This window comes from Phasianus colchicus, chromosome 3 (genome assembly GCF_987193195.1).
Source record: "Phasianus colchicus chromosome 3, bPhaCol1.hap1.1, whole genome shotgun sequence".
Classification (NCBI taxonomy): Eukaryota; Metazoa; Chordata; class Aves; order Galliformes; family Phasianidae; genus Phasianus; species Phasianus colchicus.
Window position 1 is genome coordinate 66906792 of NC_143438.1, and position 127451 is coordinate 67034242.

General features: G+C 42.1%; 2 protein-coding genes and 1 long non-coding RNA gene across 3 annotated transcripts; 1 reads left to right on the plus strand and 2 right to left on the minus strand.

Moving 5' to 3' along the window:
- Positions 1–30398: 30398 nt before the first annotated feature.
- On the minus strand, positions 30399–45862 carry LOC116227533 (uncharacterized). The gene is made up of 6 exons (XM_090138299.1): positions 45611–45862; positions 44789–45369; positions 44572–44685; positions 37231–37339; positions 35509–35571; positions 30399–35219 (listed from the first exon to the last, which is right to left on the minus strand). Exons 1-5 carry the CDS (start codon positions 45860–45862, stop codon positions 35515–35517), a joined length of 1113 nt encoding a protein of 370 aa, XP_089994425.1. The 3' UTR covers positions 30399–35219; positions 35509–35514.
- On the plus strand, positions 45846–77944 carry ZBTB10 (zinc finger and BTB domain containing 10). Its single transcript, XM_031590928.2, has 5 exons — positions 45846–46781; positions 53396–54293; positions 66123–66296; positions 68362–68537; positions 70707–77944. The coding sequence occupies exons 1-5, from the start codon at positions 45861–45863 to the stop codon at positions 71010–71012; spliced, it is 2475 nt and encodes an 824-aa protein (XP_031446788.2). The 5' UTR covers positions 45846–45860; the 3' UTR covers positions 71013–77944.
- LOC149918653 (uncharacterized) lies at positions 75177–83276 on the minus strand. The gene is made up of 3 exons (XR_016465231.1): positions 83195–83276; positions 81620–81722; positions 75177–75266 (listed from the first exon to the last, which is right to left on the minus strand). It is a non-coding gene; the product is annotated as an uncharacterized LOC149918653 (long non-coding RNA).
- Between the last annotated feature and the right edge of the window lie 44175 nt (positions 83277–127451).

Genomic DNA, 127451 nt, shown 5'->3' on the forward strand with positions numbered 1-127451 from the left:
TGATGCAAATTGGTTGTGGTGACAGAGTTTCTTTACCCCAGCAAGCATACTGTTGGAACATGCTGCTCACTGCCACGGTCCAAAAAGCCATGAAGGGATGACTCATGCTACTGATTTCATTTCCCTTACTCACACCTCACAGTTTGTGTACAGTTCTGTTTTGAATAGTAGGATGTGTGAACGTGCCTTCAGTCTTTCTTTTCCAGCCTGAGGAGCAAAGAAAGGGTTTTCTTTCTGTTAGTGGGCCGGTGCACATCTCATGATGTGGAGTCCATTTACAACAGCACAATGGATGTTTTAACTTCAGTTTATCCCTCAGCAGCTGCATGTGGTATTTTCAGAACTGTTAGTGAGCATTTCTGATATAGATGGCCAGGTGGAACTGCGCTAGCCTGGATTTTGTAGAGAGACATCGGCATTGCCGGCTCTGAGTTGGTGGCCGCTTTGTACAAGGATCTGTGTGCTTCTGCCTGGGAACATAACCAGAGTCCTTGTGTGGTCTTCCTCTGTTAAAATCAGCCACAAAGGTCTTGTGCTGCGGCAGTCCTCCTTGAGTCATGCCTACTTCAGTGGTTCTCCTCACACAGCGTTGGTGCTGTGGGCGATCTGCTGCCAGCTGGGCCTGTGCATTCACAGCCCGGTGCAGGCATCGATACAAACTACAACACAGGTGCAAGAGTATGCTGCTGCTTCAGGAACCAGCACACCAGACCTCCTCTGATGCATGTTCCTGCACTGTGCTTCTAACTGGAGCCACCCAGAGGTGGCCAGGCAGCTGTGTGGTCCCAGGCACAGCAGCAGATGGGTGTGAGAGAAGCACTGCAGAGGGCAACCAAGTTATTTTCTATTAACATCTCAACAAAACCTTTGGCAAAAGCTTACATCATTGTGGTGAAGAGAAAACAAACAGGTTCTCTTGGAATAAGGCACACTTAACCACACTTGACTGGTGCTCCTTATCCCTGGTGATTGTCACGCTAGCAAAGTCAGGACTGGGGCCTCCAGTACAGGAAGGACATGGAGCTCTTGGAGTGGGTCCAGAGAAGGGCCACTAAGATGATCAGAGGGCTGGAGCACCTCTCCTCTAAGGAAAGGTTGAGGGAACTGGGATTGTAGCCTTCCAGTACTTGAAGGGAGCACATAAACAGGAAGGGGAACGGCTGTTTACAAGTGTGGATTGTGATAGGATGAGTGGAAATGGTCTTAAACTGAGACAGGGGAGGTTTAGGTTAGATATGAGGAGGAAGTTTTTCACACAGGCTGGTGATGCACTGGAACAGGTTGCCCAAAGGAGTTGTAGATGCCCCATCCCTGGAGGCACTCAAGGCCAGGCTGGATGTGGCTCTGGGCAGCCTGGTCTGGTGGTTGGTGACACTGCACATAGCAGGGGGGTTGAAACTAGATGATCATTGTGGTCCTTTTCAACCCAGGCCATTCTATGATTCAATTTCATTAGGGAGGAAGAAATGAGAATGCATGTTTTTTCCAGGCAAACTGTGTTGGTGTTCTAAAATCCATAACAGGAATAACCACAAGTTGTGGTATGTAACAAGAAAGTACTGTTTGTATCAATGAAGTCCAAGTCCAAGAAGAGAAGTCATTGTGAGGAGGTCACAGGCCTTGTTCATGCAGTGGCATTTATTCTATAGCTTAATTCTTCGTTACAGTTGCTCAGTTGCTCCTGCTGATGCTTTGCCTTCAGCAGCAACTGGCACTTCCGCAGTTCTGGAGGCTGTATAGCGTGGATGTCTCATGTCATGTAATGACTCTGAGACATTTATGCAGGTTAAGGGAAAAATGGTACTGTCACTCTTTGTCATACATACCAAGACATCACCAGAACCATGTCTTGCCACAGCTGTCTTCCTCTTCTCTGAGATGAACTTGGTAGAGCAACATGAAGAAATGTTTTGGAAAGGGTACACTGGAGGAGCATTCAAAGGAAGGAGGAGAAAAAGCTGTGGTGGTTACAGGTTGACACAATGGCACAAGCTCCTGTCTATGATGAATGGAAGCAAACATATTAACTAGAAGCTAAAACAGGCCCAGACCAGACAGTGAGGGAAAGAAAGAACATCTTTTTACAAAATCTAAGGGCGTACATCTTACCAGTGTCATGCTCCCAGCTCAGTGGTGCAGACACTCAATCCAGGGCCCAGAAATTGTTGTTTGCTGTTGCTGAAGCAGACACTGTGCCCAGTACCAGTATTACAACATATTACTCCCTCACCTGATCTTTTGTAACACAGTTACGAGCCCTGTGCCTGGCAGATAAGCTGTAAAGTCCTTTTCAGAAAAGAGCCAGTGTTGCACATGAGAAGAGTCATTGTATGGCAGACCAAGGTTAGGCTGCTCTCGTGAAATATGGCCATAGGTGACCAAACTATAAGCATCCTATAGTGAGCAATGTGGACATGCAGAGTGCTCAGCAGTGAGCAAGCTCTCTATCAGCTTGCTCTTTGGGGGCGGACCAGGAAACCTAAATATAGCATGAGTTACTATGAGCAAAGTCTTCTTAGCACTCCAGGAAAAGGAAAGAACACATTGGAAAAAAGGTAAGAATAAATAAAGAGATGTTAAGGAGGACATAAAGAAAGTGAGAAGAAGGAATTCTTACACCATTCATGTATTTTTACACATTGTAACCTCAGAAAGACAGAACAAAGTAGAAACGAGTAGTAAGATTTAGCATGAGAAAATGAGCTTAGAGATGCTACATATATGTTAGTGATCTGCAAAAAAAAAGTCACATACAACAGCTGACATGCCAACATTTGCCAGGTAACTAATTTTGTACTTAGCTGATCTTAGATCGGACTTGTTTCTAAATAAGTTGAGAGACCTGTGTGAATCACAGCATGGTGACATCGCAAGGCTAGCCTGAACTAATTACAAGCTGTCCAGTAGTATGCAAGTATTCAGTGAATGTGTTGCTTCTAGCAAAGTCATACTGGTAGGAAGTGTAGGATGGATGCTTTGTACACAGGCTATAGATACTTCAGTGCTAAGACTGTTTTTCTTCGATATTTATTTAGTGCTAGGCTAAAGAGAGGCTTGGCTCCACATTTGAAACCTCAAAATATTATTGCAAGACAGTGCACAACAGAGGGGAGGATAGAGAGGAGACCATCTGTATTTCTCACTATAACTGTACCTGAAATGGCCATCCCCAGATGTGGAATTTTTTCAGGCATGTTTTTCCCACTAGTACTTACACTAATACTTACAATAGTAATCATAAATACAATAAATGCAACAACAACAGCAAATTAAGTATTGATTTTCTGCCATCCACACTAATTCATTTCATGTGTGTTTTATTGAACAAGACAGAGGAACAGCATTGAATGAGCTTGGCATCCTTGTTCTCTGCCTTCAAACCATGAAGCAGATTGAAGTCAGCTCTTCTAAAACACAAACAGAGCTTATGGCAATACTGTTCTTACAGCAGCTCTGCTGCAGGTCCAGGCATAAATGAGGCACTCACAGCCAAGCATTTACTGTTTACTTTGTGTTCTGCATCATTCATCTCAACACCACCATTAAAGAACAGATAGGAGGTTCCAACTCTCTCCCTGATTTGTTTGTATGGTTTTTTTTTTTTTTTTTTTTTTTGGGGGGGGGGGGTTGTGGTGGTGTGTGGGGGGTGTTGGTTTGTTTGTTTGTTGTTTTTACTGTTAGCTGAAGTCTCCAATTCCTAAAAATACATTATTAGATGAGAATCTCAGCTTCCTTTGAATCATTTTGTCATCATCTTCACTGAAAGACTCTGAAAAGCACCATCGAAGGTTCAAAGAAATAAGAACAAATCATCCCAATAGTTCACTAGATGCTTAAGAGCCTAGTTAACAGTTTTGAGGTCTGATTCATTATTAGAGGGTGTGTGAGGTGAGAAATTAGGAAACCGACAGGCTTTTCATGTCAAACAAGTACAGCAGCTGCAATTACTGAGAAACTTGTGCAGAGATCACCTTCAGGTTAGGCACATGTGTGTCTCAAGGCTATATGCATGTATGTATGTTTGCATGTTCTATACGTGTGAACACAGGAATGAAGGTGTACACAGTTTTTCCTGGAAAGCCCTTTCCATTGAAACCAGCCACCACCATTTAAGATGGGACAGAATTAGTCATATTTTCACACTCAGTTTATTCTGTATGGTGGTAGCTTCATGTTCTCTGCCAGTATCTGCAGGGAGTGCAGACACCATATGCATAATTAATGTGTCAGTGAGTGAACTAGGCTGTGCACAGTGCCCCTTGTCATCCTCTGAAGGACTGCAAGGCAGTAAGCTCATGCACCCAGGCCTCTTCCCCAGAGCAGGGAGGGAGCCTGGACCTTTCATTACAGGCGAGCACTGAAAACACTGCTTCAGATCTGCCAGTTAAACGCTTGCAAGGGAAAAAAGACAAGCCTACCGCAGATAAAAGATAAAACCACCACATAAACTTAACTGGGCTAACCTTATCTTGTTATCTCTTAAATTAGCAGGGTTCAATCTAATTAAGTGCTCACATGGATGCAGCCCAAGTTGCGGTGTGACTAATCAGCTCAGGGCCTGGTAACACAGCGCTCAGGGCCGGCTGTGCTGCAGCCTGCAGCAGGCCCTGCTCCTGCCCCTCGAAGGGTGTTTATGGGTGCAGGTAGTGCTTTTAAGAAGAATTTTTGCTGGATTATTACAGCTCTTAAACGAAGCCCAGCAATCAGCGTATGCTTGTGCCTTCTTGCTGCAATCAGCTGTATTTATTATGCCAGGATTGCTGCTGAATACACTTAAACTGAAAAGCTGTATTACATTGGAGTTTCTATGATAGATAAAACCTAAAGAATCAAACTTTGTGGAGGTTTATACACACGAGAGGTTGATAACCTGCTGCCACATATTCTTCAGAAATGCCCAAGAGCAAAAACTGTAAGGATTCAGAGCAGACTGGGGCTGCTCTGTGGGTCAGTAAATTCAGCAGCCAGCACCACACAGGGAGTTACGTTCCTAGCCTTTGCACCTCTGCGGCACATAGCTGGAGCACATACCAACCATCCCTAATATCTGTGTGGTCTTTCATACAGGCCTACACAAGGCCTTGAATCGGAGTAGCTGTGTCTAACAACCCACCAGAAAACAGCTACCTCCTCCCACACTAGTTATCCTTAGCTACCAAATGAGGTGCAGGCACCTGGTCTTCCTGATTATCACCCAAGCTGTGCACAGAGAAACCTAGAATGGTTTTAAACTGAGACTGGGAAGGTTTAGGTTAGATATTAAGAGGAATTTTTTCACACAGAGGGTGGTGACACACTGGAACAGGTTGCCCAAGGAGGCTGTGGATGCCCCATCCCTGAAGGCATTCAAGGCCAGGCTGGATGTAGGCAGCCTGGTCTGGTGGTTGGTGACCTTGCACATAGCAGGTCTAGGAAACTAGATGATCATTGTGGTCCTTTTCAACCCAGGCCATTCTATGATTCTGTGATTCTATGAAACTTGTGGAATCCAAAGGAGGAAGAATTTCTCCTCGTGAACCTTGCACGGATCCTGGGAACAAAGACAGCTTCACCTCTCATCTGCAGACCAGCTCAGCTGTTCATGTCCTTAAGCAGGCGAGAAGGTGACATCCCTCTGAGTCGCTGCCTTCCCTCATATGGCTGTCTCAGCCCTCTGCCTGCCCAGGTGAGCTGTTCAGCTTATGGATCCCCGTCACAAATCCCCCTGCTGTGACTAGCTGCCATCCTGCTGACAAGACTCACATGTTCCTATAGAAGCTCTTGGTACTTGGACACTGACAGATGTCCTCAAGGCTATGAGTACCTCAGATGTAACAGCATCACACCACACCTATCTCACCGCAAGGTCAGGCCCATTTCTCATGTTCAGCTTTACAGAAATGGGCTCCAGCATGGACTCCAGCATGGGCTCCAGCTCAAAGCTGGCACAGCCACGGGTGCAGGAGCTCTGTCATAGGATTCTCATTCAGGCATAGAGGAAAAAGTGCCAGAATGCAAACAGTATTCCAATGTGGCATGCATAGACATCTGTGGCTCTGCACTGACTGCTATGGAGGCATGTATGTCAGCAGCCTGGGAAATGGCATCTTCTGTCATTCCTGTAAAGGGATCACAGGCTGTGACATCTCCACTGGCATTGTCCTTGGACCCTAGAAGACAGCACAAGCATCCCTCAGGGCTGAACACACACTTGCCATAGGAGATTTACTGCTGGAGTATCTACTGCGCATTGCCATGCTAAGCTTTGCACTGCTGGGGCCAGATGAGGGCAGGCTGCAAGGGGCATACATCCATGGGGAAAAAGAGATGCAACCAAAAAGGTGCAGCAGACAGGACTGATGATGCCTTGTCACAGGTAGTCCTCCATATGCTGCCTCTACAGAAGGAGCCAGGACCTTTCTCTTTCAGTGTCAAGAGCTGTGGTAAGAAGATACAGCCTCTGTTCAGTGTCCCAATAGCCACCTCCTACGCTGAGATAACTGGGACCACAGACTTTTGATTGGTGGAAGAAAAAGCAAGTGATGTATTAAGGAAGGGACTCCATATTGTGTCAACTGGAGCAGGTATGGACTCCTTTAGAATGAGCACAAAATCAGTCTCACCATCAGCATCAGCACCCCCAGTGCACTGAAAGCAAGACAGACAGCGGAATTTTTTACCTTAAAGAGAAGGAACTGCCTAAGGACTATGTGTACCAGGAACTGAACTGCTCAGATGCAGACTGCCAGCTTTACTCCTGGCACCCAGTGCTGCTGGCACCCCTTGTCACTGGCATCTAGTGTCATTGGCATGCTGGCACCCAGCATCACCAGCTCAGGGCACTCCATGTTGGAGGGCCCAATGAGAGCCCTGTGTATCTGTGGAAAAATGGGAAAGGTCACAAACTGAAAACCATTTTCTTCCTTTCAGACACAAACCTTGCAAACGACACCCATATTCTGGTGGGTGTAGGTGCCACCACCACCAGCATTTTGCACTATTTCAGATAAAATCATGTCACAAGTGAGCTACTGTTAAGTTCCAACCATCCAAACATCTCTTGATATTTCAAATAATAATGCAATTCTTTTCAGATCTACCAGACTGGGGTTGAAGCAAACAATAGTGCCCGTACTCAGTAAATAGAATAATAGAATCATAGAATTGATTAGATGCTTAAAGATCATCAAGTCCAACTGCAACCTAACCGTACTACCCTAACTCTAACAGCTCTCTGCTAAATCATGTCCCTCAGCACCACATCCAAACAGTTTTTAAACACATCCGGGGATGGTGTCTCAACCACCTCCCTGCGGAGACTATTCCAGTGAATAAATTCATCATTTATGCTCCATTTCTAAACAAGATGAGCCGGAAGCTGTCAGTGCTGGTATGGTCCACAGTCTCAATCAAAATTCAATAAATTCAATCTGCATAAAGCAGATTGCTCATGCTCAGCTCAGGTGCTGTGTTGCTTTAGCCATGTGCTCCAGCAGCAGGGGTCTGCATAGGGGGAGATTTAGGCACGAGCAGCAGCTCTGGCATTCCATGCTCACAAAGCATCACCATCCACTGATTCTCACTAGAAGGGCAATGGAAGGGGAAGGCAATAGCTGTGGCACCATCCAGATGTGCCACCTCTGCCCCCACAGCTTCCCAGCTGTCCCCTTGCTGCTCCTTGTCCTCTAACACAGGGACACATGGATCACTGCTATGTCCAACAGCTGCCCCAATTGCTCAGCTGCATCTCAGATGCTTCAAGCTGAGCGGGATCATGCACTGGTAAAGCAGCAAACATGTTAGAGGGCAAGAAGTGACGCCTTTCTCCAGCAGGAGGAAGGCAAGAGATCCCTCAGCACGCCGCAGAGCATCTGCCTTGTTTGGCTCTGGATAACTTGGGATAAATCCTTAGAAACCATAGCACCACACAGAAGACTCAAGAGGACTGAGAACCTAGATAAATCAGGCTTACATTAAGCAGGTTTATCTCCAAACACAAGCAAGATAAGCAGGGAGCCAAGGACTACAGCTAGCTACCCATTTTGTTAATGCCAGCCTCAGCAAGCCTGGTGTCTTTGGCAGCCCCTCAGCCACAAAAAGGAAAAGCAAAGCTCTGCCATGTATGATGCTGAAAATCCTGATCTGACTCCTGGAATTATTTTCTTTCCTGTCACCACAAGACTGACAAAAATTACAAGTCCAGCACATACAGGTAGGTAACTCCCAGTGTTGCTTTAGTAAAGAGTAGAAAATAAAACCAAACCCAACAGCTGCTTTATGGCGAAAAAACACAAACTTAGTAGGAAAATGTCATGTAAGAATAGTGGGTAAAGCATTTGAGTTGTTCTTCTACCCTGCTCAGGGCAGATAAGCAATCAAAACAAACACATTTATCTGAGGGATCTGCTAATCCTCTGCACAAACAGCATTTGACCATGCAAGTTACAGTGGGCTTAGTGTTCCTTGAGCATTGAGAAGCTTAGCGCTGCAGTGCAGTCATTATCCTGTGAGCACAACCACAAAATCCAAACCATGTTTGCATGTCCTAAAGTTACCCAGGACAGGACATGGGGACAAGGGCCATGCATACGCTCTCGCTGCATTTCAGCCCATCAAATGCCTGCTACATGGCATGAGGAAAGCCAGTACCGGGAGGGATGCTGGCACAGGGTTTGGGGAGACAAAGGATGCGTATTCACTTTCCCTTATCTCAGCAAGCATATTCATGAATGTGTCCTTTTCCCAAATCAAAGGAGCCTGTTAGCTCCTTCTGTCAGTGTTCCAGTACCAGGGCAGCAGAGCCTTGAGAGCTGCAGGCAGAATGCAGTGGATGATGGCACAGCCCGAGCTTCTGCCCCTGGGGCTCGGGGACAGAGTGAGGGAGGTTTGCAAAGCTTTGCTGCCTCAGAAATGCTGCCAAACCTGAAAGCAGAGGGGTTCCTAGCAGAGCATACCCTGCAGCCATGCATGCTAGGGGGTGGAAATCTGGGAAGGTGAAAAGAGAGGATCACCCTGCTGGGAAGTGAGGGCATCTTCCTTGGCAGCTTCTCTTTTGCCAACCTGCCACCTTGCCGGGACTCCCAACCTGCCTCTGCGCCACAGGCACACGGAGCTGACCCAGGAACATGGCAGGTCACTGGCTGGATCTGGGGCCTCCCAGACACAGGCAGGTTTTATCTGGAAATGCATTTCTTCTTGCTGACTCTGACCACGTCAGTCAGCTTTGAACTTTGTTTCAGATTTTGCAAGTGAGCTGGAGGGGACTGGAAGGAAAAGGAGTTCCCAGAACACAGAATGCTCTGCCATACACTGCCCCAAAGGCAGTTATTCATTCTGAAAGAGGAACCTGGCAAGGCTGGTGGGGAAGCTGAGGGAAAGGAAAAAAATAGAAGTGTTTCCCTATTTGCCACATTGGAAAGATGATAAAGCCATTTCCTCAGGTGTTGTCCAGAAACAAGGAGCTGAAATTGGACCATTTCTTTGTGACATAATGAATACAAAGTCAGAATTACTAAGGATGTGTCTCTGTCACTTTTCACTGCTGGAGACAGTATAGAGACCAGGTGGATGGAGCCAAATCACCACATACCTCAGTGAAAACATTGTGAAATAATTATGAGTTACAATTCTCTGTAACATGACAGAGAACTCCCTGGACTGAGAAAGGGAAAAGGAAGAGCTAAGAGGCTGTGAGAGCTAATCCCATGGGCTCTTCTTGAGATACATGAGTTGCATGTGATGCCCGTGAAAGGCTGAGCCAGCTCAGAGTGGCTGTTAGGTAAATCTCTGCCCGTGGGTCTGTGGATGGGTCCTGGCCACCTCCAGCTGCTGGCCTTATCGCCCACATCTCCACAGGGAGAGGGTCTTCCTCTGAATAAAAAAAGAGTGCTTGGCTTTGATCATAGGGTCTGCACTAATTGTCAGGAGCTGTTTTTATTTATCACTGCCTGCTTAAATGCCATTAAACCAGTCACAGCAATATTACCTGCCGTTCTTTTAAGTACCTGTGCATAAGGACAAACTATTTTCCAAAAGTAGGGACCTGATACCAAGCCTGGGAAAAGATGTAATCTAAAGCTTTTCAGATGCCATGTATTTGGCACTCATTAAGTAAATTTCATTTATAGCTACAAAAGGTAATTGGAGATAAAAGGCATCTTTATTCCTATTGTATAAACACGGTAACCGAGGCATGGAAAAATTAAGTGACTTCTTCACGGCTGTATAAAATTTAGGCTGTGGCTAGGAACAGACATAGTACTGACTCCTAGCCCTGAACCTTTTTAGTATCTTTGCTACTTTCTCCTGTCAAAGATTCAGCCTCCACTGAAGATTAACAAATTCTATGAGTACAACTTCAGAAAGTTTCCCATAAGTAGCAAACTAACAAATCCTGCTTTTTCTGCAGATTTGCATCCTGAAAGCCAAACTTCTCACTCGTAACAGGCTCCCGTGACACCACCACCCTTCCCCACAGCTCCTTCCCACATCTGCTTGTCTCACCACAGCCTCTGGGCCACTCTGATGTCTTGTGAGCATCCCATGGTCATCACCCAGAGCCCGCTGGACCCCATTTTCTTCATGAAAGCAGGCTAAAAGTGCCCATCACTCTCTGGAGCTGTGGTAAGCACTGCAAATTTTCCTGTTCAGCAAGCTGCTCAGTGGGGCATTTTGGAAATAGAGTAGCTTTTTAATGTCAGTCCTATTTATCTTCCATGAAAGTACAGGAGGGATTAAGCTTCCTTACAGAGCAGCTTCACTGCTGTCCCTCAGCAAAGCAATGGTCCCCAGTGCATGTGTTTCTGCAGGAAGCCATGTCTACCCTTGGCCACAGACTGGTGGCCATCAGGCAAGCACGATCTTATCTCAGTGCAGACCTTGGGACAGCTTCTAGCTGCTCTGAGGTTCTTCTCATTCTGCTTTTGTAGGATTGGCACTAGGCTGAAGTGCACTGAGGCAAAATAAATCCTTAAACCACAGAGTGTATGGTCAGACCACCTGGGGTCACTTATTTAGCTCTTTATCATCTTCTACTCGTTTTCCTCATTTTCTTATTTGTTTTCTACTGCCGTCTCTTGTCTCTCCTTTTCCACCTTCTCAGCCCACTCCATTTAGTGCAATACTCTCCAGCAAATGGTTCTCCTCTTCACCTCCCACTCTACCTGGCATTACTACTCAGTAAGAAGCATGACACTTGCATGGTAAAGAGACCTTCATCTTGGCAGGAAATGAGTTCCAGAGAACAGAACAAGCCTCTACTTGGAATCATAGATAGAATCATCATGGTTGAAAAAGACCTCTAAGATCTAGTCCAACTGTCCATTTAACACCAATATTGCCTACTAGCCCATGTCCCCCAGTGCCACATCTCCACGCTTCTTAAACACCTCCAGGGATGATGACTCCACCACCTCTCTGGGCAGCCATTACCAGTGCAGTGCATTATCAGTCTTTCTGAGAATAAATTTTTCCTAATATCCAACTGTCCAACCTGAACCTCCCCTTGTACAACATAAGGCCATTCCCTCTTATCCTATTGCTGTTACCTGGGAGAAGAGGCCAACCCCCACCTCGCCATAACCTCCCTTCAGGTAGCTGTAGAGAGCAATGAGGTCTCCCCTGAGTTTCCTCTTTTCCAGACTACACAACCCCAATTCCTTCAGCCGCTCTTCATAAGACTTGTGCTCCATAGCCTCCACAGCTTCACTGCCCTTCTCTGGGCAAACTTCAGAGCCTCAGTGTCTTTCTTGTAGTGAGGGGCTCAAAACTGAACACAGTACTCAAGGTGTGGCCTCACCACCACTGAGTATAGAGGGATGATCAGCTCCCTGCTCCTGCTGGCTACATTATTTCTAATATAAGCCAGGATGCCATTGGCCTTCTTGGCCACCTCGGCACGCTGCTGGCTCAGTAGGATACCTGATGTATGGTAGTGCTGCACAGCAATAATGCAGAGACTTGACAAAAGGGTGTTGACTCTTCATTTGGAGGAAAAAACTTTCCGCATTGGGTAGCCTATGACCAAGGTCCTTCCAGTTACATCTTTCTTTACTGCTTAAGTATCCTCAGATTCCCCAGATTTGCAGTCTGGGACTTTACCATGGGAAAAATGAAGCTTGCAGTTGAAGACACTCTGCCTCCAGTTATTCAGTTATTAAGAACAAAACAAAACAACAAAAACCCAGGTTTGCCTTTGGGCATATGGTCTGTTTGTTGTTTTCTTTTTCCTTTCTTTTTTTTTTAATGCCTAGGTATTTCTCAGCTCCTTCTAAGAAACTTGATAGCAATCAGCAATTATTCATCTAGTGCTTTACAGATCATTACCAATCTTTTGTATTGTTCCTGCCAGCAGAACAGAAACACAAGCCCCAAAATTACAGTCATCTTAAACTGTATTACCATAGCTGGAAAAGGAAAACTGGCTTCTCCAGAACTCATTTTAAGGTGGACTTCAATAACAGCTCAGTGTTGAAGACATCACAGCATTCAGGTATGTGGAGAATTGAAGTGTGGCTGAATAGAGGGAAGTTCACCTTGCAGGAGGCATTTCCAACCTTTTAACCCAACTCAGCAGCTTCACAAGCTGCAGTGATCACAGAGGATTCAGCAAGAGGCATTAGCCATTATCTATTTCACGTGCAGTCTCACATATGCCTTTAAGGCAGTTCAGACAGAATTAGCTGTGTTACACAGTTCCTCTTTTATGTTCTTTGGGACACTTGTAGTTTGTAGCCATCCATATCTCTATCTTGGCCAGATGCTTTCAGTTAAATGCAAAGAAAATCTGAACTGCTTATCTTCTGTACAGCACTGACAGTAGATCCCACATGATGTCCTGTCAGCTCCACTGCCTTACTTTAAGTCATGAGCAGGCAAGGTAACCACTTAACATCTCAGATAGACAAGCAGTTGCATTTGCCTGGGAGGATAAACACCATTATGGGTCTACTACTACATTCCCTACAACTGGCAAAACTGCACTCAGCAATTCACTGTAACAGATTATTATAGCAAAGCCTGTATTAGTGGATAATTTTATATTAAAAGGAAGTCCAGAATTACCTATGAAATCCCACGATAATCTCATGTGCACCTTAGAATGGCTTGTTAAAGACAAGCTGTAGAGCTCACTGTCTTTCATCTTCTTCATGTCAGAAATGGATGAATCCAATATGTGTCTCCACTTTGAAAAACAGAATGCTATAGAAGAAGGAAAATGCTTAGAATAACATTGCTGCTTTAACATACCATTCTTATTTCTTTTCCATGAAATATTTACCAGTGTGACTTCTTTCCTAGAGATTCCTTTCTCACATTTCCTTATTAGAAATGTAAAGTGTCATTTTAGCTACAGTTTGGGCAAATATCTGTTTCCAGTTCCTTGATTTGTAATCTAGTTTACTTATTTATAAAAGGAAGTGAATAGATGCAGGAGTCCAAAGATGATTCAAAATTCATTTCTTTGTGACTGTTTATTTTTCTTAATACTTGATTCTTCCCTTTTATGTATATTCCTAAGTATTTAACGAAATAGGAGCAGTGTGATTATTTGCATAGCACTTGCCTATTTTTCAGTTCTCACCATCTACATGAAACACACGGATAATGGATCACCAAAAAGCCAAACAGATCAGCTTCAGCTCAGGCTGCTTGAGCTCTTCCAAGAGGAATGGATGCATCATTTCTTATGAAGCATTTTGTAAACTGAGGTGGTTCTATCCTCATTGGTAGTTATGCAAGGTCTTTATGAGTATTAGCAAGCATGGCAAGTACACAGCTGGACACAAATTAGTTACTTTGGTTCATTCTCTGGACAAAGATTCAACTTGAAAATGATTTATAGCTGATGAATCTGCCATTTTCTGCTGCTTACTTGATAACTAGACACCCTGTTTCATAGAAAGGGGAAAAAAATCAGAAATGGTCTTGCAATGAAATCCACAGTTGGCATTACCTTAAGCCTGTGTCAGCATAAGAAGAATGTCAAGGGCAAAATGAACATTAAAGCTGTTCCACTCACTGGAAACCAAGTTCCTCGTTAATGAGTTACAACCATAAAGCACTTGTAAGCCATACTGCCCTGTTTCATTTCCTCCTCCCCTGCATTGCTCTGCTGTGGCCGTGTGTTGCTATTGGAAGTGGGGACAGGCAGCCAGGATACCAAAATGAAATGGAACAGACTCCCTTTGCAGAAGAGTTAAAGTAGTCCTGACTACAAAAAGACAGCATACTTACCTTTTCCATTTTGTTTCCTCTTGATCTCATTTGCTGATGACATTTGTACTGAAATGGGAAGTTCATTTTGTTTTGATGTATTCGAAAAATTTTTAAGACTAGCTACCATAAAAAAGAGACAGTAAAAGGAACATTAAAGGCTGCCAAGCCAAATATTTATAAACAACAGGCAAGACTATAATGATAGGAACAAGACTGCATTTGCATTCTAGTTGCTAGTCACAGAACATACTGTTTGGGTGGAATTTCTGCCTAACTAGGAATGGGATGGTGAGGCACAGCCCATGAGTAATTGGTCAATCTTCACTTTTCAATCCTCCTTCCTTTGCTCATAACACACTACTGAAACCCTGATCTGAAGGCACAATTAATAATTTCTTCCCAGGCTGTGCTATGGGAAAGTTGCCTTATTATTTAAGCACATCACAAAGACAAATTAATTTCTTTTTCACAGTGTCTCTCTGGGAAGAAGAGAATTACTGTGAATTTCTCATTTCACAGCTGACAGCTGAGAAGTAGTCAGCAATGCCCACAATATTTTCATAATCCAGACTGCCAGCTCTCGAGCAGGCAGTCTGGAAGAGAGAAACACCACCAGTAGCAACTTTTGAGAAGCCTGATTTAAGCAGCTTGTATGAGATTGCTGTGAGCCAATGATAGAGCACAGTTCTATATTAAAACATCTGTCTCCTTGGCTATGCTTCTTTCAGCTCCTTCTATCAATACAGCTAGAGTCCAACAGCTTCTTTCATTCAATAAACCTGACCCATTCCCAAAACATGTCCTCCATGTTGTCCACTGTTTGAGCTGGAAATTAACAAGCAATCACATATTTAAAACTTCTGAACTAGAAAGAGAACAGATACCTGAATTTTTATTGTGTATAGTGGCCCATAGGCAACAGAAGTCAGTCCTTGGATCTCAACAGCAAAAATTCAAAGTTAGCCTTTTGGTTTTGACTCCTTAGAGGCCATCCTGTCAGGTCAGGAGATAGCAAGTCTCACGCCTCAGTGACACAGATCAGCGGGACTGGACGAGTAAGGATGGTTTCAGGTCAGCTCAGAATGCCCCAGACTTTGTGACCACAGCTTATCTCTTCAGAATAAACTAAAGTGATATATGAACAAAGATGACTTTGTGATTCAGTGCTTCCTGTCGCACAGATTAAGTTCCTTCACCTTCATGATGTGCCCAGTAACTCATTCTTCTACGTTGCTTTCTCACTTTCTCATTGATTTGTTTCAACATTTCTAGTAATTTTTGGTTTTAACATCAGAAAATGTTGAGAAACGAGAGAAATGATAAATCTTGTTTCACTTCAGGGTCACTCTTTTACGACAAGGCTGCCTCTAGTTCTATTAATACCCAACTTACCTAAACAACATGTTAAGAAACTGAAAAAAGCCAAACCTTTGACGCAGAAGGAAGTGAGAAGCTCATGCATGCTAGACTTCTCCCAAACAGGTTTACAACCCTCAGCTCCATAAGGCGGAAAAATATTAAGAAGTGGGGCATAACCAATGAAGTAACCTCTGGGGCAAATAATACTGAAATTATTCATTAATTGTTTCATTTCTTCACTGCATAGCTTTAAAAAAAAAAAAAACAAAACCAAAAAACACTGCCTGACTTTTTATGTTATGTGCAATGAAGGAAAGCTTCATCAGGTTCTGCTGGCATCCAGCTGGCAAAGGACAGACTAAGGAGTGACACTGAGCCCCTGCCCTCACCTGCAGCCTTCCCAGAACCAAGCAGGAGCTTGTCCAAGGGCACAGAGCTGCCTGTGTGGGCAGGGGGGAACCAAGGAATGCTGTAGTGTGTCCTGGGAAGAAAAGATGGGGAGATGGAGCAGCCACCAGAGGGTACATGGCATGAGAGAGCTTTCTTCTTGCTGGGTCCTGGTTGGTGCGGGACCTGGTCTACAAACAGCCTTGTCTCAGGGGCACTGGTTGGGGATTAGGATGTCATAGAGTCATAGAATCATAGAATGGCTTGGGTTGGAAAGGACCTCAAGGATCATCATCTCCAACCCCCCTGCTGCAGACAGGGCCGCCAATGTCCATTGGTTAGAGATGCGTGTTTGAGATGTCTGAGCTTTGCTTAAAGCTGCAGCTGTTTTTAATAGAGCTGCTGGGTTGTTTTCCAGTCACACTGCAGAGCAAACTTTGTAGTTGGTTGTATGCAAAGAGAACTGCAAGCTCACTGCATGGGATGTTGCCTTTCACACACTGACTCCATTCATAACATGATCAAAGAGCGCTATGGAGAAATAATCTCAACCCTGAGCCCTCCTAAACTGTATTCTGTTGATCTTTTTTTTTGCTGCTTTTTGAAGTAAACCTTGAATGAACAAGGAATTGCTGCAACTCCACTGAGCTTTACTCTTTTCTCATGTCAAAATTGGAAAAATGACTCTTAGCAGAGAGAGGCCATAGGGTCCAAGGGAAGAGTATGTCCATTGCAACCCTCCCTCTGTGAATCCCTTTGGAAATGCATTCTGCCATGCTGAAGGTAAACTGTGTCATATGCCCTATGCCACGTCCATCTGGCTGACATATCAGGATCAAAACAGAAGGGAAAACAGATACTGAATCACACATACACAGAAAATGACATTAAGAACCTAACTTGTTAGAGAGGTCTCTGTGCATCAGATGAATATGCAACCTCAGTAACACCAAATCACAGAATTGTAGGGGTTGTTCCTGAAACCTCCAGACCTCATACAGTGGTTCTGAGTTTCTCTGTACCTGTGACAGCATGTGAAGAAGAAATTGTACAGGAAGAGGACAGCACTGTTATGTTAACCTGTATGACTAGGGCTGTGATGTCTGTCTTATATTTTCTATTTGAGATAACAGCTTCCCTCCACTAACTGCTTTACTTCAGTTCTGGGTGATTGGTTTGGCTGTAAGAAGTAAAATATAAACAGAAGTTGTGATTTCTCAAAATGATTTCCTTCTATCTTGTGCTCATTATCTTTCCCTTCCAAAAGACTTTTCCATTCAAGCTTGCCCACATTTTGAAAACACATACATATAGGTGTGTAAACACACACATAAGTACACACATGCCAACACACACATATACACCAGTTTTCTGTAGAATTCACTAAAACTGCAGATGCTACTTTAGTGCTTTCACCCATACTGTCCACTGCACTGTTTCATTAGAGTTGGAGGGTTCGGTTTATTACTGTTGTAATAATGTCAGGTAGCACTCCAGTCTGTGGCTGACTGTAGTGCACAAGGACTCCTTGAATTCTCCCTTCTAAGGGTGACTCAGACTACAGGAACTTAAGATTCAAGTAATTCACGCTCAGTTACCTTTATAACTTGTCTTTAATTAACCCATGCGTGCAAGAAACCTGTTCTCCAAGCTGGTTCAAAATGTGGCTATTCAACATTAATCCGTGGTCTTGCACTATATCAAGTCACCAGCACAGATGATTGCAGCTACTTGACTTTATTAGTTTGGACAAAAGTGAAGTCACTGTAAATAAAGGAACATTGTTTCAAGCCAGTTTGTCCTATAAGTATGGTAATAGTCCTAAAACGAATTCAAACCCAAGTTCCCAAAATGGCTTAGCATACTAAAGGCTACTAATTACATACATTCTGAGCTGATGAAATTGGTTATCTCTAAAAACAAATAGGTCCATTTTCTTGTGGTAAACTCGGGTGGAAGCACTTGCCAAAACAGTTTGTAAACCATACAAACTATTGGGCAGTAATACACCTAGATTATAGCCTTGAGTCTCTGCCTTCGGAATTATTCAGATCCCTTCTCTCCTCCTAGCATCTACTTCTATACAGTATTGTTGAATATCATTTACTGCCTACTTAATTCCAGAAATAAATTCTTTTTGTTTATGGATGAAAACTGCATGTTTTATTTTCTTCACTATCAAAGCTTGCTTGTGGGTTTCTTGTGTTTGTTCCCACCTCCACACTGTTATCATCATGCTACCCTCATGGTTGTGCTTGTTTGCAGGGCTGCCTTGTAAAATGATTCATTAACTGACCTGGGTTTGAAAAAGGGAGAAGGAGAGGAGAGGAGAGGAGAGGAGAGGAGAGGAGAGGAGAGGAGAGGAGAGGAGAGGAGAGGAGAGGAGAGGAGAGGAGAGGAGAGGAGAGGAGAGGAGAGAGAGGAGAGGAGAGGAGAGGAGAGGAGAGGAGAGGAGAGGAGAGGAGAGGAGAGGAGAGAAAGCTAAAGTGAAGCTCTGGCTTCCCTCAGCATCACCTTCAAAATCATCTTATTGCTTTGATGAAGGAAATACCTTAAGTTTCCTCACTGTGGCTCAATTTGAGTTCTAATTCAGGTCAGGAAGCACACTAGACACTACCCAAAATCCCAGCCATCCTCACTCAGCCCTTAGGCAGCAAACAGAAAACATATATGGTAAGTCCAGATGTTGCGCTTATTCATGCAGCCCCATAAATCCACCTTTCACACAGAATGCCCAGCTGAAACCCATGTGCACTCTGCTTGTCCAAACTTCACAACTCCAAGCAGCCAGTTGCCTACCACAGCTTTGAAAAGAGTTATTTACTGCAAGAGACATATGTTCACATAAATTATTTGCAAATCTGCACATTAAGTCGTTCAAAAATGATCATAAGATGTCACATTTGAAGATGTGCAGAATTTAGCAGGCCAATAAATGACATCAGCCCCTGCAGACAGCGCAGTAGCTCTAAGTGACTTCTTTGGTCACTGTTACTCTGAAATCAGCTGCCTCCAAATGGGTAGTATGTTGGCTTTATGTGGACTGCTATGGTGATGTCTGCAAGAAGAGATGAGTTGTTGTTCCCATGTCAGACAGAAACGGGTCCCACCAGGCTTCAGGCTGGTGCTACAATCTATGGAGAGGAGCCCATGGGGCAGCAGTGGATGAGGTCTGAAGGAGCCGCAGCCCATAAATGCCTCTGCAGGAGCAGCCCCGGGTTGGAGCTGCAGCCCATGGAGAGTAGCCCACGGTGGGGCAGGAGGACTGGGGGAGCTGCGCCCATGGGGAGTGTGTGGAGCACTGTGCTCCTGAAGGGTGGGTTCTATGGTGCAGTGCTGGGAGAGCTGCAGCCTGGGGTAGGGCCACATGGGATCAGTTGGGGAAAGACAGCATCTGTGGGAGGGACCCCGGTGGAGCACAAAGTGACCATGGATAAGCAGCAGAGATGAAATGTTACAGACCAACTGCAGCCTCCATTCCCGTTCCCTTGTGCTGCTCACTGGGAGGAAGATTGAAGAGACAGGGTAAAGCAGAACCTGAGAAGAAAAGAGATGAGAGGGAAAGTGGTTTTAGTTCAGTTTTTTGTTTTTCTTCTTCCTACTCTATGTTTAATTGGCAATAAATTAAATTAATCTTCTCTATGTTGAGTGTCCTACCCATGGCAGTAATGGATGTGCCCTGTCCTCACTTTGACCCGTGAGCTTTTTTCATCATATTTTTTCCCCCTGTTCTGTTGAGGAAAAGGAGAGAGTGGCTGGGTGGGCATCAGCCAAGGTCAGCCCACCACAGATAGACAAAAAAGCAGGAGTGAAGCCAATTGCAGGGGTAAGAAGGGTATGTCAAAGTCCAAAGTAGGGAGTGCCCTGGGCTGATTCTTTGCTTTAGATCAGACTTGCCGAACTTGGTTTTCTACAAGTCCTGTCTTCACTCCACCTAGTTCTGGACAAGCCAAAAAACAAATCCAAAGGCCAAGCTTTTCAATATGTATTTCAGAACAGGGATTTCTACATGAAGAGGATTTATAGAGTTTGGAAGTACATCAACATGGAAACAAGGACCTTTTACCTTCCAGCAAGAAAAAAAAAAACATCTTCCAGAGAAATACTTAACTTTTTTCTGCTTTCATACGAACAGTCCAAAGTGGGTGAGGATATGCTTATTTTGGCAAGAGCGTACCAAACTGAACTGTTTTGTGTGTGGTTAGGAGAGCTGGATGCTAGCTCAGTAATTTGCTAGTGGCATCTTGTGGTGAGCAGTTCTTGCGTGGAGACTGACTAACAAGCCAAAATGTAGATCACCATGGGTGGAGTTCACAGCCTTCCAGCTCTACTGAAGTCAGGATGCAGAAGGTACTTCTACAGAATCTGGAGTTTGTCATGAAGCCTGAATACTTGGTCACTATATGCAGGCATTCAGAATAAGAATTTAATTGGGCACTCATTTCCATGTAATGGGCTATAACTCCCAGTCTGCTCCTGAATTATCTGTTATTTAGGTGAACTTAAGGCCATGTGCAAAGGCTTGGATCTTATTCTTCAGGGTTTAAATGTGCATGGGTATTTGCAGTTATTAAAACATACAAATAAATAAATTCTGTTAGTAAAGTTGAAGCTCATTAGTCATGTTCCAAAAGAGAGATCTTCTAGCTCCTAAGCTCTGACGGCCATTTGACTGTGAAGGCTTTGTTGCTATGGTGGGTGACAGCCATGAAGTTCTCCATCTGTGCCTGTCGCCTGTGGCCAAACATTCAGTGAGGGCAGCCAGGGGAAAGCACACATTTCTCAAATGGCCACTTAAAAGAAGTTGTGTGGCAGTCTACTTGCTCTCTACTCTTCCTGCCACACATATTTCAGGGGAAAAAAAAAAACCCAAAAACCCACCACCACCACCGACAACAACCAAACAAACAGCAGCAATTAAAAAAAGAATCATTTTTCTAAACAAAGAAGCCAAAACTACACACCCTTTTACGCCCGCACACCCTCCGTAGCTGCCGTAACTCCAGGCTAAACCACTTCTGTATATCTGCATAATCTTAAAGCTTAGCAAATTAGAAAATAAATGGATGTGTATGCATTTGAAACAGCACTTTCTCCCCCAGGCTTTATCTCTCTGTAACCGCTGAGGTTGTCTGACAAGGCTGTTCCTTAGAGTCCTGCTGGAAAGGCTTCAGCCATTTGCTGAGTGTTTGATGTACCATTAGGATTCTCACTGGGATGCTTTGGGGGGATTTGTGAAAAACTGCTGCCCCTGGAGAAGACATGAGCCAGTCTCATCTATGTGCAGTGGCTGCACAGCCCTGGAGTTACTACTGCATGTAGCACCTCTCATACATCCCATATCAGGCTTACTACCTGGAAAGAAAAAACAGCTCCACTTGTCTCTCTGAGAATAATAAACCCACCAGGAAAGCCTGAAAGTGGGCTGCGTGATGTCTGTGTGAGATGTACTGGTATGCTTCATGACAAAAAACAAAAAAACAAACACCTGGAGAGGATATCTTGTCCTAAAGACTTTAAACAAGCAGAACTTTTATTGCCACCAAATAATGTAAACAGAAATTTGTGCCACAGGGCTTTGTGTTTGTAGTCTACTACCTGGTGGAATAAGGATTAACTGTAGACAAAGGTATCGCATGAAGAGGAAGCACGACTGGCACCAGCTCCATTTTACTGTAAATGTCTGCACTTCCCGCTGAATACAAGCAGGCAGCCGTGTTGGGCATATTCTCCCACTATGCTGGTTGCTCCAAAGGGCAGGGATACTCAATTCATAAACCCAGAGGTGGACCTAAAATAGCAGCAAAATCACCTAAAATAGCAGCAAAATCATCAACACAGACTAGCTAAGGGGAGCTGGGGAAATAAGTTGTTGGGCACTAAAGAAACATCTCAGGTAAAAACACAGGAAGAGGTCCAAGAAGAGGTAGGTGCTGAGGGACAAGACAGGTTTGTTGCCAATTGATGTGGGCAGCCAAATTCCACCCTGGTGTCACATTAGGCATCTGATTGCTTTCCTGGATCAGCTGTGATGGACTCTTTGGAGTTCACACAGGAAATCTGTGGTGGAGTAGGAAACAGATCTCTGGTTTTCCAGACCCCGGAGCCTTAACCACAGCCTCCTCTTCCTCCAGTGACTCTGACTGCACAGGGCTGTTCCTTTGCCATAGCTATTTATTTCTCTGAAGAACTGAGGTTGGCCTTTCCAACCCGAAATGCACACGGGTAGTCCATAAATGCTAATAATACAAGTATCACTTCATTTGGAAAGTACAGGCTCCCACCCCAAAACACTGACAGCTGGCATTTATTTTCTTTAAACACTGAATATTTTAATAGGCTTTGTCTCCATAATCTGTTTTAACATTATGGTTAATATCTGACAATTAGGCTAAATTAACAACCAAGAGTAACGGAAAGGCTGAAGCATCCAAACAGACTGCCACAAAGTTACCATCAAGCTGTTTGCTGTCAGGGGAAGGTTTTCTATTATAAACAAATATGTTACTACTAATGCTGATGCATAACAACCTAGGGACAGCAAGGGGGCCCTTTGAAACTTCAAATACTAACTACATAATGCAAAAACTAAGACTCCAAATGTAAAACTTAGAGGTGTTTCTCATTCAAATATATAAAGTGTAAAAAGTAACAGCAAAAACCTGCACTGCTCTGCCTCTTCTTGACTCCCCATTGTGATCACTGATGCATGCTCCCAACCTCTGTAGTTGCCCTACCTGTCCATCCAGCACATACATGCCCAGTCAGTGACTGAATCCAACAGAATCAGATTTCATAGGATGCTCTGGTACCTGAAGAATGATGTAAGGGTGAGATAATGTACAGGAAGGAACTTAAACCTGATTGAAAACCAATGAGAATGCACAGTGTGAAAAACAAGGGGATGCACAGATTGTATTTATATATTCATGCTTCATTAAAAGGACATTCAGTTAAGTACATTATTAAAAACAATCCCAGAGGTTCTCGGTTCCTGAACTAATGGTGTTTCAAACCAACAAACTGCAGATACTGAAACACTGCAGAGCTTCCATTGAGCTGTACCCAAGTCATTTGGACAATACAAATGTAGCATTTCAAGCACAATATTCCCTAGTAGTATCTTTAAAAAAAAAAGAAGAACCTACTGTTCTCACTGTTTGAATTTCATGAAAAGTTGTTAAAGGAAGATGGTTGTGTGTATAAATATTGAAGATGTTGATGAAGACACAGATTTCTACTTCTGTTGCACAGCAAGCGTGTTGATCAGTACATAGACCTACTATATTTCCGTGCAACCAAATCCTACAGTACATTGACAGAAGACATCTTTGGCCTGTCCTTTCCACGATTCTTCCTAAGTTATTTAATTATGGAACTATATCACATCAGTAATACAGTTTCCAGTGTGCATTGTTGCCTTTCAGCTTTCAACCTGTGGTTTGTAGATGCTGAGGGTGATGATTTGACTGTTACTTGAAATAGTGCTGTCAGTGCTGCTGCATTTGATGCATCATGGAAGCAAATTTCATGGAATGATGGAATCACACAGCGAGGTTGGATGGCACCTCTGGATCCAGTTCAACCCCATGAAAAGAGGAAAGAAAAATGCTCAGGATTATGCCTACTTGGGTTTTGAATATCTCTAGAAAGAGAGACCCCACAACATCTCTGGGCATCTGTTTTCCAGGGCTAGCCCACTTTCAAAATAAATAATTAATTTTTATTATTTTAAATTAGTTTTTTTCTTACATTTAAGCAGATTTTCTTGTATTCTAACTTGTGCTTATTTTCTCTTGTCCTTTCATTGGGTACTGCTGGCAAGAATCCGGCTTTGCCTTTTTTTTTTTTCCTATTATATTTTTTTGTTATTAGAATTAGGATTCCATTGGTAGGGACCTATGAAGACCATTGAGTCCAACTACCATGTCATAATGTTGTATGATTATTAGACATTAACATGTCTTATTTCTTATTGTCTTTGTTACACCCTTCCTTCAGATATTTCTCTACATTGATAAGACACTCCTCACCCAAATGGACTTCTATTTTCAAGATTTATTTATTTTCTTTCTGTGAAATTGGTGGTTTTCTAAATGCTGGCCCTAATTCTAGAACGAGTTTGAGTTCCACAGGACTGTCTTTGTCCCTAAAGTTTCTTGGACGCATTATTGCCTGATGGGACAACATTACTATCCTTAATGAACACATTTTCACTCTCTACAACTGCCTGAAAGGAGGTTGTGGCAAACTGGGGGTTGGCCTCTTCTCCCTGGTAAAAGCAATAGGATGAGAGGTAATGGCCTCATGTTGCACCAGGGGAGATTCAAGTTGGATATTAGGAAGAATTTATTCTCTGAAAGAGTGGTTAAGTGCTAGAATGGACTGCTCAGGGAGGTGGTGGAATCATGGCACCTTGGAAGTATTCAAGAAACATTTAGATGCTGTACTAAGGGACATGGTTTAGTGGGAAACATTGATGTTAGGTAAATGGTTGGACTAGATGATCTTGGAGGTCTTTTTCAACCTTGGAGAAGCTATGATTCTATGATTATCAGATAAAATCTCAGGAATTATATGATGAACAAAAATATGCTGTTTTAACTAAGTTTCTTTTCCTACTCACTATAAAGACCATATGTCTTTTAAGTACAAAAAAAGAAAACTGTCTTCCTTTTGGCAAACCATGTAAGAAAGGTTCTGAAGGAAAAAAAAAAAAACACAAAAAAACAAGAGGTGGAATATGGATGCCATTTCATCATAATTTTAAGCACTTGGCTCTGGGAAGCAATCCAATCCATGTGACATATTGTTCAGATGCTCCATACAGTCACTAGAGAGTAATCAAATTGAAACACTTCCCCCTCTTCTCTGGCAGCATACCGCAGTGACTACACACCCCAGCAGCAATTCAATCTGCTCAAGGTCGTGGTTTCCCTCTTTCACTAACAACACATGGAAGCAGGAGGAAAGTCGTGCTCCTTCCTTCATCTGGCACTCAGACCACAGAGCCTCCTTGGAGGATGGGTGACTGAAAGACCATCGCCAGAGCCTCTGCAGTGTTCACAGACACCCTTCAAAATACAGGAATTTTGGAATACCTGTATAAACCACACACTGAATCCCACATCAGAAGTGCACTTCAACAACCACTCGGTGAGGACAGTCTGTGTGAACATGCTCTTGGCTGACCTTTGAAAGCCAGACAGCAACTAAAGCCTTTGGAACCAGGTAGAAAGAGGAAAGAATGTTCCTCATGATAGCCTGGCAGCTGGCACACTTGGCTTATGGCAAAGCAGAATCGATGCTCAGATCCTACTTCTACACCAGACTACCTGCTGTGGGATAAAAGCTTGCTTCTCTTCTGCCACAAACATGACGTCCTATTCTCCAAACACATCAATCTTCTAGAAACTGTGAGCAGTCCACCTCCAACTGTCACTTCTTTGGCTGTGAATCTTCCTAGCACGGCTCCTCAGAGGCTTCTGTCTTTTTCTGATCCTAACAGTTGGATAACTTGCCCTGACTCAGTAAAAACCAAGCTTTTTAAAAAATAACAATATTTGGATTGCAAATTCCAGCATGTCAAGGCTAGGAAATAATAGATCTGTGCCGTCTCAGTCTTGTTCTGTTTTCCATCCATTATTGTCCACTGCTCTGTCAGTGAGCATGGGAGCTACTTAATGTAGTTATGGTTCTGACATTAACGTCAACACTGCCCTATGCATGCACTGAAGGGAAAGAATTACAGCGGCATAAGCAATTAAATCATTTCCTCTTCCAGCACTAGCTTTTGTAACCTAAATAGCAGGCCCCTCCCTCCCTCCCTTCCTCTTTCCCTCCTCTCCTTTCTCCTTTGCTTCCTTCCTTACTTTCTTCCTCCATCTCTTTGTCCCTCGAATAGAATAGCATCCAGTAGAATTTGGAGCTCTAAGCTTTTTATACTGTATACTGAATTGAACTTCAGGACTGTCACCGTATACGCAGAAGGAAAGCTGTATTCTTAAAGCTGTGGTGAGGATGCAGAGCCTGAGCTCAGAAGGAGCATTGGCGTCCCTTCTGAGCTGCTGCTCTTTCTCCTTTGTGCACATGTTGGACAACTTCTGCTACATGTGCTGCTGCTGAGGCATGGGGTAATTAAGTACTTGGAAGGTGGGCCACGTCAGTGTGGTAGTAGTCTATCCATTTCTGCTTAGGAGTGGGAAGAAAGAAGAACCTTTGTCTCCAGTATCAAGTTCTGAGAAAAACTAGAATAAGAGCATATGTGCTGTGTGAAGGAGGTAACCTCAAATCTTTCTTTCAGGTTTTCATTTTTTTTTCTGCTTGAAATACAGCTTCAGTGTCTTTGTTTTATATAAAAAAATTCAGTGCTTTATGTTTGGAGAAGAAACATACATTCATTTAACTAGTGATTTTGTCCATTATCACTTATTTTCCTGAGTAAATGAGCTAACTAGATTGATTTCCAATAAAGTACAATTGGGCACTTTTTGCACATTCCTATGTAAAACCCTGGGGATACATCACAGGTAAAAAAAAAACAAACTAAGATCTCTGGGAAGCCAGATAATTTTTTAATGAGAAACAAATGTGGAGCCAACACCCTCTGCTCATTGCATTCACTGTCCTACTTCTTCCTCAACAGGCTTCATTTGCAGTGTAAATAATGAGGTCCCTTGAAATGAATCCCCGAGTGCTTTTGTTTCTTGGTTGGCTTGTGTAGATGAAACCTTAATATAGTTGATAGTACACTTTTTCCGAAGAGTATTTTGTCATCCATATGCTTGCTGTCTGCCAGGTCCAGCTGTACAACCCAGCCATCAGGATCAGAAGTCATTAGGACAGATCTTGTGCACAGTCAGAACCAATTCTCTCTTTTCCTTCGTAAATTATTTACATGGGATATGCAGGAACAACATTTTATTCTGAGACATATACCCTGGTATAAAATATGGTCAAAGCTATGGTGGACTGAAAGATGTTAATGGGAAGGACACACACACACACATAGAGGTGTCACACGATTTTGTTTCCCTAGGAATGAGGGTGAGATGCACGTTGCATGCTTGCAGAAAAACAGATGGAAAACAGCATCAAAGAGGCTTCACATCTGACTGCTCCTTTGCTTCTAGGTGTGTCACACGCAGCAGTGACTCTGTGGGAGAGCTCCAACGGGAGAGCTCCTGCTGTCAGCCCGAATGCATCACAGTTATCTAACAAAAGGTGCTGAAGGGGTATGAAATCTTCCTGCCAGTTCAAATGTGTTCATGGGAAGTTTGAAGGGACAATTTTATCCCAAAAGACCTTTTTCTTTTCTGATCAGGTGCAACCTGTCTTCTTCCAGATGGCATTAACATTTCTGTTCGGGGTAATTCAACAGAAATAGCATTGTGAGTTCACATCAGACCTGGATTAGGCTTGCAGTGGGTAGTTACCCAGCTTTAATGGGAAGAGAGCAATGTCCTGATATACAGTACATTGTGTTTGAATGTGCAAAGGATTCAGAAGTCATGAGAAATAAGCTCTTATTTCAAGCTCTTTCAGCAATTGCCTATTTCACCTTTAATAGTCCATGGATCTCTTTGTCTCTTTTTTCTTAACTACAAACTGGGGACAATAATTACTTTCCCAAGTAATGAGACACAGATGACAAATGGAAAGCATCACTGATATCCAGAGAAGTCTTAGCCCTTCACTGTTAGCTCACAGCTATTAATCTGTTCAGAAGTACCCTGTTAGTCTCAGAAGTTGCAAAAATGTTTGCTTCTGCTGTCACATATGTGGGAGTAGATGAGGATTAACTCTTCTAAAGTTAATAATAAAGCCTGGCTGAGTAAATGCAGAATCAAACCTTCCCAGTAACAAAATACCCCAGAGTCACTCTCGCAGAAGCTGAACTTTCCCCAGCCAATTTCAGCACCATTATCTTCTCTTGTGACAAAAGCTACTTCTCCACGTTTTGCTTCAGGAAGCCCTACAGATCTAACATTTCCCAATCCAATTTGTTTTCCCAAGTCAGCAGTTTAATTTTCTCACCTGGAGAGCAGTTATGTCACTATCCTTGGTGTACTCACTTTACAATTTTCACATGCGGATACTTAGCAACAAGAAGCTTTCACCATCTGCTCCAAGGATGAAGATCACACACTGATTATATCAAGCTATGTATCTATATAGTATCTATTTTACTCAACTAGTGCTTAACAACTGAGTAGCCGTTTCAGAGATCTGAAAAGTAACAATATAAGAAAATCTCACATACACGATTTCCAATGCTTGTAGATATTTAAATGTACACCATATGCCACCTCACAAAATAAAATTCTCTAATTTTATTTCTATGAAAGTTTTATGCCACTTCTGCAGATTTCCAGCCCAGCCTGCACTTCTGTGAGAAGCTGCTGTTTTTGTGTAAGATATGTCTTGTTTTCTGTTTGTTAATATTTAAGGTCTGCATGCTTTTCTGGGAACAAACCAGGCACTCAGGACTCTCGGGTCTCTCGGGACTTCAACTCAGAGAAAAGCCCTCAGAGTGTGGTCAGGAAGGAAGATGCTCCAGAGTATGGATACATGCAAAGCACCCATGCCCCTGCATCAGAGGTGGCAAACTCTTGAGGTGACCTGTACCAAAGGCACTAGTGAAAATATTGCAGCCTGTTGCTGCTGGGACCAACCCAGATCCATTAGTGACAAAAAGGGCTCCATCAGTGCCCTGCACTGCCATGCTAAGTATGTAGCCACAGCAAATGCTAAAGATGGAGGACTGCAAGCTGCAAATCCTTGCCTTATAAAGGCCATTTTGACGCCGGTTGGCACCCGTGCAGTATATACAGAGAGAAACTGAAGTGTTCCAGGCTCTGCTGTCACCCTCAGAGCAAAGCAATAACACACAGCCCTGTGCCTTCCTCCACTAAGGACAGACGTTCCTGGCTCCAACAGGAGTGAGGGCAAAGCGCTGCCCTGGGTGAGCACACAGGCCGCAGCAGGCTGCTGGGCAAGCTGCAGTGAGAAGGACCGTGGTTGTACTCAGCTGTCAAACTGACAATTAGGCTGTCAAAGCCATGTTTTCTTATGGTGATGAGCGTACATGCAGCCCTGGTTTCAATGATCCACACCATGTTGGCTACCTGGCTGTAAGGCAGTCCATCTCACTCAAGGGAACTGCAGCAGGAGGGTGCCTTGGCATTTCAGCCAACCCACTTCATGGCTGTCACTGTGGCTTGAAGGAAAAGCCAGGCTGGAGGGCTTTGCAAAGTGCCTTTTCCAGGTTGAGATCAGGAAACTCTCCCTTTGGTTACAAAAATGCCAGGCAACACCTTTCAGAGGACGCAAAAAGATTTGGCTTCTGGAGGTAATGGAATACTTGTGCCCTACCCATCTGGTAGCATCTGCTCCAGGCAAGAAGACTCTGCAAGGCCTGTGCTCCAATTCTCTCTCTCATAAACAAAGATTTAGACCAAATATGTATTATTCCCCTAAGACATCTTGCACTGCATATGCCAACATACATCTTAGATTCAGTTCTAATTTTACAAGCGATTACCCCTTCTATTTACAAGAAGGGATGCTAGTCACACCAGCATTTTTTTTCCTTTTTGGCTACATAAGTTGTTCTGACACAAATATGCAAAAAGCTCCTGGATCAGTTGAATTTTGTTGAAAGCCCAACATCAGCTTCAGGCTTGTTAACTGATTTCCTATCAAAGCAGTTCTTGTTAGCTCATCAGTGCTATATTTTCACAGCAAAGATTTTTCACAGTAAAACACTGCTGTAATTTCCCATAGGATCCAGGAGAGGACTGCTCTCCATGACTGATAGCTACAATACAGAGAACCATAGAATCATAAAGGTTGGAAAAGCTTCTAAGATCATCCAGTCCAACTGTCGATCCATTCCCCCATGCCCACTAACCACATCCCTCAGTGCCACATCTACCCTCTCCTTGAACACCTCCAGGGACAGTGACTCTACCCTCCCCCCCCCCTTGGCAGTCTGTGCCAGTGCATTAACACTTTTCCTGAGAAGAAATTTTTCCTAATGTCCATCCTGAAAGAAAAGTAGGCTTCCCATGCTTTGCTACTGTGTTTTTCACTTCACTGGGCTGGAAGTTGACCATCATATCCCATGCACTCCACAGTGGGAGAAGCGGGCAGTCTGGGCCAGGTGGTTTCAAAATACATATATATGTATTGGTATATTCTCTCAGTATATATAAATGTGCAAAACTGAAACACTTTCAGGGCATTTATAACAGATTAGATACTTTTTGGTTAAGTAGAGTCAGAAGATCTGGGGAATCCTTAGCAATAGCAAGGAGGGAATCAAGACCCAGAAAAAGCTGCTGATTTTAATTTGGATTTTTTTTTTTAATCTTTTTATTCCCTCCCACAAAATAGCCATGTGTGTTCTGCATCCTGGCAAAAGACCAACAACAAATTCTTGAAAGACAAAGAAGAAAAACAAACAGCGGTTTAAATTAGGAAACCACAGATGGATACACAGCATACACAGATACAGCAAAAGCGAAAGCTGAGGGAGAGACTTCAAAAAACCAAGGGATTGAGCTTTGACAGAAGCAGGATGAAGACTTGCCTGCGGCCCAGAAGCAAGCTCAGACCAGGAGCAGCCCGCTCCACACAGTTGCTATATTTACAAGAGTAAAATTGTTCATTGCAAAAACTTCAGACAGGTTGATGTGGTATCTGCAGTTAGAATCCAGACTTCACAAAGGCAGTCTAGGCATGCTGAATATAGGCCAGTGATATTCACCTTTCAGAGTGGGAGAAAAACAGTTATTTCAGGAAGAAAACAAACATGTTCATAGTCACTTCAGCTACTGGGAAGGGTTGAAAAACATAGACTCAGTAAGAGGGACTCAATTCAGTTGCCTAAATAAGTTATTTACTGCCCTCAAGGTGCCCTAGGGGGTCCTCTTGGAACCCACCTGCTATTTTAGGAGGGCATGGGTCTGCTTTACCTGAAGTGCCCTCTGCTTTACCCTGAAGTGTATATGGATGTCTCTTAGCATCATAGGACTATCTGTGTGGGAAAAGATCTTCAAAATCACCAAATGCAAGCATCAGCCTGACCTACCAAGTTCCATCACTAAACTGTCTCATCACTAAACTATCTGCCACGTCCAGATTTCTCATAAATACCTCCTGGATGGGAACTCCAACAGGTTTTCTGGGCAGCCTGTCTCAATGCTTGAGCACCTTCCCGTGAAAAAGTTCTTCCTAAAGTCCAGTCTAAACCTCCTCTGGTACAATGATGCCAGTCAGGTACCAGCTGCCTGTGTCCAGCAAAACTATCTTGTTCCTTAGGTATTATTTAGCAGAACACTCATGGGAGACAGACAGATCCATGAGGACTAAAGAAAGTAACACCAAAGAAAATATAGAAATAGGGAGAAACAAACAAAACACACACACAAGAAGTAGATGAACTTTGAAAAAGTTGTAACAAAGACTTCAATTCAACACCGTGTATACTAAAGCATTAAAAAAAAGTGTTTGCTCTAAGGAGACTTGCTAATTGGCCACCACTCTGCCTCAGAGGATAGTGGCCAGTGACACAAACCCCAGCAAGAGGCATGTCATGAATGTGTACCCTGGGGTCCTGGGCAACCTGCTGCATCCAGTCCCACTTTGGGCAGGTGTTGGACCTGGAGATCTCCAGAGATGTCATCCAACCTTAGCAGTCCTGTGACTGTGTGGAAAACAGGGCCATATTGCCTCTGTGTTATTATTTATCATATCCTGAACTATATAACACAGCTGATGAGCATATAATTGATGTCACAGTCAAGGTATTTGCTCAAAATAGTATACCAATAATGGCAGTGGTTTACAGTAGACCGCAGCTTGATTCTTACAGGCTTATAAAACAACCCCTTTGCAAATCGTTCAAACATTTCACTTCAAGTGAAGGATATTCGCAGTATAAATGTATTGTTTATAGTTGTGCTAAACCAGCTAATCATCTAAGGACATAATAGTATGCAAATTTTAGGGAAGCCATATGTTGTTTGAAGAATAACTAAGTAGATGTAGAAAAGCTCATATTAAAGATAGAAAAGAAAGGAATACTCTAGTGCCAGCAGCCTATAAAATAGCCCAAGGAAAATCTGGAGTGAGTTATATCAAAGGAATGTGTGTGAAGGGAGGAAAAGAAAGACAACACAACCACACAGAGAACCCATTGCCTGTCCAGGCCATTCAGAAGGAGTAGTCAGAAATGCAAGATGGGATCTATAAGAACAGGGAATACTGCCCAGCTAAGATAAAGGTAGACATAAACAACCTGTGACAGGTGGTGCCAGCTGAACAACTGAGAAGAATATGAATAAATGAGAAGCGTAATTTATGTAAGGAAGAATCATAAAGGAGATGCAATCACATCTCCAGCAACGGGTTTTGGAAAAAGTCTTTCTCAAAGTGATCTCCAAGAGGAAATGGCTGAAAGACTGAAAACAGGTAAGGGTCTAGCTGAGGAAGGAAGGAAGGAAAGAAGGAAGGAAGGAAGAGAGGAGGAAGGAAGGAAGGAAGGTGGGAAGGAGAGAAGGAAGGAAGAAAGGAAGTTTGCCACAAAAAGTAGGATGTATCTGGGAAGCCTCTTTGCTGTTCAAGCAGCTGGGACACAGGAACATCTTCCTGGCCAAGGTCTTTGTGCCAGGATCCTTTGCAAGGGTTAGACCTTTACAGACCACTATTCTGACTCTGTCTGCTGAAGATTTTATCAGAACTTCATAGGAAACTGTAGCTGTTTCATGACTGCTTTATTCACAGAATGGCAGGAAAACAGTGAAATACAAAGGATAAGTTCTATGGCATAGACCATAAACAGGAGAATAAGTCTACCTTTATTTTAGCTGCGGCAGTGAAGTAACAGTTAAAAATGCAGCAAAATGCATCTACGCATCAGGAGAGTAAAACAAAAGACTTAAAGTTAGAAAAAAAAATTGCAAAGGTAAGTATCACAGTTAGGCGAGGCTGGTATCACTGTCATTAGCTGAAAATAAAAGCTAAAGCAAAACCTGCAAAGATGGGTTTAATTTGAAGAATTAGGCACTAGAGAGAAGTCTGGACTTTCTCCAGCGCCATTCAGCAGCCAAAGGTGTGAGCAAGATGAAAACCAGAAACCAGTCACAGCTAAGGAGTGTCCCAGATGCCAGAACGTGAAGCAGGAGTAGCAAAAACAAAGAATTACAGAGGTAAGACACACAGGTCCACAACCAGCTCAAGGAAAGCACTCCCTACCTCAGATCACTGTGTTAGTTATAGGAAATGCTATGGCAATGAAGCTGATAGCATTATGCAGGGAAGATTTTCCAGCCATGGTGTAACATAAAAGAAGCTGACCCAAATGTGGTTTGGTTCAGTGGCCAAAACTGTAATACTGTGAAGAAATGTGGCATTCTGTCTGTGATACTGCAGGCCACATGATCTTAGTGCAGAGCATAAGCTGAATACCACAGATAAAAAATACTTTACCAGCATCATTGAGGACATTTTGAAAGAATAGGGGAAGAGATTTTCCTTCCAGTTGAGCTTCTGCGTTCTTGCCATACAGGACAACTCCTTTCCACACATCTCTGAGCAGGATGTGACCAAAGAAACATCCTTTTTGTGGAGGAGGAAGCCTAACACACATCACTGCTTATTGAACCACGCAACTTAAAGCGTCTGCTCTAAGTCAGCATCTAATGGGATTTCTGGAAAAAACGCCCATGCTCACTAGCATTATCTAGTGTATGTTATGAGATGTGAGAGAGCTTGCCTGCCCTTGCCAATCCCTGGGCACAAAGCTCTCAGTCTGCCATGCTTTGCAGACTCATCCCATCTCTGTTCTCACTGCAGTCCTACATGATGTGGAAGAGGAGGCTGCTCTGTTCCTGCATTTAGCAGCCCTAAACTTGTAAGGTATTAAATCAGGCACACAGGATGCTAAAGAGGACGTGTCCTCGATGATAAATGATCTCTGAAAGCAGGCTTTGATGGTGCAGTCTGCCTATGCTTCATGCCACTGAATGCTTAATTGGAACAGCACACTCAAATTTGCAGTTTTATTTCTCCTGAACTTGATGGTAGTCCACAGTATTAATGGAATGCTACAAATAGTAGAAGCTGTAGTAGTGATTTCCAGAGATGAACATATTTGGAGGGGAAGGGAAGCAGGGAGAAGCTAAAGGATCTGTAATTCTCCCCATTAGCATCATCTGGTGTAATACGCACTCCAGGCCATGTAACACTAGAACATTCTTGTGACTGCTTCCAGCACAGACAGCAGCTGCATTTAGTCTCAGTTCAAAGGAGTGAGTCTGCATCTGTGTTCTTTGGGTTGCACATACTGGCCAAAAGCCTTCTGGAAATAAGTGTGAAACCACCTTTGCTAGTAGGTAAGGGAGCGAGAGTACTGAATGTTATATGATTTCAATTTCCTACATAACTTGGCAATACGACTTTTTTCTTTTTTAAAGATGAGAGTAAACCGAAATTAAAATAAATATGCAGAACCGTCCAGCAATGATTCTTTTCCAAAGGTCTGAAGCAAAATTTCCACCGTGTAAAATCCCATTACACTCGAGTGCCATTTACAGATTAGTTATGCCAAACATAATTTCGATTAGACCTTCAGGAGCAGTCATGGGTCACTGTAGTTCACATTTAGTAGTTATGCTTTCAAAGCATTGCACTGTCAAGAATTAATTAATTCATTCAAAAGAGAAGAAAAATTAATTGAGTGCATTTCTTAATTGAGAAATACAGCCAAGGAAGTGGCAACATTTTAGCCAGAAATTTCAGAAAAACATAACAAAACAAAAACACAAAAAATAATTCCGCAACAGGCACTTTAGTAACACTGAAATAGGATTTCTTCAGACATACTTCTCTGGAAACAGGAGAATGTTGTATTTCTTTTAGTCACAGCTGTTCAGTGTACCTTGCATCACAACTCAGTTTGATAGCTTCTTGCTTTCGGAGCTAACAGTTGTTCAGAAACAAGGATTAATATGTTCAAGACTCAAATTGTTCATACGAGCAGAATTCATTTTGCATTTTTGTTTTCCCACATGAACATTTGTTTGTGACTTCTATGTCTGTTGTAGATTTAAAACATTGGCTTTGATACAAACTGTGCATTATTTATGACAGACTGGACAAGAGGCAAGTTGCTAGCATACTTACTGAGCTATTACTCAAAATGTTAAAGAAATATCAACTGAAATGCCTTACCTCATAGTCAGATCAGTTTCAGACGGGGCATTTAATAATACCTGGGAAAAGCCAAGTAATAGGTTTATGTAAAACTTGTTGAGGGAGATGTTTTTATACATCAAGTTAAATTCAGAACCCTACTCACGCAGGAAATTAGGAAGTGTCAGTATCCACTTTCATCCTACTTTATCTTCCCCTCAAAAGCTGGCATTTCAACATTTCCTACACAAAACCAACGCTAACCACTGCTTATTCATCACTGAGAATCAGATTTCAGCAATAGATGCAAATTCTGCTGCAGTTTTATTGATGATTACACTAGTCAGCCAAGTTAATTGTATTTCTCACCAGCCGTTACTCTTCCTCTCTCAAAGATTCCAGTAGCTGCATATGACTTTTTAAAGGTACATCCTGGAAAAGAACAGAGAATGAATTGCAAAGCTTTTAATCAGGAAACTTCACGGTAGAGAATCACGTTACTGCAATGATAGAGAATCTTTGTTTCCAGTCATCTCAGTACTAAACTTTCATTTCCCATTGCTCCACTAACTTGAAAGGGCTTGTCGCTTCAAGTAAAGATATCCCATTCTTTGCCACAGGCATGGCAAGCTGGTCATACCACATCTTTTGTAACACATCAACCGGGGAGGTCTGAGGGAGAGCACAGTGCTAGAGTAGAGCTTTAACACAGGAACATCAGCATAATGGAGGAGTTGGGAAAAAAATAATTAAAGTCCTATTCATTTTTTCTTTTTCTTTTTTTCAAATAAAGTACATCTCCCAATGTAAAATGCAAGTTTCTGGCAAGCCCTCATCACTTCTTAAATCTAGAGTGCTTTCTTGTCATTCCTACATGCATCTGCAAACTAGGACTTGGGTGAATGAGCTGCTGCAAATGAGCACACAGCCTATCTTTCCTACTATTTTCCCTTGTGGAAAGGGCAAAAAAAGTTTGACTCCAGGATCACCCCAACTCATGCAATGAGTAAGAGTCAGCCAGGCATCAAAGATGACCTAAGCTTCACCCTTCAAGTAAAACAGCGGTCTACCTTACCTTACTCCAGGACTAGATGTGTATTAACTGCATATCTGACTCAGAATACTTCTTTGAACAAATTTTGGGGGTGAGCAGTTTACAGATTGATTTACATTTAGAGTTGTGCCAACAAAACAGTCTAGCTGTACTGAAATATGACCCAAAAAAGTCTCTTAAACTGAGCTCAGTAAATTAGCCTGTTTTACAGCCAGACGCATCTACAGTCAATGATTTATAGTAAATTACTCACAGTTCCACAGTCAGGATCCCACTGAGGAAGAAACAGAACAATAGAAGAATCCTAAACAAGTAGCATCTAATTAAGAAATGAATACATAATGCCTGTTGACCCGAAATAAACATTTCATTCATATTGATGTAGATACTTCATCTTGAGTGGAAATGGCTACAGACAGAGTCTTCTGTTACACACAAGTCTGTTCACGTTCTTGCTGCAGTACCCATTTTCTTTCCAGTACTGCATTAAGCAACATGTTGTTTGCTCTCCCTTCCTCTGCCCCAGGGGAGAGGTTTGTAGAATGATTTGCTTTGATAATTTGGGTGCTTTTCTTTAATGTACATGTTGCAATGCATTTATGTCATAGAGGCTTGTTAAAGAAATCTTGTTTACATTCAGATGATGATCTTTGTGATATTCTTCAGCTCCGGAGGGAATTCATTCCATACTGGGCCCAGACTTTAAAAGCCTTTAACCTCCAAAGTGGAGTACATTGAGGCTAAAGAATAAATCCTTTTTTTTTCCCTTGATTTTTGACTTATCTGTCTTGAGCTTTAGCCCATCTTCCATAAGTGATATAATCCACTAATAAATAAATATACATATTTGTATGTATATTTGAATGTATATCATGGATGGTGCATGCTCAAGATTTTTTACTGATGGAGGGTGCAACCAAAATATTTTGGATATCACTATCTAGATCATGGTTTCCTGATGATACCACATGCTAACAACACATTTCTGTCAGTGTTCTTCAAGACAATGCAATATATAAAGTAGTTGTCAAGCATACTTCAAAGAAGCTTCGTTGTTGTGCAGAGCTGCTGTGACATTCCCATGCTGCATGGATATCCCTGGTGCCAGGAATCTCATGTAGGCACACTGACGGACTGTTGTCCAACCTAGGAGTGGTAGGAATATGAGAAAGAGCAAGACAGATATGTCAGTATGGGAGTCTCCCAGCCAAATAGAGATGATTACACATGCTCTGCTTTATGATCTCCTATTGGGCATCAGCAAAAAACACAACAGAATTTCTCCCAAACTCTGGACTGAACTGACAGTGAGACTATGTGTTCCCACAAAGTAAATTAGAATGGGCATGTAAATTCTTCAAAAAAAATGTTTGTGAACACCATTTCCATCCTGCTGAGATTTCTGACGCAAGGGCTGACACCATCATGTTATGTCACCAAAGCCCCAACAAAACCATCTAAATGAGACGGTTGATATGTTGGGCAACCAGTGCTAAGTGCTTTAGTATTATCACCTAGTTTTGTAAGTAGTGCATCCCTAAATTAAATCAGTAATACTAAGGTACCAGTGATGATTCTTAAAATCCACGTATATATGTATCTCTGAAAGGTTTTTTTGTTTACATTACTTTGACAAAATTAGTTAAGAAATATGCCTAATCTGTAAGAACGCTTACAAAATAAACTTATAGTCAAGTAGCCAATGTGATTTAGTGTAAGTAGTATTGTAATCTCATCCATTCTCACACAAAACCCAGATGTTTTCCAGTTTGCGTACAATTTCCAGAAAAGTCTGAGTAGCCATACTGAAGTAAGCCTGAATTTTCCTAATTAAAACAGACTTTTCCTAATTAAAACAGACTTTTCCCAGCACTAGATGTCACATTTTGGCAGGACTATAAAAATGAATTTTCTTCCTAGTAAGAATGGACATGACTTTCTCAAAGATCCACCTGAAAACAACTGTTCCCCATAGCAACATCAGGTTGCATCTCAGGTGCATGGATTAATTGCTTAGGGCAACCACCTGTCCACATCACAGAGAGAGGGAAAACAAGGTTTTAAGCAAGAATACTTGGGGCAGGCATCAGCAACTGCTATCAGCAGGATGTAAAAGAAAGGGATATCAGCATTCAGAGCTGCTGACGCTTCTGGGACATGATCCAGGTTCATGCTATAGCAAAAGCAACAGTCACAAATATATGGGCAACGCTTTGCCAGGCACTGAACGATATACTCTAAGAAGGCTACAAATATTACTTTCTGTAGTTATAATTTGAATAGGAGAATGCAGTAGGCAAAAGGCCACCAGCACTGATTTGTAGGAGCCCATGCATCACTCTGTGGAGAGGAGCATGCTGATATGGTTGAAGGCCTTTATGGTGTTGGGAAACACACCTTAGGAAGCATGATAGCAGTAGGACAGTGCAGAGGTGGTCAGTTTTGCTAAGGACGGCACTACCACCCTCTTGCACTAGCCTGCTTTGGGAAAAGAAGCAAGTGCTGGGTCAGCAAATGGCTGGTGAGTAAGAAGGGGACTTAAGTGAGGACAGAACTATGTGTCAGGCCTGTGGGCCCACTCCTGTCCTCCTGGGATTTGGCTTTCTAGGCTCTGGGCCAGCACTAGTGACAGTGCTGCTGGCCCTGGGGAAAGCTCTTCCCAAATCTTTGCCAGGAGGCCTTAGCAGAGGTTGTCCTTCCTTCCCACAACAGCCTTTGAGTTGAGACACTTGCCTTTGTTCTTTGCTGGTGTTATACTGTGGCTGGGCTGCAGCCACGCCTCTGCATCACCTGCAAGACTGAGAAGAAAAGGTTTCCAACACCATGTCTGGCATTAGCAGTGACCACAAATTTGCAATGGTAGGACTGCAGCATCTTATAATGAGTACATTATTAATCATGGTTGAGAGCGCTGACCCTGTTCCTTACTAACCTGGTACTAGCATCCTTGCTGGCAGATCTTACTCTGTTTAAGGAACTTTGTAATAAACTTGATTTTCTGAGTGATAAAAAATACCCTGTAAAAGTATAACAACCACCTGAATTCCTTTCAGCAAATATAATTATGGCTGTTATGCAGAACTGCAGTTAACAAAACGTGCCACAACAAACGTGTTCACAAATGTGTTTCCCTAACTCCTCTTAACACAACAATTCACATATGTTGTCCTGCAAGGACTCTTTAATAAAAGCAAAATTTCCAAATCTCACTCTTGTTCATTACTGTGTGGACTAAATTCACTCAGTTGAGATTCTGCAGTCCACGATCACTGTAATAAATACTCACTAATTAATATGAGGACAAATTAATTGAGACAGACATGTCTCAATTTTTTTTTTTTAATGATGTTTTATGAACTTTGATAACTTAAGATGAAAAAAGAGTATCACTGACTTGCTGGTAGATTTAGAAATAAGCTAAAGTGTATCAGGTTGCCTGGATAAACAAGAGATGGAAAGCAGATATTGTAACAAAGAGATGGCCAAATCGGATTACCTGAAGTCAGCAGTCAGAAAGTTAGGAGGAGGCTGCACCCTGACTTAACAAGCGCTGATCAAAGCCACAGGGAAAGCGCTTTTGTTTAAACACACAGAATAGGAGCTTTATGCTCTCCTTGAGTAGAGTGCATCTTTCACAGCTCATTCACTCTCTGATGAAGCACATCTGTCCTAGATACAGACTGTAAAATACCGGACTGCTAAGGAGAGCCGTCAAAGAAAAAAAGTTGTGAAATACAAAGAAGGCACTATTTTTTAAGTCAGGCACACAGTGAAATTCCATGGCTTTAGGAGCTGATCAACACTCAGAGCAGAGGCCTAACCAAAGACAGACAAAAAGGATCAGAAAGAAGTATGTGGTGAGAAGTATGTTAGGCAAAGAAGGGATAGGTCACTTTAAAAGAGGGCTGGAACTAAGAGGGAACTGAATGCATTTTTTAAGGCAAAACTAGACACAGCTATAGCCATAGGAATACAGGTGGTGGTACTGTGGAGGGGAAGGCTCTGTGGCAGCAAGGACAACCTAAAAAGACTGTGATGAGGACAGCTGCTTACAGCCAGGCAGACAAACCTCTCTTCAGAGGCTTGTGTGCAACTGGACCCATCAAGGTTGAAAAGTAAGAGAAGTCACGTACATTCACAGCAAGCATGAGAAGTGCAAACAGGGAAAGAACACTGCAACCTGCTCCATGCCAGCTTCTCTCCAGCGGTATAAAATCAACGTGATAGCAAGCCCTCATGTGGACTGCCATTTGGCTGAGTGGTATACTGAATTTGGGGTTGATGTTCTGGGAAAATATAGTAGATTTAATTCTGCAGGATCACAATCATTGCTATTCGCCCCTTAGACAATTTTCACATTGTTTTGAAGAAAGCTTTAAAAGGGGTATAAATTACCTTTTTTAACACTTTCAAATAAAAGGACATTAAATTACATCTTTGAGCACTTTCAAATTGTTTTACAATGCGGGAGCCGTACAAAAGTACTTAGCATAAAAGGGAGCTGAGCCAAGAATGTGTAACAGAAAAGGCATGAACATGTTTGGAAGAGTTGTAATACCCACAACGCATGCAGGACTAAGTCACACACTGGCATGGAGTTTGCAGACAGGTGTGCCAGTTGTTGACATGATTGTTCTGCCAGTTGTTTCCCACTCCTCTGCTGATAGCTTCCACCATTTCCATCCGCTCAGCTCTATTGGCAAAAGAAAGTACGTGAGCACTATTTCACGTGCTTCTGACAAGTCAGATGGATTAGTTGGTGAAAAAAAGTTTAAACTAACCTGTTTATTTTGCCTGGAGCAAGTTAAAGAGCTCTTAAACAAACCCTTTAATCAGCAGCTACGGCAGCAGTAATTACAGCATCAAAGATGGAAAGTGGCAAAATCTTCAAATGGCACAGTTAGGTCTGGAACACAATGTGTGTGAGGTCTTGTTACTGGGAATTACACTTTCCAAAGCTTTCTTCAATTGTGATCTGGAAGCAAGGACTGTGACATAACAGGTGTGCCTACATCAGCTTGTACCACAGTGGAAATTCTACACACACTCCTTCTGGGGACACCCAGGGCTGCCCAGACAGCTGAACTCATGCTGCCAAACTCTATACAGGTATGTCTACTTCGGCTACACCTGAAGTGCAGCACAGACATAACCTCAGGCCAGTGACAGCATTGAGGTTTTCGAGTCCTTCCTTCCTCGTGAGCTTCCAGCATTATTTCCTCTTCTGGTACTTGTTCAGTGGAGTCCACACCATAAAGAGGCTGTTTATACCGACTGTTTTCAGCTAAAATCTGTTTTTCCAATTTTGACATATGTGCATTCACTTCTGCCACAGTAATAAGGCGCCAATTTAGACACACTCACTTTGTTGTGTGATCCCCACAGCAAATAATCCTATTCTCCAGAGTAAAGCTTTTACTTGAGAGACAGAAAAGCCTCTCCTATTAGTGAATTTCTAGCTTCAAAAATCCTTTAATATCCAGGAGCATTTGATCTGAAACTTTCATGTGCCTGGGAATAGATATTTCCAATAACACAAAAAACATGTTAGTGGAACTCCAACCCTCTTTAAAAAGAAAATCTTCTTTATTTTATGAACATCCATTGCAGAAATATGCTCCTGGAATGGATAACATCCCCTTAGCCTTTGAAAATATCTTGGAAAAGCCAGTTTTGTCATGAAAGTATTTGTTAGGTCACAGCAGGAATTTGGAAACACAAATGTCTCCAGAAATAACATGCTGTTCGTATCAGAAGCATCTTGCTGAAAAAGCTATGATCAGAATACATTGGAAATGCAAGATGTCTCTCATAGCATAATCTGTTTCTCACTGAATTCTGTTGCCTCAGACTTCAAATACTCTCCTCAGCTCCAACAAAAGGAAACTCTGGGTATATGTAAAAAGCTCACTGCCCCCGTAGCTTGTATACTGTCCCTTATCAATAGAATACTCTCCATCATCAATCACACAAGGTTGAGAATTCAGTCCTCAGGTTCTCACACTATGGGTTTGATCATTTAAAAGCAAAAGATCCTATTCTTCTCATAGGAGCTTGCAAATTGTTCACTGAAGCCCTAGTTTGGCAGAACATACAAAGGTACATTTAAATGCTTTAATGGAATTTTAATAGCACTGAATTAAATAGCATGGAATCGTAATAGTATTATGTATGGAATTTTTCAGCAATGATATTCATCCTCTCAGCAGTTTTATAAATCATTCTCTTCATGTATGTATATATAAGCGCACAGAGTGATAAGCAAGAGTTCATGCAGTATGTGCTCCCTTTCACGGTGCCCTGCTCAATTAATTATCCTTAAACAAAGCAATGCCAGCAACTGGCAACAGCACAGCTCAGGTGTGCGTTATTCTAGATGCGGTGCAAAATGCCACACTGCAGCAGCACATGTAATGTGAAGCATCCATTATTTATTCCACTCCCTCATGTGAGGCATGAAAGCTCTTCATTTACAGGAAGCTACATCACTTTATGAATTTTTGTCAATGAACCGTGGGAGATTTGTAGGTCTTTCTGTAATAGAAGAGAAAGAAGCGGAAAGAACCAAGGGATTATCAGAGAAACAAGAAAGCTGAAAGCTGTAACTGGAGAATTGGATTTCAGACTGAATAAAACAGCGTGTGCTATATATAGGACCGGGGCAGTTAAGCAGTGAAGAGTTCTCTCTGGCACTGTCTGGTCAAAGCATGAAAAAGGAAAGAGATGTTCGTTAATAGAATCACAGAATGGCCTGGGTTGAAAAGGACCACAATGATCATCTAGTTTCAACCCCCCTGCTATGTGCAGGGTCACCAATCACCAGACCAGGCTGCCCAGAGCCACATCCAGCCTGGCCCTGAATACCTCCAGGGATGGGGCATCCACAGCCTCCTTGGGCAGTTGATGTTAATGTCTGAATACATATGGACGTCAGTAGTAAACGATACTGACTCTCACGAGGTTGTAGGGGGAAAATGCATGTTAAAAATGACGACCAGCTGCACATCAGTGATTATTTCCAGCTATAAACCTCAGCAGTGTGTGGGTTTGACAGGGGAAGTGAAAAACTGCTGATGAAGAAACAGCGAATTAATGTTACTATAAACACATTCTTGCCACAGCATGTCAGAGTGATTTTTTCAAATATTTAGTCCCAACATTAACATGGAACTTCATTTGCAACAAAGAAGTCTGAAAATAAAAACTTCTGCAATGAAGATAAGAGGTTTTAATTTTTTTGAGTTAAACGTTAAGAGAAAGTTAACAGGTGAAACCTATGTTCACAAAGACATTCAGTAGAAAGAACCAAATTCACCTATACAACCTAAATTATGGTATCACAGAGACACTACGGACCACTTAAATCAGCCACAGCAGTTTGATTACGATCCCCATGCTGAGTGCACGGAACAGAGGTGGAATCCCTCGTATCAGGCTGACAAAGCAAGGAATTAGTGAGGTTATTTGGGAAGAGCTACGTCACTAAAGGTTTGCTGAGCAAACAGACCGGGAGAGGCTGAGACATTGTCCCTGAGCAACCCAATGTAACGGAGACCAGTCCTACTTTGAAGTCCAGAGGTTCCTTCCAATCTAAATTATTTTATGATTCTCTATCAATTTTATTAGCAATTCTAGATTAGCCACTGCACTCAAATGCAGATTATCTTTGTGCTCTGATGCAGAGACCTATGGCTCCTTATCCTGCAGTTCTTCACACATTTTCTAAGTGCATCCCCAGTGCATCCCCAGAAATGCTCTAAACATTCCCGGATGCAGGCTACGCTCCTGGCTGCAACACGTCTCCTTCCCTACATGTGGATCCATGTGGGGATTCTTAATGTAAGCTCACTGCAACCCATTCCAATTTAAACATTTAGGAAGAAAGATTCAGTACGAAAGAATCTACAACACCAAGCATTTAAAAGCAGTACAGTTTTCAAACGGTTGAGAAACTGCAGTGCAGATGAGTGCGAGGCAGCAGTCAGCTGACAAACGCTGACAGGCAAAGATCTCACACACCAGTGAATTGTATTACAGGAACTGCCACTCCGCTCTGCGTTTCACAGAGGCTGCATCGTGGGAACCCTTTGCTTTGAGGGATCTGGATTTGAACCGCTATCTCCACCCCGTGCCCCGCTGAGGCACAGCAAATTTTGTGATGCTTCACCTCCCCATCTCCAAACCCTCACCGAAATCCAGAGCACTTCTGTTCCCCTCCTCCTCCTGGAAATGTGACACTGCCTCAGGCAGCTCTTTTAATCCATCAGAGATTCACCATCCACCCCTGGAATTTTAGAAAGATTTTCTTAATCCCAACCACGAGAAGATCAATTTTCACTAAGTACCTGGTAGCAATTACCAATTACTTGAGAAATTACTTTTCCCAAGGCGTTTTGGGAAGGAGGAAAGCTTTCTCCTGCGCACAGCGTTCCGTACACCACTTACAGCACTCTCGCAAACTCTCCTCACAGGTTTCTCTCCCAGTATCTGACCTGGAAAAAAAATAAAAAATAAGAGAAGCGAACTCCTGGGAGCTGCGGCACAGAGCGAGTGCCGCTGCTATCCCTGACCGCGTGTGCCCGCAGTGCACGACACCTGCAGCCCCGTACTTGTGCCGGGACAGCCGCGGGGCCACCGCGTTCTGCGACAAACCACCGCCGTGCTTTCACCCTGCCCTGATCGCGGCCAGCCGGTTGGAATTCTGCTCCCCGAGCGCGGCGCGCCACCGGGAGAGAAAGCGCAAGGATGACCTGACCGATCTTATCCACAACCGACCTCACCTGCTCGCGGCCAGAACGGACGGTTTTCTGAACAAACCGCCCATCTGCCGGCCGCATAAACGACGGCCCTAAAGGAGGGGCTCCCGAGGAGCGCAGCGGGTCGCGGCCCCACGCCCCCCCCCCCGCCCGCCGGGCCTCGCTTCGCCCTTCCCGCCGAGAGCGGCCCCAGCGCCGCCGGTCGGGTCGGGACGCGCCGCACGTGCGCAGCCGCCGCCGCCGCCGCACGCGCCGGGCTCGCGCCGCGCCTAACGGTCCCGCACGCGCCGCTGCCACCGGCCGCTCCCTCGCGGCTCCCGCCGAGCCCGGCTGCACCGACGGCCGCCGCCGGCTCCGGGCCGGCACCGAGAGCCGCGGGACCCCCCGCGCGTGCGCGGGCGGAGGAGAACAGCGCGGCCCCTCGCGAGGAGGGCAGAGGAGGAGGGCGAGGGGGCGCGCGCCCCTCCGGTTGCCGCGCGGTGGGCGGGGCGGGGCTCGTGACGCGTCGCAGCCGTCGCGCCCGCCCCGCCGCCCCCCGCGTCCCCCCCTCTCCCTCCCTCCCTCCCTCCTTCCCGGCCGGCCGCCCGCCCCCCGCTCGCGCTCCCCCTCCCCTGCGGCGGCCGTCCCGGTGCATTGTGGGAGCCGCCCGTTGTTCATTTGCCATTCGACCCGATCCGGGGCCTGTCGGGACGGAAGCGGCGCCGAGCCCGGCCGGATCCATTGTGGGCAGCCCGCGGCGGCGATCTAGGCCGGAGCCGGGTGGGGGGGGGGCCCGGACGCGCGTTCTCTCGGCCGCCGCCCCCCCGCCCTTCTCCTCGGGCGGCCGCGGCGCCTCCTTCCCGCGGGCGCAGCCCTCGGCCGGGCGGGGAGCGGCGAGGGGCGCGAGGCGGCGGGGGGCGCGCGCGCCCGCCATGTTCGCGGAGATGAACCGGCGGACGCTGGCGTTCCGCGGCGGCGGCTTGGCGGCGGCGGCCGCGGCGGCGGCGGCGGCGGCGGGAGGCGGAGGGGCCGAGGCCTGGGAGCGGCGGGACCCCGAGGCGCTGAACGGGCGCGGGGCGGACGAGGAAGCGGAGCTGGAGGGGCTGGAGGCCGAGGAGCTGGAGGCGGCCGGCGACGAGAAGGAGCTGCTGCTGCTGCCGCCGCCGCCGGACGCCGCGTCGCCCCCCGCCGAGAGGAACCGGCGGACGCTGGCCTTCCGCGGCGGCGGAGCGCCGCCGGGCGCCAACAATGGCTGCGAGGCGGCGGCCTGGCCGCGGAAGCGCTACGACGGGCGGGGGGCGGACGAGGAGATGGAGCTGGAGGGCGCGGAGGGCCTGGAGCCGGAGGGCCTGCTGGAGGGCAAGGAGCTGGCGCAGGACGGCGGCTCGCTCAGCGACAGCAGCGACGACGAGGAGGACGGCGAAGGGGGCAGCCTCGGCGACGGCAGCGGCGCGGAGGGCGGCAGCTGCAGCAGCAGCAGGCGGTCCGGGGGCGACGGCGGGGACGAGGCGGAGGGCAGCAGCGTGGGCGCGGGGGAGGGGGAGAGCGTCCGGCACTTCCCGCTGGCCAGGCCCAAGTCGCTGCTGCAGAAGCTGCACGTCTCCTTCCAGGGCTCCTGGCTGAAGGAGTTCCCATGGCTCTACTACTGCCAGGAGACCGGCCTCATGTCCTGCGCCTGGTGCACCGCCGCGGCCGCCGCCGCCGCCCCGCCCGAGCTGATCCTGGCGGGCGGCCCCGTGCCCGGCGGCCACGACGAGCTCTGCAAGGGCACCCGCAACTACAAGCGGGCCCTGCTGCTGCGGCACCACCTCTCCGCCGAGCATCGCCTGAACGAGCCGGGCAGCGCCGAGCAGGTAGGCGGCGGCCAGCCTTCCCCTCCCCGTTTAGCAGTTTTGTTTTGTTTTTTTTTTTTCTGGTGGCTTTCGTGCTGTTTTGCGTGTCCCCCTTTGCCCACGTGCGTGAGCTCCCTCGCACCGCTTCGTGCGTCGTCCGCAGCTCGGCGGACCCGCATCTCCGGCTGCCTTTATCTAAAGCGGCGGCAGTTGCGTACGCACGGCAGTGTTCTCGCACTGATTTACAAACGCGAGTTACAACTTCCTCCTGCGGTACTGGCGGAGGGAGGGCAGTGTCCGGCCTGTGAAACCGGCGCTCACCGCCGTGAAATCGCCGTTGTTCTGTCGTCCTGTCGCACGGCTCTCCGTGCTCCGCTCGGATTGCTTCGGGCCGGGCTTCACCGTTTCAGTCTTAACCAAACGGGTTGCTTTAGATCGAGTTACTTAGCCAGAAATGTGTAATTGCTCGGTGTTTGTTTGAGATAAACATGTGGTTTCCTGAAAGCCGCGTTAATATGCCAGCATCTCCTCTAACGTTTTTGGATTGGCCGAACTCTTTGTTGTTCCCTGCTGAACTTAGAATTACTGGAGTTCTTGGCTGCTCTCATGGATAAATCGGGGTGAACTCGATGCTTTTCATCCACAAATGTTTTAAACAGTGGTCTCGTTGAATCACCAGCCTTCCTTCCAAAGGATGCCTGCACTGTTGAAGCCCGCTCAGATGGGCTAACCGGCCTGCGGCGTGCTGTGCTGTGGGTTAGGTTCATCCTGGGGCTTTTGGCTGCACTCAGTCCCCCCAGTCACTGTGGTCTCCCAGTTTAGAACTGAGCTCTCCATAAAGCCTCTACCGTGGCTGTGTCAGACATACCTGGAGTCCAGCTCGTAGCTCAGCGCTTGCATTGAGCGTGTTGCTTGAGCACCTTAAGGAGCTCAGGGTACCTTGGACAAGAGCTGCTGTTGTAATCTCTGGGTAGGGCATTAGGATGGCAGATGCCTCAGGAGAGTGTGATGTTCTTAGAGCTAGTTGTAGAGGAACACAAGTTTTGTGTGAAACTCCTGCAGGATTGCAAAGCAAACCTTACGATAAACCTTACAATTTGTGGAGTAATAGCAGTTATCCAAGACACTGTTTGGGATTTATAAAGGCGACGATCACCTTTAAGATGAGTAATGCTCCCTATTGGGTGAGTGCTTTCGCTGGCTTTGTGAGGTGGCTGTTGTGCACGCTTCATGGCGGTAGGTCACTATCAGTTTCCTGCAATCTGAGGTTTGCTATTTACTCTGCAGTATTTTGGCCTGATTTGCCTTAAATACCTTCAGTTTCTATTTCGAATCTCTCATTTGCAGTTTATTTTCTCTCTATTTTGTTTTGTTCTTTTTGTTTCTTGTTTGCATGGTATGTTTCTTGCCATCCTGCTGCGGGTGATTACCCCACAGAGGTATGTCCTGTCACTGTGCAGCCTCCCTCCCAGCAGATATTGTTACTTCATGTCACATGTGAAAGTTTCTTTTACTGCCTTTAGCTATGTGTAAATAAAACATACTCTATGCTGTTTTTTCTTACTAAACCTAATACTCTTTCCTTCTGTCCTCTTCTCCATACTGTGTCTTAAGACTAATTGATATGGAGGAGAAGGGAGTAGCCTAGAAGTTAGTGCAAGTATTAATTGCATTGGAGTGTTAACCTTTCCTCGTCGTGAAAATCCTTATAAAATGAGCCTCTGCCTTTATATCACTAATAATCTATGGGGAAAAAATGATGATTGTAATAATAAATGAAACAGTAAGTCTTAGTGGCTCTTTTGTGCTATATTAATGGTAAGGCTTGGACTAAGTAAGCTTCTGTAAGGTAGGTGTAGGAGTGGTGGTTTTGAGTAGAAACAGTGCTGGATGCATCCCTGTGCAAATGCACTTGAGTTAGAAACTTCTTACAAGGAGAGGAGTTCAGTTTTTCAAGACTCACTGTTGGTTTTCTGTGGTACACTTGTGGGCTACACTTGCTCTACTGTAAATATGGTTAGGAATCAGTGTTTTCTTTGCACTTATTGTGTCGTTATTATCCCCTTTCACGTTTGTAATAGCACTCCTCCTTCTCTTGATCCATATGTTTAACTAATGCCGAAACAATAGCCCTATTTTTATCTTAATGCCTTGATACCAGATACTTGGAACAAAAGTAGGTAATTTGTACCCTGACCGTATTTCCAACATACATAATGAGGCAGCAAAGCCTTTTAAATTTAATGAAATTTGGGAGAGGTCTTTCACTCTTTGTCTTAGAGACAATACATATGTATTCCTGACTTGACAACTTTCAACTGCAGGGCATGTTTAGCAGCTGCTAATAAACATATGGCATAGTGCCACCGTTCAAGTGCAAAAAGGAAATGGTAGGTGTTAAGACAGTAAAGCAGTGGAAGCTTCTATAGGTCTGTTGGATATTATACTCATGAAGAAGTGAGTGATGATTTCAGTATATTTTTGGGGTACTTTTAATTTGGAATGCCAAAACACACAAGTGGTTACAGCTGCTGCAATTCAAGGGTACGGAGCTGTCGGTTGGTGCTGCTTTCTGAGACAAAAGTCTTGATTCTTTTCTTTCTGTTTTAGTTAAACTAGTTTGTGTTGCCACGGTAAGGCTTAAGGAGAGAGATAATCCAGCCTGAAACTACCTTCAGCTTTTTATTAAGTAGACTTGTTGAGGAAATATTTCTCTTCTAATTGAAAAGAATTGAGACTTACTCGGAAGTCACTGCCAAACATTTTATTTCTGTGATGAATTTAGATCTGTGAGTTGCAGATTTATCATCTGTTTGTGGTTCCTATCCTCAAAGCTGCTTCTTAAAACACTTTTTTATGTGGACATAATTTGAAGCTGAGCTTTGGCAGTAGTGCCAGAAAAGCTTTCTCCAGCCTAGCAGGCATGTTGGTTTAGAGCAGAAGCTCTCCAAAAGGAGGAAGGCCTTTGATGTGTTACTTTTTCCATTTGAACTGTAATTGTTTGCTTTGTGTGTGCAGTGATGAATAGAAGTCGTGCTTCAAATGTAAAGTTGCATTGTAGTGTTCTAAGTTAACTTCTCAAATTACTCTGGCTGAGGAGGCAGTCAGGCCTTCAGAGTAAGGACGGTCACTTACAGTGGATTTATGCAGTGCTCTTCCCAGACCCGGAGCTACTCGGTTGGGTGTTGGGCACTTAGTGTAGCAGTGCCCAAGTGTTGAGTTTCCTGAGGGATGCTGAGGCTTGTGAAGCAGCAGCGGAGCATCCTGCATGCGGCTGATGGGGCTGTTTTCTGAGAGGATTTCCCTCTGCGGCCACACGTGCGTAAGGAATCTATTTTTCAGGAGGAGAATTAATCTGGGGGCATAGAAAAGTCGCTGTAGAGCAAGGTGTGGCAGTAGGGAAGGGATTGCAAAAATGTGGCTTTACTGCTTTAAATATGCATGCAGCCGGGGTGGAATCTGTGGTCAGAGTGCTTTCCTTCACCTACCTCCTGCTTTCACTCTTAGGAGAGCGTGCCGGTGGCACGGTGAGGAAGGAGGCAAGTTTCTAGTAGTGCTTCTGATCATTTTTCTACTACAGTTAGCTTTTAGGCAGCTTTCATTACCGAGTTGCACGTACAGAGGAGTCATTTTGTCTTTGGGTGTATTTGGAGACCAGTTAACTGAAACTGAGCTCAGTTATGTTCTGTTAGACCGCTGCTTAATCTCACCTACAGAGGAAAGCTTTTCAGGCTGATTCTGGAAATTCCACAAACAAGAATGAAAGTCTTCCATTCTGTTCTGGGTTTCTTATCAGTTGTCAAGGACAAAGCCGTTTGGTGGTGAGGTAACTTAAGCTAGGGGAATATTTTTGTTTGTATTCTGAAAATATAATTGGCATCTAAGGAAATAGTAGTTTGTGGTTCTCATCAGAAAAACAGTTCCCTTATGATGATTGCTATGAGCATAATATGGGTAATAGAAATTTGAAAATAAATTTTCTTTGATTTTTTTTTTCCTGTAATTATTTTCTTAACTTTACCTCCCAGTGAATTGTATTATACTTTCTCTGTAGAGAGGGGAGATGTTTAAAAGTCTCCAAGGGATATTACATTTTTTTCATTTTTCCCATAGTAAATGCTAAATCTGTCACACTTGGTTTACACAGACTTGTTAACTGCTCTGATGTCAGGGCTTTCGTTTAGCTCACGGTGCAGCATTACGGTTGTTGGCTTCCAACAGGACTTAACCACTTGTGTTCAGTACTACACTTAGGTGGAAAAAAAAATCTATATGCTCTCTGTTAACTGCTGGTACTTTTTCCCAGTGCATACTGCAGTACTTTAAATGGTTGTTGCATTATGTCTCTTATTTTCACTTGGCATTCTGTTGTATTCATAGCAAAGACTTCAGCCTCGCTTCTGTAGCATGTAACTCCGCAAGTCCTTCTCATCGCATTGCCTTCTTTTCCTTAGGAAAAGATGCAGTGCACAGCTCACTGATTTTTCAGCTGGATTGGTTGCATACACATCCTTACTTAAACATACTCCATTGCTTCTATGTAGTCAAACATAAAAAGAAAAGGCCTGCTGCAGAGTAATTTTGGATGTTGCCTGGTCTCAGGAAATGAAGTTCCATCAGCTATTATGACATGTGCCTAACAGTGTGTAAGACACAAGCCACTGATGTTTGGCTGTGACCAGAGTGACGACAATTTTTATTCTGACCCAAAGTCAGTGTAGTCAGTTTTGAAACTGTACTGTGGACTAAGAGAAAGTTTGCGTGGCTCTGAAATGCTCAGAACTCAGTGGCAGGCTGAGCTGTCGCATCTGGGACGTGCTTCCTGTTTCAGTGCTCTGATCAGAGGGAGTGCTCGCCTTTGTCAGAGAGCACGCAGAAAGAAGCAAGCTGAGGCTGGACAAAGATCTGTGCCTCATTTTCACGTAAAAGCCTAACTGCTTGTCTTGCTACTTCTTTCTTTTTTTCTTTTTTTTTCACTGAAGTTTTTTTTTTTTTTTCCAAAAAGGGTAGAGGTTTAGAAGTGTCTTGAATGTGGCAGCAGACTGAATTTTCTCTGCAGGAGATGCTGGAGAGTTTCTCTTCTGATCATGTTGGACGTTGCTGCTTAGAGATAGAAGTAATCTCTTCTGAAGTATGTCGTTTGACCTCATGATTCTATGACCTCAGCTGTCATTCTAGTGATCCACACTGGGATTACAACTTGAAGCAAGTGGTGATTTAAGGCACTAATTCCTGTATGGTGGAAAATGGCTTCTTTATATAGCCAATTCTGCCATAATTCCAAATTAAGGGTAGCAGTCATTCTCAGGATATGTTCTAGCCCCAGTTTACATCACGAGCTCATGAAAACCCACAAACTGAAGCTGACCTGTAATGTTGAGGTAGTGCAGTTTTTAATGCCCCCTAACTCCCAGGTCTGTGAGTCATTTTTGAAAATTAAAGGAAATAATTTTGCAAAATGCGGTCTATTCTTATCCAAAATCATAATGGAACCAGCCAGTTCCAAGCTATTCTTAATTGCTAGGAAGGAAGAGTCTAGAGATCTAATGGAAAAAAACAGTAGTGTCATCATCAATGGTCTTAATGGCACCTATAAATTAATGTAAGTATGAGGTTTTTTTTTTGTTGCTTTCTGCTTTCTTCTAGCTGCTTCTCCTGTAGCAGGTCTGAATCATCACTGTCTAAACAACAGCTACAAAGTACTGTAAAATCTACTTCGAACCTCTCGTTACTCACCAGCTTCTGCATGAACTAATTATTTAGGAATTCATTTCTTGGTGTTGGATTGTCTGATTCTACTGCTGGGAAATTCTGAAGCTATGTTTAAGATTACTTTGTGAAAAGATCATGGAGAGGCATATAAGTACACGTTGTCAGTATGATAACCAATTAAAGGTGGTGTTGCTGGGAAGTTTCAGTGTAGTTTGAATCAAGGAAGTCTTGGCTAAGTAGTGTAATGGAAGCCCAACTTTAGTTTGGGCACCTGCAGCATTCTGTTCATGTGTATTACCAGTATTTAGTGTAAAGCCTGTACAATGGGAAATTTAAAAAAAAATTCCTAACTTGTAGAACTGTAGAAATATACCTGCTGCTATAAGTACTCTAGTAGTAGTTTCTTTAGAACATGTAGAACAGTTAGACACAGGCTGGGAGATAACTGATCATCTTTATGTATTCATCTCTCAGCATGAGCTAATGTTGAGTCTGGATCAGGGTTCTCTATTGACTTCAAGTGGAGTTTTCCAAGGAAGAATGAACTGCATATGTGAGAGCTATCCAGATAAATCTTAAGACTGCGAATCTTTAATGTGTATGGATTAACAAAGTCAAGTACTTCCTTCTTGGCTAAATCTTACTTCACTTTTGGCCCAAATTTTATTTCCTTTGTCCTTATGGCAATTTTCTTGTGGTTTTGTTCCAAATATGGGAGGAGGGTGCAGTCTGAGAACGTGATTCTTAGATGATGTCTTAGATGAATGTTCTTTCAAACATGCATTCCAGCCTGCATTTATAACCAAGATTCCAATTAAGAAAAATTGGAATAACGCTATCTTTAGTTTCTTATCCTTTCAGTAGTGTTGTAGGACTAAAAAGAACGCTTGTGAAAAGCTAATTGTTTCTCTTTCTAATTCCAGGAGTCGGAGTTACCGTCAGAACTGAATAATGAAGGATACTGTGATTTTAACAGCAGGCCAAATGAGAACTCTTACTGCTATCAGCTCCTGCAAGAACTAAATGAGCAGAGGAAGAAAGGCATTCTTTGTGATGTCAATATTGTGGTGAGTGGGAGGGTCTTCAGAGCTCACAAGAACATCCTGGTTGCAGGCAGCCGCTTCTTTAAGACTCTGTATTGCTTTACAAACAAAGAAAGCCGTAACCAAACCACTGTTACCTATTTAGATGTTGTTGCTGTTCAAGGTTTTTCTGTCATTTTGGACTTCTTGTATTCTGGTAACCTCGTGCTTACGAGCCAAAATGCCATTGAAGTGATGTCAGTGGCCAGCTACCTTCAGATGACGGAGGTTGTCCAGTCTTGCCGCAATTTCATTAAAGATGCCTTAAACATAAGTATAAAATCAGAAGCTCCGGAGACCGTTGTAGTGGATTATAACAGGAGGTCTGTTAGTAGGGATGGTATGTCTCCAAGGGATCAGAAAGTTGCCAGCTTCTGGGCAACACGAAACCTTACCAACTTGGCAAGTAGCATAAAAACTGAGAACGATGGTTACTCAATTGATGAGGCCCAAATTGAAAGCTACCAAATGAATGACTGCAGTTGGGTCCAGGACAGCTCACCTGAAATGGCTGAAAATGAGTCTCAAGGTGAGGGAAAAGTTTTTGTGTGGAATGACATGGGCTCACAGGGACAATCAGTTCAAGAACCTGGAAAAGCAAGACGGAAAAACCAAACTGCAAAAAGATTTATTTATAATATACCGCCTAATACTGAAGAGAACTCAGAAGATTGCTCAGTGTTGCAACCATCAGTCCCATATCCAGAAGAAGACCTGTCATTCATTAAAGAAGAAGCAGGTAAATATTGCTTAATACCTATCATAAAACTTGAAAATTAAATTTCTGAATCAAGTACTTGGCAGCATGACTTTTTTACAGGTATGGTGGGTTGGGTGTTTTAGTAAAATCAGCATGTATTTAGCATTATTCAGCAACCTGGTTCTCTCTCTTGTGCTGCAGCAGTGCATCTTCAACTAGAGAAAAGAACTGTCTAACCCATCCCATGTGGTACATAACATATTCTTTATAACTGATGTTTGGTTGCAGGTCCTTATCAGCTAGTAGAAGCTAAAATCCTCGTATCTACGTTTTAATCTCCAGCTAAAATTAGTCACAAAATCAAGAAGTGATAGCTGATGCTGAGTGCATGGAGGTGGCCTTATAAATTTCCTTCCTTTGACTAGCAAAAGATTTTTGTGATCATCTCCCTGAGTCTCAACAAGAAGCAGAAATCAACATTCCACTACTGTTAATTCTGTGGATATCTGGAAAGCTGCAAGATGAAGTAATGCAGATAGATTTGTGAAGCAGATGGGGAAGAGATACCACAATGACATGTAGTAGAGAGAAGGTCTTTTTGTTGAACTTTGTTTAAACAAATCTTGGGATCTGACTTCTCATGGGCTTGGTTTTTTGTTTTCTTTTTTTCCCTCAAGGATCATTGGTTAATGAAAGTGCTAGAATAAGGTTAAATGTGTTCTAGATAAATGCTGTCACATAGAATTCTAGGCAGACGGTTCCTGGTGTATTTGAAATTTGGGGGAACGTAGTTTGTAGTTGCTGTTATATTGCATGAGTAGCTGAAACACGTATTTGAAATACTGTTGTTTATTTGTATCATTTCTAGGTGGATTAGCAGCCAGGGAAGTATTACTTCTGAATATTTTTAGTTTCAGAGTTGACTCTTGAATAGAGTATAGATGTGAGATGTAGCTAGAACAGAGTTCTTTAAACGAATGCTTCTGAGGCATTTTAAAATGCATGTCTTTTTCAAATATCTCAGAGGCCTATGAATGACCTTTGCTTCTCAGGTTCAAATGGCAGAATTTGGGGGGGAAGGGGGGCTACATAATGTAACTAAAAAAACCCTAAACCAACCAACAACAACAAAAAAAACCAAAACAAAACTCAACTGTCTAACAAAAAACACCAGCACTCAGACCTGTGGGTACAGAGTATTTTTGTGGATATTTTTGTATTCCAGTGGTGAAAAAAGGAGATTTGAAAGCGACTTGAGTTTTCAGGAATGCTTAGGAAACCTGTCTTCCTTCTGGTGGAGGGAGAGATGATCTTAGTTTGTTCTTGTACCCCCAGTATCCTTGAAAAACAAGACTGAAAGAAATCCTTTCAGGAGTGCTGTGACCAAGCCAATTGTACTGGGGCCCCGAGATGCCAGTGTTAGAAGTCTATCTCTGTTGCTGGCAGCTGCTGAGGTGTGAGGAGGCAATATGTGAATAGCAGTCCAGCAGTGGGCACATGGTATCTCTGTGCTGCACTGTATACCGTTGTGCATTTGTGTATCGCATATACATGAGCACCACAACAACACGTGACAATGGAGTACTGCAGACTGAAGCTACGGGCACCTATATTTGGTTGAGAGCAGGAGCAGGCAACACAGGAGATGGACGTGCTGTTAGCAAGCAGCGTGACACACCAGGAGCAGACATGGGAAATCAGCTGTGCTGAGGAACTGACACTCACTCTATAAATGCTTGAGTGGGGCTACTTGTCTCCAAACTCAGTGGGTAGGCCCACATTAGCTTTTCAGTTTAACTTGAGAACGTATCCTTGTAAAGTGGATTTCCTGGTCTTCTCTTAGTGTACTTTGATAAATGTTGTGAAGCATTCGTGGCCTGCAGGGAGTTTCTTCTGTGTGGAAGGAAAATGGAAGCTGTTTCAGAAATGTGCTTGTTATATGCCAACCACTGACAGACCTTGAGTCCACAGCAGCAGTGTTAGATCTAGCCTGAAGTAAAACAGCTCTGAATGTGTATGGTAGGGCTGTTGGGTCTTCAGCAGCCACATTAACAGATCTGCTTGTGCTGCATGGCACTACTTGATAGCATGCAGTTAGCTGCAGCAGTTTTAAGAAGAGCAGCAGAAAGTCTGGAGCAGGAAGGGGGATCTGAGTTGCCAGAAATTGCACAAATATTGAGTTCCTGACGCAATTTAGTGCGTGGTTTTTACTTCTGATTTATTTGGCTTAGACAGTTATGGTTTTTTACTATTGGAAACATTACAGAGAGTAAGTATCCAGCTAACAAATAGTGTGCTCAGCAACAGAAGTAAATGCTTGTTTGCATTCTGCAGACTTGGAATAGGTGCACTGGAGCTTTATCATTGAAGTAACAGATGGTGGGGCAGTTCAGTAATGATTGAACAAGTACTGAACTTGTTCAGTTTTCTGGACAGAAATACTGAGGTTTCCAGTCATTCATTGTGCTTCAGAATTAAGTCATAAAATATATTTCATGCTACATCTTGATGAAAATAACTATATTAAATATATTAAATTTATGCTGCGGTGTCGGTACAAGATCATGGGAAGCTTTATGATTGTAGAGAATGAATTCATTTTGCAAGTAAACTAAAAAAACAGAGTATTGTCAACTAATGATCTCCTTGGTACTTTGACTGCAACATGAGCAGTCCTAAGTAAATAATTACATATTTCTGTCAGTACTAGAACTACTTTGGAAGCCACTTTTAATATCTCTATACTAAAACCTTTACTTCTAAAAAATTTCTTATGTGAGAGATGGTGGAGGTAGAGCATGATGTTGCTTACTTTCAGTCTTAGTTATGCTTCAGTAGCTGGTGTTTTCTCCTCTACTGCATGCCGGATAAGTTAAGGTAGATTCCATAGATGATATGTGCATTTGTTCTACACAACACTTTGTAATTCTTCCCTCCAGACCCAAGAAAAGGTGCCAGAGAGAGAGAAGAAAGAGCGGGGAATTGGAAGAATGACAAGAATGGGTTGTAGAGTAACTTGCAGGTTACATGATAACTTTTCAGTTGTGGATTAAGTTTTTGTGAAGAAGGAAAAACTACCAAAATGAATAGGCAGTTTAAAAACTCATGAGAAAATGTTTTCTGGAACAGACATAAGACAATGCCCTTAGAAGAAAAAGAATGAGTAGTAAATTCTTGCAATGCAAGTTAAGTAATACACTTGCTGTCCTTTTGGTTATTGAAAGAGAAAGAATGAGCTTCTACTGTTACATTTTGTGGTGTGCTGATGGGGATAACTAACACCAGCTGTGGTTATTAGATGTCTGATTACATGCAAAGTGAGTTGCTGTGTCCTTGATGATGGTTTTAGGTTGTTAAGCTTTTCTGTGAGGGAGGGAAAAAGTACCATAGATGGCAAGGCGGAAGGAAAGCCAATTTAAGGACTGCTGCTCTCATAATGAAAACTTAAAATAGAAACCAATGCATAGGGAGGGAGGAAAAAAAAACAAAACAAAACCAGCCCAAAGCCATTTAATTAAATTCTGTACTGAGTGGAGTTTCTGATTCTGAGCACTACTAGGTAAGTGTTAGATAAGTCATAGTAAAAGTTTTCTGAATTATGCTTTTGCCTCTTATCCTAGTAAAGCAGATGTGAATGTGAGTTTACCTGCAGATAGGTATGAAGATACTTCAGTTCTCCTTCCTCTCACTCTGCATTACCAGTGGTTTTATATTTAACACCTTTCCTGTAAGAAGGAGCACATTGGGCTTCAAAAAACTTTGTAAAGCCGAGATGAGTGTGAAATTGAATATGGCGTTTTTGCTTCATTTATCTACTTTTACCGGTGCTTTCAAACGTTCTCCAGGTTTAACTATGTGAAATAAAATAGCTGAGTTTCTTCTCACTGAATTGTACAATCTATCTTGCTGTTTCCCTTCTAGTTGATAATCTGTTAAAAATGCCTGGTTTACAACCAGAGTGCATCCTGCAATTAACCATTTACCATGGAGGAAATAACAGTGCGATCAGTTGGTATCTTTTAGTCAATTTCCAGTACGTGAAAGCTCAGTGATTCTAACTAATGATATTTTTAGTGTCTATTTGTAGATTTTATACATTTATACCACTACTGAATTGTTTTTTCATTTGAGTTTGTGTTTTGAAATATGTGTTCTGTTTGTAGATTTCATAACAAAACTGTGAATTATTCCTTATGCTTTGAGAGCTGACCATGTTGATTCTTAGGGACGTTTTAATGGTGTATTCAGTTGGTTTTGTGAAGCTAACACCAGACCACTTGTTTGCGTGATTTTCAGGCTACATAATGTGATATATTGGTTTGGAGGGCATCTGAGAAAAGGGTAACAAAACAAGGACAGGATGAAAGCAGCCTTTTGTGGAAAAAAGTTTTTCTGGATAAATTTGTATGTGTTCCTAAAGAAGGATTTGAATTCTGTTGGCTGTAAAAGCAACTACTTTTCATAATGTTACAAGTAGTGTCTAAAGCTGCTTATAAAAAATGTAGTGCTAATCACAGTTTTTGTCATATGTTGCTCCCTCAAGCCGTAACTTGATAGACGTTTTACAGTAGAGTTGAGTAAATTTGTACTTGAAGAAATCAGGATTGATGAGCTTGCCTGGACTGTCTGGCATATAAAGAAAACAAATACAGCATTAGGAAAGGAAGTTTTTTTTCCCAATCTTCTTTCCTGGTACTATACCCTGATTGAAACATTAAAATTGTTTAATGAATGTTTGACCTCTCTATTTGCTCCATTTCCTATGTAATAAGGAAATAAAGGCCACGTGGATTTTGAAAGACATCCAGGGAGAGTCCAATAACCAGGAGTCTAGCCAGCCCAGTAAATTTGCCTCTCTTAGGGATTTTTACCTAATTCTTACCCTGAATACAGGTAGATTCCCACATTCTGATGAAATGGATGTCTGATCTTATGATTTTAAGGAATGCAATCAAAACACAGGCAATATTTTGAATTAAAGAAATCATCAGTCTGAGTGCTGACTTAATCTTTCCATTACCTCAGCTATTTAAGAAATGGTAAGGATAGTGACAGCAACTCTGTAAAGAAAAGCAGAGGCTGCATATCTTTCAGATTCATTTGGGATATGCAACTCTGGCTGCAGAAGTTAGCTGTGCTATTCTTTTAGCTGTGTTCCCTCCCGTGCCTCAAAAATGTAGCTCAGTAAGTCCAGTCTGTTTAATTTTATAACATGTTGAGCAGTGAAAGTGATTTTGATCCAGAAGTTTCAGATCCTCTTGGATTGCCGCTGACTGTAATGGAGTGTGTTTAGAATACAGATTACATAATATATATATAAAAAAAAAAACACACTTATTTTCTTCCTGACAATGATTATTTTATAAAGTGGATAGTCTCTTTTTTGTGTTGGATTTTCTACGTTTGTCTTCACATGCATATCTACTCCTAGATTGAAGCTAGAAGTCTGGTAAAGGACTTTTAATAATGACTTTGTCTTCACTGACACGAAAACAGCAATAAGTTCCTTGTTTAACTTCCAGATTTTCTGCATTGGCAGACCTGTTCAATTCAATTAAACTACTGTAACTGCCTGTGAGTGCTTTTACGCTAGAGTGACTTTGTCTCATAAGAGTTTATAGAAGTATAAATTGAACAATTGCTGTTCAGTTTCTTGGGGTTGGCAGGCCTTAGGGTTTGATTGGTTGTTCTTTTGCTTTTGTTTGTTTTGTTTGAGAGAGAGGATTGGTCATACTCAGCATTTGTAGGTATAGTATAATGGGCTATAAGTTTCAACTGGCATTAAGTCTGACCAGGAAATGTTTCTTTTCAACTGTATTTTCTGTTTCTCCTGTTGAGTTTGCCTTGCTGTACAACCATTCATCTTTTGTGCATTGTGAGAAATCGTGAGAATTCTGGAGTTGTAACGTACAGGTCTCAGTGCAATTTCATGGGGTGGAAGAAACTGAGATGGGCAGGATTTCTTTCTTGTACCAGTTTCTGGCAGGCATCAGTAAATTTATACAATCAGAATTATGTTTGTATCATAGAAACTTTATACTATGAGTAGAATCCTATTGTATAGCAAGCTTATATTATTTGTCTGGGAAGATTTTCATTTGTGCTTCTTGTTCATTTTGTACAAATCTGTGTTTTTACAAATCTACGTCTTAGTTTTGTACCTTGCTTTTCTTCAGAGCTCCACAAAAAGACTCAGTGCTTTGGTAGTTCTTGTCAGGCTTTGGCAAAGTCTGTCTGGAATGGATGGTCCTGAGATACTGATTTTGGTCAAGGATGCTGCTACTTCTAAGACTGCCTACTACCAGAGTATCTAACATAATTTGAAGCTTGAATGTTTTCTTAAAACTACTTAGCATAAAAAGTTGTTCTAACTAAAACAATCTAGGTAGCAATGGTATCTATGCTTGTGTCTTTATGTAAGAATAAATACTAATGGAGAAGCATGATTTCTTTGTGTATTTGTCTTGATTTAATTTAGTTCTTCCTTGAAGAACCTAAAAACAACATGTAGCTGATTAATAGGGAGTAATTGCAACTCCCTACCAGTGCAGAAACAACAGCTTTACTGTGTGGAGAACCCTTATATTAGGGCTGAGCGGGCATAAAGTTGATAATTTTCCTTTTTTACTGAATGCCTGTTCTTCTACAGCTCTGCATCATACAGCTGAGCACTGGGTAGCTGTGTAGTAATTGAGGAAAAGAACCAACGGCCCTTGGGGGCAGCAAGTTGAATGTGAGTCAGCCACGCATCACAGCAACAGTGAAGGCTAACCTTATATTGGCAGAATTAGCTAGAACATAGCCAGTGGGCTGCGAGAAGGGATAATTTCCCTGAATTCAGGGCTTGCAAGACCACATCTAAATACTGTGCCCAGTTCAGGGCAACCCAGGATGAGAAAGGTATCATTAAGCAGGAGGGAGTCCAGTGGGTGGGTACTTAAGTAAATGAGGGAACTGGAGAAATTTTGAGAAGAGGCTGGGATACAGAACTTATTTAGCATAGGGAAGCTGGAGGGGCATATATCTGCAGTCTGTCACTGTCTTAAGTGGATTTTATAGAATATGAATCCAGATACTTGCCTTCCTCTCTGCACCTCTGAAAAGCATCTGCTGCAGCAAGGGAAATTCTACCTGTATGCAGACTGGACTGTGAGAGCAGTTTTATTGGAGTAGATTTCTTAGAGGGTTTATGGGATCTCCATCTTCGTAGACATTTAACACTTGGCAAGGTTTAAAGCCAGATATAATCCAGCTTTGAAGTTAGCCTTGCTCTGAGCTGGGTTGAACTAGGTGACCTTCAGAGATTCCTTCTGATCTAAGTTCTTCCTTGAGTCTATTCCCTGAGATCAGCAGCTCTTCCACAAATAAATGATGTGGATCAGGACAGCCCTTAGTAGCTCATGTTTCACTTTTGTAGCTTTTATGGAGAGATCAGCAAGCTAGCTTTATAAGCAGTGACAGTGAATGACAGGCTTTTGGAGGGAGCATGCAATAAATAGATTATTGTTTGGCAGTGGTTATCTGGCAGAGTTATTTAGTGGTTCTGCTTCCGTAGTTGAAGCAGTAAACCAGTTTTCATGAATGGGAAATAGCAAAAAATTACAAGCAATTGGGAGTGGAATTTGGAGTATTAGTAGATTGGATTGGCAAAATACCTTAGGTTTGTCAGAGGGTTCTGTTGCAAGAGGCAGTTCAGAAGTAATCTGCTTTGACCTCTTTTCAGAAGCAAGGTTAAAGAAGTGAGTAATACTCTGGGAATGAACAGTACAATGTATTTTCTTCTCTTCACCTTGCCAGTATGTAGCTCTTGGCAGTGCTGTTTTTTTCTGTCACATGTTACTTAACATAAGCAACAAATCCAGCTCTAATAGCAAGCCAGATTGTATCAGTAGATTACCAGTGCTCTCCTTACAATCCTTGAAAGCTCTGGCCTAATCGCTTATCTGATCTACTTTCTGTCTTTTTTGAATTGGTCTGAATAAGCAGTCAGAGTCAGAAAAGTTGCAGGGAAAAGCCATATTCCTTTTCCTCCTCTTTTGGCACTGTTTTTAGTGCTTGTAGGCACAGAAAAAACAGAAGTTAGTTATTACAGACAGCTATATCTCCTGTGAAGTTTTGTGTCCTTCCACGCACTTTACCTCCGTATCCGTTTCTGTAATGACCAGTTCAAAGGCTTCTATCATTGATCTACTTAATCTTCTCCCACCCATGTCTCCTTTCCTTCCCAGAAGTTCAGCAGATTTTTGGATGCAGAAAAAGCAAAGCTGTCAAGCTAAGGGTGTTTCTGCTCATGTGTTTTCTTTCTGATGATACTCCCTCACCTCTTGCCTTTAAACTTTCAATTCAGTGTCTGAATCTAGCTTATCCTTTTGTCTGAGAAGGAGCACATCTTAGAGTGTAAGTCTTTCATAAGTTTTTCTGTTGTGTAAAACCTACACAACCACTTAATTGTATTTGGAACTGTCCTAATCTCTTCTCAGATTGACATCTTGAGAGTTTTAATGCTGATAGTTAATCAGTTTGTGTTGCTTTATTGTTATTGTTTTGGTTTGTGGCTTGTTCTTTTGATTTTGTTTCTCTTTTAAACATAGCATTGCTGGTAGAAACCTCTTCCCCATGCATATGGGGGAAGCCATATCTGAGTATGGCTGGATGTTGGAGGCTATTTGACATTTGAATTATTAGCTTACACCTGTTTTAGAAATGAACAATGCTGTTGAAAGGTATGCTTAGATTAAGATAAGGTTGTAGACAGATGAACTGGAAGGTACTGAAGATTATTGCTTCTAATCACTTGCCTTTTTTTGTTCTCCTTCTTACTGACTGTGTACTCCTGTGTCCCACTCCCGCTCTGTCTGATCTACACACAACTGTTTTATGCTGTTGCCCTCAGTCTCCTGTCAAAATCAGTTGGGTTGTGTTACCTTGACAGGAGCAAGTTAAATAGTGACTACAGCTACAGGCAGGTTTGAGAGGATCTGTAGGCTGGGTGAGGGTAATGGGAGAGACTGATCTGAGCCATTGGGTCCTCTAGCATCTTATGTCTAGTTTAGCAACAGTATGGAGCTTGTCTGACTGTAGACTCCGTGTCCATCTTGGGGAAGCTACTAGGGGCTAGGCATTGCACTTCCTATTCCCACTTTGTGTCTTTCCTGTGTGGATGAGCCTCTGGACGTTCAGAGTTGTTTTGAACACATTGTATGTTCTATCTAGAAAACAGGCTTTCTAAGTCAACAATTATTTTGAGAAGGAATAAGTATTAGGTGTAATTAGGATTTACTTAGTCATTTATTCTGCAGAGACTGAGATGTCTGCAGCAACCTCTTATCTCTTGTGGTATCTATACCAGTGTTCTTTCATGTTGCAGCAGGTCTTTTTGCATTGGAGGCAGGCAGATTTAGTAGCTTTTTATCTGCACTAGAGTACAGCTCTTAAGTCTCTTTGGCTCTCTGCCGAGACTTAGACTAAGATCTAGACCTACCCAGGGATTTGAGCTCTTAAGTTTGTTCAAACTTCAGTATCAGCATGAGCATAATGAATTTCAGTGTGTGTCCTCTTAGTTCCAGAAGAACTCTCCAAGCATCAGTGTTATAAATGCGATTGGTTTGGTGGATGTTTACTTATTGGCAGTCTTTTGTGTATGTTTATTTTGAAGGAGGTAAGGTAATATGCCAATACACAGTGTATGTGCTACACCTGTGAGCAGTCCAGTCCTTGGTCTGTTGATTTTACAGATAATCCTTTAATAGGGGAGAGGAAAGTGATTAAAGTACTTCAACTGTAGATCTTCTGTTGTTCAACAAGAGACAGGGCATTTCTATTGGGGCAGAGGGAGATGGCTTATAAATAAAAAGTCTAATGTTTTAAACTATAGTTTTGTTCTTCTGTTAGCTCCCAAAGCCTGCTTTAATTTGGAGGCTTTGGGCCCTGAGGTCTCTTTGCTGCTGCCTAGAGATGTACAGCAGTGTTTCTTCATTTCTTGCACATTGCTGAAGGAAGGCTTACTGCTCACCTCGAAGGAATGTTTAGTTGGCATGTCCATAGGGTATCTGTTCTATTGCTTGAGCTGTTGAGCTGGCATTGCAGGAGTATATAGCTTCAAATTAGCGTAAGGAATTCTTGCCTCTTTTGGACATAAGAACGAGTAGAGTCTGTCGTTTAAAAGGTTTTTATTAAACTGTTGCTCTCACTATCAAGTAGAGGGCGATTGCATCTTTCTTCCCCCATAGCTCCCCTAATTTCTTTTTATACCAAAATATTTAAGTGGATTAATTAAAATACTGATGTTTCTTCTACTTTGTCCAATCCAGCTCAGCTTGTGAAAAGCTCAGATAAATGGAATAGCTTTATGCTGACCCTGTAGTTTGGCAGTTGCTTTGCTTATCGTTTGCCATTGTGTGAGAGATCTGGTAAAATTCTAGACTTCCTATTTGTTCATTTATTTCCTTTTGGACTGTTGTCATCTTGTGTTGCAGCTGCAGTTACTGCTGCCAACTGTAATACCATTTGAGCCTTAAATATGACTAATGTCTGTGCCTAATACTGTGAAGATATATAATCTGTACTTTTTTTTCCAGTAAAACTGGAAGTCGGGAGTGTTTCAGTATGCTGCTTTTACCACTAGCTGTATGAAAATGTAGTTTACCCTGTGAGAGAATTTCCTTTCCTGGAAAAATCCTTGGAACGAGCAGTATAGGGACAAGTGAAAAAGTCTGTGGACTATTAGAACCGACTGTCTCAGGCTTGAGAGGAAAAAATAGATGTACTTGCTGTGCAAAGTCCCTCTCGAGGTTTTTGACAGCAGTGACATTTGGGAATCCAGTGTGGTGGGGATCTCAGCACCATCCAGACAAATAAAAGGAAATGTGCCAGTTTCCATTGCAGCTTGTTTATTTAACAACTGTGTGCCTGCGAGGAAAGTAATGGATTTATGAGTTCATGTTTTCCAGCAAACTCCTGTCTTGGGGATCGGGAGTAAGATTGATTTGCTCTCTTGCCAGAAGAGTCTCTGACCTACAAACGTGATTGTCAAATGCCTACTGCAATTTTTGGTGAACTATTTATAGTTCTGTGTTGTATGTAATCTGTATTCACTCATGCAGATATTACTTATTACAAAAGTGTAGAATTAAAACAAGCAAAAACCAAGTAAATATCTTTTTCTTTTTAAGCTATTGTTTGCTTCTGACTAATTCTGTTCTTTTAAGGGGGAAAAAGCTACAGAAACCATACAAACTTCATGAAGAGCTTGTCTAAAGACCAAATGTAAATACTGAAACTAGTATTTCAGGCTGGTTTATTTTTAATAATTATGATCTCTTGAATTGATGTGGTTATAGACTAATGGGGATGATTATTCAAAAAAGGATTTAGATGTAGCTGTAGGGATACTTTATATAATAAAGGTATGTAAAGCACTTTATATACCACTGAGATAGTTTAAAGCAATAAAGAAAATCACACTTCTGCTGGAAAATGTGTACATTTGTACCAACCAGTACTCTGTGGTAGACCAGATGAAGTCACTGAACATAGCAGCTCTGAAGAGAAACCACTGGAAAACTTCTTAGTGCTGTCATGATGATAGTGAGTGAATAAAATATCCTTACCGTAAATGTTCCTGTGGTATGAAAGAAGCTTTGAATGTTTCTCAAGATGGGGAGAAAAAATGATTCCATGGAGAGTAATTCAAAGACCTAATTTTGTTTAAATCAGGAATGCAGCTTTATTCATCTCAATATGAAATACTATGGAAAGAGTTTTAGTGTTTTAAACTTTTTTGTCACGGTTCAAGAAAGATAAATAGTTTGATATACAAGCTGACTGATTATAAGCAGGAAAGCTGAAGTAGTACTGTGTCTGTAATAGGGACATCAAGTGACTTCAAGTATGGACTGCTGCCGGGGACATCAAGTGACTTCAAGTATGGACTACTGCCGGGTACTTCAAGTGACTTCAAGTATGGATTGCTGCCGGGTACTTCAAGCGACTTCAAGTATGGATTGCTGCCAGAATCTTGGCCAAAAGATGCTTGGGAAAATGGCAAGTATATCTGATGCAGAGCAGGTTGCTTTCTTTTGCTTCTGCTATAAATTCTTTAACTTGTGTGCCACTGCTGGTAATATTTGATTAACTTCCATAGAGATTTATTAGATTACATGTTTACGTATTCTTCCCCCTTTCCTTTTACCCTTTTGGTTAATGTCAATAAAGCTGCTTCTCTGAACTCAAACATGGAAGGGTGAAAACAGAATATGCCTTAAGTCTTGTATCTTGCCTCAGTATGTAGATACCTGAAGTTCTCGGTGGTCTGATGTTGGTTTGTTCTGTTGGCTTTTTTAACCTTCCTTAGTAAGCTAACAGCAGATAAATAGACTTTGAATGCTTAATCAACTTTTTATCTGTTTATAAAAAAGTGCATCTCAGTATTCTTCTCTATATAAATAAAAATTTAATCACAGTAAATGCTTTGAACTCAGTGCAGCTATAACTAAAGCCCTCTTCAGTCAGAGTGGTGTTGTGAAAGAGTAGGTTATACAGCTTCTGTGTTTTAACCTGTTCAAGTGAACAATTATATGTAATTATTTTGTCTGAATACATTTGGAATGTATCCCAAAAACACCACATCTAAGACTGTTATTGCTAGATCCTTAAAATGTATCATAGTAAGAAGAGGAAGAACTTAAGAACTTACAAGAGCAGACCGTAGTGATGCCTGCTTCTTCTCTGTAGCACTTTGAAATATTACTTGCGTATGTGGTTTATGGTTTACTTCAAGGAATTTCAGTTTTACAAGGGAAGAAATAGAGGCATCAGAAGGTGAAATTCACTAGTGAGCAAGAGATTAAAACAGAGGCCTTTTGAGATCTGCCTTCTGTTAAGTTCCTATCCTGCAGCCCTGATGCCCGTCTGTCCAGACCCCTGCTGATGTATATAGGACTGCAGTTGAACCCTAAGACTCAGAAACTGTTTTTTCCATGTAATCCATTACATGACATAGTGACATGCAACTTATATGAGTACTCAGACATACCAAGGCACACTTGAATACCAGCAAAATTTAACTTGGATTTCGTTATGAGTTTTTGATGCTTTTTAACTGCATGCATCTTGTACAGAGGCATGCACGTAACTGGCTAGTTTTGTCTTCTTCCTGCCAGTGTGAACTTTAAAAACTCTCATACATAGTCATGAGGCCTTAGAGCTTTTTGGATGCTCCCTTTGTATATGGTTATAACCATGTTCATAAATTTCTTGTCTCACAGTAAGTCCAGTCTATATCTTTTTCTCAAAATTGTTATTCTTGTGTGGCCTTCTTCACAACTTCACAACAGAATCCTAAGCTCTTCTGTTTCACAAAGCAAAAAGCAGCTGTAGTAAACCTTGGTTTTGCAGATAACCTTTGAGCAAGCTGTGTTGTTCCTAGTCCAAGCAGTATAAATAACTCTCTTCGTAAGAAAGAACTGGAATATTGCGACTTCCAGGAGTCTTTTCTGCTCTCATTTTTTCTTCTCTGCTTAAATTAAATTAGACTTGGAGGGCAGAATAGGTAAGATCTGAACTAATCACCCTTTTAGCTATTTCAGAATCATGTTGTCTTGTGCTGTCCTCCTTTTGTCAATGTCAGCATTCATGTTTACTTGGTTATATCTTATTAAAATTTTGATAGTGATTTGTATCTTCAGGTAGGCGGTTCTTGCACATGGTTCTAAAAAAAAAAAAATATTGGGAGAAGGTTTTAACTGTCTGAGTGCCACAGAATCCAGAGCAAAGTGGTTTTGATTATAGTTGACCTCTGTAATGTGGAATACTGCTAACTGGTCACTTACTCTGACTCATGAAATAATAATTATTTTCAGATAATTGATCTGCGTTCCTGTACTAATGTTCCTTGTTTACAAATAAGTATTTTTTCTAGTAAGATCACACATGCTGGGCCCTCCAGTATTTGTGGGTTTTCTGCAGGTAGACATTGTCCTGATATGGCTGATGAAAACTCACGTGGGTGCTTTATTGTTTTGGCGTTTGCTTATTTTTGTTCACCAGGCAGAACAGACTGAAAAAATCTTTTCATCATTTTTTCTACTGATGGCTTGTTTTCTTGTAGGCGATTCCTCTGCTTTAATCATGAACAAGCTGAAGTGTCCACACTGTAATTATGTAGCCAAATACAGAAGAACACTAAAGAGACACTTGCTCATTCACACAGGCGTGAGGTCTTTCAGTTGTGACATCTGTGGGAAGCTGTTTACTCGAAGAGAGCACGTCAAGAGACATTCCTTGGTAGGTAGCTTCAGTGTGTATGTGTCTTGTGTGCAATGCATGTGTACAAGTGGAGTCTTCATTTACGTTCATCACAGCGTAAATAAATTGGGTGATGATATATATCTACTTAATAACTGCCTCTTGTTATTTCTGGGAATATGCAGTATCAAAAAATACTGAGAGAATATTTCAAGGTAACTTGATATTATTGTTGAGAAGATGATGGTATTTCTCCAAGCTGTCATCTTAAAAGTACAAAGTAAAATACAAAAACAATCCTTATTTTACAACGTTTTAAACCTGCTTCATCGTGAAGGTGTTTGTCTAGGTCTCTGTAGCCTCCTTGCAATTGGCTTCTTGTTCCCGAATAAGTAGAAAATGCTGCTTGCTTCTAGGATTTTATCTAAATGCAGTAAAGAGCTGCAAGTCTTCCCAGCTTTCCTTTCTAACCTGTTATTATATAGTTTAAGTCAGTAATATTTTCTCTAAAGTCATTTAAGAATCCTTTTTTAAAATGATGGCTTGAATCTTATAAGAATGTAATTCTAGAAGGTATTGAAGAACAGGAAAGGGTACGACTTTACATGGGTGGATAGTGATAGGACAAGGGGGAATGGTTTTAAACTGAGACAGGAGAGGTTTAGGTTAGATATCAGGAGGAAGTTTTTCACAGAGGCTGATGACACTCTGGAACAGGTTGCCCAAGAAGGTTGTGGATGCCCCATCCCTGGAGGCATTCAAGGCCAGGCTGGATGTGGCTCTGGGCAGCTTGGTCTGGTGATTGGTGACCTTGCACATAGCAGGGGAGTTGAAACTAGATGATCATTGTGGTCCTTTTCAACCCAGGCCATTCTGTGATTCTGATACATAGTAGTTCTCAGATTTCTTGAACTGTTCCACAGGTAGGCAGCTTCTGTTAATAGTTATGAAGTAAATCTTAGAACCAGTGTTCCTTACATTCCACTTGAATTCTCTCATCTTCAATAAATATGTTTCCACCATGAAACTGCTCCCTCTCATCCTGCTCTCCTGTTTTTACTTGGTGAAGACATGAGTGCATGAATGAATGATATCAGTGGCTATGGTGCTACCAAGTCTGAAGAATCTTGTCCTGTAGCATGTATAGGTGACGGAGGTGATGATGGCATGGAGCAGTTCTGTGACTCAGTAGAGGAAGTAAGGTCATTATTGCCTTGGTGGTGACACCGTGGAGGTGCCTTACTCCAGGAGGTAGCAGCAATACCCTGTAGGTCTTGTAACAAGACCAGTAGGGTGGCACTTCAGTTTTCTGTCCTGCAGTATCTGACCAGGTCTTGGAGATAAAGATGTTTCCTCCAGGAAAGATGAAGTCAAACAAGGTGAAAATTTGTTGTAGAGTCAGTTCAGTTCTGTATTTAACCTGCAGTGCACAGAGGATTCAGAACACCAATTCCTCCCCCACCCCACTCAAGGAACATCTAAAGAATTTTACTTTGTGTAAAACAGTATGGTAAGAAGTCTAGGTGCTGGAGAAAAATACATCCTGTATCAGCTGTAGAGATTAGGAAGGACTAAAGTACTTATTTGTATCTTGGCCTAATTTTGTGTTTTTCTTCTCTTAGTTACATAGTCTGAAATTCATTCTTCCCTGTTCTTAAAAGCACAACTCTGTAACACTTGCCTAATTGGCTACATATTAAGATTTATTTTCCTCAAGTTAGTCCACAGTAGTTCAACTTTGTGTGCCGGCTCACCCTAAGAAAGAAGGTGGAAATGGAGTGAAAAGATATTAAACTTGGTCTTGCTTGACTGGCTAGTGGGAGTAGGGAGGTGGAATGCTCTTCCATTTCCCACAGAACTTAAACTCTTGTTTGTGGTGGTTCTGGAGCTTAACATTGTAAAGGTAATTTTCTAAATGGACAGCATGTGTGCAACAAGCTTATGTTGTCTTCAGTGCCATTCAGTGGCTTTGTATGAACAGTGAGTGGCCAATGACTGCTTATCGAACAGGCAGCTGTTTTGCTATCTGCTGAACAGTAAGGTGATGGTTGGTTGTGAGAATAGCTCAAGTGGAAATGGATCTCCAACAGTACTCTTTCTCTGAACAATACTGAGTTGATATTAAATGTTTTTTTATTAGTAAATATCACTAGTAGTATTCTAGTATGATGTGTGTATTTTCAGCTGTTAATTTTTTCTTACCCATAGGTGCATAAAAAGGATAAAAAGTATAAATGCATGGTATGTAAGAAGATCTTCATGCTAGCAGCCAGTGTTGGAATAAGACATGGATCTCGACGCTATGGAGTTTGTGTAGACTGTGCAGATAAATCTCAGCCTGGAGGCCAAGAGGGAGCAGACCAGGTGCAGGACGCAGATTTCCCTAGGGATGAAGAATATGAAGAAAATGAAGTGGGAGAAGGTGATGAAGAGCTTGGTGATGACGTAGAAGAACAGAATGACCAGTCTCGATGGGATGAATCTGGCGAAGTTTGTATGCCTTTAGATGACTGACGAAAGCATATGACTTCAGGGTGCTGCAGATGGACACTATATGGATTGACTATTTGAATTTTGGACTGAAGGCTTGTGAAATATGGTACAGGCTGGATGGTAGTTAAGTTGCTGTGAAAAATGTAGGGTCAAAGCCTTATAGCAAAAAAAAAAAAAGGATTATTAATTTTTTTATGATATTTGCACAGGACTGTACAGCATACAACCGTTTGGTTGAATTATACAGAGTCCTCACATCTACAGTCAGTTATCAAAAGAAAAATGTATTTTTTATTATTTATAGGATATAGCTACTTGGGTCCTATTCAGATATAGTAACTGTACTTACGTTACACATTCATGTATCTGTTAACATGAATGAAGATTGCAACTTGGTATGGAAGTACAAAGACAGCATCCCCAAATCCACTCATACTTCTAGTGAACTAGTAATGCTAATTTGGACTAGTGGGCTTGCTTCCACAAGCATGTCTTTGCCATACAAACTTTACCTCTCCCATATGCTGATAGGTGAAAGCCAATTACTTAAATATGCATCATGGATAATGCCAAGAATTTATTGAAATTTGGTTTTAAAAGTTTTGGCTTTAAGCCAGCAGGTGGTATAGGTGATAAGCACTGGAGAAGTTAATAATGGCATTAATTTAGTCTATTTCTTCACAGTTTTGAATTTTCAAGAAAGTTGCTATTGACTTAACAGTTCCAGAGTAATGTTGCAGGAGAAATGACCGGTTATCAAAGTAATAGGCTGATCGGAGCATGGGCTGCTCTTCTGCCACTTAGTCAGAAGAGACAGTCATATTAAAAAGTGTCTGTAATAAAGCTTTCTTCTCCCTCTGAGGCTCCCCCCTTCACATTTTTTACTTCCCTGCTGTATACCTCAGTCCTACAAAATAAAAGTCCAAGGAATGGAGAAAGTGTCATATTAAACAACTTTTTGATATATAGTTTCTTGTCCGCTTTTTGGCTAGTTGATGTGATATAAATTGGACACTAGGCTCTTGTGCCCATCGTTCGTCATTTAAAATGAACACAAACTATTTTTTATTCTTTTGTATTTAATGGGATATTGCTAGCATTTAATACAAACCAGTTACATTAACTCGTTGACCTAATTTGCTGGATTTTCTTTTTTTAAAAAAGGAAAACAAAACAAAGTCCAAAGCAAAACAACGCTCTTTGAGTTGTGTACTTTTCAGGATGATCTGCTCCCTATATTCTTTATTTCAAATTTTCTATAAGGCATTTAAACTTGAATTTTTGTAGCGATGTGGATTTTTTTTCTTAAGCTTGTAATATTGTACCAATGATTTTCAGGCCTCTTTCGTAGGGAGGGGAGGGCATTACATCTTTATCTTAAACTCTTGTGTGTTGTCTAGCCGAAGACAAACGAGTTCAGGCAATCATCAGAACAATCCATCTGATGTGCTGTTATGTCACAGCGAGTAAATATGCAGAGCATTTATCATAACACATAGCTAGGCCAGTGTGACAGTACTGTATAAAAACCAATTGAGGGTCACCATATTCTTCAGCTTTGTTTAATTTTAAAAGGAGTATATTTTTCCTATTTTATATCAGGTAACTAAATTATGCTAGTTGTGTGATAACCTTGAACTATGCTTTGATGGACAGAATCTTAATGGTGCTCCATCTGATCCAAGTTGGTATGTATTTAAAGAGACGAGCTTTACTGTTGTCCTTTCCATCAGTAGAACAGTAACATGATGTTAAGACGTTGTTTTTGCTGATTGAAGCTGAGATGAGTTTGAACTACAGTTATATGGGAATTAAAATACCTTTTTTTATCATCAGTTTGTTTCACTGGTAGTTTCCATGTTATTGTAAACCTGACAGATGATTAGTTTTCTTGGGGCGGGGTGGGTGGGTGCCTTTTTCTTTTCTTTTTTTTTTTTACACTGAAGAATACATCTTTATTCTCATTGTTCTATACTGAAACAAGTAATGTGTAATTCTGGTGGGGTCCAAAGTAGAAATTAGTTGGGCAAAGATGATATGAATGAAAAAGTATTTTAAACGTTAAAGTAATGTTCTGCTTTGTGAATATGTAAGTATAGCATAAAGATTTTTCCATCCCATTTATCCCCTTTAAAACCATAGTTTACAATTGGTAGATCTGTCTATATATATAAATATATATATATATATCTGAAATTCACCTAAATCTGCTTTATTAGAATACTGCTCACTTAATGCTTAGAAACTGGACCTGGCTCTACATTCTTAATGTATCTTCCTTTTTCTGTTGATTTTTTTGTTTGTTTATTTTTTCCTCGAGGTATGAACTTATTCTCTTGGAACTGAATCTTCTTTTACTACTTAAATCATTTATGTATATCTGGTAAATTATGACCAAATTTGTTGTTAGACTGCATACAGTAAATTGAAATATACACTTGGTACACTACAGAATTGTTGTGCTTTATTCTGGTTATATTTGGAAAAGCAGGATTTAATAGAAATCAGTGTTATTTATAAATATTTGGTTATTACTCACTGGCCTTAATGTTCTGTTGCGTTGTGACAATCATTGTTTCCTTGGTAGTGATGAGCTGTGCTTTGGTGTTGCGTGTAATTGCTCTTGGTATAGCTGGAGGGAAAGGGATGACCACTGCAATGTGACACTAACTCTTCAGCAGGTGGTGTGAGGCGTTTAATGGTGATCCTGTCTTTTCGTGCTGGAGAACCAAATTGATTTGTTTGAATGTGATCTGCTGCTCTCAGATGTTACTTTAAATATATTACTTTGCATAAATTTCCTAACAATTACCATAAAAGGGACTACTCAAATTTCTTTACCAGTGTAAAAGGTAGGAACAAATTTGCCCTGGAACCCATCTTCCTCTTAAATGCTGTAATAGACATCATAGAGAATTAAAAAAAAAAAAACAAAACAAACACTGCCCTTAGACTGTCTCCCTTATCCTTCTAGATGTTCTAATTTGATACCCAGTAACGTATTTTGTTTTCTGGTAAAATACAGAAACGGAGGGTTTGAAAGGGACATCTGGGGATTGAATCCAGTGCCCCTGCTGAAGGAGGATCCTTACTGCAGGTCACACAGTAAAGAAAGCATCCAAGCAGGTCTTGAATACCTCCAGATGAAACTGTACAGCCTCTCTGGGCAGCCTGCTCCAGTGCTCTGTCATCCTCACAGTAAGGAAGATTTTCCTCACGTTCACGTGGAACTTGATGTTCTGGTTTGTGCCCATTCTGCCTTGTCCTGTCACTGGGTACCACTAAAATGCCCGGCCCCATTCTCTTTTGACACCTGATAGCTTCCAAACTAAGTGAGAGTTGCTTATATGGGGCAATGTCATGCAAGAACAGTTTTCTGAAAAGGGCCATGCGTGTTTGAGATGGACAGATGAGTTCTCGCTGCTCTGTGGCTGTCTATTGGCAGAAATGTTGTGGAGAGCGAGTTTCCTTGTTTTGGTCACTTGAAGCAGTGGTGATGGCCTTCTAGAAGAAAATATGCAGAGCACTTTCTTGCAGGAAATTATGGTGCCAGACCAAATGGAGTCACTAAGTAAATTCACTTTGATTAAAAGTCTCTGTCAGAGGAGGTGTAACGGCAGGAAGGCAGTATAATGTGTTTTGTGCCTAAGTGCAATTAGTTATGACACGTATTTTTCAGTTGTAATGTCAGGTGCAGCTTTCAGACAAAATGGATTTTTTTCAGTGGCATAGAAAACGTACATATTTACATTAACCAATGGGTCATCTAGTCAAATAACTTTATGAAGTGAAACCAGTTTTTAAGCCAAAGAGGATGCCTGGTTGTCGGCACAGTAATGCAGCTGAAGTAAGGGTTAAGACTGGGGGTCCTAATAAGGATGCTGTTACTTTGCAGGCATGTGTATTTCTGCAGATGCACAGGTTTTTATTACTTGCCTTCTTCCTTCAGAGCAGAAGAGCATCATCAGATGATGTTTGAGGCTGTGGCATCTGATAGGTTTCTGCTGGTTCACTGCAGTCATTCTGCTGAGCAGAAGATGCTTTCTTTGCCTAGCTGTAGATTGGTAAGGCTTGTAATAGGTTCCTTTAAGGTTTTGGCCACCTGGTGATGCAAGTGTTTAATCTGTAATATTTTTGCAGCCTGCTGACTCTATGTGAATGCAGAGGTGTCTTCGTAAGACTGTACTTTATTGGCTTATCCTTCTTATTTTGTTGTTAAATAGGCTTGGCAACCAATATGGGAAATGAAAACAAGATAATCAACCCCCACTCCTCCTGCCAAAAGAAGGTGAAAAAGGAGAAAAATGTTAGAAACAGTGTGATAAGAAAACAGTTTGGTTTAGAGTTATTACAGTTCTGCTTATTACTCAAACGTTTCAAACATTTCACTATTTCTCTGTAGCACAGTTTGGTGACAGCCTTTTGATGAAGGCACTATGCTAGAATCTGAGTTTTGGTTTCGTTGGTCTTTTCCAGACTAATAGCACTGAGAAGTTTTTCTGGAGTTATTTTACCATATGGTGCAGTTGTAGCATCCTTCTGCACTGTGGGTGTAATCTGTTGTCCGTTCTCTTATTCTATTAATGCGTACTCTTTAGAACTGACATTTGTGTGTTTTAATAGCACAGTGTGTTTCACTGAATGCCATGGTAGAGGTTCAGCGCTGAAAAAGAATTAAGTTGTTATTATATAAATATGCTATATAAATATAGCAAATTTATTTTGCTATAAAATTTAGCAAGTTTATAATGAAATATGCCCTTTTTCAATAAAGAAAATACATGTTTGAAATCCAGGGGCAGGAGAAGTGGTGAGCTGGACACTTGGAGGTGTTGAAGATTATATATATACACACACACTGTTTTTTAAAAGAATTTTTATGTTAAAAAGAAAAAGTAAAAAATACATTAGGAGGCTTCTATGAGTTCAGCCAATTTCATTTTCCAATTTCCTAGGTACTTTGTATTTCACATTGCTGCGATTTGAACAAATGTTGAAATTAAGATGTGTAATGTTGTGCTTACCTGAATTGTTCTGGATTAGCTGCTTCAGAACGTGGACATAAATCATTTCTCACACATTGATACGTAAACAGTTCCAGGAATTCTAATAATTTGTTCCTCAACATTTAACTTACCGTACTGCAAATAAATTTGAAACGAATTATTTAATTCCATCTGTTTTTTGTGCTCTGCCTTCTCACCCTCTGCAAGTAGATGCAGAGAAACTTTTTCAGGTGGATAAGTGATTATGTACAATTTCCTGCATGTAATTTCTAACACAGAGCTTATAATTTAAGCTTCCCTTCTAATAAGGCAGATCATGTTAAGATAACTGGTATCTCATCTCCAAGCATTCTAAAAACTAGATTTTAGGCAAACTTCAGCTCAATTTTGAGCTGACTTAAAGGATGGGTGCTGAATAGATTGGATCCCTTCAGAAGTGGTCGTGCTGTGTGCCTAAACCCCTTGCTGTGGTGTTTTGTTTCTTCTCTCCAGCTACACCAACCTCAGGTGCTTCAGAGAAATGCTTTCACCTGGGTTTCTCAAAAGCTGCTGGAGTGGTTAATACTGGATGTGTTTGAACTTCAGACTTGTGTCAAAATGATTGTTGCTTTTGTTAGGTTATGCACAAGTGGGTTCCCTCAGTTGTTCAGAAAGCCATCAGCCCTTTGTCAATACTTTCGAGGGCTTGAGAACTTCAGTGTCTTGTTTGCCCTGCAGAGAAAATGCTAAGTTCTGTGTCTTGGATAGATAAGTCTGTTGTGTAATATTATGTGATGCTTTCTTGTTACATTTATGTAAACTATTATGTTTTGCCCAAGTATGAGTTCTTGTGCCTAAGAACTTTAGATTTAACAGCATTAATTTTGTACTTGTAGTTAGAAAGGAGAGATCATGAAAAAGAAGTAGGTGAAAATTCAGCAAATTCAATTGGATAGAAATGAATATGAGGGCAGCAGGAGTGGTAGAAGATGGACTGCAAAGTTTGTAGGAAGGTCGTGGAAACTCAGTTTTGAGTGAAATGTGCTGGACAGGACCCAGCAGTGTGCCATGGCAGCCCAGGGAGCCAACCATGTGCTGGGCTGCATCAGAAGTGCGGCCTGCAGGGCGAGGGAGGTGAGCCCTGGAGAACTGTGTCCAGATGTGGAGTTCTTAGTACAGGAGTGATGTGGACCTGCTAGAATGCATCCAGAGGAGGGCCACAAAATGATCCAAAGGAAGGGAATACCTCTTCTGTGAGGACAGGCTGAGGGAGCTGGGGCTGTTCAGCATACAGAAAAGAAGGTTGTGAGGTGACCTGAGAGTGGCCTGTCAGTATCTAAGGAGGGACGGTAAGAAAGGGGATGGATGTTTAGCAGAGACAGGACAAGGGAAAGTGGTTTCAAACTAAGAGAGGAGATTTAGATTGAATATAAGGAAGAATTTTTTTTTTACAATAGAGAGGGTGAATCACTGGAGCACATTGCTCAGAGAGGTGCCCTGTCCCTGGCAGCATTCAAGGTCAGGCTGAACGGGACTCTGAGCACCTGATGTAGCTGTAGGTGTCTTCTAAGATTTGTATTGGTACTGAATGTCAAAACTATCAAGTTCTCAATCTGTGGCTTCCAAAGGAAGGCTGAAACACAAATATTGGAACTCCATTTGTTATTTTAAGTACTATCTATATGACAGAAAACTTCCTTCAATGATTACTTCAGACAGCATTGTCTTCATACGCAGAGAGTAAAATGGAAAATGTATTGTTTACATGTTTGGATGTAAGAAGCATTTTGTCATCTCATTCATTTGTTAGAGCCAGGCAACTTCATAAGAAACAGTAATCAAAGCTCATTCCTCATCTCCTGAAATGCCTCTAGTGTGAAAGACTTGTTATCCGGCAGTGTGTGCTATGTTCTCCCTACATACTGTGTCCCACAGTTCCAGTGCATTCAAACAAACCTTGAGCTCCTTTTTCTGAGTGTAGATCTGACACTGTTATCAGTAGAGAAGTATGTCATGAAAGAAGTCCTACCCCGTATGTTTTTCTTGTGTTTCTCATTGCTGAAATTCAGAAAGTATTTTTTTTTAAGTGCTGGTTTAATTGAAAGATTATTTTAATTTAAGTAATTTTTGTATTTCTGTATGGAACACTCATTTGATTTGAGTGACCTGCATGTGATTTTTAATGTTGTCATACCACATTTCTGCAAGTTATTCTCAGCAGCCACTTCAGAAATAGGACTGTCGAGGTCAGAAGATATAGTATTAATATGTCTGTGCAGACAGTGGCTGTCATCTTCTTGCCCAGAAATCCCAGTAATTGGAAAAGGAGGTGGAAAGGTTTACCTTTAATCTGTGATTAATTGGAATTTAGGTAGACATTTGCTTTAAAATCTTACAGAGGTTGTGATATGTCAAGGAATTTATAAACTGCACTGGATATACTCCACTAATTAGGATAAGTTGGCAGAAGTTACTTCTACTGTATTTAACTCAACTTCTTTTCAAATCTACTGCAGTTGTAATCTCAAGGTCCTTTTTACCTTCATTCCTCTGACACAATTTGCAGCTTTATATCATCTACTGACATTGCAGAAACAGAAGGATATGAATGCGTAATGTTCACAAGACAGCTGGGAATCCCTTTTTTTTCTGTTAAAATGTGTTATTCTGCCCTAGGTTCTTCCTAAAATGCTGGTTTTTTTCCTTTCAGGAAGATGTGGAAAGAGATGTGGTGCCCACTGTATGCTGGGGAAGAGGTGGTTAGCTGATAGGAATCGCAGAGCTTCATGCTGGAAGTAGGCTTCTCCCCTGGAGTGTTCTGCACATCCCTCTGAAGCATTCGTTTTGGAGCCTGCATGGCAGTATATTGAGACCCCCAGTCAGTCTGAGGGGATACAGTCATTTTTGGTGCTTGTGCACCATGTGAGTAAATAGGCCCTTGTTTCAGCTTCTTTACCGTAGTTATCATTGTTTGTACTGCCTGAATAATATGAGCTACTGAAATGTTACAGTCTGATTACAGAATTTGACAGTGCTTTTTGGAAGCCCTGTTATCTATTTGTGCTATAGCCAGCCAGGCAGTCCAAGGGAAGTTCTCACCTCTGCACATGAATGCAGTTCTGTCAGTGTCTCTATCTTCCTTTAAGCACTAAGTATTGGGAGAAACACTTCTTAAGAACCAAGGCGTTGGAGTACCTGCATAAATATGTGGCATCTAATGAGCATTATTGGAGGTTCCTTCTCTTTGATGTATGCTCAGAAAAGAGTCTAAAACTACCTGTGGTTTTAAGTTGAAGTTAACCACATCAAATGGTTTAACTTAGTCTCATCATTGTGATGGATGGTGACTCATTTCTCATCACAGGCTAAAATCTCAAACAACCGCTCTCTAAAAATCACTCGTACCTCTTTATCTTGCTCCAAATAGTTCTATTTCTATTCACAGTTCGGACTTGCTTTGCTCTTAACCATCTTTTTTCTTTTTTTTTTTTTTAGTTCTGTGAGCTGGCAATAAAGCCTATGTAGATCCCACATACTTTCTTTGCTAGAGAGATGAATGCTCCAGAATGGAGTTCTATAGGACAAATCCCTCGTGGAGCTGGGGAGAGCTGTCTGTAAGGCTTGAAGTGAGCTGACAGTTGCAGAAATCATTGATTTAATTAGTATGAGCTAAAAATAAACAATAGAAGGGATTTTGCCATTCTTAAAATAAGTATCTCCTACTGGGCTCCAGGGTTTTGCTTCCCTCTTTCCCCCCACTTGATGCTGCCTTGCTTTTTTCCTGTTGCTGAAGGTTATTTGCTTTTCCCATATCTACTGAAAGTTAGATGGTTACACTGAATGTTTGGAGTGATTGTGGACACTGGACAAACAACTCTCACTGAAAATTGTCTGCAAATGTTGTGAATCCTCTAGAGAGTATAGAGGGCTGACGTGCTGGAGCTCTTAATAAACAACCTGTAAGCAAGCAATGCCTTTTAGTTTTGGGTTTGATGTTGGGTTCCTTGAGCAACTCTTCTAAAATATTCTAAGGGAAGTGTCTTAAAAGTAGGTTGAGGTTTTATGTAATTTGCAATGGAACTATACTGAACTAACAGCAAACTTCTGAAAGTCATTTTTATGTAAGTTGGTGTTGAGCTCTTAGTGCGGTGTGTGCCTGGGTGATGGTTGGACCTGATGGAGCTGGCCAGTCAGCTCTGTGGTGAGCAGGAAGCAATGAAAATACAAGAGGAGAGGGAATCCCAGCCTTCACACAGCAGGGAGGAGCACCCCTGCTTGGAGGAATTCATTTCCCAGTAAAACTGCATGGGATTGGATGTGTGCGGCTTCTGAAGGTGCAAGAGCTGAGTTAGCCCTGCTGGAATTTGAACTTTTGTGCTGAGACACTCAGAAGTCTGAGCTTTTTATACCCATCTCTCCTAACAGTACAGGAGAGCTTTGTTAGCACCTTTGTAGCTTTATCTGCAACCTGTTGTTGCAATGTGAAGTCTGGACATTGTCTTCAAATTGCCTTATTTAAATTCTGAATTTGAAACAACAACATGAAAAACACCACCACACCTGCTTCTGCTTTGAAAATCCAGTTTGAAGGACACCCTGCGTGAAGCCTATGCTGTACACAATTTCAGTAAAAAGAAGGGAAAAATCAACCAAACCATTGCTTTTCATGTGCTAAAATAAAGGTTCCTGGACACTTGTCTCAGGCGGTTGCATGCCAAACTGCATGTCTTCAGGCACCACTATGAGTAAAACATGAGACGGTGTGGTTGTATCTCAAGAAATACAGCAGATCTTTGGGGCAGGTGAAGTAGAAAAAATCAATCTCTGAAGCTCAGGCACCGAGGTGCAAGGGACCATCCAACAGCCCTGCAACAGGGAAGTCTTGGCCATGGTGCATCTTCCTGAGCAGCACTCGTCTTCTGCAGAGCACCATCTTCTCCTGACATTCCCCCTGAGGGACACATGCATGCATATCAGCTGCTGTACTTTCTCTCTGGCAAGAGGATTCCTGTTGCTTAACTTGCACCCTTCTTTAGGTAACACTGGGAAGAGTGTGATAGTGTTGAGACTTCAGTTATTCAGTAAGTCTTGTGTCATAAGAGATGGCGTATGCTCAGCCTTCTACATTTGATACCAAAGCTTTATCTTTTAATAGAGATCCCATGAGATAGCTGATATGGATGGCAGATTTGCAGACTTCTGTCACGCCTGTACCACTATTCTGCTTGTCACTGGTGACTGATATTGTAGGTTTATTGGTGCCTCATATCTTCTGCTGTTATCAGCTCGAGAGCAAGGGTCAGGGATTACATTTCTGATTTAAATCCTTTTTATGATGTTTGCCTGCTAAGCTGCCAGTGTTAATAAGCTACTTTACTCTTAAGCTTTATCAGTTTGCTACTGTTGTTAAATCTAAGTGAGGTAAAATTTGAGCTTGTCATGGTGATTTAAAAGAAATAATGAGAGAACTGGCACGTATGTTGTGGAAAGGATGAGTCTCTTCTTATTCCAAGCTGTAGCTGTATGGAACTTACTGTACTTAGGCAGCTATTTTCAGAATAACAAATCATTTTCTGTTTCTGTGTTAAAAAAAAAAAAAAAAAAAAATCCATGCTCAGTTCCTCACATAATTAAATCACTTACTCTGAAAGAGAATGCTTTAGGAAAGGGCTCTGAGGTTCCTTCTGGCTGGTGATTCTGCAGGCTGTGGAAGAGCAAATAGAGGCTGCACATCCATCGGCTTCTCCTGAGGGAAAGGAAATAAAAGCACCACTTCTCAAGCAAAGACACTTTCCTTACTGCTCTGGGAGCTGCACAGTTGTGTCCTAGGACAAACAACAGCATTTGGTATGTTGGTAAATTTTCACCCAGCAATTTATATTCTGCAAAGCTCATTCAGAAATATTCTCCTGTGCATCCACTGCTGTCATAGCAGCTGTGAAGCAGTGGGACACACCTCCACTGGTGCAGATTTTTATGTATTCAGCATGCAGGCTCTTGTTCTCTGCCAAGAATGCATAACTCATGGTTGCAATAGCTGAAAAGTAGTGGTTAGTAGCTGATAATTTGCTCTATCAAACAGTGTTACTGTGCTCTTTGTATCTGTTATATCTTCCACGGAAATGAATAGGAGGCATTACTTTCAGAGCAATTATACATAGTTATATGATGAATCAGTCTAAGAATGCAGAGAAAGCCATTGCTCTCTGCATGCTTTCTAGTTAAGCTGACTGGAAGGCTTCAGATTGAGCATCCTATTTCCAACTGATAAAAATCTAGGTTAGGAATTCAATTCTGGGGAAAAGGTTACATGACGTCATTTTCCAAAGGATGGCAGTGGTTTTGTGCAGTCCTTGCTGGGTCTATCATGTTCTTTTTCTTTGTGAGATGTCTTGAATGGAACTTTGAATGGAACACTGCCTTCAGCCTTGTAACTTCTTCCATTAGTAGCAACTTTCCTGCAGCTTGCATTTGTGTAAAATGACCAGTCATCTAGATACCTGCTGCATACATCTTAATGATAGGACAAGGGTTTTAAACTAAGATGGGAGATTTAGGTTAGATATTAGGAGGAAGTTTTTCACGCAGGCTGGTGACACACTGGAACAGGTTACCCAAGGAGGCTGTGGATGCCCCATCCCTGGAGGCATTCAAGGCCAGGCTGGATGTGGCTCTGGGCAGCCTGGTCTGGTGGTTGGCAACCCTGCACATAGCAGGGGGGTTGGAACTTGGTGATCTTTGAGGTCCTTTTCAACTCAGGCCATTCTGTGATTCTATGATTCTAATAGGTGTTCTTTAGTTTGGCACAAGGAATGATTGTCTGTAAAATTCATGTATTGAAGAGCATTTTGGAAAATGAGAGGGAGAGGAGTAAAAAGTCAAGTATTTGCAGTTAAATTAGAATCTGTTAAAGAATGTTAATCATCAATTTAGTAACTATTAGGACTGAGCTTTAATTGAACAATTCATTCTTTTTAGAGATTAAATATCTTCCTGAAGCCCCCACACTTAGTCCCTTTCAAGTGTTTCCTCAATGTGTTTGTGTTAGATCCTTGTCAAGAAGTGATGCAAGTGCATTTGATTTGATTTGCAGGAATTTGCATGGAATCAGTTGAAACAAAGTAGCAGCAAGACCCAATTCTTTGTCCTTCACCTTTTTTTTTTATAAATGTATTTTTTATAAAAGACCTTGACAAAATTTCAAAAGAGGCCATTTACCTTTCACCTACTTTCTGCCAAATGTCAGTATTGATTTGCAGGCTCGCTGTATTGTTGCATCACTCTGTGCTCCTCACCTTCAGCACTGTCTCCCATTCTCCAGCCCTGGAGCTGCTGTTTGATTTCAGGGATGTGCTGTGTGTAGCGTGTTGCTCCCCCACTCCTATGCATGCAGCTGCCTTTGCTCACTGTTGGAGAGCATGGCTCTGGGCAGGGCCATACTCTTACACTACTCAGCCTAATTTTGAGCTCCTTCTAAACTTTTGTCTTGTGATTAAACTATTCTCAAACAGTTTCGTCTCTCTGTATGTAAGTAGGTTATTTAGACACACACATGAACAGAAAGCTGTTGTGCCAGCTGGATGTTACCTACTTCTGACGACTGCTGCTGCTAAAGAGGATACGAGGAGTACAGAATGATTGTTTCCCTGAGTTGTGCAGTCAGAATCATGGAATCACAATCATAGAATGGTCTGGGTTGAAAAGAACCACAATGATCACCAAGTTGCTATGGGCAGGGTCACCAACCACCAGACCAGGCTGCCTACATCCAGCCTGGCCTTGAATGCCTCCAGGGATTGGGTATCCACAACCTCCTTGGGCCACCTGTTCCAGTGTGTCACCACCCTCTGCATCACCTTCCTCCTAATATCTAATCTAAACCTCCCCTGTCTCAGTTTAAAACCATTCCCCCCTGTCCTATCACTATACACCCTCGTAAACAGCTGTTCCCACTCCTGTTTATACACTCCCTTCAAGGCCACAATGCGGTCTCACTAGAGCCTTCTCCAAGCTTAACAAGCCCAGTTGCCTCAACCTTTCTTCATAGTAGAGGTGCTCCAGCCCTCTGATCATCTCAGAAGACACTGAAGGTTGCTTCTGGAAAGAGACCAGCCTTCTTCACAACCAATAAGCTGAGGTAAAACGAACAAAGCAAAAGCATACAGGCAGCATTCGTAATTAAAGGAAGAGAAACTGAATTACGTGCTCTACTAAAACTAAAATAGTAAACTTTCATCAGGACTGGGGAATATAGCTCTCAGCCTTAATTTACAGTGACATATATGAAACATTCATAATCTCTAGCCTTAGCTCAGGCGTACTTTCCCACTTAAACAAAGGCGTGTGCTGGATTTGTGGCAGCACCAGAGACTCATCTCACCCTGATTGTCTATGTTCATCTCATCTGTTCCTCTTGACTACTGTACAACAAGATAAGCTTAACCCAGGAGGCACTTTTTTTTTTTAATTATAAAATAAACCCCTTCCAAGTGGAGCTAGTGCTCAGTTCAGCTCCCCAACATGGGTACTGCAGTTTCAGATGTTTTTGAGAATCTTGACCTTCAACTGCTGTTAAGGAAGGGTTGGGTGACTCATAGACCCTAAGTGGTATTTGCCAGTCCTACCTGTTTTTTTGTTTTTTTTTTTTTAGGGTTTGAGGTTTGTTTGTTTTTGGTGTTGTTGTCTGTTTGGTTTTTTTTTTTTTTTGAGCTTTAAAGGCTGACATCAAGAAATCAGATGCAAGCATCTGCATCCAAAAGCAGCTGTCCATTATCATAGAATCACAGAATGGCCTGGGTTGAAAAGGACCACAATGATCATCTGGTTTCAACCCCCTGCTATGTGCAGGGTCACCAACCACCAGACCAGGCTGCCCAGAGCCACATCCAGCCTGGCCTTGAATGCCTCCAGGGATGGGGCATCCACAGCCTCCTTGGGCAACCTGTTCCAGTGTGTCACCACCCTCTGTGTGAAAAGCTGCCTCCTGATCTCTAACCTAAACCTCCCCTGTCTCAGTTTAAAACCATTCCCCCTTATCCTATCACTATTCACTGTCATAAACAGCCGTTCCCCCTCCTTTTTATATGTTCCCTTTAAGTATTGGAGGGCCATTAGAGACAGTACAGAGCAAGTCATTACCCTGACTGTCTTGGAAGTCTGGACTAAGATATCTGTTGAATTCCTTCTAGCCTACAAGTTAATGAGTGCTTCTTTTAGAGTAAACTGAATCACTCCGTAGGCTCTGTTGATAGTTTAAATAGACGCCTTAGTTTGAGTCTAAGTCTGGAGCAAAAGTCTTTATTTGATCATGTAACAATCCCATTTGATGTGTCCTTTAATTTCTGGATGTCCAAGAGGCAGAAAAGTAGAGGCTAAGAGGTAAAAGAGCAAAGTTTGCTGTGAAAACAGCCTAGAAAAATAATGTTGTGAGCTAAAGGTTGGCATGAATTATGATGCTTCCTCTAGTCCTCTGTTGAGGAAAATGGGATTTGTGAGTTACAGAGGGATGCATGGAAATGACAGTGACAATCATCTTCAGCAATTGCAGAGAACTCCAGGTTTTTGTTAGCAATTTGAGCCAGAGAGTAAGCCTGTCTATTCTTTATTTCAAAAAATGAAGTGGTATGGCAACTTTGAAGTAGCAAATGTATGAGTCAGCCTTGGCAAACAGAGTCAAAAAAAAGTTGGGCAACGTTAAATCTGCCAAAGAAATCCTCAGATTGGAATCCAATTCTTTAGATAAGAATTTCCTTAGAAGTGCCTGCTTCTTATAATTACATTCTTAACACCATAATATGCAGAACATCAGAATATCTATCATGTGAGAATCTGTATTCACCTTTGATAGACTTGCAGAGTATAATAATTAGAGGGAGTCATGAGTTAAGAAAAAGCTCAGCAAAACAAACTGATGCTGACGTACACAGATAATGTCAACTGATAGCTTTTTGCCATTATGAATTGTTTTATAATTATGTAATTAAAGCAAGTCTGTACAAACCTTCACTTTCAGGAAGCTATAAAAATACATGTAGCTATAAAATTATATTTAGCCATTAATTTATTGTCAAGTCTGTCATATCTTCTCATAAAATGCTTAGTAAAGAAGCTTACACATGCACAGTCTCACACATTTATCTAGAAACCGTACTCCATAACAGCGTAGCCTTAAAAAATTACAGCTTTACAAACGCATACAATTTTTTGTTCTTAATTCCTTTTCAAATTGTGATTGATACTATGATTTCAATCCTTCAAAGGCAGGAAGGCACTTAAAACCTGTTCCAGTGTGTCACCACCCTCTCTGTGAAAAACTTCCTCCTGATCTCTGACCTAAACCTCCCCTGTAGACCCAGACTTTACCAAAACTGTGCAAACATTTTCGGTTTTGTATGTAGAAACTTCAGACTTGGAACTAAAACTGTTGTTTATTGGCATTCAGATTTTTTTCTAAGAAAGTTTCATTTCTGTTCCATTGACAGAAGGTATATCCCAGGGCTTCACGGGTAAAATAGATATTTGTAGACATTAAGTCCTGTCAAATGGTTTTTCTTTTGGATCTTACACAAGATATTGTATACAGTACAAAGGTATCTCACAGCTATCTCAGACATGGAAGAGCTGATGATGAATGAGGATACACCAACAGATTCACCACAGAAAAGATATCCCTCCTTGTTCCATCACTATAAGATTGTGTTTAAAAAACTAGTCTTCCTCCTCCTTATAAGCTCCTCTCATGTGCTTGAAGGCTGCAATAAGGTCTCCTCTGAGCCTTCACTTCTCCAAACTAAACAAGCCCAACTCTTTCAAAATGACCCCCTTAGTAGATGACAAAAAGGCTCCGAATGTTGTTTACCTGGATTTTAGTAGCATCTGATGCTGTTCTCCACAGCATTCTCCTAGATAAACTACTTGTTCATGGCTTGGAAAGAAGTACACTTTGCTGTGTGTACTGGCTAGGTGAACAAGCTCAAAGAGTTGATGTCAGTCCAGTTGGTGGCTGGTCACATCAGAGTTCAGTCTTGGGGACAGCTCTGTTCCACTTTTTTTAATTAGTGATCTGGGTGAGCAGATCAAGTGTACCACCAGTAGGTTTGCAGATTATACCAAGGTAGGCAGAACTGTTTATCTTCTTGAAGGTAGGAAGGCTCTGCATTTGGATATGGATAGGCTGGACCAATTGGCCACATCTATATGCATGGCATTCAACAAAGCTTATGGGTACTGCACCAAAATAGTAACAACCGCATACAGCAGGACAGGCTTCAGGAAGAGTGGCTGGAAAGCTGCCCAGCAGGAAAGGATCTGGGAGTGCTGTTTGACAGCTGGCTGACCATAAACCAGCAGTGTGCCCAGGTGGTCAAGGCCAACAGCCTCCTGACCTATATCAGAAATAGCATGAGCTGCAGGACTCAGCTCTGGTGAGATCACACCTTGAGTACTGTGTTTGGTCTTGGGCCCCTCACAGCAAGATGAGTTTTTTTTTTCTGGAATACATTCAGAGAAAAGCAACATAGTAGGTGAAGGGACTAGAAAACAAGACCTAAGAGGAGCAACTGAAGATACTGGTACTGTTTGATCCGATGAAGAGGAGGCTGAGGGGTGGCCTCACCACTCTCTATGCCTACCTGAAAGGATATTGCAATGAGGTGGTGTCAATAACAAATACTAGGGAGAAGAATAAGCTACTCAGTACAGCAGTGGAGTTACTGATATGCAGACAGAACTCTAAGTGATGTGCTTTACTGACAAGACTCAATAGATCAAATGATGGTTGGAACTAATGATCTTGAAGGTCTAAATATCAAATAAACAGAAATATAATGAGCTCTTGCAAATGTCTTTTGAGTATTCCCCTTAATCTGAATGAACTAAAGAAAGGAAATTATGTAAAACTGAAGTGGACTAAAAAAACACAACACAATCACAGATGATGCAGAAATGGCTAGGTCATCTGTTATGAAAAGTTCCTCAAGGTTAGGCTGTTATTTTTTTTCCCCTCCTTCCAGAGGAAGTACTAATTCTTAATAGTTCTTACTGAAGCTGTAAGGTCCTCTCACAAAAAAATATGTAGGCTACCCCAACTTTGAACTCCAGGTACCATAGAATGGCCTGGGTTGAAAAGAACCACAATGATCATCTAGTTTCAACCCCCCTGCTATATGCAGGGTCACCAGCCACCAGACCAGGCTGCCCAGAGCCACATCCAGCCTGGTCTTGAATGCCTCCAAGGATTGGGCATCCACAACCTCCTTGGGCAACCTGTTCCAGTGCATCACCACCCTCTGTGTGAAATTTTTCCTCCTAATATCTAAATATCTAATCTAAACCTCCTCTGTCTCAGTTTAAAGCCATTCCCCCTTGAAGGGTTTATATGTACCCTTCAAGTACTGAAAGGTCACAATGAGATCTCCCTACAGCCTTCTCTTCTCCAAGCTAAACAAGCCCAGTTCCCTCAACCTTTCCTCATAGGAGAGGTTCTCCAGCCCTCTGATCATCTTAGTGGCCCTCCTCTGGACCTGCTCCAAGAGCTCCACATCCTTCCTGTACTGGGGGCTCCAGGCCTGGATGCAGTACTGCAGATGGGGCCTCACATGAGCTGAGTAGAGGGGGACAATCACCTCTCTCTCCCTGCTGGCCACCCCTTTTTTAAAGCTGCCCAGAACACAGTTGGCTGCAAGCGCACACTGCTGGCTCCTGTCCAGCTTCTCATCCACCAGGACCCCCAGGTCCTTCTCCTCAGGGCTCCTCTAAAGGAGATCTTCCCCCAGTTTGTATAAATACCTGGGATTGCCCAGACCCAAGTGCAGCACCCTGCACTTGGTCTTACTGAACCTCAATAGGTACGTTTCACAATTTTTTTTTTGTTAGAAGTGTTGAGTTATCAACTATATCTACAGTTACAATGCATTTAATTCCTTGCAACTGGAAGAAATATGGGATATCTAAGGATGTATTCATTACTAAGGTAATCTGGACTTAACCAATATGCAGCTGCTAATATATAAATATATATATGTGTGTGTGTATATATCAATTGATACAGTAGAATAGAAGAAAATGGATAAGACAGATGGGAAACTGAACACTGCCCACATCAAATGATTTACATCTTGCGTTATACAAGCAATTTCTCTTCACTGGGAAAGTCCTGACAATTAAATGAACCTTAAGATGCTTTGGGGGCTGGCACAATTTTACTTCCTTTGTTTTTCTCCTGCTTTATTTATGACCTGCCAAGTGCCTGTAAAAACAAGGAAAAAAAGTAAAGTCTTCCTCTTTGAGCATTTAACAATGCATGCATGATTGGAGCAAAGAAGTTTGAAAGCTAGTAGGGTACTTTCCTCTGTAAGTTTTAGCTAAAGCACTATAAATAATAATATCATCTTAAATATCGGTATCTGAAGTGCTGGTGTTTCTTCCCACATGATTAGTCACAAAGATAAAGATGTACCAACAGTAATAAAGAACTACATCACCACATGGTGAAAGGGCTCAATTTTCCTAGTGTTATGCACACACACAAAGAAATGAGGTTTACTTATTGGAGCTCTTTATGCAGACTTCTTGAAATAGGGCTGGTGTCATTATTTACACCAAAAAATTCTTCTGCACTTCTGTTTCAATTCAAGTTATGTTCTGAATTAAACAGAACAGGATGGCAAGTTTAAAATAGCATTACATTTGCATTCACCACTATTGTCTGCTAATGATCTTGTCCCTGTCTCAAAGAACAACATCCATTCTACTGATGAGCTAGAAGTTTGCTTTGGAAGAAAGCTTAAACTGTATAAAAGATAACTATCTTTTGACAAAATGGCATGTGAACAAATTCAGAAAGTAGTAGTATTGTAGGCAAGAGAACTCAGAAATTAAAATGCTTACATCTTGACATATTGGCTTCTGGGCAGGTTCTGATTTTTGGCTTGGGCATACCAGCTTCTGTTTGCCAGTGGTCTAATGATGTTCAATAGCTGCTGGAGAGGAAGAACCTGAGGTTTACAAAGTACGTTGACATTGGTCCTAGCAGCATGCTCCACAGAACATAGACCAGTTTCTTACAGCAAGTAATTAAAGAGTGCTTTTGGTGATCCAGATCCTCACATGGTAAAGTTACTCTGGAATCTTTTGAGTTTCCCTATTCTACATCACATTTTGCCACAATGGACCCAGTCTGGGCATAAGCAAGGTCAGGGTTGCATTGAAGAGCCTCTCTGCCTTAATCATAGCTTTGAAACAAACTGCCTGGTCTGTGCTTCAGTTGAACTTCGCTGTGATTCAGGACAACTCACATCAGGGTGGTGGTTGATGTCTGCTGAACTTAGCTACAGCTGATATTAGTCAAGAAAGCAGGAAGAGCAACATGCCACAACAACTTCATGTCTAAGCCACAGCCATGTCTTCATGCATAGCATCAGCTCACCCTTGTCAATAATTTAAGTACATGTAAAGAACTTGGCACAAGAGTAGATCAAACAGAAAGATACAATTTATTCTATCCTGATTGTTCTATTAAAAGGTGATGTATAATCAATCAATAAACAGATGTTATAATTAAGAAATATACAGGAAAGTTAGACTAAATAGGTTATCACACCAAAGAAAAATGAATGGAAAGCTTACCCTCATCCCGAGCTCGCTGAGAAGACTCCAAGAAGAGTAATCTCCAAAAGAAATCCTTCCCCACCTGGTAGTCAGCTCTTAAATGGGGTCTAGGAGAGGTGGAGCCAGGCTCCACTCCTTCTGGTAGCACAGGTGAATTGCCTTCATCTGTGTGGAAGACTCATTGCTCTCCTCAGGTGGTCAATCAGAGGTTCAGGCCGTGATTCAGCAGTTCTCATACATGTGACAAGTAACTTTTGGAGACACAAGAACAAAACAACTTCTGCTAAATCCACTAAGATGCCTCAGAGCCAGCTTGATGGTGCATTAAGTCTCCACTAGAGCACAGACTTAAATTTCAAAGAAAGGGGTAGTCAATAACATCACTAGGCATGCCTGTGTTCACCAAAACAGTGAAGCACGTACTGTAGCTGTGTGTCATGCTCTGGATTCTTTGGAGAATGTGCATGTGTTGAAGTCATTGCTTCCACTACTCACTGCTTTTGTTACCCATTCAATGAATAAAAGGCACTGAAAGGAGACTTGCTCAGTCCAAAAACCAGGTAGAAGTAAATAGAACTTATCCACAAATATCACAGGACACTCTTGAAATATTAATGAAGGGATCCTAACTTACGCTTTAGCCTCATTCAGTTTTATTGCAGTGGCTTTGAGGCAGGCACAGATATCATGACCCAGCTAATAAGATTTTAGCTACTTAGACAAGCAGTCACTGTAAACACCTCACTATACATACCTATGAGCCCACATGGGTAAACCCTTTTAGCGCTAGAAGGAGGGAGAATAAAAGGGAGGAGTAAGATTTGCATGAGGCATCTTGTCTTGTTTTCCCCTTTATATTATCACAAACATCTAAATTTTTTATTTCTTTGAAAACAGAAACAGTAAAACCTTATTCTTTTCGCATCTAGTTCTTCATCTGTTCACACTGACAGGCATTAAACCACCTAATGCACTGTGTTCCTGTACTTTAGAATATTAATAATTTCCAATTTCACTCATCTGCAAAATCCTTTATTTTTGCTATTTGTTTATTCAAATTTCTTAAGTATTTTCAGCACTAAAATATAACAGTCAGCATTGCAATGTGCTAGAACTTCTTAACCTATGAGCAATTTAACTTACTGATACTTTCCTGGAGGATATCTGAATCTCTGTGGATTTTCTAACACTTATAAATTTGACATATGATGTTAAAACTGGCAGCTCCTATTCAACAAAATGCTACTGCCAAACCATTAGTGGTTAATGTGTTCTAGTTTACGTTCTTTCAGAAAGATGGAAAATCAGAGACTGAAGCTTTACCCTGAAAAAGGAAAAAAAGCAGCAGAGGAAAATACTGTTGGTAACATGTTTTATCTGCTTCAGTCTACTCAACCCAGTGGTAATTCAAACATTTCCAACATAGGTCAGGTCTAGGCTAGCATCCAGGTTGCTGGATAACCTGCAGGAAGGAGTGAGCCAGCCACACTGATTAGAACAACATCACAGAACTGCCTGGGAACCCACCTGCACCTCCAGTCAGGCTTCTCCTTCAAGGCAATTACGGAACTCTACAGCACTCTCTCTTCTTCCCTAGTAACCACTTCTAGTGCTCCCTGACTGCACAGTTAAATACAGTACTGTAACACTGTAGTGTGACAGAAAGCACAGCGGAAATAGCAGGGTAGCAAAGCCCTAGGCTGCAGTGGGCGAGGATAAGCTTAAATGCAGCAGTTGACACACAGAAACAAAAGAAAAAAACCTGCTCACCCTTAGAAGGCAAAGATCTCCAACAAGCTACCCTTACCTCCACTGCCAACTCAATGAGGTCTAGGAAGTGGAGGATCCCGACTCCACCCCTTCTGGTCACTTAGGTGCATTGCATGCAACTGAGCTTCCCTGAGTTGGCACTGCCTTCCTAACCAGGTGCTCAATCACTGTTTCATGCTGTGACAGCATTTTCATTACAGGTACGTTGCTTGTGGCCAATGATTTGTACGAAGATTTTTGTACTGTGGCTGGGAAGCTCAAAAAGGTTGGCCATACTGAACTAGTTTTAGGTATTTTTGTGCTTTTTGCTCAGTGTTGTGCTTCTGTGTTTTATGTTTCTGCATATAAAGAGAGACACAATTTACTTTTAAGATTTGTACACCTTTACCTCCCATTCCCTTTCTCCAAGGAATGGTATTTCTGCTTGAAATGCCAAATGGGCTCATGTGTCTAATGGTATGGCTCCAAACCACAGGGTACTGTTGGGAAGTGGTGGAGTCCTCATTCCTGGAAGATGTGTGGACAGAGCACTGACAGGTTAGTGGTTGGACCTGATTATCTTGAAGGCCTTTTTTAACTTAGATGATTCTACATTAAGTGCAGACCATATAGAGTTATGGCTTTATACTTAAGAAGAGCTTAAATGATTTACTTGAATCTAGTTTTGAATTATTGAACTAGATCAATGTAGCAAATTGAAAAAAAATATCTGATTCAGCAATGACAGTTACATCTCTAAACATTCTCTTATAGCATTTTTTCTGATAGTTTACGGCTTTGGGTTCAGTGCCTACTGTTCTGATGTATGTCAGGTGCCTTAAAACAATACATTCCTAGTGGTGCTGTAGTCTAAGAGCTGCATGGTACTAAGATTTCTGCAATTTCTTTCTGCACTAGTTATGCCAGCAGCACAACTCCTTTCACTTGGTTTTGAATGCTGCCTTCTTTTTCAGAGTCGCAGTGCCTGACACTGTAAAAAAATTGGGCCAACGCTTAAGACAGCCAGCATATCAAAATGGAGTTAGGAGGTAAAAACTTAATTCTTTTTCAGACTGTAGTAGAGCACTCTAAGCATTGAAACTGTTATGAGCAAGCACATGAGGTCACATTTAAAAAATAAAATAAGCATATTTGGGATCAAGCTGAGGGAAAATTGATACCTTCTCCAGCAATTTTCCTAAAGGTTGCAATGTATTTTTCCCCTTTGCACCTCAAGAAAAGGGAGGGAATTAATCCTACAAGGCTATTTCATCTGAGGGAGTGGAAATTCACTGTGTGCACTTGGATCAAAGTTTTCACTCTCAAATTCTTCACAGAATAATAGCTTTGTAGCCAGAACTGCAAGGGCAGTAACTGTAACAGTTACTGAATAAATGAGGTCAGTCAGGCTGAAGGCAATTGTACTGCCTGGTCAAACTGGTTGGGGAGGAGGGTGCAGAGCATCAGAGGCCAGCTGCTGGAGAACAAACTTCTTGGGGTAGGAAAAGGCCAAGTGTCAGTGAGCTGCAGAGTCACACCTCAGGGATCTAATACAAGAGGGAGCAGTAAATATTTAGGATTGGACAGCTACCTTCATCTCCTACAAGGCATTTTCTGCATGAGTGGTGATTTTTTGGTTGGCCATTTTGGCCAGCTCTCCTTATAAATTACTGTTTAAGAATTGTTGGCTTCATCATAGTGTAGTACAGCCTTGTTTTTGCCAAAGTTCATGTGATAACTGGAATTGTATACTACCCAAAATTTTCTTACTTCTGGCTAGAATTCAATGTTTTGATACAGCAAATAAATGGGTAGCTGCTGCTCTAATTTGCAACAAACAGAATACCACATACCACTGCTGGACTCTCAGTCTTGTTTAAGTAATGAGCAATGGGAAGGTGCCAGCTTCTGTGCTTTCTGTCGCAGCTCATTTCATTCTTGATATTTCTTCTCAATATTTGAGTTAGAGAATCAAGGGCTTGCAATAGAACAGAACTTTCCTAAGGAAAAACAAAATAAAACAGAACAGAAACCATAGGCTCCACAGCTTACACAGTACTTGGAAAATGTGAGTCAGGTCCACCCTCAAGTTCAGAAACCAGAAAGCAAATAAAAGAACCTAACAACATTGCTCAGAATAAATGACCTCAATGCAGGGCACCTGATTGAGGGTGTGTGGAGGGGGAAACTTCTATTTTGTTAATCCTCAAGCTTGCCACATCTGCCACAAGCTAAATAAACAATTGTTATTGGAGTCAGAAAAGGACAAGCTAATGTAAAACAGGCTGGGGACATAAATTAGTAGTCACAGTGGTCTGTCACAGGTGAATGCTTGTGAGATAAGTGACTTGAAATGCCAAACAGACCTTCTATGAAATTCTTGGGAACATGTTTTTCTAACTTTAACCACTTTATTTTAAACTAAGAATTAGTGACACCCGTTATTAAAAATGCACACAGAGGAATATAAACACTGAAAACTATGAAATTTGCTAGAAATCTTCCTTCCCACTTTGGCTTCTCTGCCATCTTAGTGCCTGTGCAGTCATGTACAGTCCTGGCTAGAGTAAACAGTTATAAAAGTCAGGTTGTCTGCATCAGAAGTTAAAAAAACTTCAAGCACTGATTTTTATTTCTAAATTCCAATGTTTTATGGATTACAATCACTTATTTTTGAGAACTATCATGAGATAAGCCCTGAGAATTACCTCATAAAGATGAGAATTAATAACAGCAAAGAAAATAAAAGGTGGAATTCTTGCATAATCTTAACTTCAACAACAAGTCTTTATGGGGAGAAAAAAGAAAACGTGGTGTGAGACTAATGAGAAAAGTTTGACAGCTGATAACAGTACATGTGCTCATTTCCTAAAGCTTTAATTCTCACAGCAACTGTAAAAGCAAACTTTGCCACCACTTGTCAGGAAATGTCACATTACTGCTTTGAATTTATTTATGGAGTTAGTGCTGGCTTGAAGCATTTCAGTTTCAAGACAATACTTTAGATTAGATCATTGAAGATGATCACAAGGACACTGAAGAAGAAACTGTTCAGCAGTTGTCAAAATTACCATCTGAAACTGACAGATAATTAACACTACTAACTTTGGCCAAATTAGTAGCAGACCTAATAGAGCGCGCACACAAATATGTGCTCTGAAAATATCTGAGTGGAGGCTATTTCTGGAGTGCTTCAGCAGCATTATGACAGAATGTTTGTTCTTGTGCTCCAGCCAGCCTTAATCGTCATCTCATGTTTCTGGCTTCAGATTATAACTATCTGCTTAAAAAATGACTTTTGTCTGAAGTGCTGTTAAATCTGGAAAGCAAATATCCAGCTCTTGGTCTGTGAGAAGTGCTGCCTGCTCAGGCTCATGCTGATTTCATCAGAACAGGATGAATAGCGCACATTTAGATTTCTTTTTCAGATGTAAAGCTGAAGCGATGATCCTAGAAGCATTCTTGAATCTTTGTGATGTGGTTGTTTGGGTCTAACACCAAAGCAGGTTTATTTGGTGGCTAAACTGTCTTGACGGAGCTAAATAGCTTAGACAGCAGATCTTCATTTAGCTTTAATTGCAGCAGTATCTAATTAGCAGTTATGTATTAAAGACTCGAGAAGTCTCTGATCTCTTCCAAAGTCACCAATACTGCCAAAGCTACAATCTCCTGGGAATCATGAGACTGACTTACACCGAGATTTTTGCACTTAATTCATAAACACAATTTCTTCAGAAGGAAAATAAAACCAACAAAGCTGTCATTCAAAAACCAACAAACAATACAAAAGTGATTGAAAGGGCCAAATCTGGGGGAAGGCATGAAACAATGGAAGAGCCAGTAATGAAGGGGCTTGCCCTAGTGTAAGCAGCAGTTTAAGCATCTCTTAGATCCTGTGAAGTTTCAGAGATTTTCTTGCTATCATTAGGAATAATCTAGGAAATAAATATATATCTTATCTACAGAGCTATAATGGTGAAACTGTGCCCCTAGCAAGGGTGGGTACAGCCCTACTCTGCCAAATTATGGGGTGGGTCTGTAGCAAGGGCTCCAGACAATGTTAGGTGTAGCTAATTTTTCACTGCAGCACTATACGGATACTGCTCGCTAGTTTACCTGATCTGGAGTGCAGACATAAAAACAAAGACGTAATACTCCATTAGAAAGGAGGGAAGTAAGATCAATGGTCACATATAATAGGCACTTTATGTCCCTCCTGCATTCAAAACTCCTGGCTGCTGCATTACTTTTGTCAAGAGTATGCTCAAGTTTAGAAGTAAAGACAAAAAAAGAAGGCATGTGACTCTTTCCTTGAGTTTATCATCTTCCTTCCTACAGCTCCTTGGCTGATGACTAATTTCCTTTTCAGTCCTCCTGGGAACAGACAGTACAGCATGGTCCCTGGCTGTTTCAAGAATGAATCTTTATTTTGCTAGGAGAATCTTGCCCAGATGCAGAATAGCGCAGCCACTGTGTGGCTTCCATATACTGTCCTTCTATGATGCAGCTACTGACCACATCTAGAATGTGGAAATGAAGCATGAACTTCCTTTTTTCTTTTTTTCCTTTTTTTTTTTTTTTCAGATAAAGTGGTTCCAGAATGGAATGAAGACCTCTAACTTTTCTTCTTCCTCTGTTTCACCAGCTCTTTCAGTCTGAGAGGGGACTTCCAACTTTGACTGTAGTAAGAGAAATACTGCATTAGTCCACTCAACTGCATGTCTTCCTTCTGCACTTACACTGATTGATAGCATTTGCCCAGTTTCCATTTGGCCACTGGGCATGTAGATCTCTTCCAAGAAATCTCACAGCACATAAGGAGAAATTCTGATGCTCAAACCAATAACAAACATTCAATCCAATTCAAGCTAAACAACAAATATGAACAATGAAGAGGTTAGCATATTTTACAGCCAAACATTGAAAACAAGGCTTCCAAGAGATGGTGCTGTAATGTTACTACCGCCATTATAATGCAGTTAGGTATGTGACCTGTGTATTTCAACACTCTATCAGATCAGTTGTACTTCTGAATTATAGAATCCTTAGAATTGGAAGAGACCTTTAGAGTTCATCTAGTCCACCTCCCCTGCAATGAACAGGGACATCAATAGCTAAATCAGGTTGCTCAGGGCCTGGACCTTGAATGCCTCTGGACAGGACTTCCACCATATCTCCAGCAACCTGTTCCAGAGCCTCACCACCCTCGCTGTTAAAGACTTTTTCCTTATATCCAACCTAAATTTCCCCTCTTTTAGTTTGAAACCATTTCTCCTTGTCCAAACAACCATTTGAAACCATTTCCCCTTGTTCCACCTTGCAAAGTTTGACTAAGTATCAACTCAAAACATAAATCCCAGGGACTTTTCCCAGTCACTTGGACATTTTCCATTTTTTTGCCATGCATCAAACCTCCTTTCTTACCTATGCTGTCACTTTTGTGAACAAATGCAAAACACTCTTGGAGCTATTGTAAATATAGACTTTCACAAGGAGACTTTTAATTTATTCCAGCTGCATATTTTCTCATCAATTTATGTCCTTTATATTCCTAAGCAAGACACCTGTTTTTTTTCGGTTAAAAGACTAAAACTTATATTAGCTTGTTTTGAGGTTAGGATTCAGAGATGGCATAGTAACAAGATGACCATTCAATCTATAGTCACCAAACAGATAACTACCTTCAATATCCAAACAAAAGATAAATGTTCATATGGATAAAAAAGCAGCTGAGGCAGTTTGTCAGAATACTTTCCAAGTGAGAAGAAAGTTCTTAAAAGTCAGCCTGTTCTCAAAGTTAGGAACACACCCTCAGGAAACAACATACAAATTCTCCTAATACAGAGAACTGCACATGGTTTCCAAATAAGGAATTCTCCACTGGGTCTTAAACAGAGGAAATCATCCCCTTTTCCTACTGTAAGTCAAGGGAGTCATTTTTCCCCTAGAAAAGAATGAAATATACTTTCCTACATGAATGTATGTGCTTCAGTATTCTGAAGTTCCTGTGCTTTCAGTTTTGATTTTGCAAAGGGACATAGAGATTATGTCTTAAGTTAAAGTAGGCAGACTTGTCTGTCCAGCTTTTCAATATACTCTGCTCCAATTGATTTGGAAGAGCCTGTCTATCAAGACAAAATGGAAAGCATTTTTTAAATACAAACTATCTCTCTGAAGTCCATAGAAAATGAGTTCATATGACAAATATTTTGTTTACTACTCCACCAAAAAAGAGACCAAACACAGAAGTCCATATCTCATTGAAGAACGGAAAAAAGGGTATTGCCAACTGTCTAGTCTGCTTTTGTTCTGCTGGCCCTCTACTGAGTAACAGGATTCAGGAACCTGGTACAATCAAGGTCAAAGATTGCGACACTTGCATGGATTAAAATAAAAGCCTGTGAGCCAGTAGCTGACAAGCCCTTGCCTTGCTGTGCCAGCAAAGCCACCTCCACTTGCAGAACAAGCTTGTGATCTCCTGGACAGAACTGACAATGGTATTTATGTGTAAGTCTACAGTTCCTGTCTGGAATTCTAATTTTCCCCCTATACTACTGCTTCATATCAAGTTCTTACTTTCAAGAGCTGTTTTAGCCAACAGGCAGACATCTCAATTAATGCTGCAAGATCTCCTAATAAAATCAGGACCTAATTATTAGTGATTTTCCCTCTCTAACCCAAGAAGCTGGTGAGTATCACATTTAGCAGAGGCATGTTCTCTGGCCATCCCACACCCCATACCTTTGTGGACAGCAGTGGCTACTAGCTGGAATGTCCCTAAATGGTGCCAGCAGGGCTCTCAGTGATAGTCCCCAGAGCTGGCCTAAAAAATAACAGTGTTAGACCCTAAGGAGAGAAACACAGCTGGAATTCCCATGTACATCATCTATGCCCACTTTTCAATTATAATCTGAGGGCTAGATCTCAGTGCAGAACGACAGTTCAACAGACACTGGAGTTCCTTGGACTTTTGGACTTCTGCTGGTAACAACAGCATAGTCGAGACTGGGAGAAGTTTTCACTTCTTTTCAGGTAGTTTTGGTTGTAAGGAAATAATTCATTCTATAAAGATTCCTCTACTACTTGGAGATAGGGGAAGGGTGTGGAGGAGTAAATGAGAACATTCACCATTCTCCTGTTTCACTTTTTTATGACACAGTGGAATGCACTGCTTTCCAGCCTCAAAAAATGGAGTGCTGGACAAATCCTGCTTCAACCACTCCTGCTCTGTTGCACTCTCTCTGTCACTCTCTCTCACAGCTGCACTCATCCCCAGGAAGACTCTTTCTTGCCAGGCATATGACTGTCTCCTCCTTCTTCCACCCACCAGAGTTTCCCTGGCAGCTGTGTCTTAGCCTTGCTCCAGATCTTAGGATGTCTCCACCTACCACTTCCTCCCATGAAAACTCTTTAGATTTATACCACATTTGCAAACTTGGATAGTGAAGCATGAAATCCGGAGCTGTATCACCTTTCAAAGGCAAAATGGGGGAAGGGATGTAGAAGTGACTTAATACACCTTGGCACCTCTTTTTCTGTTTGGATTCTAAGGGATAAGCACACATCAGGACCTGATTCTGGTTTAGCAGCACTTGAATTCTTCTAACTCATTTCTGCAGATCCTATAGCAAACAACAGTCACAGCAGCTACTTGTGTGGGAATGTTTATGACTGTCCTATACAGCTCTGAGTATATGACAGTTCTATGATGATCCTTCATGATTTCTCTGCTGCAGTAACCTGGCCTTGATGTGATTCTTAGTAATTGTTTGGGCCCATTATGCTTCACTTGTGCATGATATGAAAACAACACGAAGCCCTTGGCTAGATGGATGTGTAAGGGTGCAATAGATTTCAAGTCAGACAGAAGAGAAGGGGTGGGGAGGTGAGTGCCTCAGTTTGTTGGGAGGAGATGTTCCACAGGAAGCTCAGCAAGAATGAGCAGTGTGTCTCAGGTTCCCTAATAACAACATTTTTTTTTTAATCTGGAAAAAAGAAAAGCAGTGAATTATTCCCAAATATCATTATTTAGAAAGTGGCTTGTTTTGTTTGCTCCAAGTTATTAAAATGTGAAATACCAAAAATAAAACCTGTTTTCCAGAACTTCACTCCACTGCTGATTAAAAAGACACAAACATTTCTACATTTTATTTCTATCTGGTATTTCATGTACCGTTGCAGAACTGTAATGCTCAGGTTGTATATGCTTCAGGGAGACCGAAAGAAAACAGTTTCTACTGAATGTCAAATCAGAGAAACATTTCTACTGCTGTGAATTTCTCACACTGTAGAAAAAATGAACTTTGATGCCTTTAAATTTATCTCTTATTTACATACCTTGTACATAAAGCAAAAACAATGAATTTCAAGATTCCTAAAGAGAAAAGCTTTAGTTTTATAACATAGGCAGTGGGGACAGAAGAGACAGATAGAGACAAAGGGAGATCATTTATTAAAAGCTGATCATTATACAGAAGCAAAAATATGAACACTTCTAATAATGTATCACTCAGAAGATGTATACTATGAATCCTTTTCAAGCCCTTAAGATTCATGTGTGGAATGCAGTAAATGCTGGAGGCCCAAAACAAAGAATGTGTACAAATGTTTCAAGGAATTAACTTAAAATACTACAGGATTCCTGTATGTAATGTGAATTATTCTGACTGAAGTTTCAAGGACTGAAGTTTCAAGGCTCTTTATGAATAAGATAATATAGAACACAGGAAGTTTAAGCAGTGACACAAGAGATATCTATCAAAACAAAAGATGTGAGAATTTTGAGATTTTGCTCTACTGCATGATAATTTATGCCTTTCTCTCCTTTCTTGTTTTTCTTATAATAGGGAAACCTCACTGCTGACCAAAAGTAGTGTTTTCTTTCCCACAGGAGATCAACAATTATAATATTTCCTATCCAACCTACATTTCTGTCCCTTGTTTCCTGGAGGCTATTAAGAGTCCCCACCATACCGCCTTAATTGTCATAATATAAAATTATATCCCGTTCAGTTTCTGAAAGAGAAAACAAGCTCCAAATCCAGGAAAGGATTCATGGCTGTGAATCATTTAAGGAGACTTCCTCCTCAAAGTCTCAAATATTTATATGTGTAACTTGTATTTAAAGGTACCAAACTGCCTTTAAAATCTGAGCCTAAGTCCCTTGGGGCTAAATTGTGGCTTTCTCCTTAGCATTTGCTATAGCTATTTCAGAGAAATTTTTGTTCAGCTTTCTGCTGCCAGGCACTTCAGAAGGGAATGGATCTCTATTTCAAATCTGTGGATGCCATAAGGTACCAGAGCAGTTAAGAGCTGAGCTGTTTTAAAGCTACCACTGGCAACTTTTAAACTTCCATCATCTGAAACACTTACTTTCCCTTCCTATTATGTCTTCCACCACTGATGTGCTTAAATAAAAACACTTCTTCCATGAGCCCAATACAACATGCTGCCTTCCTCTAAGAAGGCAGTATGCCTTTTTCTTTCCTCTGCTGCTTTGCAAAATCCTAGCATTGGAATGCACTCAGTAAGTTCCTTAAGCACAAGTGCTTAACACAGAAGGGTATGATATAAATAACAAAACCACAGAATCACAGAATCACCAAGGTTGGAAAAGACCTACAAGATCATCTAGTCCATACACCTATCACCAACAGTTCTCACTAAACCATGTTCCTCAACACAACATCTAAACGTTCCTTGAACACCTCCAGGGTCAGTGACTCCACCACCTTCCTGGGCAGCCCATTCCAGTGCCTGACCACTCTTTTAGAGAAGTAGTATTTCCTAGCATCCAACCTGAATTTCCCCTGGCACAACTTGGGGCCATTCCCTCTAGTCCTATCACTAGTTACACAAGAGAAGAGATCAACACACAACTCACTGCAACCTCACTTCAGGCAGTTACAGAGAGCTGTAAGGTCTCCCCCGAGCCTCCCCTTCTCTAGATGGAACAATCCCAACTCCCTCAGCCGTTCCTCATAAGGCCTGTGCTCCATATCTCTCACAGCTTCACTGCCCTTCTCTGGACACGCTCCATGACCTCGATGTCTTTCTTATAGTGAGGGGCCCAAACTGAATACAATACTCGAGCTGCATAAGAATATAACTCATAGCCCATACGTTACAGGGCTTCCAATCTTTACACGTGCTTGCAAAGCAACTTTCAGAAGCTACTTAATTTAGGTTAGAGTTTTCAGCATCAGTATCAATAAAAATATCAAACAAGTTCATATGATCACACAGCCGAGCGGAGTCCAGCACAAAGCAATATGTGTGTACACAGTCTGGCTGTGGCAGACTGTTGCCCATCCCAGGATTCCTGAAGCTGATTTCTGAACAGTTTACAGAGAGCATGTAGGATGTGTTACTCTTCTGCGCTACTCAGTTGAAAACCGGTGCCAGGTTGGAGGAGTGAATTATTTTGGAAGCAAAAGATTTCTTAAAATTTCCTGAAATTAGAAATGACATATGTGCAGTTACGCATATGCTAGCAAGACACTATTGATGCCTATACTTAACTGCCTCCATTTTCTAAGTTAAATGATATCATACACAACCTCAGCACCCTTGGTGTTTCAGCATAAGTACATTTTGTTCCCCATTTTTAAGGAGGATTTCAGCACTACAATTGCAAGCTAAATGAGCACAGTTTTGCTAACAGCCTGTGGTCTAAAAATATATAGACGTGATTGAATAACGATGTTTGCTTCAGAACTATTTAACTACAAGGTCATCCCCCCTTTTACAGCTGCTCAGCAGCAAGAATTTCTAAGAGATATTAATTGTTGTTTTCGATGAAAAGCACGTATTTTAGTAAAACTTTGAACAGTTCGGAGAGGAATACTGAGGAAAAAAAAAAAAAAAAGTGCTACCCTGCAAACTTGCATGCCAAAACGTGGCTAAGGTATGGGCACGTAGCATCACAGCAGGGTAAATATTGTGAGTCTGGGCAGAGATGAGAGTATTCAGGCCCTGCTGCCATCAGGAGCCTGCCGTGTGCACAAACCACACACAGATCTTCCCCTTGGGGTGACAAAGGACCCTTTGAGGGAGAAAAGCTCCCCGTTTCCCCCGCACTTCCCCATGAGGCTCCTCGAAGAGGCCCTGCAGACAGGGACGGCCCGGGCTGATGTTCCCGCCCCCCCCTCCCCGCTCTCCAGCCTTCCCGCCCAGCAGCGGGAAGGAGGGCGCGGAGCCGACATAACGGTCTCTGCCGCTGTGGAAAAGCGATCCCCTTCCCGCTGAGGGACTTGAGAGAAACCCGAGAGAAGTCATCTTAAAATGCCGTTGTGTGGGGTTTCCTTCACGCCATGCGGTCCTGTTTTGGGGAAAAAAATAATAATCCGAATTTAGGTCACCGGTGGCATATATTTATTTATTTCTAATAACCTAGGAGAGCAGCAGCGGGGAGTTTTCCTGGCTCAAAGGGGTGGAATTTTACATGCAGCTGGGTAAAGTGCTGATGTTGGAGAATGGGGCTGACAAAGGCAATGGGGAGCTGGCGAGACTGGAGGAGGTGGTGAGGTGGCTGAGAACCAAGGCTGGAGGGGCAGCTGTGGCTCCTGGCAGTTGAGAAAGAGAGATCAGATGGGATCTGATGTGGGCAGATGGTGCTGTGAGTCTTTTCCTTCAGTAGCAGGAAAGACTATGAGGAAGGAGGTGGGGAGACAGACGGTAAAGCAGGAGCATAAAACTGGGTTCCTGAGCAAGGCAAAGAGGTGGAAACACAGCAAGTTGAAAGGGGGGATTTTGAGAGGAGTGACAGCGCCTGCACAAAGGCAGAGGGAGAAATGCATAGCTACCAGGAGAGGAGAAAGGGGTGCCCCCTATTGATAGATCAGCGGGGCTGGAAACATGGAGGTGCATCCTTGACTTGCTGTTTTTTTACACTCATCTGTGTAAAAGGTGACAGTTTGCCACTGACAGAGGCTAATCCCCCAACTGAAGTGGTGTTATGCGGAGTGAAAGTGTCCAGAACTTTGCTAATGGTCATGAGGTAACATATAGAGGATTTTAGTTGATGGGATGCGTATCCTCTCTCTCCTTTCAATACCACCTGCAAAGTTATGCTGCATGAATTGTCCTTAATTTACCTTCCTTCTGCATATCTGTCATGCTGTAGGTTTCAGTGGCATGATTGTAGTTTTCTGCAGAATGCCTCTCTTCCTCAGTGTGGAAGGTGGATGGTGCCCAGGGGAGGAATCACAGCTGGACAGTGAAGGAGGGAGTTATCCAGCCAGCTCCTGTTTTACTTTTGTAGAAACTGGAACAGTGTATAGTAACTGATATGGGGGAGGTCTCAGTAGAAAGGAAGCTTTAAGATTTGGTTAGAGGAATATTTCTGTGACACTAAAGCTTGATTCAGTTTCCCTGTGCCACAGCTGCCCATAAGTTGTTCCTTGCCTCTTTGAGGTTGTTGTCAGGTCCCTGAACGCAGTAATGCGACTGCCTGTGGCACCTCAGTGTGGATGATTTACAAGCCAATCTAAGAAATGATTTCTTCAGTGCTACTGTGGAAGTAGTGAGCTGTGCAGTGAGTGGGACCGGGTAGCTGAGGTGTGGGCTGAGAGGAGGAACTTCGTCAACTGCTTTTGTCATGGGAGGAAAATTTCCACTGACTGCACTCCAGGTCCCTCATTGCTAGAGTAGTAATGGGAGCATAAGAGGTTGTCCCTCGCCTGTAACAACGTCTCCATTAATGTAGGTGAGTTACTTTGCCATCTGAGCCCCCAAGCAACAGCCATGAATAATTCTTTGTGCAGAGTAGGGTTAGGGAAATGTTCAGCATGTGAGAACACGGAAACATAGGCAGAATGCAGGAGAAATCAAGTAACTGACCAGGAGTGAACCAAGAAGTGGTTGCCGTTCTGCTCACCAAATGATGCAAAAATTCTACAGGAAAACAAAGCAAAGCAAAGCAAAGCAAAAAAAAAAAAAAAAATCACATGTAATTAAAGACTGTGTCTTTGCTAAGTGAAGGACACAACTCTTAACCCAGCATTTGACTAAAATACTAATTTCCTTTTAGATATTCTGTTCATCCCAAAATACCTCTTCCAGCCTCAGCATGGTCAGATCTGGTCAGGACAGCTGCACCCCCATCTCTCCCTGCCTGTAAGTCCTAGGAGGGTCCAGCCAGTTGTCCCAGTGCCCAAGGAGCCAGGATGAGCTGGTAGGGCCTACTGCATCCTGCCTGCAGCCTGGACAGTTCAGTCCAGTCCAGCATACACCTTCCCCCTCCTGAACTGGACAGGAGCTGTTGTAGTCATTTCCTCCCCAGAGACCTGCATGTGAGCTGAGAGTTGTGCAGTCAGTCAGATGCGTGGGGGCAGAGAGGCAGCTGGTGTTCCCCAGGGGAAGGAGGGCTTAGGGGTGTGTTATTGATTTGTTGAGACGCAAAGAAAGAACAGAGCATCTGGGTCCTGCGAGAGGATGGCTTACCCCACCAGAGATCAATCTGCCAGAAGTTCGAAGGGCACAAGTTTCCTTTGTCCCTTTTGTTTTAGGGAAAAATAAAAATAAAAAATAGAGGTTTAAGGATTCTGGCCCTGAATATAGAGAATGATATCGCCTCTTTATTTGGTGACTGCTTTAAAAAACCTGCTCCCGTTTTTTTTTTAAAGAACTTTAATGGTGTCTATAATTGAGAAAATGGTGACTGTTAAGGATGGGGGATCTAGAGAGTATAGTGCATGTTTGTTGTGTTACTTTTGGTTTGAAATGAGGGCAGCTTCAGGGACAAGTGGCCATGTTCCCAAGCTGTATTTTGTGGTTTTACAATCACACTTTCAAAAATGTTTTCTCCTTCCTGTTGCTGTGTGGAAGATCCACTAAAATAGCCATGAAGATTGCCAGTACACCAGGCAAAGGGAAAAAACATTGCTAATAGCATCTGTTTTGCAGTCTCTGTGATATATAACACTGAGAGACGAATAGGTTTGAAATGCACGTGTGTTTTAGATTGTTTTAATTTGACAGCGACTCTTTAAGGACGTAACATTGCCTCCAGAATTTATTTTACATTTCCCAGTAAATAAGAGTTAGACTGCCAGGCGTGGTTGCATTGGGGTTTTTTTAGTTGTTCCTAAAATCATGTTATAAAAACTCCTAAAATACAGATTGTGGCATTCCGTATTTTTGGAAGGACTTGTTCATCACATCCCTCAGCACTCCACGCTCTGCTTTCTTGCTGCACCTTTTTTTCTGTTAAATCAGTACTCTAGGAAATCAAATAGAAATTTGTTTCATTTGATAAGAAAATATGAAGAGTACATCCCTTCCTGCCCCCACACTATGGTGCAGAAATAATGAGCTGAACACACAAGTGTTAAGGCACAAGTTTTCACTGATATGTGACTGCCATGTTATTGGCACGCTTTCTGGGATGGCCTTGGTCCATGCAGGCAGCATTGCCCATGCAATGCCCAGCAGAAGTTAGAACCCTTTCCAGTAGGCAGCAGTTTTAGGAAATGAGGAGAGTGCTACCACCTGGACACAAGCTGACAGCAGGATCAGAAGGTGTGTACTGGACGGGCACTGAACGTGTTCATGTTACTAATACAAACATAACAGAAATTGAGTTACAAAGAAGATATTTCCTCATTTTCAAATAGAAGGTGGGGGAGCAAATGGTAAGATGAAGTGGGACCAGTAATAGGAGATCTTGGATTACACTGTAGACCTCTTTATGAAGTTTAAGGACCGTAAGTTCACCATATTGATGTTTAAGGTAGACCTATTTTGCTAATCAGATAACTAGTATGAAGCAATGCCACAAATCTCAGCTTCATAAAGTAGTTATTTCTCCTGCAGCTTCCCATGTAACAGCTCTGGACCTGCACAGACTCAATTTGGAGAACCTCTTGTCAGTGGAACATGTAGGGTCCATGGGCCTGCATGCCTGGCTTCCTTATAGAATGAGTAGTGCTTTAAGTAACATAGCGCAGACCTGACTTACGTTTCATTTGCAACATATATATCTGAACAGTCTTCCTTTAGTCAGAAAAATGTACACCTAAGATCTGAAATATGAACGACAAAGGAAGGGGAGGAAGGGAGAAAGTAGGGGGATACAATTTGTATTTTATTCTCCTGCAAGAAGCCTGTAACCTCTGACAGTGAATATCTTGTCAGCTGAATGTGTTAACACCACAGACGCTACTGCTAAGCCTGCTAGGGTTTGTCTGTGAGAACCAAAATCAGTTTGAAGGAGCATGAAGATGTCAAGAACCTGTCTCCATCAGCATGCCACATCAGCTATGTGAACACTAAATTTTGGGTTATAGCAGCTGTAAAAAGAAAGCATATTCCAGCTTTCCTTCCCCTTCCTCCCCAAACCCCTGACATTCTGAGTTCTCCTTAAATAATGTCTGTGGTCATCTTTTTAGGTTATTTGCAAGTTTCCACTTATCACAGGCATTTAATAGGAGCAAAACGTGTTTCTGCAGTGCCAAAGGCTATGGATTTGTGATAATAAGAGTAGAAATTGGGATGGAAAAATGACCAGAAGAAAATAGAGGCCTCACCTACTACTGCCCTTTTATTAAGCAATCTGAGAGGAGCATCAGGGAGATGCCAGGCAGTACTTCATCCTGAGTTAGCACATTGGTTAAGACTAAAAGTAATTACTGAGAGATTCATAGGGTAAAGATTGCGGTTAAGGTTGGATGATGTTTGTTCTGGCAAGAAAGCTGCCTGTGCAGTTAATTACAGACACTTTTCATTTGTCTGATTCACAGGTTGCCACACCTGAGGAAAGTAAAGTCCAATTATCTTGGAAACAGAACAAGGGGACCTATGTGTACCTTAAAACTGCCTTCCTCAAAAACAAGACATCAAACACAACTCCTCACTTCTAAAGCAGCTCTGCTTTGAAGTCCCTCAGGTTTTGCTCCTCTCCTGTTGGGGAGCCTAGGTCACGAAGACTTTCAATGGAGTAACTTGCTGACCTGAAGCTTTATCAGAACAGTAGTTTTGTGCTCTAACACATTTGTAGAAGAGCAGGTTAAATAGAAGACTGTCTGCATGTGATATACAAAGAGAGCTATTTCCAGCATGAGGTGGGATGTGTGTGGAATCAGGATGTGCTCACCCATGCTTGTTCTCGTGGTGCACTGCGTTCATGTACTCAATTTGTTCTTTGAGTTTGAAATGTCCAGTAGTGCCTCTGGGATTTAGGTGGTACCAGGGTGTTTAAATGCAGTAATTAGAAGTACAGGAAGTTCTCCACAGGGCTGGTAGTCTGAGTACGTAAAGATAAAGGAGTGCGTTGTCTAGGACAAAAGATACCAAATCAGGCCCAAAAGGGAAGGAGCATGCAAATATAAAAGATAAATGAAGGACAAGTTCTATCACTTTGTTTCTTTCCAGTGACTAATAAACTAATAAAAGGAAGAGAAGAGCTAAGTGACTTTGAGAAAGCACATCTTCAACCAGTAGCGTTCCCAGTGTGTGCTCCCAGCCAGCTAAATCCCAGTGCTTCTGCAATCAGCTGTCACTGCTTTAGCATATCTTTTGAGTGAAAGACTGTGTGTGTTGCAAATGTCAAAACTTTGTGACCTATACAAGTCTACGGCCACAAAATTGTGTATGCCCTTTTTACTTAAGTATTTCCTCCAAACCATTCCTCAAGGGAGAATGGTTTTAAACTGAGACAAGGGAGGTTTGCTAGATGAAGTTTTTCACACAGAGGGTGGTGACACACTGGAACAGGTTGCCCAAGAAGGTTGTGGATGCCCCATCCCTGGAGGCATTCAAGGCCAGGCTGGATGTGGCTCTGGGCAGCCTGGTCTGGTGGTTGGTGACCCTGCACATAGCAGGGGGGTTGAAACTAGATGATCATTGTGGTCCTTCTCAATCCAGGCCATTCTATGATTCTATGAACTGTGGAAAACAGAAAAGTGAAATTTCCCCACACAGCTCCAGTTATCAAGTACGAAATCTGCATAAAATCTGTATTTGAACTTAAATGAAATATTACAGAACACTCAAGTGGATTTTTATGTAGCAAATTGAAAACTAGTAGGTAGCTAAAAATGCACTTCTACTTTGGAATTTCACATGAAAACCACTTCTAAAAGAAAACACCCTTGTTTCCCCTTTTTTTCTCAGTTCCTAAGGTACTTGCTGCAGCTTGTATTTTATGTGCTGAAATTGATTTATTAGTCACTGGAAAGAAACAGTGATAGAACTTGTCCTTCATTTATCTTTTATATTTGCATGCTCCTTGTCTTTTGGGCCCGATTTGGTATCTTTTGTCCTACACAAAGCACTCCTTTATCTTTACGTACTCAAACTACCAGCCCTGTGGAGAACGCACATCTTAGAGACTAGAAATCTCTCCCATGTGACTATGAAAACTGGTGGGCTGAACGTGTCCAGCTGCTTTTGTGAGCTCTTGGGACATGCAAGAAGAGCAGAAGCGGACTGGACGTAAACACAGTTTAGACAAACTATTGAGTACAGCAGCATAGCTGATGGCTGTAGAGGGTGGCTACATTTTTGTGTCTGTTTTATGGTGCTACATTTTGTGACATTTCTTTATATAGTTTGTCAGCCAAGTCTTTAAGAACTTCTGGTTTCTCGCTTGCTAGTTTATGTTGCAGTTGAAACCAACCATTTCATTTTCCCATTATTTTTTTTTCCACTTTTTTTTTTAACTTTCAAGGCTTTGCCCACATTCATCCTTACTGATATTTACCAATATCCTCATTGATTTCAATTCCTCTACTTCTTCCTTTTATTCAACACAAAATGTTCATTAGCTGTCCACTGCTATCTAGCCCTTTTTCCTTCCCTGCTAGGGACCATCTGATTGTCTGTCTCAATAACTTTAAGCTACTTCAGAAAGTACTGCATTCAAATGCCTCCAATTTTGAAGCCTCTCTTGTTACATTTCCTTCAGCTGTACGTTGGCAGATCAAAGAGGCAGAAATCATTGCCAGCTTGAGATAAAATATCTCCATTGCATATAAGCACAGCTCATTGCATATAACACAGACTATCTCATATTTTGTCTATTCTTTTCCTGTGGCTGCTGTCCCTACTAACCCATTCTTCAGTTTCCTATCTCATTTTGTGTTAAAAGCTCCAGCTATTGAAAGGTATTAAAAGGACTCTGAAGTTTATCTTTACTGCAGACCAACAAACACCGGCCATTCAAAAAGCAGGATCAGCAAGAGGGTGTTCCTGTTGTTCCTTCCTAAAGCAAGCTTAAAGCAAGCAGGGAATTGCACAAAGATGTGAATTACGCTCATACAGATGGCACAAATAATTGAATGAAAGCATTCTCAGTAATAACTCAGTTAGCTCAACAAGCAAGATAGGTGCCTTGGGCGTATAATCCAACTCCTGTTAGCCTGGATGATCACTTAGGATTAGTTATTCCCCCTAACAGCATGCTTTGCTTTCCATGTAGATTTTATTCACCAAATTGAGTTGCGTTTTAACAGGAGCAGATCAAAGAAGATATCTGTTTTCAAATCAGAAACAAATTGATATAAAATGTCAGTGCCACATTTTTCATCCAGTGCAAGGTACAACCTCTGCATCCAGGAGGTATTCCTACAAAGGCAGAGCTCCCAGCCAGAAGGGAGGCTTAGTCATTCTACTAGGTCCATCCTAGTTTCTTCCAGTGTGTTCCAGCAAACCATGTTTAAATTAAGATGATTGATTCACTAATTAAATCTTACGTGTTTTCTTTTTTTTCTGAGAGGAAATGAACTTCTTAATAGTTCTGTTTTTCTATAATAAGAGTTTTGCTCTAAATTTTGAAGGACTGTAAAACACAGTATATTTGACGATCAGCCCATAGTACTTAAGGACTTTAATGTAGATTATGGCTGCTCAGACCCAACTCTTCCAAGTTTTGATCAGGAAAGAAAGTAATCAAATGCTTACTAAACAGGACTATACTAAACTGGACAAATCCTTACCATAATTTTCCTAGACAGAAGTGTCACTTCCAACTTGGCGTTCACCTCCACCAAGCGAGTTCTTGCTCTCTGCCTTACAAGCAGAACAACTGTTCTGTTGTGCAAGAAGGAAATCAGCAGAGCCACAAGTTCTGCACTCAGAATAAAACTGAAGTCTCAGAAGAGGAGATGAAGTTGATGGACCATATTCAGAAGTTCCAAGAAGCAGTTTGGTTTGAAATAGACCATATGGCAAGGAAGTGTTAGTGTGGAATTGAAACAAAAATCCTCAATACTGCTGCTTTTGCAATGTACGCACTCCATATTTTTATCTAACTGCTGACTACACCCCAGTGAGAGGTACCTCTTCTTTAATATTACTGTCTTTGTCTATGCCTTCAGACAGCTGCACTGAATTTCCCAGTGACGCCTGCAGTTCTGACCTCTACAATGAGAATCTAATAACTCTTCCCATCTGTCTGGATGAAGAGCTGTGGTAACCAAGTGTTTCCTCTGAAGTACACATGCATCCTTCTTCATAGCTGCACGCTGACACAGCTTTGGAAGTCTTTGGGTGGACAGTACACACTGCAGAATCTCCTTTTGCAGTTTGGGGATAGGTGCCAGCACTCTCTCACCTTCCCTAAGAAGTAACCTGGAGTAACTGAGAGATAGCACATCCTTATCCTCTTGTCAGCTTGCACTTTGGATGATTGCACCCTGCTTGCTTATATCCCCTTTGCACAGTGTGCTATTCACTTCCCATCAGAGCCGTGCAGTTTTCTAAGTGGTTAAGATACATTTCACCAAAAAGATGGTGGAAAAACAGTATTTTTGTGCGCCTGAAATTCTAGATTACATATATGCAATGGGTGTCTGAGAAAAAAAAAAGAATGTGAACAAACTGAACACAGCCTTGAGTCTCTAGGCTATGAAGAAGCCCCTGCATCTGTTACTGAAATTTGATTCCTGATGAAACACACACCACAGAGGCTCCAGATCACACCTTAAGATCAGAAGAGAAAACATCAAAACACCAGACAGAGCTCAGTGTATCTCATGGCTCACTTCTCTCCCTTTAGGATAGAGTATGCCGCAGTTGGGGAATCAGAGTTCAGTTTATCCTAAGAGATCAAGCTGGAGTGATTTCCTTGCACACCACAGCTCAGGGCTCCTGGCAGTAGGAGGCTACTGTGAGGCTGTGACACAGGCAACCTGAGCTGCTGGGGCAGCCTTCTGCTTTGTGTTGCTCACACCAGATCTCATGGGAGCAGCATCAGAAATTACCCACTGCTTGTCTCCCTCTGTGAGGGCCAGACACATCACCACAGCACTTAAAAATATACTTGCATAGATATTACCTCAGGGCTCTATGCATTCTAGTTACAGCCCTGTAAACCCATCCATAACCCGTTCAAAACGACTTGTTGTGAGCTAATGTTATACTTCTCACCATCTACTAAGATGGGCAGTACCACTGTAAATTTAATGCTAACTCATACAAAATGAATAGTTCTTTCCTAAAGCTTAGGAAGAAGGAACACCAATACCCCATATTAAGCAAAAATGGAAGTCCACTACTTTGTTCCTTCACGTAGACTGTAGGAGACTTAAATCACCAAAACCTGCCCCCTCCCTCCCTTAGAGGGCTCTGAGGTGGGCACCCAGCCCCATGAGTCAGGTTTTGTCAGCTGTGCCTGGCTGTGCTGTCCACAGGGCCAGCTGCCCTTAAAGCACCTCCACAGTCTGTTATGTATTTCCTTCACATTATGTTCTCCAATACTTGTGGCCATTTGCCAGCTCACTGATGGTAATACTCCAGGAGCTCTTATCAGATATATTTATTACCAAGGTTGTAATGTTTTGGGAAGGCATAGGCTGGCTTAAGTTCAAAGGAGGACCACAAAAATGGAAAATAAGGCCTGAGGGTGATTATTTCAGGAACCTGAGTAATGTGCCTTACTAAAGAGATGGTTGAAAAAGGCAGCCTGATGAGTGGGTGGTGAGACTCACAGCTGCAAAAGGTGTTGTAGCACAGAGCTCCTCAGTTCTGCAGGGCAAGCTCGTTTCTTAGTGAGACCCTCCAGCAATACATAGATGGGATACATTTCTGAGGGGATAAGGTAAACTGATCGCCAGGGTAGAGTGTGGGGGCATCAGTAAACTTGCCCTTGTTTGAGCTTTTAAGAAGAGAAAGAAGCCGTGCTACTTCATCAGAGACACGCCTGTGTGCAGAGAACAGGATCTGTGACCGACGCCAGAGTCAGCGTATGTTCAGAGACTGCAGAAGGATCTTGGGTCACTGTTTTGAATCGATAACATATGTAAATCCCTTGTTCCTGCAACACTATCTGTGAAGGTTAGCAGTGGAAAGACATGTTCAGATCACAGTGTGACCTACGAATATCAGAAAAGGAGGCGCTGCAACTTGTGTTACTATGAGTGGATTTATTTGGATGCAGAACAACACTAACAAGAAATAACAGTGGTCCCTTTTAACTCCAGGGAGACAATGAATCCTATGCCAAAGCATAAAGCAAGAAATCTAAATACATTTTGACATTCCAGGCTCTGCAGACCCTTTGTTCAGTGGTTATTGGTACACAACTGACACTAAGGAAGATAAAACAAAATCACCTGTTCCTCTTCATGAATCTTGAACAGCTCTTATCTTCACAAGAAGGATGACAGAAAAGACAGGACAATACTAGGGACAGGTGTGATTCTGTAACTGTGGATGAGGAAGCAGGGTTCACCTCCCTTTTAAAAGCAGTAGCTCCACACTATTAGCTGGAGGCTGTCAAGGGGCCAGCATATAGAATATTTTAGGGAGTCTGAAGTGGAATTGATGCTGTGGAGGACACAAAGGTAGTTGTTCTTAGTGCTTAAGGAAAACAAAAGCTTGCTTTCTTCTGGAAGATTTGTTGCCCTGTGGAAGATTTGTGGAGGCCTGATGAGAGTTTTAGTTGGAGTGCTCTCCTTACTCCTTTTCATGGCTCTTTTGTTCCTGAGATGTTGGGATGCTTATTGTAGCTGTTTGACGGAACTCAGCTTCTGCAGACATGATCAAAACGTCAGTTTGTAGTGAGGGGCCTAATAAGCCTAATAAGTTCTTTCTCTCTATAGTTCATGTTCTTTTATTGTATGAAGTTATAACTTCTATTTAAAAATCAACTGGTGATGTTAGATGGAACTCTCCATTTCTAACATTTTTACTGGGAGCTGTGCCTACCCTAAAAGTGATAATCGAAAAGGGGTTTGAGGAAGACATAAAACTTTGCCTAGACTTCACAGACTTAAGCTGGAGACACAAGGGGGAAAATATCAGGAAAAAATAAATGTCTTTACATATAAATGCACCAGTCACACAATCAGTCATGTGGTGCTGCACTGGATCAAAGGGGAAGAGCCTAGTGTGAGATTAAAGGGGGATAATTGCAAGCAACCGGAAAGTTTTATAGTAGAGGTGATAATATACAGCAGAGGTAGGAAACTGCAAGGAACAGAAATGAGGATAAAATGCAAATAAAAGAGATCCTTTGATCCTTCTGGCTTTCTCTCTCTATAACAGAATTATTTTATCACCTGCTTACTTCATTTCCCTTCCACTTTCATCTTGCTTTCCTCTGAGAACTTCCTAGTTCCTCTGCCCTGACTCAACAGCAGGTTTACCTCCCTGCACATGGCTTGTAGCAGTGCTGTGCAGGATGCATCTTTGTTGAGGGCTGACCCTAAATATGAAACGTCTTCACTCAGAGATTGCACTTTTTGTCTTGGAAAGCGAAAGAGCTGATGGGGGGTGGGGGGGATGGGGAAGGGGTGAGATCTCTGAAAATGAATCCCTCATAGCAAGGCACACAGCGTATGTTCAGCCTGAAATACTCCTGCCCACCATGCTGAGTGAGAACATAAACCTCTAGAAGAAAGAAAACCCAAGAAAGAAGTAGCCTGGGAATAGAGCCCAGGAGTGGGATTTTCAGAGTATTTTTGGAGATTTCTGATTTTTACCAAAGCCAAGGAAGTAAAAACCATTTCCCTTTCTCCCTCCATTCCTTACCCTGTATCCTCTTTGCTTTCCTGGGTCAAGAGGTCTGTGAACAGAAGGAAGGAACCCTGCCCTTTATGCAGAAGACATCATTTGAGTCTTCTAACAGAAATGCCAGCACTTGAGTACTGCAAAAAGCCTACTCAGCCCCAGCTAAAAGCTCAGACTTGACATGGTTGTGTGAGTCACCACTTTACTGACTGCATACCTCCAGCTTGAAGGGAAATAACAGCAGTGGTACCAATACACAGCAGAGTAAGAAGCCTGCAAGGAGCAGAACAGAGGAGAAAAACAAGGAGAGGTGAAAAGAAGAGCCTGTTTCTGCTCTAATATGACTAGAAGTTTTGTTGATGTCCTGGAAAGGGCTAAAAAGCATCCTGCTTTTCTGGCAGCGATATCTGGGGGTGGCTTACTCTCTGCTCCTTCTGGGGTGAGATTTTAGCTTTAGCTTGAAGGATTCCTGTGTTTGTGTTTGCAGTTCCAGCTCCATGGGCAGATGAAGACATCTCTGGTGTGCTCCCATTTCTGAGAGTGCCCTGGAAGGATGGCTGTGTAGGCAGCGCTCTTCCTGACTCCGCTAAAAGCAAGGCTGCAAGAGGGAATTTGGCTACTGTTTGGCTTCTGTAGTGGGATTCCAAACACCCTTGCTTGTATGGGTAATGTTGGTGAGAGTCTTGTTGCTTCGTGGGTTGGGGATGTCCTGTACCAGCTGTGGGGCGTAGCCAGGTGCATTGATAGAGCAGGAGGCAGGAATAGAGGGACAACAGTCAGAGACACACCATGACATTGTGCCTGCTGCAGCAGAGGTTAGGGCTGGGTTAAGACTGCGGTGAGCCCTGTTCTGCTCCTCATGGCTCTGGGGCTTTGACAGCTCACTCTGGGTGAAGCTGGTAGCAGCTGCACTGTGACCTGCCATGGGCTCACTACTGAGGGACTTAAATAACAATAGCTGGGATTTCACTTGTTGACCAACTTTCTGGACCTCTGGTGTCTAAGTAGGGTGGGTGAAATAGTTTGGGTGATACGGATGAGTGCTTGGAAGCAGAGTAGTGAAGATGCTGTGTAAGCATGGCTCACTGTGATGGTTGTGTTACAGCAAGTGGGGGAAATGGGGCAATGAGGAGAGGAGCATCAAGGCACGAGGTGTACGCATTCACCTATAAGCCAGTCAGGTGCACTTAACCACAGACAGAGGGACTCTTTTGCCTTGCACAGAACAAGGTAGCTCAGTAGTAGTGACAAAAGGACACAGCTATGTCTCTGATTGCAATAATCTGGGAGGAGATCGCTGCTGCTGCTGCAGTTGCTGCTGTTTTTGTGGGGAATTTTGCCAAATTCTTCCCCATATTTAAGAACTGCCTGGTAGACTAGTCATGTTTTAGTAATGTATAAGATGCTGAGCCAGTTAGATTGCCCAGATGGACATGAAAGACCAGTGGCATCCTGGCTTGAATCAGCAATAGCACAGCTAGCAGAACCAGGGAGGTGATCGACACTGGTGAGGCTGCACCTCAAGTACTGTGTTCAGTTTTGGGCCAAAAAGACACTGGAGCCCTGGAATGTATCCAGAGAAGAGCAGTGAAGCTCTGAAGGGTCTGGAGCACAAGGCTTATTGGACCAGCTGAGGGAACTGGGGTTGTTCATTCTGAAGAACAGGAGGCTCAGGGAAGCCTCTAGTGCTCTCTGCAGCTTCCTGAAAGGAGGTGGGAGTTGGCCTCTTCTCCCAGGTAACAGTGATAGGATGAGAGGTAGTGGCTTTAAGTTGTGCTAGGGGAGGTTGGGTTGGATATTAGAAAAAGTTATTCACAGAAAGAGTGGTAATGCACTGAAACAGGCTACCCAGGGGGGTGGTGGAGTCATCATTCCTGGAGGTGTACAAGAAATGTGGATATGTGGCACCGAGGAATATATTTTAATGATATGGTGGGGCTGGGTTGACGGTTGGACTAGATGATCCTAGAGATCTTTTCCAAACTTAATCATTCTATAATTCTGTGTAGGATTTTGCATGCCGAGGAGTTAAACACGAAAATGAAAAGAGCCGGGGGAGGCTCTCGGGGTTATGCTCCCCGCACTCTCAGGGCTCCCCCCCAGCCGCTATCCCACCAGCCTCGGCGTGCCGCTGCCTTTTGTCAACTGCAGCTTCATTGCAGGCCACAGGAGGTCAGCACTATACAAGTTTGCAGCTGCGGCGATCGGGCCTCAAGTTCTGACGGGCACGGAACGTGCAGTTCCCAGCTACGGCGGTGAGACTGGCAGGCATTCGGCGGCATTCAGCAGCAGCCTTGGCCTGCTCTTATCTTTAATCTCATCTCTGATAAAAAGGATTGATTTGTAGTTATTTTTCCTTTTTCTATATGTTTTCATTTTTGAAAGGAATTTGGGGAAATTGGTTTCTAAACCAAGTTTAGTTTGGTGGGTCAGTGACTTGCAGTCAGATTTAGACACCTCAAGTTATGCTATAGCTTGGTTAATAACAAGCTTGGTGGTTTAACCCAAACCTTGGTAGTGGTTCATCCTCCCTTTTCCCCTGCTCCATCTGTAACGTTGATTTTCTTGTTCTTTATTTGTTTGATTGATTGGTGTCCTTTTGTTTGACAGCTTCACAAAGAAATAGTCTTGCTTCGGAGTGGGACAGCATGCTATAGTGGCTACAGGTCAAAGCTAAGCCTTGCCTTAAAACTGATGTGTTTGAAAACTTCTCCTTCCCCAGTGATTGTGAGGGGAAAAAAAGATTTTATCTGTTCATGATGGTAACATCTGGAAGTTGTAAGACAAGAAAGTGCAGATTCTTTCTTTTTCCTTTCCAAAGCTAAATTTAGAACAAAACTCTGACTGTAGTGTTTACTTTTATTAGCTAGAAGAATAAGCGTAGTTTATGTGAGAAACACTGAAAAATCACTAATTTCCAGTCAGGCAGCGATCTTTGCGGAGCAGCAAAGATTTTTCATTATTGCAATAATGGGTGCACGCCCCCTTGTGGCGAGGGTGGAATTGCACACCTTGTCAGCGAAATCCATTCTGTTACATATCCTCTCTCCAACGTCTGTCACATCACTTCTGGCACTCCTTGGCTGAGCATCTCAAACTCACAATCTACCCGAAGCAGTTGCTAAGGTACACTTCCATATAAGGTCTATCACCCACCTGTTTTTCATTTTTCAAAAGGGAACAGGAGGACAATGTATTCTAAGCTCACCTGTGGTTGCCCATTCATCAAGGGGGAGAGGAGGACAAGGTATACTAGGCTCTCCCTACCCTACCTATCCTCCTCAGCTACTACTGATATCTACCCACCTGGTCAGAACGTTCTGAAAATCAAAATACTTGGCATTCTCACTCTACCCTGTACTAGGCCCTGCCTCAACAGCTCTTGGTGAAAAACAACCCCTGCAGCCATTTTGTAAGGGAGTTTAGTAAAGGCCTGTAGCCTAGTGCTAGAAGTTTTCTACTGCAAAAACACAATCTCTCACAGCTCAGACTTCAAACTAATAAGGACAAATTTATAACTGAAATATTTTTCTTGGCACCATGAGAAAGAGTGGGAGGGAGGGAAAGAGAAAAGCTGGCAGCTTGAGCGCATAAAATAGAAAATGATGCATTCATTTAAGGGGAACCAAATACTGCTGTTCCTGAAGCAGCACTTTCATTGCTAAAATGTGTTTTTCAGTGCAACAAGTTCCTATTGGGCTCTCACACAAGAAGAAAGACCATAACATAATGATTTTGTAATGCTACATTTGGAGAACAGGTCTCAAAGGCACTGGTGTAGAAAAAGATGATGATAATATTTGAAATATAAAATGCACAGAATACTTCATGAAAACCTGTTTTCTTGCAGCCAGGAGTATTTGAAACCCAAATTTGAATTTAGAGAAGATAAAAGAAATGAATTCAGAGAAAGTTATTAATGCGTGCAGAGAAAGGATTGTTCTGGCTCAACATTTTCTAAGGTATGTGAAGGTATGAAATATTTCTAAACCAAATGCACGTGAGGTAGTCACTTATTTATTTAAAGCTGTTTAGAATTAGCTCAAAAAGAGCCACAGACTGTGGGGAGTGCAGAGAGTGAAGGTATTCAAGCTTACACTAAACTGAAATAGCTTTTCTTTAATGCTTCTTCTTTGTACAGAATTACAAAGCATGTCATTTGCATAAAGCTGGCTGTGGTGGTCAGTGTGCCTGTCTTCAGAAACATCAATCGCAGCAGAGATTATTATCTCTTAGAGTGGCATTTAATTAGTGGGATTTAATCTGAAATAGCACTAAATGCTTCCTTGCTAATTATGACTTCAGAATCCTTTTTATTTCTGGAGGAGCTGGCTGCGGAATCACCAAGTCACAGGTCTCCCATGGTGCAGGTTGGACAGCTCTGGGTACCTGCTTGGCAGGAGGCATCTCTGAAGCTGATGGACTGCTCCAGCAGAAGCCCCCAAGGAGCAGCTCTCCCAGCAGCTCAGGAGGGGCTGTTCAGACTAACCTGACTGGCAGCAGTGGGCAGCAGGATGGAGACACTTCACTGAGCTGTTCTGACTGCCTTGGAGAACGGGTGAGCCCAGAGATCTTCCTTACTAGAGATGGACAACAGCTCCTCTATGTGTGTGGTGAGGTGTTGCTGGAAGGCAGAAAAATATGAACCGAAGAGTGATTAAACCACTCATTAAATTTAATAGCTCTGCTATTTATATTGGAGTTGCTTTGCAGAAGAGGATGGGAATGCATTAGGAAAATTTAAATATGACCTAACAAAGCTAGTAGTGGAGTTGAGAGTTTGGACAGAAACAGTATTAATTCATACCTTTTTTTGGTAATGCGTCTCCAACTTGCAAGTTGGAAGTTGTTAGCTTCGTTAGGTTTGCCATGAGAAAGAAGGCTTATCCTGAAGCTTAAGCTGTCAGGAATGTTTCTTGGTGTACATGGGGATGTGCCCACACTGCTAGGCAAGGACAGGGCAGGAAAAAGTGCTCATAATGTAGTACATCAGGAGGACCAGTTCTGTAGTGTAAGCACAGAAGTGGCAAAGAGTAGTTACCTGCTGAAGGCTGAACTTAACAGTCAACGGGCCCAAATGTAAAATTTGAAGTCCACATTCCTATCTTGTATGTCTCAGATCATGCTCTGGTGTATTATCTGCCTTCTGATCAAAGGGAGGGGAGTCAGTCCTGTTTGTAATGAAGTCCATGTAAAGGCTGTCATGGACTTAAGTTGGCCCTTCGTTGATATGCTGGTGTTCATGGCTGTAAAAGAACTGAAGTCACATAAACAAGTTGCAAAAGTTATACGTATGGGTTTTATTACATGAATAACTTGACATACTCCTCAGTAGTTGGTTACAAGTGCATTTAATTAATGTTTTGTGGACATCATAACAGTCGGAATATTTCAGCTGAACAGTCAGTATTTGGCTGAAGTCAAGCCAGTGCAATTCATGACATAACCATAAACAGGAAATTACAGGTCTACAATGAGGTTAGACTAGATAGATAGCAACAGCATATTTATTGTCACATCAAAGCATTACAAAGTATGAAAGCCCAATATTTCAACTATCTCTAAAACGGTATTTGTACAAACCTGTTGTAGATACCTAGATGTAAGGATTCATCACATCGGTAATGCATCGCGTCTTTCTCTATTTTTGGAAGTTATTTCTGTATCCAAAACTATTTGGGGCAACAAGAAGAAATGTAAACATCTGATGGTCCTTTGAAAGTCCATTCTGAGAAAATACATTGTGTGCCACAGGAAAAGTGCATCCTAACTTGTGTGTCTGCTATGGCCAGTTTGACTCTCAGATTCACATAGCACCACGGATTTATCCATTTCTGCAGTAAAAAGTTACAAAATCTTTGTATTGACTCAGAAAAGAGAAAACAAAGTCAAAAGATTTTTTTCTTCTTCTTTCTTTAGAGGAACAGCAGTTAAATAAAAAACCCACCCAACATTTAAACAGTTACCTCTTATGTACAAAGGAAGCAAGAGCTAGCAAAGCGCATAGCCAGTGAACAGTCTTTATTATTTTTTTCTTCAGGTTCAGGTACCTGAACATAGCAATTTATTTACAGGTGGACAGCTGTCCACAGAAGTAATAATCAGAATGCTTCTATTTGGCTAAAAGTTGTATAAAAAAACACACTTTTTTTTTTTTTTTCAAATACTTTCCAAATATATATATATATATATTAAAAGTATTCAGTATTTCCATTAGTGCCAGAGTTGGAAGCTCTTTCTCATTTAAAAAGTTACCTTTGTGATCGTAAGTGATGCCAAAGCCCGAGCACTGCGCTCAGAGTTCTGAGCTGAGGGATTGCAGCCAGACCCACAGCAGACCTGCAGGACATCACGGGTTGCAGAAAGATGCAGCAGTGTCCTTCTGTTGCTGTTACAGGCCACGTCCTGGTAGGAGGATGTGCCAGCTCCAGGCAGCCCCCGCAGCACACTGAGCACCCCACAGCTCTACGTGCCCCTCCTGGGGGCAGCTCCTCTGCTGGAGTACATGCTACAGCCATGGGAGCTGTGGCTGCTGAGAACCCATGGAGACCTGGCCTCAAACATTCGCATCATGTCACTGGGTTCTCTGCATCACACTGCAGGGGCCCTGGTAAGGAATATGCTTTTTTATTAAGCACTGCTTTTTTTTTTTTTTTTTTTTTAATTTTATTTTTTAAAGAAGGACAGTGTTCAAACCAAACCAAAATTCCAAATCCTCCAAAGTTCTGGAAATATTTTGTGTGCAGACAACTGGGATGGTCAGGTAGCTCAATAAATGGGGAAGCATCATTTCCGTGCTAATTCTTGTAAAGAATATAAAATGAAGGGCCACAGCCCATCAAATACAAATACATACTGCAAAAATATTTCTCAATCAAGCATAACCTAAATGACTGCACATCTCTGGATAGATAAAAATACCACTGCTGCCATACTAGCATCAAATATTTGAAGAGGTTGCATATGAAGAAGAGAGAAAGATTTTATTTATTTATTTAATTTTTTTTTTTTGGTCTTTCTTCCTGCAAGATAAGCCATAAGAAACACACTTAATTCACTGACCAGACCGGGCTGATGAATATTACAGCAACAACCTGAAATGAAAGTAGTAACATTGCATGCAGCACCTTTTTCCTTCATTTTATTACCACAGCTACTAAAACAAGACCTCCACTTTTCACCTCTCCTAATTCCTTCTAGCAGGGATACGCTCAGACCAGGGCTTGACCCTTCCTCTCCTGAAGCCACACCAGTGCTCACAGTGAAGCACTGCCAGACACCTGCAGTCAGAGGAGGCTCCTGGGTGCTGTGTACCATGGAGAAGTAAGGACAGACCTGAGGCTTGGTGGCCAGAAAAGCTCTCACAAAGGGACAGCGAGGGCTGTAAACCCAGTCTGCAGTGACCTCCTCCTTGGCATAGCTTCTTCCAGCAATACTGCAGGCTCCCACTGACCTCATGTGAGACAGCAGCTGCTGATCCCACTCTGCTGCCTGACTGTGGAAGAAGTGCTGGAGCTGGAGCAGCAGCTGCAACCCTCTGCTCAACCATGCTGGGCCCAGCCTGATCTGTTGCAGGTTCAAGCTTCAGCCATGGCCCTGCTCACTGCTCCTTGGGCCCCACAGCTCTCTCATCACACATCTTGCCTTTGTGAAGCACAGAAGCAAGACAGGAAATAATTATATGCTAAAAAAGATGAGGAGCACCTTCATCTCCTGGAGTTTGGGAATTGCTAACGTTGAGGAAAAGGCTAGATTTAACCGCTTAGAGATACAGTTTGCAGCTGGATGAAAAATGCATAGTTTGTACATATACATTCATTTACATAGATCAAAGGAAGTCTCTTCGCTGTGTAGTTTAATCACCACCTGCCTTCAACAGAAATGCGATCTGACAAAGCTACAGGAGGGCAACTAAGCACACATCTTGTGGATTGATGGGAACTCAATGGTGTTTCCCAAATAAAGCCGTTTCTTTTTCTTGTTGCCTTATTTTGAGATGCTTTTAAGTTGTTATTCATTCAAAGATTGCTGTTTCTTCAAAAAATGTGTAACGTAACTGGGAATTGTGAGAGATTCCAGTTCGGTTGTGGCCATCTGAGTATTAGTGTGCCCTGCTCTGAGGTGTGTGGACAAACATAGCCCTAAGAGACAAGCAAGCAGACCGACAGAAATCTGATCATAAATATAGCAATGAACTGGATTAAAAAGTGATTCCTTTGAAACACTGAAATTCCTGTTCAGTAGCAAGTAGTGCTTTGATGCTTTTTTTGGCAATAGCTAATATTTTGAAAACTCTACGAATTTGCACACAGCTTTGATTTCACACTTTGGAACTGAGCTGCTTCCCATGAGGAATGTCTGTTGTCCTGAGCATCCCTGACCGCACAACAGTGATAAAATGGGCGGGACGGACCTAAAAATAAGCAGGAAACCTGGGTTTAAAAGATGTTGTTTAATCTTGTTTTCCATTTTTTTCCATGTTTTTCCATCTTTTTTCTTTAGAATAAAAATTGCTTTCTCACTATACCACGGTGATGTGCAACACAGCATATTTTTAACAAAGACTTTCACTAATCAGACTGTTCTGAAAATAGTTAATGACTTTGTTCATGATTCCTCACATTCATGTTTCTTCATGTTCTTAGTTTTGACTTTAGAAAAAAGTTATGACTTAGATCCTTATCTGAACTGATCATTCAGTTGGGAATGGAAAAGCAAGAAGATTTTTTTTTCCATACAAATATTGAATTTTAAAAGCGCAGCAGAACAAGATTTCTTCTTTCTAAAATCCAGTGACCAGAAACAAACTGTTCATTTCCTGAATTATTCAAATAATTTGAGAAGAAATTATTACTTTACTTAGAAGAAGTTACTCTGTCAAATGCAAGTTTAGTGCATTAACTCAGGAGCCAGTGCTTAGCAAACTACATATTTTCAGTAGTCTTCTTTCACATTTCACGTGAAAGCACATGCTTTTTAAAATATTTAATCTCTGTTATTTTCATAGATTTAAAGATACTAATATGCACATTGCTAATTTCACAAATGTTTTAAGAAAAATAATCAAAACATTCGAGTAGCATCACTTGTACTAAGGATGACTGCCTACGTATCTGAAGTTTGTTGGAAGTGCTCTTGATTCAGCATGCAAAATCAACTCAGATGTGGAACCAAAGACTTTAAATCCTTTTTTTCCCCTAGAAAGTAACAGCAAAATTCCTAGAGAAATTTTGGAGGGCCCAAGTTTTTCATCTAATACCTGTGCCAGTGCAAAGGCATTTGGATGAGTTATGGCCAGGTTCCTATGATTTCTGCACTTTTTTCCTGCTACCAGCGCAACAAGAAGACAGGGAGGGAGATAAGAAAGGTCTTCATGGTGGCATTTTGCTGTTCTGAGAGGGGTTTCATCTTAAGAAACAGTGTCTGTTTAGCCATGTACGAGTGGCCAGCAGTGGAAGCACGTCACCTACATCTGTGCCACTGCCTCAGATTGGCAGGATCAAATGAAATTGCCAGTATCAGCTACTTGCAAGAGTCTCCTCTCTCTTTTCAACTTTCCTTTGAACACATGCAAGAATGCAGAAAGCAGCTGGGCGGCAGAGCTGTGCGCGCTGCCTGAAGAACCACTATCCACCAGAATCCCTTGGCCCTGCTTATCTTTTGTAGGTGAAGCTAAGGCTGTGTGAAACAACAGTAAGATGATGCATTTGCAACTCAAACTGGGACTGTCTTCGCACTGTGAGGCTGAGCCATTCACTTCTGCTGGCATCTATGGATGCAGAAATGAGAAAGCAGAGCATTTGAAGGCTCTGAAGAGGGCCAGGGACTCTGCTACATGGCTGACAAGGAGCTTTCACAGGGATTTCCATCTCCCAGCAAAGACTGAGAGCGTGTGTGTACAGTTAGGGAGAGTGCTTCACCACGTGAAGGACGGGGCATCACAGCCCCTCGTCCCCTTCACTGCTCAGCTCTGCAGGATGGGTGCCGCAGGCGTACACAGCACCAGCTGTGATTTGGAACAAACACAGTTTGGACAAAGAACAAATGTCTTTTTCTTTCAGCATACTCCACAAAATTTCAAGGGACTCTGTGCAGGGGCAGAGAAATTGGTTTCCATTTAAAGCAGTAAAACTGGCATTTATATTAACCTATATGTGGACAGCGTTAGGGTCCCATGCTTGACAACAAAATTCTGGGGAAGACGAGTTCTTCATTAGTGCACTTAGGAACAAGAAGATTGTCTTTAGGACACTGGTTCCCCAAGCTGGAGGAGATAAAGCCAGAAAAAAACAAACGGAAACAGCATCTTGGCTTCTCATGGTAGGTCAGTCATACTGGCATGAGTGCAGCCTGCAGAGCCAAGGGCCATCTCAGGCTCATATCAATTGAACTAATACAAGTCTTTTATATAAGCAAATCCAATGGCTCGAGCTTTGTCTCCTGTTCATTCATACTCCATTTACTGATACTCCACTGGATACTCATGTTATCCATAAATATATTGAATTTCCTAAATAGTAAATCATTTCAGAGGCTATAATATTTCTCAGCGCTATCATTAAAAACACTTCCAATCTAAATAGTTCATTTGCTACATTTTATGGAACTTGCATTTTTATAAAAACATCTTAGTTTCATTGTTATTTTCTAGGTAAAACTAGAGTAACAAAAATTTTATTGTTTTGTATATCAAAAATAAATGGCCCAACAAGTGACAAATATATAAAGTGCAATGCAGAGCACATTAAAGCTCCACAAAAGTAAATTTACACTGTAAGAGAAAATGCTCTGATTCTAAAAATAAAGCAGAAAAAGAACTTCAATTTACTTTCTACTCTCTAAAACAATATTTGATAGGAATCAAAGGAAAACCAATATATGCAGTCAGGTACTTTCCTTTCATGACTAAAAAGAGACAGAAGGATGCACGGATACTGCTGTCTTATGCAAGCAGCATGTGTGAGAAGTTCTGGGCTCCTGCTGTTCTACAGACTCATAATGTGTGCTAAGTTCACTCCTGTCTTCATCAGAAATACTTATAAAATATAAAATATAAATAGCAGATGACTAGGAAATATAATTGCTTTTTTTCACACAGTGTAAATAATCATAGTGCAATTGATTTTCTCCTTCTCCAAGTACATTATGAACCTTTCCCTACCAGGCCCCAGCATTCCCCACCGCCGTCCTACTGACACTGTACTCCAGAGACCAAAAATCTGCAAGAAGAGATGGATCTCTCTATTTAGGAAAGTTCCACTACCAGGACAAGAAGTGTATCCTGGTTCCCTGTGGCCCAGAGACCTACAGAGAGAAAGAGAGCACCTCCCCATTGTGCATTACCTGAAATCAACCCAAATAACATCAGCTTGCCTCCAGGGTGTACATATGGTCAGGGCAGGACTGAGGTCCCCAGAGGTTGCTCTTCATGTCCCATTAGTCCTCCAGTATCTGCTTAGCAAAACCATGCCACGCTTAACATTATGGCTCATGGGATATAGGATTATTGATATAACTCCTGTTTCTTTCCCTACACAATCATTTTCATATCAAAATCAATGCTGTTTTAATAGTATTCCAGGAGTTCTGAGTGAGCAGGTGCCAGTGCAGCTGTAGGGGTTTGATGTCGAGGCCCCTACTGAGCCCACAGCTGAGGCAGAAGGGGCTAGGGCCCCATTACCGTGCCTGCCACATGAAATGCAGAGCTACCAACCCATGAAGCAACGCTCTGATACAGCCTTAGGCATGTTATACAGGGCTGTGCTTTCAGAAGGGGTCCAAGCCAGCACAACCTGGGATAGATCTCTCCAGGCCCCAGCGGAAAGAAAAGTCTGGGGGCAAGGGCAGGAGCCCAGGCTTTAGCCCATCCAACCTGCTTTGAAATGGCAGTGCTAGGCAAAACCAGGGCAGTCCCATTTCATTCTCTGAAAAGAAGAACATTAATTCCTCTACAGAGCAGGGGAGACCTCCCATCACATGGCCCAGATTACGTGACCAGCCTGGTGCATGCAGTAGCTGAAGGCAGTGAGGCCATGATGGGCTGGAAGCCATCCTGGATCCTGCTCTGAGAAACCTCCTTCCCAGGCCTGGCAGTAGTGGGATGCATGGCACACTGAACACCATGTGCTAAGCAGATCTTAAATCCACCCCTAAATGACACATCCAACCT

Coding starts and splice junctions, on each gene's coding strand:
- ZBTB10 (XM_031590928.2), top strand. CDS start 45,861: ATGTTCGCGGAGATGAACCGGCGGACGCTGGCGTTCCGCGGCGGCGGC. Junction 46,782..53,395: donor AGCCGGGCAGCGCCGAGCAG/GTAGGCGGCGGC, acceptor TTCTAATTCCAG/GAGTCGGAGTTACCGTCAGA. Junction 66,297..68,361: donor AAAAGATGCTTGGGAAAATG/GCAAGTATATCT, acceptor GTTTTCTTGTAG/GCGATTCCTCTGCTTTAATC.
- LOC116227533 (XM_090138299.1), bottom strand. CDS start 45,862: ATGGCGGGCGCGCGCGCCCCCCGCCGCCTCGCGCCCCTCGCCGCTCCC. Junction 37,340..44,571: donor CCCAAAACGCCTTGGGAAAA/GTAATTTCTCAA, acceptor TACCACTCCTAG/GTTGGACAACAGTCCGTCAG. Junction 35,572..37,230: donor AACAACGAAGCTTCTTTGAA/GTATGCTTGACA, acceptor GTTCTTTTCCAG/GATGTACCTTTAAAAAGTCA.